The 143,699-nt window shown below is 34.9% G+C and overlaps 11 protein-coding genes across 21 annotated transcripts; 6 read left to right on the plus strand and 5 right to left on the minus strand.

The window, feature by feature from the left end:
- Positions 1 to 1,463: 1,463 nt before the first annotated feature.
- On the minus strand, positions 1,464 to 4,265 carry LOC147385863 (putative pectate lyase 12). Of its 2 annotated transcripts, none has more exons than XM_086423031.1 (4): positions 4,043 to 4,265; positions 2,842 to 3,745; positions 2,535 to 2,740; positions 1,464 to 2,024 (listed from the first exon to the last, which is right to left on the minus strand). In XM_086423031.1, exons 2-4 carry the CDS (start codon positions 3,712 to 3,714, stop codon positions 1,838 to 1,840), a joined length of 1,266 nt encoding a protein of 421 aa, XP_086279157.1. In that variant the 5' UTR covers positions 3,715 to 3,745; positions 4,043 to 4,265; the 3' UTR covers positions 1,464 to 1,837. The 2 variants fall into 2 exon arrangements, with proteins under 2 accessions (XP_086279157.1, XP_086279156.1); XM_086423030.1 differs by having other exon boundaries at positions 3,872 to 4,265.
- A 17,527-nt stretch (positions 4,266 to 21,792) lies between these two features.
- LOC147385864 (actin protein 2/3 complex subunit-like protein) lies at positions 21,793 to 33,708 on the plus strand. Its single transcript, XM_086423651.1, has 13 exons — positions 21,793 to 21,935; positions 25,222 to 25,405; positions 25,494 to 25,556; positions 25,669 to 25,774; positions 26,320 to 26,424; positions 26,524 to 26,600; positions 26,736 to 26,862; positions 27,605 to 27,677; positions 27,961 to 28,152; positions 29,253 to 29,373; positions 30,595 to 30,819; positions 30,896 to 30,978; positions 33,334 to 33,708. The coding sequence occupies exons 1-12, from the start codon at positions 21,862 to 21,864 to the stop codon at positions 30,953 to 30,955; spliced, it is 1,407 nt and encodes a 468-aa protein (XP_086279777.1). The 5' UTR covers positions 21,793 to 21,861; the 3' UTR covers positions 30,956 to 30,978; positions 33,334 to 33,708.
- A 1,488-nt stretch (positions 33,709 to 35,196) lies between these two features.
- On the plus strand, positions 35,197 to 38,210 carry LOC147385865 (uncharacterized). 2 transcript variants are annotated; one of them, XM_086421997.1, is made up of 11 exons: positions 35,207 to 35,440; positions 35,763 to 35,932; positions 36,043 to 36,080; positions 36,200 to 36,308; positions 36,438 to 36,461; positions 36,586 to 36,654; positions 36,763 to 36,804; positions 36,894 to 36,999; positions 37,107 to 37,170; positions 37,297 to 37,374; positions 37,496 to 38,210. In XM_086421997.1, exons 1-11 carry the CDS (start codon positions 35,395 to 35,397, stop codon positions 37,770 to 37,772), a joined length of 1,023 nt encoding a protein of 340 aa, XP_086278123.1. In that variant the 5' UTR covers positions 35,207 to 35,394; the 3' UTR covers positions 37,773 to 38,210. The 2 variants fall into 2 exon arrangements, with proteins under 2 accessions (XP_086278125.1, XP_086278123.1); XM_086421999.1 differs by lacking the exon at positions 36,763 to 36,804 and having other exon boundaries at positions 35,197 to 35,440.
- Positions 38,211 to 42,312: 4,102 nt separating this feature from the next.
- On the plus strand, positions 42,313 to 43,407 carry LOC147385866 (uncharacterized). Its single transcript, XM_086423671.1, has 2 exons — positions 42,313 to 42,600; positions 42,689 to 43,407. Exons 1-2 carry the CDS (start codon positions 42,547 to 42,549, stop codon positions 43,358 to 43,360), a joined length of 726 nt encoding a protein of 241 aa, XP_086279797.1. The 5' UTR covers positions 42,313 to 42,546; the 3' UTR covers positions 43,361 to 43,407.
- A 1,383-nt stretch (positions 43,408 to 44,790) lies between these two features.
- LIG1 (DNA ligase 1) lies at positions 44,791 to 61,768 on the minus strand. 3 transcript variants are annotated; one of them, XM_086424181.1, is made up of 17 exons: positions 60,980 to 61,767; positions 58,651 to 58,767; positions 58,137 to 58,238; positions 57,939 to 58,055; positions 52,025 to 52,255; positions 51,848 to 51,942; positions 50,488 to 50,575; positions 49,425 to 49,556; positions 49,083 to 49,195; positions 47,729 to 47,830; positions 47,543 to 47,604; positions 46,941 to 47,012; positions 46,736 to 46,804; positions 46,551 to 46,612; positions 45,600 to 45,677; positions 45,387 to 45,464; positions 44,791 to 45,266 (listed from the first exon to the last, which is right to left on the minus strand). In XM_086424181.1, exons 1-17 carry the CDS (start codon positions 61,649 to 61,651, stop codon positions 45,198 to 45,200), a joined length of 2,259 nt encoding a protein of 752 aa, XP_086280307.1. In that variant the 5' UTR covers positions 61,652 to 61,767; the 3' UTR covers positions 44,791 to 45,197. The 3 variants fall into 3 exon arrangements, with proteins under 3 accessions (XP_086280307.1, XP_086280306.1, XP_086280305.1); XM_086424180.1 differs by lacking the exons at positions 44,791 to 45,266; positions 45,387 to 45,464; positions 45,600 to 45,677; positions 46,551 to 46,612 and having other exon boundaries at positions 46,650 to 46,804; positions 57,939 to 58,025; positions 60,980 to 61,768; XM_086424179.1 differs by lacking the exons at positions 44,791 to 45,266; positions 45,387 to 45,464; positions 45,600 to 45,677; positions 46,551 to 46,612 and having other exon boundaries at positions 46,724 to 46,862; positions 60,980 to 61,768.
- A 4,642-nt stretch (positions 61,769 to 66,410) lies between these two features.
- Positions 66,411 to 69,991, minus strand: LOC147385868 (E3 ubiquitin-protein ligase RZFP34-like). The gene is made up of 13 exons (XM_086424182.1): positions 69,727 to 69,991; positions 69,352 to 69,485; positions 69,156 to 69,243; positions 68,984 to 69,043; positions 68,435 to 68,467; positions 68,270 to 68,347; positions 68,129 to 68,172; positions 67,990 to 68,030; positions 67,801 to 67,883; positions 67,555 to 67,646; positions 67,396 to 67,465; positions 67,260 to 67,301; positions 66,411 to 67,162 (listed from the first exon to the last, which is right to left on the minus strand). The coding sequence occupies exons 2-13, from the start codon at positions 69,450 to 69,452 to the stop codon at positions 67,022 to 67,024; spliced, it is 873 nt and encodes a 290-aa protein (XP_086280308.1). The 5' UTR covers positions 69,453 to 69,485; positions 69,727 to 69,991; the 3' UTR covers positions 66,411 to 67,021.
- Positions 69,992 to 73,369: 3,378 nt separating this feature from the next.
- On the plus strand, positions 73,370 to 91,631 carry LDA (limit dextrinase). 7 transcript variants are annotated; one of them, XM_086422118.1, is made up of 30 exons: positions 73,373 to 73,980; positions 74,115 to 74,250; positions 74,333 to 74,385; positions 74,851 to 74,959; positions 76,427 to 76,578; positions 76,680 to 76,879; positions 77,026 to 77,175; positions 77,449 to 77,509; positions 77,696 to 77,816; positions 78,940 to 79,030; positions 79,130 to 79,223; positions 79,353 to 79,448; positions 79,617 to 79,757; positions 80,159 to 80,209; positions 81,630 to 81,700; positions 81,876 to 81,968; positions 82,491 to 82,581; positions 83,317 to 83,388; positions 84,862 to 84,918; positions 86,130 to 86,198; positions 86,545 to 86,601; positions 86,706 to 86,780; positions 87,635 to 87,723; positions 87,982 to 88,059; positions 88,283 to 88,421; positions 89,639 to 89,748; positions 89,844 to 89,943; positions 90,048 to 90,254; positions 90,396 to 90,543; positions 91,244 to 91,631. In XM_086422118.1, the coding sequence occupies exons 1-28, from the start codon at positions 73,732 to 73,734 to the stop codon at positions 90,156 to 90,158; spliced, it is 2,916 nt and encodes a 971-aa protein (XP_086278244.1). In that variant the 5' UTR covers positions 73,373 to 73,731; the 3' UTR covers positions 90,159 to 90,254; positions 90,396 to 90,543; positions 91,244 to 91,631. The 7 variants fall into 7 exon arrangements, with proteins under 7 accessions (XP_086278248.1, XP_086278249.1, XP_086278247.1 ...); XM_086422121.1 differs by lacking the exon at positions 91,244 to 91,631 and having other exon boundaries at positions 73,372 to 73,980; positions 88,283 to 88,370; positions 90,396 to 90,681; XM_086422119.1 differs by lacking the exon at positions 91,244 to 91,631 and having other exon boundaries at positions 90,351 to 90,681.
- Positions 91,632 to 97,035: 5,404 nt separating this feature from the next.
- Positions 97,036 to 98,183, minus strand: LOC147385870 (aquaporin TIP1-1-like). The gene is made up of 2 exons (XM_086423114.1): positions 97,667 to 98,183; positions 97,036 to 97,582 (listed from the first exon to the last, which is right to left on the minus strand). The coding sequence occupies exons 1-2, from the start codon at positions 98,063 to 98,065 to the stop codon at positions 97,211 to 97,213; spliced, it is 771 nt and encodes a 256-aa protein (XP_086279240.1). The 5' UTR covers positions 98,066 to 98,183; the 3' UTR covers positions 97,036 to 97,210.
- Positions 98,184 to 117,410: 19,227 nt separating this feature from the next.
- LOC147385871 (zinc finger protein ZAT5-like) lies at positions 117,411 to 118,611 on the plus strand. Its single transcript, XM_086424283.1, has one exon. It carries the CDS (start codon positions 117,617 to 117,619, stop codon positions 118,484 to 118,486), a length of 870 nt encoding a protein of 289 aa, XP_086280409.1. The 5' UTR covers positions 117,411 to 117,616; the 3' UTR covers positions 118,487 to 118,611.
- A 9,300-nt stretch (positions 118,612 to 127,911) lies between these two features.
- LOC147385872 (ras-related protein RABE1c-like) lies at positions 127,912 to 134,115 on the plus strand. The gene is made up of 8 exons (XM_086422151.1): positions 127,912 to 128,095; positions 132,175 to 132,247; positions 132,331 to 132,431; positions 132,845 to 132,910; positions 133,182 to 133,279; positions 133,367 to 133,429; positions 133,505 to 133,597; positions 133,706 to 134,115. The coding sequence occupies exons 1-8, from the start codon at positions 128,023 to 128,025 to the stop codon at positions 133,787 to 133,789; spliced, it is 651 nt and encodes a 216-aa protein (XP_086278277.1). The 5' UTR covers positions 127,912 to 128,022; the 3' UTR covers positions 133,790 to 134,115.
- A 2,116-nt stretch (positions 134,116 to 136,231) lies between these two features.
- LOC147385873 (monocopper oxidase-like protein SKU5) lies at positions 136,232 to 143,449 on the minus strand. Its single transcript, XM_086422152.1, has 8 exons — positions 142,551 to 143,449; positions 142,314 to 142,423; positions 141,654 to 141,924; positions 139,697 to 139,823; positions 138,922 to 139,282; positions 138,237 to 138,684; positions 136,467 to 136,644; positions 136,232 to 136,366 (listed from the first exon to the last, which is right to left on the minus strand). Exons 1-8 carry the CDS (start codon positions 142,692 to 142,694, stop codon positions 136,320 to 136,322), a joined length of 1,686 nt encoding a protein of 561 aa, XP_086278278.1. The 5' UTR covers positions 142,695 to 143,449; the 3' UTR covers positions 136,232 to 136,319.
- Between the last annotated feature and the right edge of the window lie 250 nt (positions 143,450 to 143,699).

A 143,699-nucleotide genomic window follows, 5' to 3' on the forward strand; every position in this document is an offset into this window, starting at 1 on the left:
TTAGCTGCCAAAGAAACTGTAACGGTAAAATTGGTTTCACTTTAAATTTTTAGATAAATTCGTAAAAATAAAAAAAATGAAAGGTCAATATGCTAGATTATGTTTAGACAGTAGAGACACACCTTTCAATGAGTGATTTTTTTTTCGCTCACATTGTCACTTGCAAATTTTCTCACAGCCCAACAGCCAGTTGACATGTGGCACAAATAACATAAGCAATAGAAAGACAATTTCTTTCTCTTGCCCATACGTCCTCTTCTGTCCACAAATTTTAATTTTAAGATTTCAAATCTTAAAATAGGTTGTTGGGCTCACACGAATTATCACATTGGCAATCTAAGAACACAACCTTCTAAATTTCATGAAAAAACCCATATTCAAAATTTATTTTTTTTTTGAACTTGATCCAAGGTGTTGAAAATGAATGGCCACTGTACACACAAATTTAAAATTAAAATTCTAACCATTAAAAATAACCTATCTTTTTTAAGTTTATAGAATGTTGTCCTCTACAACCCCTTGGCATCAGAACATATTTTTGAATGCCACAAAGTGATCTGATCAGGAAATTTCCTCTTTCCACTGTGGGCTGGGAAGAGAAATCTCCTCTCATTTGGGCCACATGTCAAACGGCTGTTGGGCAGTAAGCAAGTTCTCACAGTACCGTAAGCTAAAAATCACTCCTACGTTACCTTCCGTGTTTTCAACATAACTAACGAGCTATACCTCTTCATTAGCGATTTTCAGTAAACGACACTCACAGTTTCCATTAGCGATGTCTAGTCTCTAGATGTATTTAACAATTAAAAAAAAAGTGACAAAAAAGTTATAATAATAAATAAATAAAAAGAATTATGCAAAAATCTTAGTGAGATTAGTGTGGGTCATTTTGCTGTGCTCGGTCCAGGCTCAGTAGTGTGGATCACGCGTAGCTTACAAATACGTCCCCCAAACTCTACAAAGTTTCCTTTGAAAATGACAAAATTTATGTATAGCATTAGTCTTTGGTGGTAGCGTGCGTAAATTGGCAATATCAATTATGAAGATTAAGACAAGTGTTCGAATGGTTCTCTTCGTAGACGTTGTTCATCGAATACCAAATCACATTCTTATTTGATTAAAGTCACCATTAAATGAATTTTTGTGAAATCAATGTCCAAAATGTCGGAAGTTGAGTTCAACAATCATAATGTGTATGAGTCAGTATTGATTTTTTGAAAAATACATCTACCCACTTATTAGACTTAAAATTTGAAATATCATATACCTCCATCTCATTAGATAGAGATAGCCCCCACTTAAAATGATCACATATGTGATTTTCTCCTACACCCACACAATTAGCTAGAAAATATTCTAAAAAGAGTTGGGGGAATCATTTACCAGGGCTGGCAATGTGCTCCCACATGCCATGTTGAGAAATATTCAACAAAGTAAAGTAAAATTGTATAAGATAAAAGTGGTAGAAAGCGAAAGGGCCTGCAATTGACAGGGGGTCCAATTTACTTACTTTGCTACAGTGTGGATGTACAAGGCAAGAATTACAGCAAATAATCGAAACCTTCCAAACAATAAAACATTGTTTGTGACCTGTGAGGCCGAAAACAGCCTATATTCCAATTTAGGATGGGACCCACGCCTTATCACTACCAACTCATCAATAACCAATTTTTCTAATAAGTTCATTCGATCAACCAAATTATAAAAATGGTAGGACACATACGATAGGAAATATGACTCTGATTTCTTCCTTTTTTTTTTTCTTTAAAATTTTCAAATATCAAATTATAATAAAAATAATACCACCGGACACACTTGACCCGATGGTAGTGATGTACTACAAAATCAATAAAGTTGACAAAATTAAAAGAGAGATTAAGTTGATAAATGGTAGAAATGATGGTGGTGCGCCGCTGCCAAAGATCATCCCAAATATGTTTGTATCTTCTCCACCACCACCACCATGTCCAGACCCAGCACCACTGCCATCGCTGGATCCTGGGTACGATATGCCATTGTTGTCCCTGTTCATCCAGTACAATAAAACGTCAAACTCGTGTGTCCAACAACTTGCATAATAACACACCCATCCGCCCACTAACTAATGGTCCTCGAGATTCATCTCGGAGATCCAAAACGGTCAGGATCTTAGGACAGTAGAACGACTATCTACATTGCTACAGTATCTGAAAAGGGAGGATTTTACATTTTGTACTCCCAGTTGTATCATGCGCGTATGTCCACTAAACATTTAATATGGGGACCCATAACACTGGCTGGCACGCAGTAGTAAAGAAGAATAAAGTCGTACCAGCCTAGAGCCCTTCGTCCTTTTTTAAATTAAAAAAATATTTAAAAATGTAAAAATTTAAAAAAAAAAAAAAAAACACGAAAAATTTGTTTGTTTTTCATTGGAAAACTGTATTTTGCAGACATTTCTTCGTTCTCCAATGTGCTTTTCCGATACAGAGTCTGGACTGGAGTCACTGGACTCATGTTAAAGTGTGGGACACAAGTGAATTAAAGGGCCATACCTGTCTCCACCCATGACACCAGCATTCATGGTTAACCGGTTAATGAGCCCAACCGATTTGGGCTCAACACTAGAAGCCTTGGCGTACTTAACCGCAAGCCCTGGTCCAGATGGCACAAAGAACGCTCCATTCTGCATTATATCACCGTCAGATCTCCAATCCCAATCTGACCATTCTCCATCACCCGTTTCCACGCGCTTTGTCACCTATTAGTAGTGGACCGACCCCAGACACATATGCGCAAATTAGCACACACAAAAAAGGCGCAAATTAGCGCAAAATAAACAATTGAGTAAACAAATCATACCTCCTTGGCGTTGGGGTCTGTAGGCGCAGTATAGCGGTTGCCCTGACTGTTAATAGTGGGGTTAGCACTTCCACCAATCGCATACATCTCCCATTGTGTAAAATCATTATTAACGACGTGGATGTAGCCACGTCGACACCTTGGCATCCTCTGCACCAAAGCCTCACCAAAATGGTTAAAGGCTATGGTCACTTGCATACCTGAATCTGGTAGATAATCATCACTGTGACCTAAAAGCATAACTTCATCGTGATGCGAGAAGTAGTTGTTCGAGATTGTGATCCCAGTGGAACCCATGATGGCATCAATAAGACCGTCTGTACAGAAAGATAGAGAACAATGATCTACCCATATTTTACTTGCACCAAAGATGGAGATCCCATCACCGTCTGATTTCGTGCGCTGTCCATAATGAGTAGGACTCGAGCGCACGTTAGCAACAGGGGAAGGGACGCAATGGTGGATGTGAATGTTGTGGATGATAACATTGCTAACGTACTGAAGTGTAATACATCCACTACCAACGATGTGCACGTTAGCACCGCGTCCATCGAGGGTCTTGAAACTGTTGACTATGAGTTCTTCTTTCAGTTTTATAAGCATATTGCCTGAGAAGATGATCCAGAGTGGGTCTGTTTGGATCACGGCGTATCTTAGCGTACCCGGCGTAGGATTAACTGGGTCACGGTCGGATGAATCTGTGACCACGTAGATGTGACCTCCTTTTCCACCAAGCGCGTTTTGACCGAACCCAATCGCACAATCGGCTAACCTTTGACGGTTAGCTTGCCAGTTGGGGTCGCATCTCCAGCAATCATCAATGGGGTTACCAGTTAGACATGAGGACTGATCCTCCTCGTAAAGCCCCAACATTTGCCTCCTCGAGATGGATACATTTACTCTCCTGTAAAAGAAGAAACGAGAAACAGAGCAAAACCCATATTATAAATTATAAAATAAAACAAAGAACAGAGCTCTTTCAGACTAGAAATCGAATAGAAGGGCAAAATCGAAATGGTTTTTTTTATACCTTTGAAGTTCTTGAACTACAGATTCAGGGTTGGAATGTTGGTGGGGAAGAGTGAGGTTGAGGTAGGTGGCTTTGATAATGGGTGAAAAGAAGGTTAGGAGATAAATAAGGGGAATGCAGGCGTTGAGAAGCATTTTAATGGATGGAGTTTAGGTTGGGAGGATGTTGTACCTCTATAAACTCGAGATGCTTTGTTCTTCTTCAGTTAATAAATTACATTAAAGTAATAATTACTGTATAACTTCTTTTTTTCAGGGATTTGGGCTTTTTTATTTCAAGAAGGATAAGTGGAGAGGAGAGGTGGTGGGCACACCAGAGACGAACGCCGGAGAGAATCGTCTCCTCTCTCTCTCTCTCTCTCTCCCTCTGTCACACACACACACACACACTATCTCTAGTACCAGCGTTCCTAAAGAAAGAAAGAAAAAAAAAAAAAAAAAAGTGATTTAGACACAACTCCCCATTTTGGTGAATATGTGAGATACACCCTGCTTTTTCAAATATATGCTCCTTGACCTCTTAGTCTTCTCAAATAGACCAATTAAAATGAATTAAATACCCTTTTCGAAAATCAATTAACACTTTCTTTTGCTAACTTAGGGACTGTTTGTATGACGTTATTTTCAGTACTTCCTTGAAATTAGTGTGTTTATTTATCGAAAATTTCAGTAAAAATAGCTGAAAGTTTGGTTGAAATTTCCAACGTCAAGATAAAGCTTAATGTTGATGGTTATTTGCGCTCAGCACTGGTGATTTTACGTTTGGACAAGTGTGCTCTTCTAGAATTTAATTTATTACACCTTTTGTTATCGTTTTCTATCTCCTGACCTAAACCCCAATCACAAAAAAAAACCAACGCTTCCGTTGTGTTTTTGGAGATGAAATCCAACTACGTGTGTAAGAGGAGAAAATCAATCAAACAAGTCTCTCTCTCTCTCTCTCTCTCTCTCTCTCTCTCTCTTCCCTTTTAGATTTTTTAATTTCTTTGAATCTAGGGTGCCAAATTTAGGGGTTTACACGAATGAATTTTTTATTTCTGTCATTAATGGTGTTAGGTTTGAGTTTTTGTTTGCTATTGTAAATATCATTATTTTGTGGTTTGTGTGAGCTGTGAATAATTTAATGGTGCTGGTGGATTTCCTTATATTTGTTAATGATTTCTTTGACTAATATTAAGGATTTTCGCAAGGGAAGATTCAACTCACCACCACCTACTGATGAACTAGACGATTTTGTGGTTTGTATTGGAATGTTTCACCTGTTTTTAAAATGTCTATCTGTGCATATAGCATTTTCTCTACACAATAACCCATTCAAACTAAACTTTGAAGATACTAAGAAAAATTATTCACTCTGCAAGCTCACTAATCTCATGAATTCGGATCACCCATTGATGGATAAACCCAAAACATTACCATGAATGGTGATTTCTAATAGTTGGATTTCATTTATTTTCTAATGGGCTTGAAACCCATATCTTTTACCTATGGTCAATCAAGAGCAAACAAGAAATTTAAAAGAACGACTTTAAATCAAAATTGAGTGATTGAAAGTTAAACCCCCACAGTCCGTATTATCCTTATTTTGAGCGGTGTTGGGTTTGAGTTTTACTGAGATCTTTCCACTGTAACTTCTCTGTTTATGTTCTATTGCATATTATTGAACTTTAGTCAGTCACGTCTTCGTAATTGGATATTGGATTGCATTTAAATAGCTTCAAATTACTTATTTTTCTATGCTTCCATTTTTATTGTGCTTTCTTTTTTATTGGATTGCATTTAAATAATAAGGGATGTGTATTTTAGATTTCATTTGATGAATTGAGATGGTGTAAATGTAGATGTGGACCATGCAAACTAGTAATAATTACATCCAACAAAACTGATAATTAAGAATAGAGATTTTATTGTTATCCTAAATCAACGGTAAGATATTAGTTAAAAGTGGTATAATACAAAAATGATATAATTCAATATCATAATATGGATTAATACATTTAATTTTTACGTTATTTTTATTACAGACGGTAAAAAATGATTATGACTTATTCATGTGATATAAAGAGCCGAATGTTGTTTCATCAACAAACATTAAGGAAGATGAAAAAAAACTATGTGCAAAAATAGATAGATTGCGAAATTTTTTACCAACATTATACAACTATGTAAAAATTTGAAAGAAAAATTAGATCTAAAAAAAAATAAATAGAATTTTATATAATTCAAACTTTGAGTACAATGAATTGTATTTGTAATTTAAAATATCAAACCAGATTATCTTTTACATGTATGCTCTTTTTATTATGTGTGATGTAAAGTAGTAGTTAAAATAGTTCAAAAGACAGTATTATGTGATTACAACGCTTGAAAAATATAATATAGTCAATTTACCAGCTTTTAGCATTAAGTAATAAACAGTATTATACGACTACATCGCTTACTTGTAATCAATTTAGCACAATTCAGACTGATAAACAGAAAGCAACCTCAGCACTTAAATTCATCGCTTATACAATTTCAGTAATTATAATCTTTCAACACTTAATTTGTACAGTTTAACAAACGGTCTATTAGTAAAAGGAGAGCGATCGAACTGCCACCTAACTCCCAAATTCAAAAATAAAATTCAATGGTGAAAAATAACATTTTTTGGAATCCTTCCTAAAAATCTTACCTCGCCTTGATTGAAGGTTCGTATGGATAGAAAGTTAAAGATGAAGGTGGAAAATATTTACTTGAAAGGTTAGAATGATTAAATAACTGATTTTAGGATGAAAACTTAAGGGTCTTGGATACAAATTGAAGATAAGGGTAATTAAGTAATTAAGTAATTTTTGTTAGTCTATTAGAGTAGATTGTGGTCAAGGGGCATAATAGGGTAAGAGAAAAGAAGATAGCTTGATTTATCTTTCTTGTTAGATATTGTGGGGTCATTCCCACAAGTTGAGAAATCCCTTGCTATCGAGTCCATATCGCATAAAATGATTTTGAATCCTATAAATCAAGTATCAATACGAACTAATAATGATCTTGTCGCCAAATAAAAAAAAAATCATTTAGAATTCGGTTAACATAATATGTAGACATGAAAAGGTCACCCTCATATTAATTGTTGAAAATAACCATCATTGAAAAATGTATGCATTGACGACTTTTCATACAAACTCCACACATATCGTAGCATGCAAGGAAGTAATATTAAGCGCTGATGACATCATTCTTCTAAAAGTGTCTAAGAGCTACAATGATGAACAAGAGAACCAATAGAGTAACCTAAGGGCCAAAGTCGAGCGGACGTAATGACATAAACCCTTGTTTGTAATCGTCAAATAGAAAAAAATGTTTGACATAGACCATCACACCATGTTTGTAGCTCAAGAAATACGGTATGACTAGAAAAATAAGATTAAAGTAGATATATTAAAAATTTGTAAAGATGACTTCAATGTACGAGAAAATTTATGAAATCTTCATCTTCTTAGCCTAACTCTACCAGATTCTCTTATTATTTGGTGATCCAAGTATATTCAAGAGAGACAACCCACGATCTCAGTGAGAATAGTTCTAATTTAGTTTTGAATCTTAGTAAATTCTTTTATGATAAATTTATCACATACATAGATGAATTTAGCTACGAGAATGCGTTAAAGTAATCTCAGTTTTTTTATTATATACATGTGGATGGAAGGGGGGGGGGGGGGGGTTGAGGATCCATTGACTCTTAAGAATGACCCATGAAAAAGACACATGAACCCAACCTTTTAAACACAAAATCCAATGGTTGAGATTTATGAGTATCTTGATAATATAAATCTCGGAGATACTTATCCGAAGGCTAAATCTCAACAATTGGATTTTGTATTTAAAGGGTTTGGATCATGTGTTTTTTTACTGAGTCATTCTTAGGAGTCAAGAGATCCTAATATATATAGGTATATAGAGTGGCGTTCAGAGGCCCTAAAGATAACAAAACATTATGCCAAACATTTTTTCAATGAATGGGTTAGAAGTTTTGGAAATGGCTGATTTTTTGTGAGGGTGATCTCTATGATGAGGAGATTGTCCTCACCAAAATCAGCCCATTCAAAAATTTCAATCCCATCAAAAGTGGTTTACAAAAATAGAATGGTCCATGATTCTTCAAATTGCAAATTAGGGTTAGAAGTTTTGGAAAGAGCCGATTTTTTGTAAGGATTTCATCATAGAGATCATCTTCACAAAAAATCAATCCATTATGAAATTTCTAACCCATGTTTTGAAAAATGTTTGGCACAATGTTTGGCTCCCCATATATATTTATATATGGGTAACGCTCGGAATCCCTAAAGATAGTCAAACATTTTTTTAATGTATGTGTTAGAAGTTGCATAATAGGTTGATTTTTTGTGAGGATTATCTCTACGATGAGGATATCACCCTTACTAAAAATCAGCCCACTATAAAACTTCCAAATCAGATAGTCCACGATTCTTCAACTTGTAAAGTAGGCTTAGAAGTTTTGGAATGAGTTAATCTTTTGTGAGGATGATCTCTTCACCATATAGATCATTCTCACTAGAAATAAGCTCGTTCCAAAACTTCTAACCCCTATTTTGAAAATTGTTCGACTCTCTTTAGAGCCTACAAACACTCTCTCTCTCTCTCTCTCTCTCTCTCTCTCTCTCTTATATAAGGAGTCAAACATTTTTCAAAACATGGGTTAGAAGTTTCGGAATGGGCTGATTTTTTTAAGGATAATCTCTATGATGAATAAATCATGCTCACAAAAAATCAACTCATTTTGAAATTTCTAACCCTAGTTTACAAGTTGAAGAATTGTGGACGATCTGATTTTTATAAATAACTATTGATGGGGTTAGAAAATTCAGAATATAATGACTTTTCGTAAGGAGTATCTCCTCATCATAGAGATCATCCTTATGAAAAATCAACCAATTCCGAAACTTCTAATTCATATATTGAAAAAATGTTTGGCACAATGTTTCACTCTCTTTAGGGCCTTCAAACGCCACTCACTCACTCTCTCTCTCTCTCTCTCTCTCTCTCTCTCTCTCTCTCTCTCTCTCTCTCTATATATATATATATATATATATATATATGGTGGCGTTCAATGGCCAACTTTTTGGCAAAATTTTTTCAAAACATGAGTTAGAGGTTTTGGAATGGGCTGATTTTTGGTGAGGATGATCTCTACGGTGAGGAGATCATCCTCACAAAAAATCAGCCCATTCCAAAACTTCTAACCCATGTTTACAAGCTGAAAAATCGTGGACCGTCCATTTTTTGTAAATTGTTTTTTATGGGGTTAGAAGTTTTGGAATGGGCTGATTTTTGGTGATGATGATCACCGTAGAGATCATCCTCACCAAAAATCAGCCCATTCCAAAACCTCTAACTCATGTTTTGAAAAATGTTTTGCGAAAAAGTTTGCCAAAAAGTTGGCCATTGAACGCCACCCATATATATATATATTTATATATGGATCCCGTTCAGCAACAAACATTTTGACAAAACATTTTTCAAAATATGGGTTAGAGGTTTTGGCATGGGCTGATTTTTGGTGAGGATGATCATCATCGTCAAAAATCAGCCCATTCCAAAACTTCTAACCCCATCAAAAATGATTTACAAAAAATGGACGGTCCACGATTTTTAAACTTGTAAACTGGGGCTAGAAGTTTTGGAATGGGCTGATTTTGGTGAGGATGATCTCTACGGTGAGCAGATCATCCTCACCAAAAATCAGCCCATTCCAAAACTTCTAGCCCCAGTTTACAAGTTGAAAAATCGTGGACCGTCCATTTTTTGTAAATCATTTTTGATGGGGATAGAAGTTTTGGAATGGGCTGATTTTTGACGAAGATGATCTCCTCACCGTAGAGATCATCCTCACCAAAAATCAGCCCATTCTAAAACCTCTAACCCATGTTTTGAAAAATATTTTGTCAAAATGTTTGTTGTTGAACATTTCCATATATATATATATATATATATGAGTAGCGTTCAATGGCAAATTTTTTGGCAAAACATTTTTCAAAACATGAGTTAGAAGTTTTGGAATAGGCTGATTTTTGGCAAGGATGATCTCTATGGTGAGGAGATCATCATCACCAAAATTGGCTTATTCCAAAACTTCGGCGTTCAATGGCAAATTTTTTAGCAAACTTTTTGACAAAACATTTTTCAAAACATGAGTTAGAAGTTTTGAAATAGGCTGATTTTTGACGAGGATAATCTCTATGGTGAGGAGATCATCATCACCAAAAATCAGCTCATTCCAAAACTTCTAACCCTATCAAAAACAGTTTACAAAAATGGACGGTCCACAAGTTTTCAACTTGTAAACATGGGTTAGAAGTTTTGGAGTGGGCTGATTTTTGGTGAGGATGATTTCCTCACGGTAGAGATCATCCTCACCAAAAATCAGCCCATTCCAAAATCTCTAACTCATGTTTTGAAAAATGTTATGCCAAAAAATTTGTTAAAAAGTTTGCCATTGAACGCCCCCTCTATATATATATATATATATATATATATATATATATATATATATATATATATTAGAACTGTTATTGCTAGGCCAATTTTTACTAATGCCATACGAATTCTTATATAAATCAACGAAGGATTACACGCAGTTTGGTGTGGCAATAGTAACTTCCAAATATATACTGTCTAGAATTAAATAACGAAGAACTCAAGAACATGGGTCATCCTCATTTCTTGTTCATGTGATCGATCTGTGCTGCTGAAGGAGGCAACCTGTACGAGTTGTCTTTTCTCTTTCATTTTGAATAGTACAACACAAATCTTTAGGTTACAACTGCAAAGAACTGTCCTCGATTCAGGAATACAGAGGTATTCAAGGCAACTTTATTGCTCTTCTCCATAATTACTAGAGAGATTTACAAGGCAGACCCATCTGTTGCATTATTATTACAAAAAACCCCTTACTTTTATAAAGTTTGTGCTCAACAAATCTGAACCAGGCCAGACTTGCCTAACATATTAATAGATTTCTAATCTTACCGTGGGTCATTGGGCGACATGTACTATCACATTGCCTATCCAACATTATAGCCTTCTAATTTCTTAGCATAAGTCGTTGGGCCCACATAGATTATCACATTGCCTATCCAACATAGGACAAGCAATGATTCAAAATATATCCGATGTCCGATCTGAACCAAAAAAAATATGAAAAATAGGATTTTCGGATTGGATGAAATTGAAATCTTAGATCTGACATAATTTCGGATTGGATTTGGATGTATCCCTATCCACTATAAAAAAAAATTGATCGGAACATATTTTAATATTTTGTTATTATTATTATTATTATTCTTAATTTCATATAAATATATTTAGAGAAACATTTTAATTTTTTCGATTTTCTTTTATATTTGTAGTTGGGAAGTATATTTTTAAAAAAATTATATGATTTTATATTTTTAAAATTTCTTCAACATTGATAATTTGAAAACAAGGCATGTATTCGGTTTGGATCAATTCGATTTCAGGTTGAGGATGAAATGAAATAGATCGGATTTAGTTCACATATTCATTTATTTAATCAGATCGGATTGAGTACATGTTTAAAAAAATTTGGGTCAATATTGGAATGATATTGATCTGATACTAAATCAATCTATTCCCAACCCTAATCCAACATCGCAACCTTGTAGTTTTCATGGAAAAACTTGGTTTTAAAATAATAATAATAATAATAAATAATCTTTTTAAAATTGATTCAGAAAATAAAGGTTACTAAACTCCCAAAATTTAAAACTAAAATTCAACGATAAAAATTAAGGGGGCGATTGATTCAGCTTCTTAAAACTGCTGTCAGCTTCTGCTGTCTGAATCTGCTGTCTGAATCTGCTGTCAGAATCTGAAAAGCTGAAAAACTTGTTTGATAGAGCTTTTAAAAACTGCTGTGCTGTTGACTAGAATCTGACTGTGGACTGTTTGATACAGCTTCTAAAATCTGCTGTAGTAGGGTAAAATGACCAGAATGCCCTTAAGGTTGATAATGCAACCAGAATGCATAAAAATTGCCAGAATACCCCTATACATATATAATTACACTAAATATATATATAAATATAATAAAATTATATAAAAAATTAAAAAAATAATTATTTTAATTTTAAAATGTTTATAAATCTATAAAAAATTATAGAAAAATTTATAATTCTATAGAAATTTCGGCAGCATCTCCTCTTAAAAATAGACATATAAAATTTTCCTGATAAACAAAATACCTGCATAATACACAATTCAACATAATGTACGCAGAATGCATCAAAAATTACAATGGTGGCCTAAGCTTTGAAAAATTACAATGCATATAAAATTTGACATTATTATGCATATGAAAAGGTATCTTTCGATTTAAACCTTTAGTTAGTGTAAGTATTTCAAAGTTATAATGAATACAATGGTGGCCTAAGCTTAATCCAAGTTTTCTTAATGTCAAAATCGGAAACATCACACACATTAAATTGGAAACAATTGGATTGGATATTTCTAAATGAGTATACTAGTACAATAGAAAGAAAAAAAAATTGTTAGAGAGGTAAAAATAGTTCAGGTTGCAAGGAGGATCTACCAACCCTATTGCCATGTAATGTGCATTGGCAAAACCTATCACATACTTTACAAAGCCCAAAGAAGGAACCCCTAAACTCTTTGTAACTTTTAGACAAAATGAACATACGGTTGCCAAAATAGAATTAGGCAAAGACTCCTTGCCCCAAATGTTCTTCTATTTCTTTCTTTCTAGATAGACCAACAAACTGCAAACAACAACTCTCCAAAAGAGTCCCATATTTAGCATTAAAATAATATCTGAGCCAGCTAATAAAGAAGGATGGAATTGAAAAGGGGAGAGTCGAGTAAATGTCTAAAAGAGAAAAAAAAAAAATGAGACCAGATACTTCTAGTCCCAAGGCAATGGATGAGGAGGTGATTGACACTCTCTTCACATATCATATAGAAAGTAATGATAATTCACCTACAAGCAATATAATTATCAACAATTATGATTCTTCTAAAGTGGCTGAACAGAGAAAGAAGACCACTTTAGACAATTAATATCAAACTCCTAAAAGTTTCCTAAACTAACATCATACCCAAGGTTACTAATTTTTTATTTAATCCCAACGAAAATAAACAAATCATATAGATAATTCCACCATAATTCTGCATCTTGTTTGCTTTTTGAATGAAGCTCACTCAAATTATTTCAAATTGTACAATCTTGAGATCATTGGCATCAAACTTGAAGCATTCAAAAACAGAAAAATATAGCCACATATTAAGAGATGAGATTGTACAACATCATTGAGGCAGTTAGAGACCTATTAATCATGGTAGTCTCTCACTTATTTGCAATTCTAGCAATGGCTAATGTTGAGGACCATGCCACCTACTATTCAAAGATCAATGCCAAATCTGAAGTAATCCTATTTTCTCCAAAATACAAACATAGGTTGATAAAAATTAAAAACCCAACTCAAACTATTTTTCTACTAAATACAAACACGGGTTGATAAAAATTAAAAACCCAACTCAAACTTATGGGGAATCAATGGTCAAATAAAAAAACCACAATCATCTTAATTTTTACTCCTAGTTTAGAAAATAGAAAATTGTTCAGATTAATGATAGTTGGATTATTTACTGAAAAATAAAAAACTAAAATCATCAATTTTTTTTTAACAACTAACGTCTCAATAACTGTAAGATGAGTTTCTTTAAGTTTCGATACTAAACAAATAATTTTATGAACTCCCTCCACATTGATTATAGTTACAAGCTCAAAACATGGTCTATTAAAAATATCATACTTGAAGCAAAAAAATTTAAACATGGAGCAAAGGCAGTTGGAAACAATATCCAATGATAATAATGGTATCTTACATTTGAGTCATCAAACTTGTCACTTTTATCCATAATATAGAAATGGAAAATGGAAAAATATTAAAATGGAAAAGAAAATAAGTTGGAAAAAATTTCTAACAAATAAAATTTCTATTAATTTATTTTTTAACAAAAATCTACCAAGAAATTAGAACACTAACAGAAAAATTTCTGTTAATCCAACCTTTAATACACAATTTCATCACGAATTATTCACACAAATTTAGATCGATATACATGTTCTTTTGGTAATAAAATTCTATCAACAAATTAGAACCCTAACAGAAGATTTTCTATTCAATATGCAATTTCGACAAGAATTATTCATAAAAATTGAAATCAATTAGAGAGAGAGAGAGCTCACAGAGATTGGAAAAATGGGTTTCGATCGGAAAAAGGAGTAAACGGAGGGATTGATTTCGAGTCGTCGTCTTCAATGCCGTCAATAGCAAACGAGGTCGTCAATGCCGTCGATCTTCGTCGCTGTCTTGATCGGGGTTGAGTTCAACGATAAAGGGTGTCGATCGATATGGGTTTTTGAATTTCAAATCGTTTTTCCGCCATCGTCGTTGATGGGTTTCACTTGAACGAAGTTAGCGTCGACTTCGGCGTCGTCGATATGTTAGATCGGAGCTGGTGGTCGTCGTCGTCGATGAGTTCAGTCGGCTGCTGCTGAGGAAATCGATGGGTAAGAAAAACCCTTTCGATGAACGAAGTTAATATCGCGGACAGAAGCTGTAATTTCTAAATATGTCGAAGGGTATAGTAGTCATTTCACTTGATTGCGTTTAAACGCGGTTGCGCGAAGCCTCTCTCGTCCGCTTTTCAAAACAGCGGTTAACATTCGTAAATCGCGTCAAAACGCAGCATTTAAAAGCGTTAACAAACACGCAAAATATCGTCAAACGCCGTTTTTCAACGCAAACGCTGGAAATTCCGCGTTTTGAAGCGCAATCAATCGCCCCCCTAAGGTGGTGCTTAATAGGGCTCCCCAATGCCCTTGTTTTATGCTTTTGCGGTTCCAACGTCAATTTTAAACACAATTATAGTTTGATAAAACAAAAACGTGTCACCTTTTCGAATTTTTAAACACAATTTGAATGAGCGAGAGAATCCAAGATCGAAAAAATGACTATTGTGAAATGTCGTTTTTACCCCTCACCAATAATAACAATGCCACTCGATGTCCTCCTCTTAAGTAAAAACACATTATAACAACCTTAACCACGTTTCATCCTTACTCGAACCCTGTTGCTACTATCTATTGTCCCTGTCAGACATTGGTCTGATTTGGTCTGATCTATGGCATACATTACATCTAACTCCAATCAAGTCGTAACCTTCATCCGACTTGTGCGAAATGTTCCACCATTGCCGTTCAACGAAACATACGATCAAATTTAAGGTAAGTCAATCTTTTTTTTTTTATTTTTTCATTTATAAAGGGTATCCACTATTCTTTGAGTTTTCTATCTATTTTCTCATACCAAACACATGTTCATTCCTTCTCTCTTCTAATTTGTCGTTCAATCCAAGTATTTTCATGGGTATCCATGATTGAGGATGGATTTACATATTTCTAAATGATATGAGTGACTTAGGTTTTTTGTATTAATTATTTTGGTTGGATTAACTATTTCAATGTGCCATGAAATGTTGAGCTCACTTGTAAAATGATCTGAAATTATAAATTTTTAAGATTTTCATGGGTATCCATGATTTTTTATATATTTGGGATGCATTTACATATTTCTAAAATAATTTGAGAAACTCAAAAAAAAATTATTAATTTTTTTGGTTGGATTAACAATTTAAATGTGCCATGAAATGTTGAGTTCACTTGTAAAATGATCCTAAATTATAATTTTCTAGGATTTTACATGAGTTGTTATTGATCAATTTAAATGCCCTTAATCAATAAGTATTTCGGTGGTTAATTTCCTTAAAAGTGATTGATTCTTATATATTTATTAGGGTCATTCGATTGATGAATTTTTTTAACATTTGGTGATTTATTTCGGTTCGTAAACATAAATAAATTTTTATAGTTCATTTTCTTACTATTATTGATGATAATGTCATTCAAAGTAAAATAATGAAGGTAAAGAAGAAGAATGAAATATACATCTTATTATCAAACGTGGCCTAACTTAAAAAATATCCAAAATTTTTAGAATTTTTCCCTCTACAAAATTTTGTGGCATTGGATCATGTTTTTGGATGCTACAAATTTATGTGGGCAATAAACTTTCCTTCAAAATATAGTAAGGGAAGTTTTTTTTTTTTTTTGTTACTTAATAAATCTTGGAGTAGAACCTACATCTTTTAAAAAGATAAAAATATTTTTCCTAGAAAATACTTACTTGGTCAATAAAAAGTTGATGTGGAAAGTGTACAGAACCATAGATTTTTTTTTTCTTGTGTATCCTGAAGAAAAAGATCCATAGCTTTGTGCACTTGCCACATCGACCGATTACAAATTGAGTGAAAATTTTCAAGTCAGTATATCACGACTCTTTGTAGTACCCTAACTTATTTTAAATAAATACTCATTACATCCTCTTATGTTTTCAAATGTTGAGATGAGCGGGGATATAAAGAACTAGGGGTATTACATGTATTTAATCTTTTTAAAAGGTGTGTGACTCACTTTAAAATTTATTAACAAACTTGATAAAGTAAGGGAGTTTTGTTATAAAAGTTCAATGAATAGGTTTGCCCTATAAATCTCTCATAAGAACATTAGACATTCAACATAGGAATAATCCTAAGACCTGACGTCAATATAAACCTCGAAGTACTAAAAAGTCTATCAGGTAATCATGAAGACCAGTAAGCCAATTCGTGGTAAATTTCAAATAAGACACAATCAACAATGCAATCATAAAATAGACAAAGATCCCCCAAGTGTCACAGACATGCGAAGAGAAAATCTCTCTGAAGTTATCATGGCATGTATACACTTAGAAGATGTGATATAATCAAGAAAATTGACGATTGAAATAAGAAGGTCTGAAAATCTAAAATAAGAGGTCTAAGCATGAAGAAATGTACAAAATTTTCGTTTCTCAAGTTTAAAGTCTATCAAATTTCTAATTTGACCTTCAATTACTAACCTACTCAATTCTTATTTTTTTCCCGAACAATTTTTCAATAAAAACGAATCACCCTTAATTAGGAGAGTCAATGTCTAAATTCTTATTTTGAACCCTTTTACTTTTTTCTATACCCAATTGGTGTCTGGTCTAAAATGAATTGAATCGACAAAAATCAAAATTAATTCCATTTTACTCGTTGGGTACCCACCAGTATTCGGTTCCATGGAAATACTAGATTACTAAAATAATTTTGTATACTATGAATTTGGAGTCTATATAATGAGGTGTATTTTGGATAAGACCTTATCCTCCAAATGTTTAAGTTACATTACCAATCCAAGATTTGATTCTCTTCAATTTATTTAAAATTGATTTTAGACTTGAGGAATGTATGAGAAATCGAAATCAATGGATACCCTTGATTCATGTTAATGCCAATTTCAATTTTACTTATTTTAGAAGTGGAATTGAAGAGAACAGGCGTCAAGAAAGTATGACGGTTTTTCTTTCCAAGTACCTCAAGAATCAATCAATTCACACCCCAACCATAGCATCATTAAGTGTCGGGCTGGAGTGGCCTAAAGATTGTTCCTCATATAGCACGTACTAATGTGAAAGTGCGTAGGAATCATAGATATTTTTTGAATGTAAAAGATTGTTTGTACACACTTTCACGTTAGGATGTGCGATATGAGGTACAATCTTGAGGTCACTTCAATATTATTCCATCGTTAAATACCACTTCTTTTATTCTTACCATCTTTATTTAAAGATGTCATATGCATAGTAGACTAGGTATAGATTTGTTATTGCACATTTTGTGAATTATCGTCGGATAATTCTGAAGTAATATCGTGGGGAATATTTTCGACGTGAATGTGTGTGATAACTATAGATACTTTTCATCGAAATACAAATCAAACGACTCTTTTAAGTAATGTGGAGGACTAGAGAGCACATGACCCCAATAATTCAATACAGTCTACTTGCAGTTGCATTTGATTGAGACGTGGAAATTGGAAACCCAGTCCAAAAAGTGGTCGTTAGAGGGTTACATAAGGAATATTAATAAAACAAAAAACATAGCATCTTTTGGTGGGGAGAGCGGGCCCACAAGAGGTTTTACTTCAGTGCCTACCTGACTCTAGCATGAGAGAATCAAAGCTGAGCCATCTTAAGAGATATAATATATTTGATCCTCCAATAGAATATAGTTAGTTGAACAGTTGGGTTCATGTATAATTGATTGGGTGGTTAGGTGGATGGATAAAATGTATGATGTTGTCATGACTTTGGAACCCACATTCAAAAGAGTGACATTGCATAGTGTTTAGGGGGTAAATTACACTTTGACCTCCTATAATTTGGCATAATTCCATTTTGACCCTCTATTGTTTTGATAATTGCACTTATATCCCCTTTCAGTGATGGGATTAAAATTTATATGCTATTTTATTATTAAAAAAAATAAATTTTAAAACAATAATAAAAGGCCCTCACCTAGGCATTCATTGAACTCATTTTTTCACAGGCACATATTTTGTTTATAAAAAAGAATAACATTTTAAAAGGGAAAAGTAGTCTTTATAAAAGAAATTTAATTCATAAGTAAGTAAATGATAACGCATAACCCAACGCTTTTAGTATTTTTGTAGTTCTCAAACCTTGATTTATCAATGTTAAAGCATTTGATAAATAATTGTGATTCGTTTTTGAGTTGATGAACTACGATTTCGTGAAGCACCTAAAGAGGTGCTTTTTCAGATTTGCGTTTGCGGGAAGCTAAAAATGATGTTTTTATTTTAAGTGCAAAAAGACATTAAAGTCCCTCACTATTTAATCAATTTACATTGAAAATTCCATTTGCTATTATTCTCTCATTCTGTTAAGAGTTTCTCAAACCCTAAAACTTAGGGGTGCACATGGTTCGAATTGGTTCGGATTTTGGCAAAATTGGAACCGAACCAAACATGATCGGTTCTACAAATTTGAAACCGAACCAATCCAATTACCCTATAGAACCGAACCAATCCAATCCAATCTTAGTTCGGATTGGTTCGGATCGGTTCTCGGTTCTCATACTTATTGAAGATAGATACATTCTTCCTCAATCCAAGCATTCTATCTCCTCCAATCTTCAAACCTTAAAAACAAGTAGGACTTTTTTTAAACGTGGACTTTGAGATAATAAAAAAATTAAAAGGAATAAGAAGAAAGAGATAAAAAACCAAAATTTTTATTTTTTAATATATATATATATATATATATATATATATATATATTTGTATATAATTGGTTCGATTTTCGGATTGGTTCGGTTTTATTATATCTTAATCCGGAATCGAACCAAATTAATCGGATTTTTTTTTCTTCGATCCGTACCCGAATCGTGGGTGTGTTTAGTCCGAACCAATCCAATCCAAAAGCTTCGGATTGGTTCGGATCTCGGATTTATCCAATCCAATGTGCACCCCTACTAAAACTAGATAACACACCTGACACCTAACTTTGACTGAAACTCACACATTGTTTCGTCAATTTATCCTCTCCAATCGAAAGGTATGTTTACAGTTTGTTGTTTTTTTTCTTCCATCAAATTTAGAGGTGGATTTACTTCGAGTGCACACGAAAATCCAGATCTGATTCTATTAATATGTTTACATTAATATTATTTATTTTAATTTATTTGCCTGGTTTGGTAAAATAAAATTAAGTTTCATAATTTATAGATAAGGGTATTCTGATCAATTTATCAAAATCTAACGGTTACGATTGTTTTTATCAAACACAAAACCACAATATTTGCAAACAGCACAATAGTTTTTTATTATAGTTTATCAAGCGCAATTTTGACCACAGCGTTTTTTGACAGTCATTCTAACAACTGACATTTACAGCTATCAACAACCGCAAAAGTTGATAGTATTACCAAATAAGGCCAATTGACAACAATTTGATTAAAGGGGGTAAGTGAACCTCTTAAAAAACTATAAGGGAGGTAGGTGTGATCATCAAAATGTTAGGAGGTCAAAATGGAATTATGCCAAATTATAGGGCTCAAAATGCAATTTCTCTTATTTTGGACACATTGAACCCACCCATCAACTTTTCGGAAAAAAAAAACTTTAAAGCCGGCGACCCATTTCAAAAATTTGAAGGAACCTCTTAATTGGATTACATGTGACATTTTCAAAGAGCTATTTCAAATTTTGATAAACATGTAAGGACGTGAAATAAATTCAAAATGCCACATGTCACGTACTGAGGAGGGTTCCTTCACATTTTGAAACGAGCTACTCGCTTCAAAGTCGGAGTCCAACTATTAGCACAAAAAGAGAGAAACAAACTCAGTTTAGTTGATGAACTCTAACCATTAAATTTGAGAATATTGCATTACGAACTATTGTCATTAATTCTTCAATCACGATCATGGTAAAATTTCTCAAATTGTACATTGTATTTGTCAAATTCTCTTTTTCAAAAAATTCTTATTTTAAATCGACAATAATACGATTTATTTTTAATATTTTTTAAAAAACTAAATAAAAAAGTAGGTTTATATAGTTAAATTAATTCTTCGATATACATAATAAAATTTCACGACGTTACAAAAATCCTCTTTGTTGGCTAGATCCACTTAAAGATTTAATAAACAGTAAGAAGTTCATGGACTCAAAAGAATGTGCTAATTGTGCTTTTGGATTTTGGGTGCAAGCCTACTTGAATAAGTTAGCAAAACATGCCTTTATACACATGGTTTCAAAACTAGTCTGAGATTGAGACGCATTGCCCGAGTCGTCTTGGTACTAGGCATGGATGAGATGGACGGACAAATCAATTTTTTGGATGAGATTTAAAACCCCACGTTCATTTTTAAAAATTTTGACAAGACGTCTCAAATGTATTGGAAAACTCGTCTGAGATGACTCAATATCTGACATAGACAAGACGAGATATGAAACCAAGTTTTAAAGCCATAAATATACATGATTTTAAAACTTGTTCAAGATATGACTCGAGTTGAGTCATTGAGAGGAGATAAGATGGTAAATGTGAACCATCCATCGCATTTGCTCATCCATTTGAGATCAACGTTGATTTGTTCAATATTTTGAAAATATGGATTAAATTTTTTATATAAATATTTATTTTCTATGCGGCACTGTTTGGATATGCAAGAATCTAATGGAACTTAAGTTATAGATTTTTGGGACAATAATGCCCACATTTTTATATTCTAAAGTGAGAGAATGATATTCTTGTACCATTAATTTTTAGGGAACGGATCAAGGGACATAAGAAAAAACATATGTAAAAATAATGTAACATTAATAAAATGTCAAAATATGGGTTAAAAATTTTGGATTGAGCTGATTTTTTGTGAAGATGATCTCTATGATGGGAAGATCATCCGAAAAAAAAAAATCAGTCAAATCTGAAACTTCTAACCCCATTAAAAGTGATTTAGAATGTGGATCGTCGATTTTTTGTCAATATTTGTAAGTCACTTTTGATGAGTTTAGAAGTTTCAGATTGAGCTGATTTTTTTTTGCGAGGATGATCTTTTCTTCGTAGTGACTATTGTTTTTACATATGTCCCCTGAACCAACCCCTAATTTTTATTTTTTATTTTTTTATAATTTAGTTAGGATGTAATAAGTAAAGTTGGGGTGCCAATAGAATTTTCTTTAAATTGAAGGGTCTAAATATTATATTCTCTTTCATGTAGGGGTATTGTAGATCGAAGAGCATGAGATCAACTCTAGATGTTGGAGTAGATGATCATTGTTGATGAGGTGGTTGTCGATAATGGCAAGTTATGTTTGAGTAATTGCGGGGTAATAAGTAAAAATTGGGGTGCCAATAGAATTTCTATCTCCCTCATTCTGTCCTCTATAAAACAACTTGGTTTCGCGCTCTCGTCGAAGACTTGAAATCAGTAAAACGAGAAGAGAAAACGCGGGAGGTGATGGACATGGATGCACCCCTCGATTTCGAGTCGGAAGATCCACTCTTCCGCCCCTCTCTTCCCACCAAAAAAAGGTTCCTAAAACCCTAACCCTTCTTTCTACTTCTCTTTCTTCAGTTGCATCCGAGAATTGTTTCCTTTAGGGTTTTTCTATTGTTGTTCTAATTGCGATTATCTGAAGGTTATGTTTTCTCCACAGATCTCATCTAAAAATCGGATAATATTTGGATAAATGATTGTAAATTATAACACAGCCATGAAATCGTGTACTTCGGTATTTCTAGTCGTATTTTCTGTGTGTGAATAATTTTAAATCACTCTGTTTTTAAAATTTATTTGATACTAGGCGAAAGTACCGAAACTCATCAAATTTAGGTTGAGTTGCAGGTGTTTGAGTGCAGTGATAAGGTGAAACAAATATTCTTCTCATTTAATTACTGGAATCCTTTGTATTTGGGGATATCGATAGAAATAGAAACCCTACAACGCGGACTATGTTAGAGTGTTAGATATGGAGCATTGCAATAAGGTGTATCTTGATGCACTAGGTTCATCAGATTATGATAAATATTATATTAGGATCAAGATTTGATTAGGATAAGATTTTATCAGATCTACTAGATTTGATAAGATTTTATCAGATCTACTAGATTTGATAAGATATGAATTTGATTATTCTGTGTTCTTTATATAAATCCTATTAGGATTCATTGTAATTCTCTAAGAGAATTAATTTAATTTCATTATTTTATATAGTATCAAAGCCTTGGTGTTCTGATCAAGCTTAATATCTTGAAGTCCTCAGATGGACGGTCTCATTGTTGCTTGTCTAGCTCAACTCAAATGGGCCTCGATTGGGCCATGAATGGTTTAGGCTAGACCAAAACCTGTCTAATTGTAATATGAAAATGAAGAAAGCCTCTATAGGTTAAGATGAACTTGATCATGTAAGATTCAGAGACTCAAAATAGATGGGGAGCTTGATCATTGGAGATTCATATGCTTTTTGGGCCAATAGGAGCTTGATCACTAAGGATTTAGGGGCTCTTGGGCCAATGAAAATTTGGGTTATATAAATCCCCATAAGTCTTTTTTGCACAAAATAGATCATTGGCCTAATCACATGGGGCTTGGCAAGCAAATGGGCTGATATGGGCAAATAGGCCAAACTTTGGGCTGGTCGAGCATCAACCATGATCGATGGTGATGATTTGTTGGCAAGAGCATGGCTTTATGATTTTGATCAGATATTGTCAGACCATGACCATTATTAGGCTGTGATTCTTTTTAGCTTGATAAACACAAAAAATAGATCATGGGAATGATTAATGATGAATATCGTGTCTACAATCTTCTTTGGTTCTGCAACTTAAGATGATCACGTATTGGTAATTTTTTTGTGCATTAACAAGTAGTTGCAATGGTCCAAGGAAGTTAAGCGATGACGGTGACCAAGATCTATGGTTTGAGGATCAATCTGAATGATCATGGCTACTATTGGATTGGTTGTGCAGATCACTTTTGTGTTGCATTCAAACTATTTGAAGAAATCCTCTTTAAGTCAAGAAGAGTAAGGATAATGTTGAACAAGTGTATCACAAGAAGTTGAAGGGGTGTTTGATGAAATGCCACTAGAAGGAGGAATAATAGATTAGGAATTTAGATGTCTCTGGTTGATGAACAATGTTGAGGGCAACATGATTATAATTGCAGCCACAGATGCACGAGGAATGAATGATGGTTCAACAAGAATCCAACAATGGCAATGAAACAAAGTACTAAGGAAAAAAAAAATGGCTGAACAGGCAGCGGTGAGGCCGCTCGTGTAAGGACTTTAAGATCTTAAGTTTGATTAGAAGACCAAGGTTCTGATACTATAAAAAAGAATGAAATTGAATGGATTCTCTTTACTGATTACAATGGACCATAATAGGGTTTATGTAGAGAATACAAAAGAATCAAATTCATATTTTATCAGATCTAGTAGACCTGATAAAATCTTATTATAATCAAATATTGATTCTAACCTAATCTTTATCATAATTTGTAGATGGATTTGGTATATCAAGATACACCTTATTACAATGCTCTATATCTAACACTCTTACATACTTAGCCTTTATAGATGAAAAGTAACTCCAGTTGGAATGTATTCATCATTAATATTATCAAGACCCTCCACTTCATCCAATCCTTCTAGTAGATATATCTGTATTTTCTTATATCAATGGCTTGAAGTGTAATGTTCAACACAATAATAACAGAACCCCTTGTCCCATCAAACTTTGATCTTGTCAATTGAAATTCGTCATGTGGGTGGCATGACCATCATATGAAATTTTAGTTTGAGGTATGGTGCGTGTTTGATCATTGGTGACCAATCTCGGTATTAGTTGTTTTGCACATCGAAATCAGGATAGTTTCTCTTCTTGTCGTTAAGTCAACCCCATTGCCTCTTGTAATGTTGAAACATCAACACCTCTGTCTTGATCTCATCTTGAAGCCCTTGAATGAACGAATTGAAAAAGGTGTTTGAATTCCTCTTGGTAACTTTACACATATCTAGAACCTTGTCATAGCTTTGTCAATATGCTATCAAGATTCTCATAATCAATATGGCTTTTGTCATTCATCACCATGTGAGATATGAGTTTATATGATTGTATCATTTAAACCAAGTTGAAGCCGCTCCGTCCATGTGGAATAAGGTAATGAAAGTCTTGCCATTGTCTGTTGCCCAATGGTATTGGAAAAAACACGCTACATTATATATGAATTCTAAGGAATCACGACTTTGAATGGGGGAAAATCAATTTGAATAAACCTTGACTGAATTTTTCCATCATTTTGCTGATCTGAATTCACTATTCTAGATTCCTCAATTCCCTTGTTACGCTCATTATTGATGGGAGGGAATCGTAGACTATATGACACTCCAGAGCTTGTTGAATCAAATTGAACCTGTTGTTCGTCGGCTCCATGGCCTCCTCCAACTTCTCCATGGTTTTCAACATTATAGTTATTCTCTTCTTTGGCATACCCAAGAAAGATTGCTCTGACACCAATTGATAAGGTCCAAACCTTGTCTAGCCCACAATTAAAGAGGGAAAGGGCTTCCTCTTTTGTAAAGACAAGATTGAAACAAATATTCTCCTCATTTTATTAATGGGTTTACTCCTTATATAAATAAAGAGTCCTTAAACTACTTGGGAATACAAATAGAAATAGAAACCTAAATCTAAATAGAAATAGAAACCTTACATGTGGTCATTGATTATCTTCAATTAGCCATGCAATAATGTTAATAGCTTGGAAAATGGACTTATATTTATCTTATATGTTGTATTTTATTTTTTTCAGGAGGAAGGTCATTGGATTGGATGATCTTCTTACTGACTTCTACAAGGAGAAAAGTAAACTTATTGAAAAGGAGTCTAAACAGGAAACTGTGCGTGAATGCTATAATTCAGATGAGGATGAAGATATAAGTCAAAAAAACAAAGAGGCTTTACTGTCCCAGTTTGTCGATGAATGTCAGAAGCAGGCAAATGGGCTTATGAATATCCAATGCTTTTCTTTTTGCCTACTCTTTTTTCCCACAAGGTGTAACTGTTGATTTGAACTTCTTGTAGGTGCAAGAAATAAAAACTGAAGATGAAATTCCTTTGTGGGGCGTTCGGCTTTTTGGACATCAGGTTTTCATTTATTGCCAAATAACCAATATGAGTGTAATCGGCATTTTGATGATTTTGTTTAAATTCCCTTAGAACAGAATAACAGATTTTTTCACATTTTTCTGAATTGTAGAAAACTCAACCGCCTCTAATTTTTCCCGAGCTTGGAAGTTGCACAATCTTCCAGTCTGTCATGAACAATGAGCTCAATTTGGTTCTTGAACTGAGTGCTGAGGAAGGTTTTAGCTTCTCTTGCCTAGTTCTCTTTGTATTTGTTTTTTGGTCAAAGGATACCGTCTTCTCTGTATCTATCAATTGCCCTGATTTTTTCTCTAATAAGCTCTCAATCATTTTACTTTTGCATTTATGAATCTATCTTGATTATGTATCTTGTATATATATACCTGTAAAACTTGTTATATCTGGTCTATAGGTGGACTGGTACCGAATCGATGATTCCATAATGGCTCATGTTATTAATGGTTTGTTGCCTTTTTTACTGTGCTATAGGTTTAAGTTTGACAATATACTTATTTTTCCAAATTGCAATTTATGCCGACTGCCAATCCAATGTAATCCTCTACCCATGCTTGGGGCTGGCATTGACACTCTAAGAACTTGCTACACGAGGCTTTCTTTTTCCTGTTATTATCTTTCTATTTTCTTTTTTGCTATGCTATATTTTTGAGGTTGACAATAAACTTAATTTTCCAAATTGCAAGAAATGGAAATTACTAAACATTTTTGTTTCCTATGAGTTATGTTTCCTATGGTATTCCTGCAGGGCAAACCTTTCTTGAGGGATTTTTGATCAATGGTTGGCTTTCACGATTGGTTTTTGTCTGTGGGTATGTGGAAAAATGTGTAGCAACTTGGACCTTTAACCTGAGTGAGTCTCTTTATCCCGAGTGAGTCTCTTTATCCCTTAATACACACCTATTATATGGTTGTATGATCTTAGATGCTATCTGTATTTTTTAATGATCAGTGTTATACTCATCAAATGAAGAGTTGAGGTCCTCTGCATGTGATTTCTTGTGCACGATTCTTCCATCTAAAACTAAGGTAATCTTCACCATCATCTTACTTGCGGATGATTATTGGAAAAGTTTGATTCGTCTGTCAAATTTTTTGACTTATTTATAATTCTCTGTATGATATGTAAAGAGAGAAATCTTATTGGTTATCATGCTTATTTAGGTCAGTCAACCTATTAGAATTGACTGGTTTCCTAGCTATGCTGATCTAAAAGGAGCTCTTGAAATCTATGGATGCCTCTTGGATTCATCAATTGATTTTTCATCCCTTTCAGAAATGGGCAATACAGGTGAGCTCCTTCATTTTTTTTCTCTGCAGGTTGTTTAGGCAACTTCATGTTACAGTTCCTTTGATAGAGAGGCCTACTCTGTCAGTCTTCTTGTTTTGATTTTTTTTTTTTTTTGCTTTTTATATTCTTTTCAAAATTTGTAAGATTTTGGGTTTCAATCATCATCTTATGTTTCATTGTATGCCCAAAATGCAGAATTATTGACCAATACTTAGGATGCTTCAATTGTAAACTTGTTTGCTTTTAATTTCTGAGTTTCAACTATAATTTATCTAAGCCACAACTTGGAGGCATTAAACATTTAAGGAAAAATATTGGTGTAGATGATAAAGCACAGTGGCCACATGTCAAAAAAAAGAAAAAAATTACAAAATCCTTCAGAGGATCATCCTACTGTTGGTGGTTTCACTTTTGAAAGACCTTTAGGCAATTCTATGCACATGTACCAGTTTTAAATTCACATTATTAGACTTTCATCTGAGGCACCTTACTCTATTAATGTTTGTAGATTCATAACTTTTATTTTGTATCGACTTAAAGCACAACAAGACTAGTTTTATCATCATTGTGCTTATGTGCTTTCTGTTGTAGTTGGGATTGAATATTATGAGAAGTGTTTGTCGACACTTATTTATATGCATCGTTGCCTAGAAATCTTTAGCATGTGCAACTTTATTTCCCAGATGTTCGTGGTTGTCTTATTTGGTGATCTTCTGATAGTATGCTCGAACTTGTCTTTTAGATTCTGATTCCAAAGGGCCACCTCAAAATATTAGATTTTGGATCAAATTTGTAGCTGCTTGTTTTCAAGAAAGGTATGTTGCAAATGGAACTAATTTTCAGAGCAACTTGTTAAGAGGTATATATCTTTTAGTGCCAATATCAGGACATGTATTCCACTTTTTTCAATTTTTTATGGGTAAGCTAGACTTGAGCCCACGACCTCAAAGTTGAGGTTGCAATATGTCATCCAATTGAGATATGGGTCTAATCCCCATGTATTCCACGTTTAATACTGGAAACAACCAATATTTATTTTTCAGGAACACCCTTAAATGGATGGACAAAGGCCAATATTTTGTTTTGTTTTGTTTGCAGAAGTGCCTGCTCTATCTTCTCAATTTCAGAGGCTGAAGAATGTCTTACTATGATTATCTGCCTCTTCTTAGATCGCCAGCTTCAAGGCCTGTCATTGCTTCTCTATGAATGTATGCTATCACTTGTTAGTTTCTTTACAGACAATGAATGGAATATCAGCTGCGCGAAAGTAGGAAAAACTCTTGCCTACAGGTTATCACAATCAACTAATCGATTAATGCATGTTAGCTTCTTTTGGCTCCACACCCATACCATAAGCAAACACAGTCAACAATTGGATTAAGGCCTACCAGAACTTCACCACAGTTCACCTTAGCTTTGGCGTTTATCTTTTTTAAAGGCTTTAATACCCATATGATCCTTTTCTGATTGTATAGTTTATACATCTTAACAATTGTTCATGAAAGTTTGTAATACTTATCTAGATAATCCTGGAAAAGGAAATGAGTTAAAACCAAAAATTCCTGAAAGTGTTTTGGAGAGTAATGACATTAATTTGCTAATATAGTTGATTTCTCGAAGTTAGTGAAGGTTTCTTTGTTTTTTTGTAAGATTGTACTCTTTTTTTTCTTCTTCTTTTTGATGACTTGGATTATTTAGAATTATCATAATGAACAAGGTGCCACCTCGGTGCAGTACCATAGACCTGAGATGAAAACCTCGCCTTCACCGTTTTACCTATCCTAAAAAAAAGAAAGGTGAAAGATAAAATGTACTTTATATCGAAGTGGCCACAGTTAGACTTTGAAATATCAATTTTCCACATCAATATATGCTCCATTGGTAATTATGCTTCATTTTGCTAGTAATTGTCAATTGATTTCTAAATAACTTGTACAAAATAATTTCTTACTTGCACATTTTTCTTTTGCTGGAGATCATCTAATATATGCAACTGCATGATCGATTTTGCTGCTTGCGTATGAAACATTAACCATAGTGGAGTGCAAATATCAGACTAGTACTATTCGTCATTTATCATTATCAAAGCGTTATACTAAAGATTTGGGTTTGGCTATCAAGCTAGTAACATTTCTGTGGGTAATGTTAATGGTGCTTGAAACATCAATACTAGTGATTTGCAAACTTCTCACCACTATCTACAGGATAACAACTCCTTGTCCAGATTCCTGACCCTCATTAAGTCTTTGGTTGATGGAAGGGTCACCCATTGATTACAATTATGTGATATGTTTGAGTATTTACCAACATTTTCTATGACATTTATGGCTTTCCTCCATGATTGCCCTTTCTCTTTTAGTTTTTATTGATCTATCTTGTTGAAATTGCAGAACACAGAAAGATTTGAACTGCTTGAGGCTTGTGGAGTGCATTTCAGGAGTTGACACTCGCAGCAAGCAGCTAAGAAGTGAAGTGGCCTTTCAAATACTATTAAATTGCTTTGATATAAAGGTAGCCTGCCTCCTGTCTTTCATTTTGCTGATACACATAAATTCCATAAGATTTGTCAATGTAAATGCTGTGTCCTGGGCAGTTCTCAATCTTTTTAATAATTCTACTTGAGCTCTACGTCTCAGGTGCAGTATCACTGCTCACGAAATTATGATAATGAACTTTTTGTCATGAAGGTTTTATGCTTGAAACTCTTAAGAGCCTGATTTATAGATCTCTGTACAGAAGCAGATGCTTCTGATTGTTATTTGTTTGATATTCTTAGCTTCCATATAAAAATCTTTAATATTTGTAACAGTGAGTAGGAATCGTTTCTAATTCTAACTAGAAGCCCAAGATTCATCAGTAGTTTTTGAAGTTACCTTTATTGTTTAAGATGCTTGATTAGATAAGTACTTGGGGCGTGCAGAACTTGTAACAGTGAGCGGGTGTCATTTCTAACTGAAAAGTGTGTGTGTGTGTGTGTTATATGAACTAAAGGACCAGCTATCTATATGGACCACATCTCCCTGTGTCACTCAAAAACATAACTAGGTGGCCACATAGATGTAGGGAATCAAATTTTATGATTCACAATTTTTTTTTTTTGGTTCGTAAAAGCCATTTTTTCACTGTTGGATCTAATATTTAAATTTGGGAGTTCAGTACGTCCATTTTTGAAGTTTAGATCCTGCCCCAAAAAAGCTTTTTTTTTTTTGGCAAATCCAATCTAGACTACAAAATCTGTGGGGATGAGGTGGCATTTGGCCTATGTGGCTGTCCGCATGGACCAAATGGGAGGCTCGGCCCAGGCCCTATTCTAAATTGAATGGGTACACCGTCTCTTTTCGCTCTTGTTTTGGTCTATCAACAAAATTAATCTGATTACAATACCTGTTTATGTATATCTTCAATGACAAGATTGAACAATTAAACAACATCATTGGAGTGAAATTGCCTTCATTAAGACTACTTTTTCGAAGATTGGCATATTTTTCAGTTAAAAGTCATTAGAGGAGAAAGACAACTTTATCCTGTCTAAACATCAAAAGCCCCAGTGGCATCTGCCAAGACACACTCATAAGCGTTCTATCAACTGCTAAGAGATCTGTAAACATGAAAGGAATATCTATTGACATGAACACATGTTTTTCAGCAAAAGAATTAGTGGCCATTCAGGACGCAAGCCCATCTTCAATGCCAGCTTACTTGATATTTATATTTTTCTATTTTTCATTGCAGGTTTCTGATGTAGAGGAAATCCTTAGGTTGCTCATATCAATCAATGTAAAGGATAAAAGTTGTGATTTTTTCTTGATGTACATTTATTTAGTTCTGACTGAGAATTGGCTCATCTCGAATCCTCTACTAGAAGAGAAACCTCTGGTTCTTGAAATGTGGGGTGTCTATCTTCGGAATTGTTCGTGTCAAGTTGCCAGCACAGATATGAGGTCTTATGCATCAAAGGTGTGGGGAACTCACTTGCATTATCTATGTATAGTTTGCGTGGTCCATTCTATAAACTCTTAGTTTTACCCTGCAGGTTCGTAATAAAGCTTCATATCTTCTACAAAGCACTGTCCACGGAAAGGATTTTGATTAGAGTTCATGCCCTTGTCCCAAACTGTAAGTTAATGGCTTTATATCTTTTAAATGAGCTCTCTTCTGGTGGGGGTGGGGTGGGGGGGAAAGAGAATGAAGCACTCAACTATAAAAGCTTGGAGAGGGGTTGGAATGATGCATGAGGCAAGGCGCTTGATTGGCCAATGCTTCAAGGTGTAAAGTGTAAGCCTTTACACACAATTATATTTTTAAATAAATAATACAAGATATAAAATGACTAATATTAAACAATTGAAAAATTATGATAGCTACCATATATTCCCAATTATCAAATCCACCAAGGAATTCCAAGTACTAATCCATTACAATAAATAATAATATAAAATATTATTATTTTATATTTAATAATGGGCAAGAGTTAAGGATTTAAGATTCTCTGTCAGGTCCTTCCATAAGTGGCTCATTCCTTTTGCAAAGCGAGCCATCTTGGGATCCATCATTTGGTTCAAGTCAGTTTCCTCCTAATCTTTTTTTTTGTTTGGTTGGTTTCCCTCGGAAGGATTCTTACAATGGATAACTTGATTGCTCGGGGTTGGATCACTCCCAATTGTTGTCCCCTTTGTTTGAGCGAAGGGGAATCTGTTGATCATATTTTAATTCATTGCTCATTTTCTTATAATATCTGGTCAACTTTCCTTGGTCTATTCCATATTAATTGGGTCTTTCCTCGTAAGTTCTCCTCGTTGTTAGAAGAGTGGATCAGTAATGCTATCCACACCAGAAAACGTTTCCTGTGGGCTATGCTACCCTCGGCTATTGCTTGGGGGGTTTGGAACGAGAGAAATAACAGGTTGTTCAATAGTAAGATTAGAAGCTCTCATGCAAGTTTCTTGGAGATCTTGGGCTTTTTATACCTTTGGTCTAAGCAGAACATAGAGTTCGTGAGGATTTCTTTTGATGACTTTGTTTTTAGATGGAACTCTTTATGTAACCACCGATGTTGTAGGTTCTTTTTCTTTGCTGTTCTTTGTGAGGCTTTCTCGGCCTCCTTGTAAATTGTTTTTCCTTTTTTTTTTCAATATATTATACTTATAAAAAAAAATAATAATTGAATAGTTGAAAGTTTCTATAGTAGATAATCTATTTTATGTTTATTGTAAAAATTCTAACTAAATATTTTTTAAATAACTCCTTTTATATAATATTAAATACTACCAAAACTTATTTATGAATCAAATCAACTAAACAAGTTTCTTTGCATGCGACAAAGAAATGGTAGCAAACATGAAATTCATAAAATCTTCCTTAATTAATAAAATAAGAAATAAAGAAGTTTTTTTTTTTTTTTAAATGAAAAATTTTATTTAAAAAGAAAAAAAAATGTGAGGCGTAAGCCTCAGCCAAAAGGCATATACCTCATGCACGCCTTAGACTAAGGTGTATGCCTTTTTCGGCCTTCTGGTTTGAGGCATAAACCTTAGTTGTTTCAACCTTACGCCTCAGAGTGTTTTTTACGAGCCTCATTGCGAGGCGTGCCTCAAGTCGTATCATACGCCTTTAAAAACATTGGTTCTCTTTCCATTCCTCATGACAAGGATCAGGGCCCGTACTGTCTGCTCTACCCTTTTTGATCTGCTAAACCAATCCCTACACATTTGGATGGAAGCTGGCATTGACTTTTTGGGGGGGGGATCCTTGCATGCGTGGGTGCATGAGCTATTATTTCTTAGTTGGCTTTTGGTTGTGAGCAGACTTTTTATCAACTGGGGAAGCTTGGTTAGAGTCCAATTGCTCGTTTGAGTATATCAATACATTTGCAATTTTCTTACCCTTCACTCTTAAAACAAGGATTATTATGTAAGTATCGGGTGTGCATCACGAACACTTTAATTTTTGGCTTATGGTTTTAAAATTGATAAAAGGTTTAGAAAGAATTAGAAGTCTGAAAACCAAATGATGATATATACTATATTTTTGAGTTGGAATTTCTTGTGTTTGTGTATACCTGTATCCACTTCTGTTTGTGCATGTTTTATGAAATACCAGGACTATACGTGTAAAGAAGTGTTATTTTGTTTGGGAATTGATATATTTGCCTTGAAGACACTACAACTGATTCTGTGTCCATCACAAATGGTGCATTCCACTTCCGTAGCTCGAACCTTTCAATATAATCACATACTTTTGAGCTGTAAATAAAGATATGGACTACGATTCAAAAGACGTGTCTTATAGATTGCAAAATTAAGATCAATTTATTTATGTGATTTTCGACTGTGCAATACAAAACTGAGTTCATCTCATAAGCATTTACACCATATGGTAGAGAACTTGAGATCATAATGAGATAGTTACGGAGGATATCACACAGTTTCTCTTTCTAGAATGACTCAATTTATATTTTTTTGGGGACTGCAGATACTTTTTATCTTGACTGATGGCATTGATTGTGACCCAAGATGGAGAAGCTAGTTGGACCTGCCAAGTTGGATAGAAGTTCATATTAAGATGGCTTAGACACCAGTTTGAGGTGAACATTACTGGTTGTGGCTGCTTCATGTTGCTGTTTTGTCAAGATGAACGAACCTGCTTTTTTGAGAAAAATGGTTCCCGTTGTTTTGATCTAATACGTATATCTTGTAAATGATATTTATCTTTTGGAGCCTTCCAACGCTTTTATCAAGTTTTGATCAGTTTGCTCTATTTTCTAAAGGATACTTTCTCCATGTCATTGGAGATAAAAAAGTAAGTTTATTGTTTTTATAATGTAATCTGGACCTGTTTCAAGTTTTAGGGATGAGATTTTTGGATCATTCCATCATATATGATACTAAGAAAACTTGAAAAACATTCATATCTGACACATTGTGTTTTTGAATTGTGGAGGAAGTTGACAACTACAGTTCCAGCTCCAGTAGTTGCATGTCATCTCTGCTTCTGCTTCCTCCATGAGAGTGTTTTGTGGTACCCTTATTTTTTTTTCGGTGAAAATAAAAGAGACCCCTTAAGTTTTGAATTTGATGACATATCCCTTGACTTTTGTCTTTCATGAGAGATTAAGGATAATATTTAAAAATGGCCGAAACATCTTTATCTTAAAATCACATTGTGTTTTTACAATTGGTCGAGGACGGGACTTCTATGTAACAAACGTACTTCGTTGCAGGCACTTCGATTCGAACCTAACCAGTTCATCTCTCTTTGGAGTCCTAATATACTATCATGCTTTGCAGTTAAAGTTTGTGGTGACCCAATAAGATAACTGTAAAACCAGGAATTGAGATTTGCTGTTAATGAAAAAAATGTGCTAAGCTACCAAACCAATGGCATGATGCCACATGCATTGAATGGGCGATTAAGATTTTACTTTTTACACTTTGATAGAATTGAATGTTGAGCAGTGAGAAAGCACCATGTTTATAAATTGAACGTTGTTAAATAGAGAGATGAGGTTGTTGAGGTCGATCAATGAAAAGGAATCCTGAGGGGTTGGCTTAATGGTAATTTCAAATCCAATTAGCGGTGAGAGTCCGTAGGTTGTGTTCAATACCCAGTATGCGCAATGGCTCCTCAAGGCCACCCCTGAGGGTGTACCCTCACTTATCTGGTGCCTGTGATGTGTAGGCGTTGCACATGCCCGGGAAGGGACTTTGGACCCTAGACCCATATGCCTTGGTCCAGACCTTGGCTCCCCTGATCCCACTAGTTGAACATAAGTTCGGACACCATCATTAACCAAAAAAAGAGTAAAAAAATTAGGAAATATAAAATTAAAACGATTACATTGGCATCCCAATTAGAAGAAATATTAAAGTTAAAAGGGTAAATTCTCTAATAATTACCTAAAATTTTAAAAATACTGAAAGTGGTATATGTGTTGACACAATTATCACGTAATATTAACAAAATGTTATCAAATTGTCAATATTGCGTGATGACTTTATCAATATTAACAATATTTCGAAAATAGCGAAAACTTTTGTAATTATTTGAAAAATCCTAAAAGAATGGAAAAAACAAAAAAAAAGATATGGATAAAGATAATATAACAGAGATGAATTTCGAAAGGAGATGAAGAAGTAGGATTCGTTTGGTGAACGTTGTGACGAACCTAACGCATTGATTTTGAGGCGTAGATTGGAAGAGTTGGATGTGATAAAGTAAAATAAAGATCGAAGTCATTCATCAGTGTGGCTTGGGTTCACTTTTGTAAAGAGAGAATCTATTCTATATGGTGAGACCGGTATTTCACTTTAGGCTCGGAGGTTTTTCATATTTAAACTAGGTTCGGCTAAGGTTACAAAATTTGCTTCGAGTAGCCGTTGGGCTACCGAGCCTCCAAACTTTACTACTTTGCCCTTGCCCCGCTTTTCCTCCTTTTCAAAACAACACTTTAATTTCTCGCAGGAGTTGATATAGTAGCTGCCGTTAATTTCACACACACACACACAGAGTAGGGTTTTATGTTCTTCTCCCATCATGGAAGGGTTTTACGTTCTCGATTCTGAGAATTGTGGACTTGGAGGTATCAATTTAACCCTAATTGTCTTTGATTTGGCTTAATTCATTTCTTTTCTCTTCCAATTTTTTTGGGTTTGGGATTTCTGAATCTTCTGAGTTGCGTAAAACCTTCCGAGGGGATTCTTTCTTTCATTTTTCCTTATTAAATTACGATTAACCATCACCGGATTTATAGGTTTCATATCCGCTAAGTAATTCGTTTTTCTTGACCCATTTTTCTAGGGTTTGTAATTGAACTTCATTTACTGATTACCCACTAGTGTTAGTGTTAGGGTTAGGGTTTTGATTTGTTTGAATGACTATGTGATTGGGGGTCTGATTATCAGGGAAGATGAATGGAGAGAGACTTTCAAAGAAGCCTTCTTTGGGGGGTGTTGTTAGGAAGAGACTCTCAGATATAACCAATTCACAGCAGCAACCCAAATCCCCAATTCAAGATGAAAAGCCAAGACCCATTTCGTTCACTACCAAAGACTACATTGAACAGCTCCACAAGGTATTGCTCTACTAGGTTTTAGTTTTCAAACAATTTTCTTCTTTCTTGCAGTTTATTTATTTATTTATTTTTGCGTACTTCTGTTATCTCTTCTAAAAATGTGATTTCAGGAAAACGCGGTGCTTGTGAGGCTTCTTGCAGAGAGAAAGTATCTTTTTACTTTTATTTTTATGATCAATTTGTTTCAGCTTGTCTTATATTAACCCTAAATTGGCAAATCAATTATTGTAGTATGTTCTGAGGAATTTTATTAATGTTGGCCGACAGTAAAATAATTGAACTGACGGGGGCCGAGTTGGGAAAAATTAGAATCAATTTGCAGAAAGAGCAGCAACGGAATTGGCAACTTGCCCAAGCGCACACCCAAATTTTAGCGGTCCGTTGGCTTTACCCTTCTTAGTCATCAGTTGTTTTTCTTTTGCTCTTGTATATATATAGTTTCTTTCTTAATAACAATTTGGTTATCGATTAAGAAAATATTAATTACATTTATCTGGTTTTGCAGGAACTCAATGTAGGTAAAGACAGGGTAAGATTTTTAAGACACCCAAGTCGCTTAAACATTGAAATCCTCTAGTTTGTGAATGTTCCCACTAAACCCACTATCTTGCATTAGCTTTGTAGATCCATAATTTGGTAAGTTTTATTTACAGCTAAAAGTTATGCATCATGAGCTCGGATGTAAGGTAGCTTTGCTTTCAGCAAAGAATTTGGAATTGCAGGTCAGTTTTTTCTTTTTTCCAACCAATATCATATTCGTTAATTATAAGCCTTGAGGGATATTACCTGTATACAATGGTCTTATTTACTGATAGACACTTGTTTCATAGGAGAAAATGAAGAAAACACCATGTCAAAAGACTGCCACTGAAGTATTTTATCGAAACTCTTTAATCATTTATGTTAAATATAAATAGTTAAGACTGCTAACTAAACCTTTTTTTACTGTTCTCGACTAAAGGAACGAACAGAGAAGTGTGAGGAAGAGATTAAAGGGGAAGCTTTACTAGGCCATGTTGATATTAAAACATGTAAACCCAATAGGAGGCGACAATCACGAAGTCAATGTAATTGCCGGAATCCTGAACCTGATTTTACTGTCATAAAACATTTGACTCTTTTTCGTATCTTGTGTTTCTTATAACCAAAAGTTGTTATTAAAATGACTTTGCAGCACTGGGGGGGTCTTCTTCCGTGACAGAACAAGTGGCAATGAAGGAGAAGACAAGCAACAAAAGGTTTGTGTGTTGTGTAACACGGTGCATGTTTAAGTTATAGACTGAGTGTTGTTTATTATTGTTTCTTTTAAAGTAAATTCATGACTAACATATATTCATTTTTGCTTTTTAATTTTCGATCAAAAGTCATTGTGTGCCAAGGCACTTTTCTAAGGTCAAATCTGAACAACCAGAACCTACTGATGAGAAGGCTGACAATAAAAGGTTTGTTTGCATGTTTTATAACATAATGGATGTTTTAGTTATAGTGAGTATCATAATTTCCATTTATTTACAAATGTATTCATAACAAACAAATCTACACTTTTTTCTTTTGTTTGATTAGGCTTTGTTTGCGAAGGCAATCTGCCAGGTTTAAGTCTGAACAACCAAAACCCACTGAAGATTTGTTTGAGATAGAAGAAGCCACATTTCCAATCCGTCAATTGCTTGATGAACCAATGACAACCACAAAAGAATGGAGGGAAGGAAAGAGTACCCTGAGGTGTGAAACTCCAGAACTAAGAAGATCATCAATTGCAAGGCCCACCCGTAGAGCAGCAGAGAAAGTTGAGTCTTACAAGGAATTGCCACTAAATGTTAAAATGCGGAGAGGCGATTGAGTGGAATCTTTTGAAAACTAACCCAACATGTTGAAGAGCTGCAACTTTTCCTATAGCCTTGTATGACTGTGCCCTGTGCACCATAGAGCAGCCGAGAAAGTTGAGTCTTACAAGGAAGTGCCACTAAACATTAAAATGTGGAGAGGCGATTGAGTGGAATCTTTTGAAAACTTACCCTGTCGTGTTGAAGAGCTGCAACTTTTCCTATAGCCTTGTATGACTGTGCCCTGTGTGACATTATTGTTTCCTATATTTCTTGTTCCTTTTTGTTTGGATCCATGTAATTGTCAGCTAATCACTGTGTAACTAAGACATCATCTCATTCTTCCTTCATCACCTGTGGGTGATGTTTGGAGAAATGTTTGACAGATCATTAATCTTTTTTACATTGTTGCAAGGAATCTTTAATAGCAATGAGTTTCTCGTTTCCTTCGGTCCTTCCCTTTCCAGATAATGTAACATAAAGGTATGAATCTAATTGTGCAAAGGAGTAACTAAGTTTTCTGTTCAATTAGGAGAGAAAAAATTATAATTTGAGAGAACAAATCTATATTTGTTTACTCCATAGATGAAGTAATTAACAGTTCAGGGACTTTAGAATAAGTAGAAACTAGGTATAGTAGTTTGTTGGCCACTTTAGTAATGGCACCCATAGAGAGGAATGGACAATAATAAAATTAAATATCTCTTAGAAGTCGTGTTCGTTGCTTTGACTCAATTATTTTTTTTTATAAGGATGAAGAGATTAACGACGATAGTAATCCATAGAATTAGATTTCGATGATTAAAGTACAAGTATGTTTTGAAACTGTTATTGTGATTAATAAAATCTCAACAAAAAATAAAGGAATTTTTTTTCTAAGATGGTAATAAAATCGGTTATGTTTTCCGAAGTTGGATGTTGGGTGATGAAGAAAGAGTGGTAGAGATGAGATTTTTGTTTGAGATGGATTAGCGAAAAAAATTTAAGAAAGATAAAATCAGAAATAAATACCTTTGAAAATGTACTGATCTGAATAGGTGATATACAGCCCCAATTAGAAGAATTGTGAAGTGTGCAAGTTAAATATGTAAAAGGAGGAGAGGAAGTCATTGGCCACTAGAGCAGATATGGATACACTCGAATTAAGAGAGGTTATGAGTTAATCCTCACAAAAAATCAGCCCATTCCAATACCTCTAACACCATCAAAAGTGGTTTACAAATTAACGGTCCACGATCCTTCAACTTGTAAACAACTTTTGATAGGATTAAAAGTTTTAGAACGGGCTGATTTTTTGTAAACCACCATTGATGGGGCTTTGACCCAAATATTTTTCTATGATTCTTGGATTCTCATTTTGGACCAGTAAAATAATTTAAATTGGTATAAAATGCACGTCAAGAAGCGGAGGGCTTGAACTCCATTGGTGGTCACTACTTGTGATTTACCCCAGTACACTTGGTACATGTGAAAGGGGTGACGTGCATGGCCGTGGGATTAATTGAATGCTCTAAGAGGCCCAGACATCTAAGGTATAAAAAATAATCAGTTTAAAAGGATTTATTAAGATATTTATATTTATATAGTTGTTTACTAGTCATAAAAACGTATTCTTACATGGATAACAAATAAATTGTTGTGCGTAAGTGTAACAAGAGTAAATATAAAATGAGCAAAACTAACACACAAGATTTACGTGCTTTGGCAAATTGCCTACGTCCATGAAGGAGAGGGAGAAAAATCCACCATCAACGATAAAGATTATAGACTCTCTATCCACAGCTGCAAGGAACCTCACAAAGCAAAAAATAATAATGAAACTCTACTCGAAAATACAATATATTTCAGCCGAGCTCACACCGCATCGGGAAAGGTCCCTTTTGATACCGCCTTGCCTCTTGAAGGCCAAGTCCAATATGAACACTAGACATCTAACAACATAAATCATTAAAATAGTTAATTAATTTTATATCAAAAAATACCAAACTCAGTTGGCTTGGAAAAGTCATCTTGGACAGTCATTTTGATGGATGATTTACATTGACTGTCTCGGCCAAATGCCATCAAGGCTAGGATGACTCGCCCAAGTCATCTTGGTCTCTGACGAGTTTTTAAAACCATGGGTGGGCACGCATTGAAACCATGAAGATAAGTAGGGCAGTTTTAGCCACCACAAGCTTTTGAATCAAGTGTAATTTTGCTATAGTACGAATGTTCAGGGACTTATATCCCATTCTCCACATTTTTATGTCTTTAGTCTTTGCATAGATCATATGATTTCAAGTTGAGTCCTGATAATCTGACTCATTTTTTGTATGAGCTTTGAACATTTCCTTAATAGAGACATACAAAATCATGAAGATTTATCCTTGTGTATCCCGAAGCAAAGGATCTACAGTTATGTGAAGGGAGCATACAAAAAAGTGAGTCAGATTATGACGACTCTTCCAAATTTATTAAAAAAATTATATTATTTTTTAAGAAATATAAATCTTCGATCGTGCAAGGCCAGTATTATTGAATAATCAATGCACATTTAAAGAGACTTTATTAAAGGAAGTCAATATTGAAGAATGTTAAAGATTGTCACTACTTTCTCAAAGATTTTTCCAACAGCATTGGAAAATGTGTTCAAAGAAATCAAATTTTCATGGACCATTTACTCAAGAAAAACAATTTTGTTGAAAATCAAACAAACCCTTAAATCAAAAGCCTGAAACATGAATCCCACAAATAAATTCTACACTAGGCACTAGTCAAGTAGCTTTTCATTCCACCAATCAAGACGTAGGTGGACAAGGTTGGATGATAAAAGAAAAGCTTCTAGAAAAATCCAAGTAGGATGGTATTGGCATTTCTTAAGTAGTGAGTCTTGAATTGGTCAAGTGGAAATTTCTCTTTTCTTCAAGAAGAATTTTCTTCTTGAAAGGAATCTAAGAGGAGGGACCCCACCACCAAACAAGGTGCCAAATATGGGTGAGTGCAAAATTCTTTTCTTTACCAACACTCTTGACAACTAACATAGCTAGAGAGCACTTTCCCTACACGTGTGTGTGAGTGTTTATGTGTGTGAGAGAGAGAGAGAGATGCTATGTGTATTATTGATCTTAGTCAACTAAATGGGATCTATTATCAGTCAATGATCTAGGAAGAAGTCTACAGACTGGATGGGTTAGATTTTCCTCTCAATTTGGTATTGGTCCATCTGTGCAACATCCCAGAATTCTCTAGCAACCATAAAGAGAAAATTTTCGCTCACAAAAAATTCAATCACGGATTTCACATAATTTGGATTGACCAATCATTTTATAAATTGGAGATATCTTAGTGCATGTGATTGGTCAATACGTGATTCTATGAAATCATAGATTAACTTTTATGCGAGAAAGAAAAAATCTAGACCATAAACATTTTTGATTAGATTTTTTTTTTTTAAAGGCCTTAAAACTTCAACTTAAAGTTTCTATAAGGTTTTTATATAATGGTGACAGATAAGAAGAGAAATTCTATTACCACACCAGTTTCTTCTTATAACACATTAACATCAAAATTATATGATTTCAACCTAGTGAGGATCATATGCATACATTTTTTTTAAATCATCTCATCTCCATCTATATAATCAGAACCAATGGAAGAAAAATGAGAGGAAGAGAGGATAGGAAAAATAGAGAAGGAAATAGAGAGGGAGAAAGATAGGAAGGATGAAGAGAATTGAGAAAAGGAAATGATTTGCAAGTCAAGTACTTTGGGTTTACATTTGGATCAAATACATCATGATTCAAAATAGAACTAAATTCTAACTCTTACAGTATATCATTTATGTAGGCATTAGAATTGGTGTAAGATAAGAAAAAAAAAATGGTATGTCAATACAAGTTCTCTAGGAAAACTATATATCCAATGCTTCCTGCATGTCATAAATATTGCGTTTCGGGTAATCCTTGGACCTATTGAGAATCCTAGGATTCTAGGCAATGGATGTAATTGTAATTAATCACACGCTTTTGCCCACAATATTTATGAGTCTGAGTTTGATGAAATTTTGAAGTACTTAAAATGCCCTTTTTCATTTCTTTTACCTCGAGTTTTCTAGTGGTCATTGTAATTTATTCTTAATGATTTGTGACCAAAAATGATAAACACAAAACAATGTACTCATAATTTCGAAGATTTTAATGTAACTTTTGATCTATTTTGATGATTTGTTACCAACCCACGTCACAACGACATATTAATAATTTAAAAAATATAGACATAGGTTTTGATCTGAGTATTCGTTTTGCTATAATTAAATATGCATTTCAGGTATTTTATGAAGATCTATCTAATGGTTGGATAGTTTACCGTGTTGTAAAAGCAGCTTTTCATGTGCTTAGTCTAATTTATAATTCCGGATCACTTAGAGCAACATGTGCAGTTCCCTACCCCCATACACACCAAGAAATTTCGGGGACAAATCCTTAAGGGTGATCCCTAAAGGGGGATTTGAATTCAAGAACTCCACTTCTAGAGGCGTGGTCTAAGCCATCTCACCAAACCTTAGATGGTTACCAAATTCAAAATTGCTCTTGAAAAAAAATTATAAAATTTTCATTCTGAGTGTGCTCAAACTTTCAACGTGGCACACACACACACACTCACTGTGGATTGAAGACTTGGCCTTTATAGGCTTTTGGTTTTTTGTGTTTTGTTCAACTCCAACCCCATATGAAACTTGTATCTGCAAGAAAAGAAATAGGAGACAAAGTGAAGAACCACACAAACCTCTCTCTCTGACTTACAATCAGCATGGACAATCCAACAAATCTTCCTCTCAGTTGGGCTTACTGCTACCAAGGAAAGGTAAAGCATCTCTCTAGTTGTTAATGGGTCTCTATAATTTCAGAGTTTGATCTTCTTAATGGGATTTTTGTTTGGTTTGATTATGCAGAGTATGGAGGAGCTAATGAGTTCTCTCTTGTGCATAACTCAAGAGCTAGAAGCAACAAGGGTAGCAGCCCAAGAGGAGATAAGTAGGAGAGAAGATGAAGTGAACCACCTCAAGTATCTCTTGAACAGAACCATTAGTGAGAGAGATGAAGCTCAAGAGAAATGCCAGAGACTCATTCTAGAAAAGCTACAACGCTATGAAACCACTCCTCTTCATGAGATTGAAGAAGAACCAATACGAGGTGGAGACTCCAACACTCAAATATCCTCCTCAGATTGTGAAGAAAGCATAGTGTCATCTCTGGTGGTGGACCCAATTCCACTACCACCACCACCAATGCTTCAAACAATAGAATTAAGAGCAGAGAAGCCATTGCCAGAGAAAGGGAAGCTTTTGGAGGCAGTAATGAAGGCTGGACCATTACTAGAGATGCTTATGTTGGTTGGACCACTCCCTAAGTGGAGAAACCAACCTCCTTCACTAGAGCTCTTTGAGATCCCACCAGTGGACATCCCTTCTTCTCATCATCTCCTGAACCAAGTCTCTCCCATCTGCTTCAATGATATCTACAGCAATTGTGAGAGTTTTAATAAGAAGAAGAGAAGTCTGGAGGACTGTGAAGGATCAGATACATCCACTAACTGCAAGTATCCAAGGGTTTTTCTCCATTGAGGCCTCTCTTCCCATGATTTTCCACTATATCTATCTCATGTTATAGTTAAAAACTATCAAATACCTATTCATCATCTAGCATATATCTATATTTTCTTAAGGAGAGAGAGAGAGAGGAGTGGTTGTGGCCAATTTTGAATTTTTGAACTTGAAATGTATTTGCAAGTTGGACTTTTCTAAACTCAAACAAAGTTTGAGGCTCTTCATCAAACATAAGGGCTGAGATGTGAGGAAAAACACAAGATCAGTACTCTAAAATCTGTCCCTCTTGTGAATTCGAAGTCAGATTTTTTGTCAAATCCACATATACTCAGAATTTGAAACCTAAATAAAACATTTGTACCGGTACATATTAATTTCGAATTTGGATATGAAACTCTTGGAATCAGAACAGATCCTACAAATGCCCATTACCCATGAGGTACTCAATAATAAAGAAAATCACTTTTTTCGATCAATATAAGATAGACAATTATTATTAAATGAAAAGGAAAAAATATCTAACATACAACTCCTCACTTGATAGTTGATGTCAACAATGAATTGTTCAAGCAAATAATTTTTTTGAAAATAGAACATTAGATAATTGAAATGTCTTTGTTTGTAATTGAAATTGAGAGGGAATAGGAAATATATAAAGATATTTATATAAAGAAAGCAGAAAGAAATATCAAGTAGACCACTTAATGTTCTTATAAATATAAGTTACAAATAAAATAAATCCGATATTAGATCCCTAAGATGGCTTGATACCCTCCTTATAAGAGATGGGAGTGGGTGTGGCCATCAACCATTGGCGTTCGTGGTTATGATGCATCAAGGATTTTTCTAACCTCTTACAATGTTTTAAGGAAACACATTATTTTTTTGCTGTAGAGTCCTCAAACGACAATTGAGGCTAGTATTTTCCATGTATCAATTACAGTTATTTTATTCATTTTTTTTAATTTATTAATATTTAATTTGACTAACTTGATGACTTGACCTCTTAGTTTTTGTCCTTGTTGACAAACAGCTCTCATCTCTACTACAAGTGACGCCAAGATCTGTTCTACTTGTTAGGCCTACAACCTTTTTTTAAGGTCAGATTAATTATCAGGAAATCTCTCGGCCTCAGAGTCTTGTAGAAGAACAAACAGCGTCTCTAAAAGAGAATCATAACCTGTTCCCATGCAGTGGACATGCTGGGAGTTGGATTCTTCATAATTGTCCAGCGTCCACCCATGACAACTGCATGTGCAGTGGGACCAAAATCATCAGTCACGCCCACGCCATCACCATAAACCAGCACAGCATCACACACAAGAAAAACTGAGTTCAAACCACTTTAACAGTGTGACTACATACATCAATCACACAATTCATGGGAACTGGACTCTTCAGAGATCTGACACTCAACAAAAGAAAAGAAACTTTGAATCCCAAATCAATAGATAGAATAAAAAATTCAGATTTTTTTTAATTGGAAGGTCGGGTAGCAAGAAATTTGATACAACATGAATATCTGTAGCATTCTAGTGATATACACATTCTTATCATTTGCTCAGTGCACTACTCTTGGGTTTGATCGGAAAATGGTATGTATGCTTGACATAAGTCAATCCATTTAGTAATGGAGCCTCCTAGGCACGCTCATCCAAAACTCCAATGACTATTTGGCATGCTCGTCCGCCACTCTAATACATACTCCTCTAACAGGTGTAAAGGTTTAAATATGTGAGAATACAGATCAACTAATCACATATCTGGTGGTATTTGCCTATATCACCTGTATATATAGCACCTTAGAGATCACATCACCACTTCAAAGAATTTATTAGACGTAATTCTGTTCACGTCAATCATCTTCCTCTTCATCTTGATTGTTTGAATGATGTATCTTTTGAGAACGGTACATCTCAGCAACCTGGAAAAGATTTCAAAGCAACGCCACAAAAAAGATGCTCAAGAGGAGAACAGCAGGTAAGATTTGTCCCGGTTTTCTATATATTTGAGTAATAAAAAAAGTTTTTGGACCTTGCTTTACCTGATCAGACGATGTGGCTAGCTCAGGGGTCTTGTCTTCTCGGACACGAAGTAGACGTGGAAACCGCAGAGAGATGCCCTTTTAAAAGATAACAGATCTTTTTATTAGTTGTATAAGATAACAAATGGGTTTATAGAGAAGGAAAACATTCTGAACAACCAAAAAAAAAGATCGGAGAGATGGAAGAAACCATCCTAATGTCCAGCATTTGACCTTATTTGGATCCACAACACCAGTTGCAGCACGATGAACAGGACTAATACTTAAATCTGCAGCTTTCACCTCCCAAACCTGAGTTGAAAGAAAGCCAAACCAAGTTCAAATGCATCATGTTAGAAAAACATAACAGTTTAATTTATTAAGTGTTAATAACAAAGCAGTCAAGACAATCAAAAAGCTGTTATCGGTAATCAGAATTTGAATATTCAAGAGCTTGCTGTATGCTACACGCCAAGATTTCCACGTCTGCTAATCAAGAACCAAAATCACGTGGGATGAATTAAAGAATCCAAATGTACTTGAACAAAAGCTTCCTGAGAGACCTTTCAAAAAGGAAATTTGCTTTGATAAAGTTTTTATTTTCTAATGGTCTAATTAATTGTCACCAGGAAAACAAAAGGGGGGGAGGGCAAGAAAAGAAAGGAAAGAACGACATGAATGCTTCATAATCGTCAGCTTCGGATGGAAAAACTGACTAATCACCATATCAACATGTATGCTTCATCATCGTCACCTTGGGATGGAAAAAGTGACTAGTTACCACATCAAGAATCCTTCTAATTATTTATTAATAAGCAATGGGCGAGGGGATTTCAAATTCTGACAAACGAATTTGAATCAATTTACACTCACCATGCAGCCACAAGGAGCATGCTAAGTAACAGGATTGTTTTACATCAATGAGAATTTTCCAGATTAGTTTCAGTTAGTATACATGAGGTCTCCTTCACATCATTGGACTTTTAGTTCTCAAAAAATCATACACTTGTAGCGTGTTGGCATAACGAGTCAGTGAATTTAAGCTCCATCAAAAGAAACAAACGACATAATAGGTGGTCAGCTCAGTTTGCTGGTCGAATAGCAACAAATGGAAAGACAAGAACATGGTGATAGGAGGGAAACCAAAGTTTGCATATTCACGTAAGGGACCAGGACAATTATTACCTCAGTTGGCTCAAACCATACGTCTGGATTGATTGTATCTGCATATCGGTAGTATGGCTGGGAATGACACAAAAAAGGAGGATTAAACTGGTACAACCACATACATAACTCTACCATGCACACAGCTTTATGTATTCAAAATCACGTAATATTTTCCACCAATTGGAAGAGAAAATATTACCTTTGGGTAGGAATCACTTTAGGACGAAGACTGGAAGAACGCTCTTCGAGCATGGCTTCAGAAAACCCAGTGCCTAAACTCACGAGATGAAATTTCCACACAACATGAATATGTGTTGAATAGTTTGACCACTGATAAGTATAGAACTTAATCAATAATTACTAACCCAGATTTACCTATCAAAAGAAAAAAAAAAAAAAAAGACTCACCTATCTTGCATATACTTTGGTATTCTTCATTCTTATCATCGTAACAAGCAAGAAGAAAAGCCCCATATACACCTACATAAGAAAATCTATCTTTAAATATCATATGATTTATTCAGGGATGCAAATTTAGTTCAGTAACCCATTGAGAAAAGAGATATTGCATAAAACTTATACTAAAAATTGGATGAAATATTGCAATATGATTTATTTATTTATTTAATTTTTTTATAGGTATAGGGTTAGTGGTTAGAAAATGAAGTTGGGTTCTTGGGGATTTGAACCTAGGACATGGGAACAACACTCTACACGTCTTACCACTTAGCTAAGTTGGCACTTCAATATTGCAATATGATGATATTGAGGTTGCGGTTACAAGTCTGGCTTACCCGGAGACAAGAGAGAAACTTATATAACAATTACAAAAGGCTATAACTATGATTTTAGTGAAATAATGCACATTGAAATCAATAGCACCTTGGTCAAGGTCTATACAATAAGCTAAAGGTTGCCGCTACATTTCGAGCTTAGTAGTCAAGCTGTCAATGAAAAGTTAAAAAAAAAATAAATCACCTATCTAAAGAATGATTTTTAATGGTCCTTACCTGTACGCTTGCCACGGCCGTGGAATGCACCAATAGGTACTAAATCTAGCGAGTCTCCAATGCTGCAGAGAACAACTCATGTTATGGATATTTGCAGTAGAAAAAAGTATCGAAGAGGAGACTAAGATATAAGATTCACGAAAGCTCAACGGAAAATAAGAATTCAATAATATTTTCTACTTTTACCTGTCCATGTAATCTTTTTTCAATTTCAACCAGTTAAGTGACCGCTTCGAAGGCTCATATGTAGCATCTCTATTTAATGTTTTGATAATCAAACCTTCACAGCTGCACCAGTGAATGCCAATTCATTAACCAAAAGGCACCTTAAAAATAAGAAGAATCTTTGGATTATTTAATTTTGACCCTTCTAATAACAATGAAAATAGATTAATTAGAAGTATACGGTAATACAACGAAAATAGGTAGGAAATGGCATAAATGTACTTCTGATATAAATTTGTACACAATAAATAAATAAAGAAAAATAACTGGGGAGCAATGTAAAACAGAGGTCCCAGGTGTAAATTACAGAAGTCACTACATATAATTGGCTTCAGAATATAATGATAAAATGTCATAATTTCTAGGAAATGACATAGCACAAGAAAGGAAACTTTTAATTTGAAGATGGTTCCCCAAAAATTACTGAATATTGTGCAAGTTCAACTGACTACTTATGTAACAGAAAAATGAGTACAGAGTGGATTTTGAGGAAACTGATAAATCAATAACATTTAAGATTTTGGCTCAAAAGGTTACACTTTCAGTAGAAAGAACAGCAGGCGTTGAAGATTTTGGCTCAAGGAAACTCTCCCTCTTTTCCTTTTTTCTCTCTTTTTATTATTATTTATGAATGTGCTCTGTAATCCATACTATGTAGCTCAGGTTACATTAATTGTACCCATAACTCCAAACAAAGCTTTGAATCTGCATATAATTTGAATCAATACAATGGATCAAACTTTTTCAGTAAAGGTTTTCTGTACTGTATGTACATGGGACATCTAAGCTAGAATTTATGAAGAGCTTAACATATAATAAAGGCATTTATTTTGGTGTGAAAAATTAACAAGGCGAGTATACAACAGAAGTATCAATGAACCATGACAAGATACAAGACAAAAACAACGCTCATTGCATAATGCCAGCCAGGTGGGAGGGGGGATTGCCCCCCCTCAACTTTTTAACTCTTTAGACCACCCCTCTACATTTTGGTCAATATTTGAGATGCACCTCTATTTTCGAAGTGTTGCCCCCCTCTCCTTCTATACTTTTTATTTTTTGCCCCGCCCTTAAATTTTTTGACCGAACTGGCTCCGCCCCTGATGGCTGCAATATTTGTAAAGCATTTTGTGCTGCTCAACTCAGCACTTGTTTTTTGACATATTTAGAATCAAGATAAACACCAATGTGATTTAACATATAAAAAAAATGTGATTTAATGTCTAATGAGAACAAAATGCAGAAGTTTGCAATCAATTTGCTGCTATGAAACATTACATCCCCACCAAAATATGTTGAATGCATGTGGTAGTACCTGCTGTTAACGGCAGCATCAAGGAACTTTTGTATTTCTTCAAGATCATTTGACGTTATTGCTGTTGCAAACTTAAACTCTCCCGGTACTTCCTCAAATGAATTATAAAGATGCTGCAATAAGTTAAAAACATGTTAATCTTTCTATTTCCCCAATGCAGAGAAATTATGCTCAAAGTAAAGGTCAAAATATTTATGAGGTCAGCAAAATGTGATGGATACCAAGTTTTTTTGGGTGACTGGATTTCTAAGTGCTAAAAGCAGATCATATCTTTCTAAGTTTCTTACAAATCTGACACTAAGACCTGAAAAACTCAAACAATTCAAAGTAATAGCATCATACCACTCTACGATCTTTTAGTTGCTCTCGGAGTAACGATTGACCATTGAGATATAAAATATCAAAAGCAAAGATGCAAACTTTAACTGTTATGTCACTCATAACTACACCTTTACGAGCACGGGTACTGAGGACCTGCCAAGAACATATATCCACAAATAGATATTCAATGATTGTGCGACAAAGAAAATTATTCCTGGAAAGTCAAAATAATTTCAACTGTTTCAAGAAGTTCAGAGAGACAAATGGCGAACCAAAGGATTGACTCTCAAAGAAATTTTAATAAAGTTTTAATATATGCAGGTAACATGCATTTTAGATTTTAAAACCATAAATCAACATGGATATTAATTAAAGTTTCAAGTGCTAAGAGAATAAATCATTTAAACACTACTAGCACACTGCGAATGCTTCAACCATGGAGATGAAAGGGTTCGCCCAGTTGAAAAATAAAGATACAATTCTTTTCACACGGTCTTTATGATTATGCATAGAATGTGTGCAGGAAAACAGATTTCTTTGGAAAATACAATTTCAGGCATATGATTGCGCATTTTCCTAAGGAAAATGGTTTCCCCAGGAAAATTTAGTTTTCAGGCTTATGATTGCACATTTTCCTTGCAAAAGAAATTCCCGCCCAAAGCAATTTTCACGTGGAGAGAAAATGTTAACCCCCCCCCCCCCCCCCCGGGTGATTTTCCTAGCTCATAATGTTTTCACGTATTCTCTCAATCACTCCAACCTCCAAAATTAAAAACCAACTCTCTTTTAGACATTTTCCTAGGTACAATCGATGGCCCAAGGAATTCATATTCCCTCGAAAATGAATTCCCTGAAATCATACTAACCCTAAGGTTCAAATGTTTTGTTCTACACAAAATGGCAACCTAGCAATAAAAATATGACAAATTGTGTGCAAAACGAAGTAACGTTTTAAATACGAAACTGAGCTTGTTTCCAATGAAAAACCTTCCCCCACCCGTCTATCAAATACTAATCTAAGGCTACACCAAAAATAACAACATACAGAACTGAGAATTTTAATGTAGAATTGAAAATATATTACCTGGAAAGGTAAAATTTTCTGCTTTTCATAGTCATAAGCAACAACTTCACAATCGAGAACAAATGATTGAATCGAGGACTTCTTAAACCTGCATTCCAATAATAGATGTTGGCATCACTTTATTTACACAAAGTAAAAATATCACAGATGTCATCCTCTAGTGAGACTTTCGTATAACAATCCATTGGTGCAACCAAATTTCCAGTAATTAATGAATTTATAAAAATTAAAGATGAGGCTAGGGGAAACATTCCCTGTTCAAATAATCAGGCTCAAGACCTCAACCAGGCATCAATCCGGATTTGCCAACCGCCTGGAAGCGAGATAGAGAGTGAAAGGGAGAAAAAGAATGGTCCAGTACCACTTCAAGCTAGTTATTATTATCAGGTAATAGGCAAGCAAGAAGGAAGTTCCTTCTCTTCCAACCAAGGCTAAGCACATTGAGCAAAACAGCTTAGGACAAAGAATTCCCTTGTACAAAAAGAGGTTAAAAGACCACTTTAAAGGGATATTTATCACAAAAGAAATGAGGTTGGCACACAACAATCAGAATTATGCATACAGGCATGTTGTATATCATCATCATTTTTTTATGATGTAGGCAGAAGGTTCAAAGTGGGGTTTGATTCCAGAACCATAGTATTACCACTCAAAAAATTTACCAGTTGGTACCTTCAAAGCCTCATCCCAAAAATTTGGAGGCTGAATGAATCTTGTTCCCCCATTCAATTCCATCTAAATCCATCTTCTGTTAATTAAAAAATCCTCATATCTACTCGCACTACTACAATCCACACCCTTCTTGGCCTTCCCCTCATTCTTTTAGAACCTTCAACATTGTGTCTTCCTTGTAACTGGTATTGTTATTGATCTTTGTTGAACATGACCAAACCATCTCAATGGACTCTCCCTTTGGTTAATCACATATTGGGGACACTCCTACAGTTTAATGAATGCCTTCATTTCTAAATTTATCTTTCTTAGTCTTTCCACTCTTACATCTCAACATCCTCATCTTTGATACAAGTAATCCATGACATACTTCTTGATCACCCACATTTAGCTCCATAAAGCAGAGCAGGTCATATTGCTGCCTTTTAAATTTTGCATTTTCATTTTATTGGGATGCATCGAGAGCATAATACTCCAGAATATTGCTACCCACTGTTTCACTTCTACTATAGATAAGTTTGCAACATAAACTGTCTTCCAAATAACAAGTAGAACTTAGACCACATTACATTATAAAAAACCAACATACGCTTTCCACTCCCACCCCCACCCCCCAAAAAAAAATGGAAACATCAAACAAACAACTTATTGATAATAGAAACGCATTTTGCCGCAAAGGAAGCCTTACTTTTTTACTGAATTAACAACATCAGGAAACTTGCCAGTATTTCGTTCAGCATTGCGGCTGTATATTTCAACTGATCCATCCTCCATGTGATGAATCTGTCATCCATGAGTGAATTTACAGCATAAAAGCAGTGAAGCACGATAAAGAATGTAGTAGAGAGTCTAGAAAATTAGCCACCTGAGCACGCTCTCCATCATACTTGTATTCACAGGTGAATTCCATATCCTGGAATTTATCCAGAATCTCAGATATCCCCTTTGTCGGTTTAGCTAGCATGGGTCCAACTGGAACACCCAATGTAAAGTTGCATGTCTCCGAGAGCTTCCATACACCACCATTAAGAAGAGCGGCAATAATTTTATCATAATTAGGAAGTACAGAGTACACTTGTTTGACAATTTTTGCAGCCTGAAAATGCATAAGTAAATATGAATAGCTATTGGAAGAAAAATATATAAAATCAGAAAATAGTTGAGTAAACAGAGTGTATATGGGAGGAATTGAAGTCTAAAAATATCAATAAGGTAATCTACAAATATCGATAAGGTAAAATTGTCCAGTTTTAAATAAAGAAAATCAAACAGCCATCTTACCGGCTCTGACTCATGATTATGATCTTTTTTTATATTTTGAATTTTATAAACCTTGAATATGTTGTGGATCTACTTATCCAAAAAAAAAAAAATGTTGCAGATCTGTGGTTACTTCTTGTGGATGTATAAATGATATCAAAGTGGGAATTCTAGATTTATCATTCTAGTTTAATATGGAAACTTGATGATATAATATGAGAATACTGGCAAGTAGGAACAATTACATAGCCCTAACCTAGCTCGATTTTTTCCAGATTTTTTTCCGATGTTTCCAGATTTTACTGAATTTTCGCCTTGCCGACTTATTCCCAAACCCCAACTTGGTGACTATGCTTAAAAGAACCCTAGTTGGGAAAAGAGAGCTTGATTGAACTAGCCTTATGTAGAACGATCAAATGGAGAAATGACCTGAGGAAGACCATCTCCAAACTCTGGAGTCCGCATTCCCATTGAAAAAGGAGACCAAACTACATGCTCTAGCAACTCTCCAAAAATTCCAATTTCCCAATCATCACATTTTGCCTAAGTCGAAGATTCCACAACTTCTGATGTGAGAACTAGAAACACCATGACTAATCAAAGGTTCCTTATTCCCCCAAATTATGGAAATTGATGAAAAATCCAAACAAAGTAGTATATCACCACACTACAAGTCATCCCAAAATTGGAAAGTGGGGTTATAAATTTGAGATACCTGGTCAGACACTACAACTGTAACCTAACTTTCAACCTTGCTACCATATTTGGACACAATGACGGATCCCCATAAGTTGTTCCTCTCTTCACCAAATCTCCATAAGAAATTCCTGAGAAAAGACGTATTCACCAATGTTTATTGCATGGGCCTTAAAACACCTTACTTCTTCAGTAAACAAACCTTTTGCCATTCTACCAAGTGGAATTCGTGAGAGATTTTGCTACTACTACAAAGAAAATATCTAATTCTCTCTAAATCCTATTGGCCTTAGCCATGGCCATAGCAAAGGGGGAAAGAAAATAAATTGGTAAAAGTACTCCCTTTCAATAGGCAGTCTTTTCCAAGATACAAGCTTCCTTTCCACCTTTTATACAACACGATCCCAGATCGATTCCTTTTTGACTAAAGGACCTAATGGAAGGCCAGGAATGATAATAGAAGAGAACCAATCTAACAACCCGAGACCAAAGCGTACTCCTTCATGGCCCCTACATCTTTCTTTCTATTCTTGTTTTTTTTTCCTAAACAGGTAGTGTACTGATAGAAATAATTTCTGCAAGTGACTAACTTGAGTCACAGAAGACTTAATATAAATGTGGGAATTGGGAAGTAGAGTTAAGACCTAACACTGAGTTCATATACATCATTTCCAATTATGATAAAAAGGGGCATGTACGCATATAAAAAAGTAATTTAATTATTTGAATAACTTTTTAAAGTAAATGTGTTATAAAAGGTATGATCATGTCACTAGACATCACATTAAAAACAAGATCCTCACCAAAGCCTTATCCCAAAATTTTGGGGTTGGCTGTACAAATAATATTCCTCCATTCAATTTATATTTGTATCAAAGCGTATCATGATTTTTCCAGTATCGTACCATCTCATATAAAACATTTTGTTCCAATTTCTAATCATGAGTTACATAGGTGATTTATGATTTACGACCAAACAGAATTACATACAGTGACTCATGATTTATCAGCAAACAATATTATATACAGTGTAGACACCCCATTTTGCATAGGTCGAGCCTAAGAGCACCAAAAAAAACTTTTTGAGAAAGGGTTTAACTCAAGTTGATTTTCAAACGGGCTCAAAGACCCCAATTTCCAAACCAAACAAGAGCCAACAGACAATTTACAACATTTTAACCCTGGCCATGGTGACCAACGACCAGAGTAAATTTTTACTCTATATGAAAGTGACCAATGGCCAGAAGGAACATTTGCACTGGCCATTGGTCACCTAAGGCCAGTTATGTTAGACAATTATGAGTCCCATGTGCACTCGAATTTTGTTAGGGCTAATTACCCTTTAATCTTCATTTTAATTAATTTTTCCCTCAAGAAAGCCCCTATTTTACCTTTTTTACTTATAGCTTAATTATCTAATAAACCTATCACTAAGGTTCTTTGGTAAATTCCCATTTTATTCTAACAAGGACTTTTGGTCAATTTGATCCCCACATAGTTTAATTACTACCCTAACCTCAAGTTGTTAGAGCCTAATCTAAGTAGTTTACACTTATGCCCCCTATGTCTATCCTCATTCCTAAAAGAATCAATGTAATTAGACCAAGTTCTAGAGGTTTTAACAACTTTGCCTAACCCATAGAATTCTCTAGAACTTGTGAGCAAAGACTAGATTAACCCTAGGTTGTTAGGGAGTTAGTTGAGCTAGATGACCCTAACATCGAAAATCCTCATTCATATTTACATGTCATCTAGTCTAATTCTCTAGGATTTGACCCAAAACCAAAGACCTAAGACTCTTCTACCCTCCTCAAAGAATTCTCTAGAAACTAGGACCTTTTACAATCTTACCCTCTTGATCATCACGATTGGTGAGACCTTAGGTGAGTGAAAGACTTTTAAATCCAAAGAGAGTAGAGGTCATTTGGATTTTCTCTAGAGGTTTATTTGCAAATAATGAGAACCTTAGAGTTTAGGACAAGTTTATCCCTAAAGGTCTCCCAAACTCCTATAAATAGGACCCCCATACAAGACAAAAAGGAGGAGCTCAAGGAAGTGATTCAAAATTTTGTCCAAGTCCCTCCTCTAAACTCTCTATCCTACTCAAACTCTGTCCAAATTCTTTCCCAAACGTCCAAGAAGATCCAAAAAAGAAGAAAAGGAAGAAAGAAGAAGAGACTAAGGTGGAGTAGTTTAATTTTCTATTTTTTTATGTAATTCCCCCTTCTATACATTCCCCTCTTTACAATTATGTTTCTTTGCTTGTAATAATGTAGATCTTAATCTTGCTTTAAGTGAGACTTGGAAGTAGAGAGTAAAACCTCATAGAGATAATCTCCTCCTATAAGCCCTCAATAAGCTCCATGGGAGCCTTAGAATAATTGCTTTCTTTTGTTCTTTATTTTCCTTATAAGTTTTAGATTCCTAATGTAGATGCTCTTTATTTCCTTTAATTTTCATTGCAAGTTAAATTCCTAGAATATATGTTTTTGTTTTCTTTTCTAATGGCTTAAGAGCTAGAGAGTAATCCCTCTTCGGAGGTAATCTTCTCTTTATAAGTTTATTATGTGCATACACAACATGCACACACATTTACTTTGTTTTCTTTAAAATAGCTAAGGATCAAAGGTATAGACCTACACCGAACTCTTTAAGCTAACAAAAACAGTCCCAAAGAGGACACATCTCATGCATAAGGTCCCTAGTTTTTCCATGGTGGTGTCCAACTCATGGACAGAGGTGACGGAGTTGATAGGTTTGCTAAAGGACGTGTTAGTAGATGATCAAACAAATGATGGAAGATTATGGGCTCCAAAAAAAAAAAAAGGGTTATTCTCGGTCAAGGATTTCTACAAAAACCTCACCTGTAGAGGAGAGTTGTCATTCCCTCACGTTGCAGTTTGGGACCCAACCTCCAAAGTCGTTTTTTTTTTGCCTGAACAGCAGTTTGGGAAAGAATTCAAACACAAGACCTTCTTAGGAAAAAAGGCTTTTGCGGACCAAACGGATGTTGCATGTGTTTATCTGATGCGGAATCCACCAATCACCTTCTAGTTCATTGCGAGGTTGCAAGTAAGGTTTCAAATCATATTTTCTCAATGTTTGGGGTGGATCGTTGTTGCCCCAGGCAACATTAAAGGTATTTTTGAGGAATGACTTCAGATGGGGTTGGGTTTTCGCCATGCTAAGAAGTTAATTTGGAGTTTAACACCATTCGCAATCTTTTGGGGTATTTGACATGAATGAATTGCTAGAACTTTCCAAGGAAACTTGAAGTTAACAGAAGAGATGATTAGATCAATTCTTGGATTTCTTTTCTTTTGGTGTAAAATATTCAAGGAGTTTAGAGGGTTGTTTCGATGACTTTTTGACTCGATGGGATTTCGTTTGTAATATTGTACCGCCATTGTAATTTTTGTTCTTTTTGTTTTTTGGTGCTTGTTTTTCCTTTGGGAGGGTCATCTCTACTCACCCTCTTTGTATCCTTCTTTTCAATCTCGTCAATCAAAAAAAAAAAAAATTTGACAGAGAGCATAAAATCAAGATCCAGGATATATGGGATTACAATATTCCCAAGGCTCTAGTAATCAAAGCATTTGCACTATTCTATCCTACACCACTATAGGACTATTACGCTTGTGTAGAACATGGAATATTGGGTTATGGCAATAATAACAACTGACAAGCAACAAGAGATATATAGAGCAATGCCAAGACTTATATGGAAAAAAGAAAAGAAAAGAATCATCATTCTATAATCAATGTTATTTCTTACAAATTAAAACAAAATAATTCATAATGAATGAGCATGTCACGAAATGACGTAAACATTAAAACTTGCATGGGAGCTATTGAATAGTATGATGTCACAATAAAGTTTATAAAAAAAAAAATCCATGCCACCGTTGCACAAGTTACAGCAATAAATTCCTTCATTTTTTCCCCTTTATCACTAAGTACAGTCAAGGTATTAAATTTCAATTTCGGTTAGTCTGGAAATGGAAATATTTTGATGAATGTGGAAATGAATACAATTTTTGGAAATGATAGAAATATTGATGAAATTTTTCATTAACCCTGTAGGAAACAATAAAATAGGCATGAAACACACACATTAAGTCATCAAAATACAATAAACTATCATATGGAGTGATAAATTGAACATCAACGACATTTTGCTACACATACGCACATGTATCGAGAGGCTGACAGTGGAAATAACAATAATAATGTTACATTAACTACATAAAACTTAATAAGTAAAACATTAATATGAAAAAAACTATTAAGTATTGCACTCATGTGTAATAATATTTCTTTTATTTTTTTAATAAGTATGAATAAATTGCTAATGTATCCAACTAATTGAAACATGGTTGATTGTATGCGTGCTTATATAAACGTACTAATATGCTTAGAATACATTAAAATAAGATGATATATGAAACTAACTAATCATAATTCATTTATACTAATGTGTGTAATTTACAAGTTCTTCCTAAAAGTAATTATAAATTTTTTTTTAAAAGAAAATATTTCGATCAAAATTTACTATTCATTGAAATACTTCCACCAAAGTATTGCATTTTTACACCTAAAAAATGATAATTTTGGTCGAAATTCACTGTTTATCAAAATAGTTCCCGAAATGAATAGTGATTTCCACTGAAATATATACAAAAATAAATTGTTGGTTAAATTTCGTATTGGAACTTGTGGAAATAGAAATATTTTGGTATATTTCATGGAAATATGTCGAAATTTAATACTATGACTACAGCTATTCAGTGGCATTAATGCCCCGATAACTTTAATTAACTAACCTCTTCAAGAGGAGACTGGATTTGTGAAGGCGGAGCAGAATGCTTTTCAGAATATACAGCAGCTTGCCCTAAAGCTACCAAGAGAGTCTGTTCTGCCAAACCAATTCGCAACTTTGACTGCAGCAACAGTTTAGATACAGTTCTGGAAGAGTAGAAGTAACCAACAAATAAATAGATGCCAAACGTTCAAGTTATAACCTGAAGTAGACGAATTAAATACTGAGGTTCACAATCAGTGGCTGCAACAAGAAGTCCTTTGATATGGTTCCTTTTCTTGTCTTGACTGTCCTTTCCAGATTCCTAATGTAAATTTATATAATAAAAAAAAGCAGATAAATAAATTGCAAATATGAAGAGAGAATCAACTCTCCCTTTCCAAAGCCATGAGAACTGGGCTGCATATCAAATGAATGAAAATAAATTCAAAGATGAAGCTAATCAGAAATCCTTGATCAAGATATAATTTTAATAAGAACATAACTAAGCCTAAAATTGCAACTTTTCAATAATTTACTTCCTCAGCAATTTCAGTGCACTCTACTCGCATCTGAAAAAAATCAGAGGTGAAGCAGCAATGATACACAAATATCCTTGGCCCTATATTTGAAGGTCAGGATAAAATTCGTTTAGTGTTTGAGACACCGAGCAAAGGTGTGTTATATTACAATGAGTGAAATAAACTTAATGTCGAGGATGATGAGAAAAGACAAACCTTGGCAATGGCACGGAAAGTATCCAAAACCTTGACAATAGTTAGTGGAGGAGGCTTGAACATCACAGTTTGCGATGAACGACTTGCTTTTGCAACAAGGCCCAAGTCTCCCAGTGCCTAGCACAAAAATAAATAAAAAAATATCAACACTAGTATCACATGATAACAGGAGAAAATATCTAAAACACAATGGTGATTAGTTCTTCTAAAAAAATGCATGCATTCACCTTCACTACAAGTGTGTGTGCATCATGGGTTTATTTACAAGTAAAAAAATAGAAAGAAATATGCTATTAATACAAGACGCAACAATGCAAATACTATGCCTTCAGAGGCATGTGCTGAAAGATTTTCCACACCCACCAAGTGACCATGGGAAGGAGAGGAGAAATTATGGGACCAAAGGTGAGCTTGAGGTTAGAATGAACAAAATCAGAATTTCTTCTCGATTATGCCATGCATTTCCCTGGACGAGGACTCCATTCATGTAGAAGAGAAGAAAAGGCACTAAAGGAGTCTCAAAGGTCATATCAATGTTGGCGTAATCCGCTGCCTAATGGTTTCCATGCTAAAGTGATAGCTGGTGCCTTGTACCATACATGTCTTGGTTGAAGGATGACGTATCTCTGTCAATTCTTGAAATTGGTTCCCCTACGAGGTGCCTAGCAGGCACCGTGACCTATGAGCTATGCCCACTTATACCTATAGGCATCCTCACAGTGACATTGCTCAGTAGAACATTCTTGTTGGAATACACCTACTAGTTATCTGTTATCCCTTTGGACCACCAAACCCACAATCCCCTGCACCCACCATTTACAATGGCACCACAGTCCTGCAAAGTGCAAACCACTCACAGTCAAGCTCCTCATTCTTTGTGGAAATGCATTGAGCATGTGAGCTGAAAAAAAAAATTGCACATGCATGGGCCTAACTCTGAGTCACTGTTTCCATGGATCCCTTATGTTCTTGTGAAATACTGCCATCTACACAGAGACCTGAGCAGTAGGATCACTCCAAACATAAGATTTGGCTCAGTTGGCTGGGAAAATGTGATACATTCAGTTTCTGACTCAAAATAGTAGGCATAATCATCATAAAAGATTGACCCACTGATTTTGCAGAACCCAATATAATTAAAATATATAGGGAATGAAGAAGGTAAAGTGGAGGTATCTAAAACATTTCCTAAGAGTAACACTTTAAAATGAAACGAAGAGTACAGATGGAATACCCCATTTCCATTTGTGCCTCACTAAGTCACTTAATTGAACTCCTAGAAAGCTTGAAACCATCGTAATTCATCTATAGTGTGTTCATGTATGCAGAAAAACATATTGGAAGACCTATCAAAAAAGAAAAAACATGTTGGAAGAGTAACATCAAAAGCTCCATCCCAAATATTACACTCAAAACATTTTCGTTTCTTTTTCTCTGTTTTTCGGTGAAAAGTATCATACATGGGTAATTTTTTATTAGGACTGATAGCAAAGCCCCAAGTTAGACAATTCAAATCCATGCCTATAACCTAGCCTATTCTACTCCTTCCATCATACATACAGCTTGAGAGTGATCGATTTCATTAAGAGAATTAGGTCTAGCTCAAGACTCTTAGTGGCATCATGATAGTGCATGGTCCCCACTCCCCACCAACAAAAGAAAAGGAGCCACTAAATGAACACTAGATACGGAACGAACACCCATCAGAAATTAATCTTGATCCATCACTCAAGGGATAGTTTCTCTAGCGTCACATCCCAGTTCAATTTAATAGTCTCTCCACTCACCTTTAGAATATAAAAACCCACCCTCAAGAGAAATCCATGAATCTAAAATCTTGAAATTTCTCCACAAACCAAATAAACCGGACCACCCCAATCCAAGAACAAGTCTTGAAATAATCGCGCCAAAGATTGTTGTAATATTTACGGTTCCCTACAAGAATCTCAAGATAATGTGAGACCTTATTAATTTTCTTCTTAATGTATCCAAATTTCTATACGGTGCGGTACAAAAAAAATTCTATACAGATTAGTAATAAGCTTGTGACAATGAGATACAAGATGTAGACAACAACTGAACATATTTCTTCGAGAATCCTTCCACGACCACAAAACACATTGCCTATTAATGGATGTTAAAAATGACAATGAGTAGTAAATACCAGAGAACTGGGATCAAAATCCCACCTTTATACTTAAACCTATAAAAATTTGGAAAACCCACCGAGCCTCTATCGCATTTTAGTAGAAATACACTTTGAATATGTGAAGAAAGAACAAGAATGAAACCCAACCAAACTAACGAGATTAGAGTTTAAAATAATCACCTTGAGCTGGCTTTTAATGTGTTCTTCTTTCCTTCCATAAGCTTCAGCTAATGCCTTTATAATCGAAGAATCCCCAATTCCGAGCTCAACACCTTCGTGAGACGGAGCAATCTTATTGGCAGAAAGATAAACAACTGGAATCAAATCCCCGGGCGTAGTAGCAATCACAGTCCGAAAAACATTACAAAGAATCTCCGTAATCGTAATTCGACCCGATTCATTAGCAATCAAATCGAAAGCTCGAGCAAGAAACAAGAACGGCACAGGTTCTCCATCTTTCCAGTACGCGGCAGATTTCGGCTTGAAATTCGATGCCTTGTTTTTCAATTGAGCGATGCTTTCATCGATGTTTAGTGAGCAATCTTCCTTCTTGGGCTGTGCTTTCGGATTGGGTTCCTTCGGTTTGCGATTCTGCTCATTTGTGGTCTCATCTTCTTCTAGGGTTTTTCGCTTCTTGGATGGAGAAGATTTTTCTTTCTTCTTTGCAGCTGCGCGTGCACCGGCCATGAGGACATCTGTGACAGTGCGATTGCCAGACATTTTAGGTTTAGGGTTAGGGTTAGTGGGTTTTGAAGAGGAGAAGAATCTGAGTGTGGGTTTTAGAGAGAAGGAGATCAAAGAGTGAGGTAGAAGCAAGGATTTAGTTAAACAATGTGAGCTGAAATACAACATTAGTGGATGAGAGCCTTCTTTAGGGCGAGTTTTGTGGCATGTTTGATCTGTTTTTTTTATTTTTTGTAACAGTAGATCGAAATGGCGGGAAATGACCTTTGTCAGGTTTTGTCTTAGAGAGCACGATATGGTGTTAAGGTTTGATGTATCTCTAGTCTATCTTTCTCGCTGACCTTGGACCAAATCACTGACCATTGACCAACCTCAAATAGATTCAATTTAAGTGGGTCAAACGGATCAGTGGAGCCACTCATAGACCGGACCGGGTCTTTTAAACAAGAGATATACTAATGCCACACTAACTTTTACTAATGCCACACTAATTCCTTGATAAGAATTGTACACATTTGGTGTGGCGTTAGTAGAAATTAGTATGGTAATAATAACTCTCTTAAAAGGAGGATAAATTACTTAACAAGAATCCGTTGCCTGTTGGAGGATTTTTTTTCTTTCTAAACAGTACCTAAACTTTTGAGTGATTTTTGCGTTCACGGAATATTTGCCAGCTCACCGACTCTTGACTGTGTGCCACTTCAAGCAAGTAAGGGTAGTTTTGTAACTGAAAAGGGTATTTTTGTAAATTAGAGATGCCGTTTAATGCAAAGAGCAAATGTGATTGATGGATCCCGGATACCTATAAAAAAATTCATAACTTTTGGGTGGAAAGCTAAAATAATAATGGATTTTGTTTAAATTACAATAAATACATTGGAAGTATGATTTTGTATCGAAAATGCCCATAAAAATTATTTTTTTATTAAAGTACCCAATTTCAAAGTGTATTTATTGTACTTTCAACGTGTACCCTCTGGTGACACATTAACAAGACCCAACAATAATTTGATCATCCCAAAAAAATAAATCTTGAAAGGAAAAAAAAAAAAAAAAAAGAGAAGGAAGAAGACGTGGAGGTGGAGGCAGAGGTGGAGGGAAGGGATTTACAATGGGGGCACTTGCCTCCGTAAAAATTTTCAAAGTCCATGAACTTGTGAGTTATTGCAATAGATTTTAGGGGTGGATAAAAAAAAATATGCCACTATTGTCACTATCAAATTGTTTTTCACTCCTAATTAGCCATCACATTATTTTTTTCACTCTTATTCTCACAAAAAAATTTCTACTATTGGTTGTCCCAATATGGACAAAATCCTAACCCCTAAGGGAAGAGAAAGAGACTTCTTATATCGAAGGAATTTGCAATTTTTTTCTTACAAATTTACAGCATCTTCGTACTTGGAATTGTATAAACCTCATCCATTGATCTCCTTACGACTTTCTTCTCTTTTGGCAATCTGATTCATCATTTTTTATCTTTCTAAGCTCTAGTGAAGGTTAGGGTTTTACTTTAGGGGGTGGAAATTTAGAGTGGATTTCATTTAAGGGTTTAGGTGGAAAAATGAAATCTAGTATTTGTGGTATTTTGGGATGAGGGTGAAAATTTATTTTCCATTAATTTTTTTTTTTTTAAATATGATTTTTCATTAAAAAAATGAAATTTTCCTTCATTTTTCATGCGTATAGTCAAATAGACCCTTAATACATTTTTTATATGTGAATGATCCTTCAACCCCCATCTCAGACTATAATATTTTTCGGATTACCTAAATTATCATTTTTCTCATCTTATTCACATACATGGATTTTTGAATGTTGATGCAATTTTTTTTCTTACAATGAATGGACCCATGGCTTAGTTTTAGAGTGTTTTGACACATTACAAGGCGACTTTGAAGTGGTGGGTTCAAGTCCAATTTACCCATAAAAAATAAATAAAATGTACATGGAGACGAGCAGATTTAAGGGGAGCGACAAATCCTCTGTAGCGCATTTTCTCACGTAGCTCTTGCTCTACAGTCCAAGGAACATCAACTTGAAGAAAATTAATAACACGGTCCTCTTGGATTCACGGTTTAGATCAATTTTAAAATCAAAATCAAAGAAATCTGTTTTTGTTCTTTAATCAAGTGTTTGTGAGAATGGATGGTAACTGAACTCCTAAAGTTAAACGATTGGATGAAACTACCTTGTTGATGTGGCACACTCTCAACCGTTGATAAGAGCTACAAGAGAAACGCGCTACAAAGCATTTGCTCCCGGATTTACAGTGGGGGCATGGATGGCACTTACCCCCACAAGAATTTTCCAACTCTACAAGGATTTATTAGCTATTTCGTAGATAATAATATAAAAAAATCCGCCAAGATAGTGCATGGACCCATTCCACTCTAAGTGGAGTAGGATGCCCTCACAAAACTATAACTAGAGGAGGACCCACCCTTATGTTTTATTGCATAGATTCTCCCAATTAGGGGTGCAAGTTGGTCCAATTTGATTCGATTTGGGATCAAATTGAAATCAAACTGACCTAGGTCAATTCTACTAAACAAGTATCAAAACCAAACTGACTTGCTCATAGAACTAAATCAATCCAAATCAAATTAAACTCGGTTCGGTTCTATCAATTGCTAATATACTATAAGCATGCTAGGAAGAAACATATATTTTATTGAAAAAATAATAATAAACATGAAATATTTCATATAATAAGTCATTGATCTATCTTCTTACTCCTAATCCTATAAGGATGCTAGGAAGCAACATATATTTTATTGAAAAAATAATAATAAACATGAAATATTTCATATAATAAGTCATTGATCTATCTTCTTACTCCTAAACAGTAAGCCCGATAATAATATCATTCATCACTTATTAATCTATCTTCTTACTCCTAAACAGTAAGCCCGATAATAATATCATTCATCATTCATGATCTAATTCATGGTAAATCAAGAACAAAAATTCTCCATAACAAACAAGTTACTTCCATATTACTAGGTTTTAGTGTCACTATAATAGTTGCATACTTCACATACAGAGAGCTAAAGTTGCTTAGTATTTTTCTTTATCTCTTGTGCTCTAGGATTGAACCTCATCTACAGGGTCAGGTTGATCCTGGCTATTATCCCAACCACTGTAAGATTGCTTGGAATACTATGGTGGTTGTTTACATTAGGCTGATCCACCTCGACGCTCTTCTTCCCCATGATCTCCTTTTTTTCACTCGGTTGCTCGAACACAGTCGTTCCCACATCACGCTTATCCTCCATCATTGCCAACCTCCTATTCTTAGCACAACCCGAGTTTGCAAACACAAGTAGCATAAGAATTGGCAATAATAATAAGGTCCTCTTCATGGCTAGAAGGTCCTCTAAACCTTTGTACACAGTTGTAGTTCTCTATTTGAAGATCTTGCACTCTTGAAGAAGATAAAGAACTACTTATATACAGATAGAGAGAGAGATGGTAGGGCTTGAGGAGTGTGAGGTGTCAAGTTATAGAAAATTTTATTGTTGGCTTTCCACCATAGTCAGATCAATGATGTTGAGCTTATACCATCCCTTTGTTATAGATATTTTTCTATGAAGAACAATGATATTTTCCCATGTGGGGCTCAACACTAGATCTTTATAGTGGGAAGTTTAACTGTTTAATAGGTGAGAAAATTTTAAACTAAAGAGGGTTCAAGTGACATTATGGATGCCTATCCGTGACGTATGGGTTATGTAATAAACACATGAATAATATTAAAAGTCACATGTGTCACACCACATGCCCCCCTCCCCCTTGACATGTGTTAAAATTATAGATTATTTTTTTGGGACACACAAATGCACGTATTTATGGGGATGTACAGTTGTGTATCCCAAGAGAAAAGAACCTATGATTCTAACACATGTCATGTCAGGTTGTCAGAAAATCATGATTCTAATCACGTACACGAGAATTGATCCAGACCGTCCAAATACTAGACCAACACTTGGATTTTCGACATGCACTGTTAGGAGAGGGTTTCTTATCTTCTGATTAAGGGTTTTCTTGATTTATGATCAAGGAATAGTGTTAATTTCTTTTCTTTGGAAAGACCATCAAGTTTTAACCTAACGATAGGGACATGCGTATCAAAATGAAAGTCAAGGGCTTAAAACAAGGCTACGAAGGAACTCAAATGAAGGGTATGTAACATTGTAATTGCTTTGGACAAAAATTGTATCCCTTGGGAGTTGCTTATAATAATTCAAGAGGACAATATGTAATTTCTTTCAGCTTCGATCATTAATGAAAGGGAGAGACCCTATACAGCCCCAGCTTACCAATCAAAAAAGAAAAGAAAAAGAAAGAAAAAAGAAAAATCTCACAAATCAAAAAAGAAAAGAAAAAGAAAGAAAAAAGAAAAATCTCACATGCCGTGTTTGTGCTTCAATCTCACAAACCTTATTGTCCGTGCCTTGATGCTGTAGGTGTCATTACTGCCCAACCAAATCAATTATGTGTCATGCTCTCTTTATTTCTGAATTCTGATATTCTACTTTGATTGTTATTAGATTTATAAATGTACAATATTTAGGAAATTAGGGTACGTTCGTTAAACTTTTTCCGTGGTTTTTTGGGCTTTGAATATAAAAAATCCAAAAAAAACACGTTTATTAGTAACAGCTTTTGCGGAAAGCCCAAAATTGGATTTTTGAGAAGCCTTGGTGGTACTGCTTTCCCGCAAGAGCCAATATGAGAAGCCAACACTGAAAAACGTATAGGGGTGGTGCTTCTTAACTCATCAATTAAACATCAGAATCAATTCAACCTCTCCACGACCTTTTTGTCAATTTCTGTAACAAACAAGAATCTCTTGGATGTAGCTTCCCACACTCTTTGGCTTTTGCTTCTCTTAGACACAGAATCTAGGAAGTAGAAACTGGAATTTGTAACAAACCAACTCATAGAATATATTCCCAAAAGAGGTGAGATATCCATCCAACATTCTCCTTCACTAGCTATGTTCAAACATAATGTACCATGCTTCATTAATTGATCTAACAAAGACTTCTCTATTGTATACATAAGAATCCTCAACTGTGCTGCATTAGTAATCAAACACAGATGGATTATAATCTTATTCAAGCAAAGCTGCTAGGTAGGATTATTTCTCACAAATGCCCTGTTCACAATGGGGAAGCCAATGAACAAAACGACTTCATGGTGGAATCATGATGCTCACTTCAGATAATATGTGATGATATAATCGACAAGTTCATTTGACAATCTGCTTGATTTGCACCATCAGCCATAAACCGAAACCATCCAGAACCCTATGTTGAAGGTCAATTAGGAATCCCACCATTTCGCGAAAGCAAGCTCCTTTCCGTTAATAATATACCCCCATACGTGAATTTACAGAGGAACAATCAGCAAATTCAGCAATATTTGTCACTGCTGGCTTCTCATTCATGAAAGAAGAGAAACCCATCTTCATAATACCCTCTGGGAAGGGGAAAAAAAGCTTTAATTTAGCAGTTTTCGTCTCATCATCTCTCAAATTCTTGTTGAGCATGAAGCAGGGCTGCCACCTTGTGTCTGCCTAGTATTGTAGGATTTGCAGCTTAGGCACTTGTGTGCCATGATATGGAAATGAACCTCGGATGATGAGCCACAATCATTGCAGAGGATCCAAACCTGATCATTTATAGCACCAAATCGAGAAATTTTAGAGACCGATCACCATAGATTACCGATGGAAAATACAAGTTTTGCTCATTATTATTCTCCTTACCATCTTGTTCTGGTACATTTCGGGCATGGGCGTGGAAGCAATCTGAAATCAGTTTTTAATCGAAGATCAGCTGGAATGTAGAGCATAGAATATTTTAAAAGAATAATTAAATGAAATTGGTATCACATTAATATACCTCTTGATCAAGTTTTTCCCATACTCTCGACATATCGCAGACCGATTTTGAGCAAACGGGACATGAAAACCTGAATAATCATAAAAGCCTTATATATCAATAAAGAAACCCAACCCATAAATAATTTAATTGGTTGTGTTTTCATTTTGAAACACTTACTGAAAATGGAGCTCCATCTCTTTCAAGCAATCCAAATGCATCGTGTGTCCGCATTGTAAGACACTAATGTCTTTCGTGGAATCAAAGAGATACTGAACATGTAGATGGAAAAGCAAAAAGTTAGAATCCGAGTTTACCTATGACTCACAAGGTTTCCAGTCTAGAACACTTGGAGCAAAATCATAAATATAACCAATTGAAACAAGTAGCATAAGAGAAAGTCTGAAATCTTCAATTAATTTTTACCTCAAAGCAGACGGGGCAGTTGTGGTGCATCGCTCTTTCTACACAACGGTGTGAATCCTTCAATGACATTGCATAACAACATCCTGAAGAAGGAATCCAAAAAACCCCAACATCAATTAATATACAAGTAATGAAAGAGAGACCCCAATAAGGCAGAAATTCAACACATGAAGTGGTCAGATTACTTACCACATTTATCACAGTGGAAGAAGTTCTCCTCACCTCCGGTTCTGTAATAACAAACAAGGGCGATTTGTGAGTGAAAATTACACAATGAGAGAGGGGAAAAAAAAACACCAAAGTAAGGCATATTGGTGGAGGATTCAACCTGCATATTCCACATCCATCACAGTGGTATTGGTTCTTCGAAATCTGAAACCCAAAAAAAAAAAAGCTTTTTGTGAGAAATCATTTCCTGGTGTAAAGAAAATGATTTAAGGTTGCATGACTGCGTGTTTGAAATGCTTACATTGTCATCGAAGAAATTGCATTTTGCACAGAAGTAATTTCCCATGCAAACCCCACAGTTAATACAATTCTGCTGAACCTGAAATTGGAGAACATACAAGATCAATTTCAATTCACAATTATTTTATTCTTTTGTGTAAAACAAGTTTATGTGTACGTCACTCACATCTTGTTCTGTGCTACACAAGGAACAGATGACCTGAAAGGATAAGAACACAAAAAATGGATCAGTGTTTTTGTTTTACAATTTAATTTGCCTAGGAAAAAAAAAATTCAAAAAGAACCTGAGAAGGAAAAATAAATAAATAAATAAATAAATAAATAACTAAATAAAAGTACCTAAAAGATATTATCAGTAAAGATGATAAACCTTATCCATAAATATGTTGCTATCTTTAGATTTTAGAAACAATCCATAACATTTTGAGACCCCACATAACATTTGAAGATCAAAAAGTAACTAAAAAGAGAGTTTCCATGAGTTCCCCAAAACCCCACTCACCTCACAAAAATAGACCTTTTTACTAAAAATAAAAATAAAAAAAAAAATCTGATTCTAAAAAAAAAAAAAAAATTGAAACAAAAACAACCCCTTAAATTAAAATCCTTTGAAACAAGAGAAAAAAAATATTAAATAAGAGAGGGGAATCAACAAAATTATTTAATTCAGGCTCTTAGATATATATGTTGATAGAATTAAAGGGAAAATACTAACCTTTTTAATTTCATGGCGAGGAATATCATGTCTGTCGAGAGGATCAACTTCCATCGAATTCTGTTCAAGAAACGAAATGTTTCATTTTGTTTCCTCCACTTAGAATTAAAAATTAAAAAAAACTAGAATCTAAAAAATAAATAAAAAATAAAAAAAGAAACCAAGACCACACCTTTGCTTCATTATGACAATGCCTGCAATCAAATATTTCATTGCAACAAGGTGCCCTGATCTTGCATCTCCTTCTGTAATGTGTACACCTAAACATTCCATTTAATTCAACAAAAATTCAAATAAACCCACAAACTTTTCATAATAAATAATTAAAAAATAAAATAAAAAAGATAGTTGAAGAATTCAATAAATACCCGTAATGCCCAGAGCCCAGCTCCATCGGTGACTCGTCTTTCTCAGTATGGTTGATGAAGTCAGATCCATGTGACAACTGGGGTTCGAAAACTCCATCCATTATTTTCCAAATCTTTTTCTACCTTTAAAAAACCTGAAACCCAGGAAATAAAAGAAATTCAACAAAAACAAATAACAAGGAAAATTAACAAATACCCCATATAGAAAAACAAATAAAAATCAAGACCCGGATATAAAATCGAGCAGTTCTTCATAAAATAAGTTTCTCTTAGCGAAATTGAGCCCCAAATACCACCATTAAAGGGTGGATAAATTCATATAGGCAATAAGTAGAGGACCAAGAATCCTATCCAAGAAAGAACAAAAAAACCCACCTTTAAAATTTCCTTAAAATTAGCTCTTTCACTCTTTCTTGCCCAAAAATCTGATTTTTCAGAGCGATTCAAGAAAAACCAGATTTTCTTTCCCCTGGTTTTGTGAACAGGTGAAGAAGCGAGTTGGTTTTTCGGACACAAAGGAGACGCCTTTTTATAACTACCGAGTCGGCTCTACTTTGTTGGTGGCGGGAAAAACGCGTTGGTCAAAGTTATAAATACGAAGAAGGTGAAGTACTGTTATGACCCGTTTGTCTCGCTAGGCTAGGGACTCAGTTTTCTTATATAATTGGTGGAAATGTTTATAAAGATAGGGGTGAAGTTGGAAATTAATAATAACTTGTTTAATAAGTCTTTGTCTGTTTCGAAAACAGCTGGCGGCCGTTGAAAGATATAGGAGGTAAAGTATGGGACACGTAACACGAGAAGATAGGTTCTGAGTAATTGCTGACTAGATGTGGGGCCCAACATGTGATGTAAACCAACATTTTTGTCGTCAGTGGACCCGCACCAACGGGAGAGTTTGTTACTCTGACTCATGATAAACGTACGCGATCTGTACGTGGATGACGTGGCAAAACACATAGCATAGATCCTTTTCTTTGTGATACAAAAGAAAAAAGATCTATGGTTCTATGACCTAGCCACGTCATTCGGATATAGACCGCGTGTCATGTTATTATTAGTCTTTTACGATCTACTGCTCCACGTGGCAAGTCCTGAGCGGTTATTATGATCACCTACGGTGAAGGTAGACGATGACGATCGTCCACCTAAGGTTTTGTTTCGACGGATGGGGAAGAGAAGCGACCGTCAATATTTTTCTTTCTTCTCTCGTTCGAAGAGATGAAGGAGAACACTATATTCTAAGAAGTCTATGAGAAAAATCAGCATCTATTGACCGTTGACCATTGACCACGTAAATGATTTGTCCATCAAATGCACATGTTTATTACAACATTGTATTAATATTCGCCATTGATCTTATCCAAATAAAACCTCGTTGTCAATTTTGTGTAATAAAGTGATGAAAATACGTATAGAATCGTGATAATCTGACTAGCCCACGTGGCACACTCAATCATCCTTGTCGTAGTGACTAGTTTCATAGTCGCATATTTGTATGTCTCGGGATACATAATTACACCTCCTTGTAAAATGTGTATCTCAAAACTTACAGGTCTACGATTTTCAAACTTGTCACGTCAAGATAGTTGATTGAGTGTGTCACGTGGGGTAGTCAGATTATCACGACTCTTATGGATAACCATTGAAATATCCCTAAAGGTTTGTTCAATTGAATTTTAGGGCTGAGTCACCTTGAAATCCATCAAGTGGACTAGCCGGAATTTGAAGTTGACTCTTTACTGTTTTAATTAAAATTTAAAACTATACAACACTCTATTGATATTTTACTAATGTAATTAAATGGTGGAAAATGATCGAGTTGACTCTACAATCTTAATTATGCAATTCCTTTTTTATATTTTTCAAGGAATTCAACCTACGTTGAAATGAATTTCTTACGATCAAACATACCCAATATATCCTCACTTCTCAAATTTTGATTAGAAAAAAAAAAATTAAGTTTACTTTAGAAGTATCCATCGCATTCAATCAATACGTGGTGTAAAAAGAATTCAACCTTCGAACCAATAACCAATCTCGAGACCATCTCCTTCAATATGTAATTTTAAGGAAAATTAAAGATGATGAAGTTTTAAAAGAAAGATTAGGAGTTTTTTTTATTTATTATTGTAGAAAAAGTGGAATATAATAATGAAGATGATGACAATTAGATTAGAGAAAATAGATTAAAAGTTGACGAGTTTAAAGACAATTGAGTGTTTGAAGGAAAATTTAAGGATTTTTTTGACTTAGATTAGCGGTTGAAGATGGTTCACTTATGCCGTAGATATGATTACAATGAAAGGGATACCATTAATTTGACAACAAAATAATATTATAAAAGTGGGGGTGATTTTCGATTCTCCACACCTCGAGATGCATGGCAATATAAATCATCTTGCATTTCACCACTATCAAATATTGGTGTGGTACATGTCAAAGAAACTCCAACGCCAAAATAAATTATTTTACTAATACTTATAGTTGGAATCTCATGGCTGACAATCATTTATCTTATATAGATAAAAGTTATGAAATGGGCTGATTTTTGTGAGAATCATATCATAGAAAATCAACGCATTTTGCAATTTCTAATTCCATCATACATGATTTACATGTTGAAGAATATTCATGGACTGTTGAATTTAATCATTAACTTGTTAATTAATTTTGGTGGGGTAAGAAGTTTTAAAATGATCTGATTTTTATTTTTTATTAGGAGATTGTACGTATCACATAGGACAATGGTTGTAAAAGAAGGCTATTTCTTGATCCCAACTAGGTGCAAAGCCAAGAAGGGATTAGTGGGGACAGTTGCCCCCACTCAATATGTTGGGTTAAGTAGATAACCCTTTCTTTTGAAGATTATTCGAGGCACCCATTGTGATTTTGATAAATCTTCGACCTTTGTTGCCCCCCAATCCCCATACAAACTCTTCCTCCAAATTTTTATCCAACCTTGCAAATTTTTTGGTGATTTAGACACTCCTCCTATACATTGGTGAATATTTTAGATACCGCACTTATGTTATTGATTTAATGATATCCCCACTTCCCCACCCCACCCCACCCCACCCTTTAATTTTTAGGGTGATTTGGACACCCCTCTATCAAATTGGTGAATGTTTGAGATACCTCTTTGTTTTTAAAATGATCACTTGACTATAGTCTTACTCTCACTATGAGAAAATCTTGACTCCGCCCCTGATCCTAACCTATGTTAGTTACTTTCAACATTTTAGGTAAAATTAAAGAGCCATCACCTATCCTTTTGGATATTTGGCAATTATGATTTATGACGCAAGTCTTACCATCAATGAAAGGTACTTCTTGTTTCAAATCTTCTATTACAAATCTCATTCCTTTAAGATGGATTAGTAAAAGTAGATATCTATACATTTCAATGTAGCAAGTCAATTAGGTTGGAATCCACAACACTCCCTCTTTCAAAAAAGTTGATGGGTTTACTCGTTATTAGATCTTCTGTTTAAAATCTTTAGGTACTTTAAAGCATTATTGTAATTTATTAATTTATAAAAAAAAATGGTATAATAACCCACATTGACTTCAAGCCCTTGTGCCAAATTACATGGAGTCCTATGTGTCATAATAGATCAATAGTTACTTGTAATACACCTATTTATTTTTATAACGTGTTATTCTATATAATTTGCATATTATATCAACAAAGTTGTCTCCAAGCTTTATCTCATGTTGTCCTTATTCTTTTGTTTACTAGTTACATTTTGTAGTATGTATTAATTTTAATAAATGTACTTGTGGATTATTATCCCAAACGTCGCACAACTTAAACTTAAATGATAAATATATATATTTTTTTTTGAAAATTCATATAATTTTATCTTCTAGAAGAATCAGATCATGTTTTTGATGTCAAATGGTGAGCTCAAGGACTCTTCATAAGTGTGAAATCCTCGTTAATTTAGTAATGTTAGTCAGACTATTTTAGTTTTAAATTTAGAATTCTGTAGAAGTTCGATAGCCACTATTTTCAGAACTTGGGATCATGAAATATGTGAAAATCCATTTTATGAGGATTACGATGGCCTGAACTCTTGAAGTCCAATATATGTGAGTGATTTTTTTGCTCAGACTCTCAAGTGCGTGACGTCAAATATAGTTAGGGTAGTTTGGTAACTGAAAAGGGTAATTTTGCAAATTGGAATGCATTCGATACACGCGGGCTCGTTTGATTAGAAGATCAGATACTGTGTCCGTGAGCAAAACTTCGTGAACATTTTTTTTTTTCCTTCAAAATTTCTAGTTGCAGAACTCGAAAAGAGCTACTGATTTCTGAAAAGCAGAGAGAAAGATTGAGAGAGCGACATTTCTGGTGTGGGGAGGACTATCAGACCAATGAATCTTTCAATCTCATCTCTTACCGTCCTCCCTACTATCCCTTCCATGCACAACGTCCCTCGCTGGACTTGGCAACAACATCGTCCATACTCTTCTCCATTTCTTCAACAACTCATCTTCTCCTCCAACCGCATCACGAAACCCTCCTCCACCACCAACACAACCTCTCTACGCTGTCCGTCCACAACCCTTCGCTGCTCATCCATGTCTGTTGAGGAGGTTTCACTTTCATCAACATCGCTACAGGTTCTTACTTCTTACACATCCATTCGATTATCTCCAAAATCTAATAGTTCGATTTCGATCTTAGATAATTTATGAATCTGTGAATCGAAATTCGGTTCAAATCGAATGTTTAATCACCGAGGTTTCACTTTCAGGATAATTTATCTTACTCGAGAGCTTTCTGGGTTTCCAGATCTCTAATTGCCTGGAATTTCGATGATGAAGATGGTTCTTACTACCTGTACTCTAGTAAATCTGCTAGCTTAGTCGTCAACAATGGCGGAATCGAAGGTTTAAAACTTCGTAATTTGTTATTTGATTCCCATTTTTAATATCCTTTGATTATTAAAATTTTTCATTTTTATGATCACAGGTTACGATGTGAAAATTAAGCTTGATCCGGATAACTCTGGGCTTCCAGTAAATGTGAGCCGATTGACAAGTTTTTAGGATTAACTATTGTTATTGATCTTTCTCATTACCAGTTTCTGTGATTTTGCTTTAAATTTGATACCTTTTTGGTGGTTTTTCTCAATTTGAGAAGTTCCCCGGTAAAATTTGAGGAATAAATATTATTTTGTTTAATTATGAGAGCTGCTATTGGCACTTATACTTTTACTTATTACACCCCACTTAAAAAGTCAATGGTTGAGAATAAGTAAAAGTTGGGGTACCAATAGATTCCCTCTCTCTCTCTCTCAATGTGTTACAACGCTTACTAATGTCGAAATAATAACTTGAATCAAACTTTTGTAATGTTTGAATGGTGTGTTAAAATATTCAATTAGGGTGTGATGAATAATTTAAGAAATTAGGGTGAAATAACTAAAAGTTGGGGTGCCAATATCAACTCTCTTAATTTTTTATTTATTTTTTGGTATTTTATTGCAGGTAATTGAAAAGTTCCCTCACATTCAAGGTTACAGAGTTCTCAAGGTCCCACTTTCCACAGATGTTAAGAGCCTCCTCAAATGCCAGTTAGCTGTTGCTTCTTTTAACTGTAAGAGCTAACGACTTTTAATGTTTGGTTCATTTTTAGACAAATTCTTGAATATTTGCACAATTAGAAGAATTTGAAAATGGGCATTATATTCAACATTGAATCTCCAGTAGAGTTGAACTAAATTCAATTGCATTGACTTTGGGTGTATTCTTAAGGAAAATGCAGAACTGACTTCCTATGACACTGCGCTGATGTGGCAGTGGGTAGAAAAACATAGATGTTTAATCTTGCATCTCGAGGAAAAAATCTATGGCCCACTGCCACGTCAGCATAGTGTTGAGAGCAGTGTGGAACAAAGTCAGTTTAGAACAAGTCTATTCTTAAAGGACTGTTTGGGACTACTGAAAATTTGGGTTAATGGGAGTTGGGTGCAGTCCTGACTGCATTTCTTAAGCAGTGAGCCCCATATTTGTTTTCTCTGTTCGAGTTTGTTCCGTCAGCACCAGTAGACAAAATGTTTTTTGGCATTTGAAAGACACAACTTCCGCATGGTTAAATTAGTTGTGTGCTTGAGTGTGGATATAAATTAATTATTTTATTTTTATTTTTTTTAATTGTCATCCATCATGCTAATAACATGTGTTCGATAACATCTTTTAGGAGCTTCTCTTATGGTTATAGCTCACTGTCATGCAATCATGGGTCAGACAACTTATCAAGGACACATCCAGCTTTTATTTTGAAAAGAATTGTTGAAAATTTCCCGAGTCTTATTTTGTTGGCACTTCATTTGGAAAAATATGAATGGGTCATTAAAGTACCCAAAATTGGCTTTCAAGGTTTCTGATCTGAATTTTGGAGTTTTTTTATTGTTAACTTTCAATTTTGAAGTTCGAACCATTTGACTTGTTATGTCGTGGGTTGTATCTCTTGATATCAACTTAGAAGGCCTTTTGTCATTTATTTATCTGATAGCAATTGGCTATTAGTGTAGTGTCAGAATTGTTGCACTTTTTTTTATCATATTTATCAGATCACAGGTACATATTTTTTTAATCAGTAAGTTGTATGCATTTATGTATTTGTGCTATTTATTTATGATTAGTTATTATCATTTTTATGAGTATTGAACTAAAATATAGTACATGTTTTCCTCTTTAAATTCTTTTCTGTATCTTAGTTTCATTATTTACAATCATATTCATAAAATATTTAAATTGGGAAATCACCACTGATCCATTACCAAGTTAACTTGTTCGGGTGGTTGATTTCAAGCAACCTTAATTGAACTAGTCGGTGTTCATTTGTCCTACTTATGTGTGTAACATGTGCTTAGATGAAAAAAGCAGCATCTTTATGACCTTAGTTTACATGTTTTTTTATTGAATATATGATAGCCCCACGATGCTTTCTCTAGATTAATGTTTTTTTTTTTTAATTCTAAATTCTCTGGATTAAGGTAATTGCATGTCTTCCATCAAAACTGATCTTGTGCTGATTCCAATTTGCCTGATAAGTCACTAGGTTATCTTAATGCAGCTGATGGAACATGCAGCAATGCTTCTGGTTTGCAGCTACCCGGTATCCTAGATGATTTATTTTCATACAACGGCCCACTTGGTGCTGTTTTTTCTACAGAAGCTGTGTCCCTTTACCTTTGGGCTCCTACTGCTCAAGTAAAACATCATCTTTGTGATTCATATCCTCTAATCTCCTCGGTCTCCATTGTTTCTTTCCCTTTTTTTCTTTTTTCCTTCTTATTTATATGTGAAAACAGGCTGTGAGTGCTTGCATCTATAGGGATCCATCAGGTGGTGATCCCTTGGAAACTGTTCAGCTTGAGGAGGTAAATGGTGTTTGGAGAGCTGATGGTCCAAGAAGTTGGGAAGGCTGTTACTATGTGTATGAAGTTTCTGTCTACCATCCTAGCACTTTGCAAATTGAAATCTGCACGGCGAATGATCCATATGCCAGAGGGTATGCTGGACGTTTCAGTTAGCCAACACTTTCAAAAAAAAAAAAACTAAGGTGTTTCTATAATATAAAGTTTTAGGCTCATTTGCTTACAGCACATATGAATATCTGCATCATATTATGTTCATATTTTCATCTTGTTGGCATAGGCTCTCATCGGACGGGAAGCGGACATTTTTCGTCAATCTTGATTGCGATACTTCAAAACCAGAGGGATGGGATGAATTGGCAGATGAGAAGCCGAAGCTTTCTTCTTTCTCTGACATCAGTATTTATGAGTTGCACATAAGAGATTTCAGGTTAATAATCTATTTTCTCATGTAAAATTTTCCCGATCTCATATCTTCCAGATATTTTATATTTCTCCTATGTGGCGATTGCCAACAAGGCCTCAAAGATGTCATGCTCTAGAATATATTCCATCTTGTATACAAGATTTATTGATCTCTTATCTTGTATCTATCTGGTTGGTCATCTCGACCTCCTTTGATGAATGATATCACTTGCATTCATTGGAATTTTGTTTTTGTAGCTTTCTATAGTCATGTTAATGTTCAACTATTCAATTGCAGTGCCAATGACCACACAGTGAATCCTGACTTCCGTGGTGGCTATCTTGCTTTTACTTCCCAGGTAATGTTTGTTCTCATGAATATTTCTGACTTTCTGTATGTTTGCTTTTATCTTACTTTTGTTTTTTGCATGCATGTTCGCGTAGAAAGATGTAGTTCCATATGTTTGCATGTTTTTGGTGTAAGAAATTAAGTTGAACAATGTAATTTTGATTAATGGTAAAATGTGAACACATGCTGCTTGCAGGAATCAGCAGGCATTCTTCATCTTAAGAAACTGCAAAATGCTGGTCTCACTCATGTGCATCTGTTGCCAACCTTCCAATTTGCTGGTGTTGTTGATGAAAAGGAAAAATGGAAGTATTTAGGTAATATTTCTTACTAATTCAATCTTGTTACCAATACTATTGGGGTGAATACCTTCAAACGCACCAAAAAGGTCTCAAGGGTGACACCAATGAGGTGGACCCCATGAAGCGTGTGCCTCTGCATGGCTGCACCTAAGGTGCATGCTTTTTGGTTAAGACTGGATACCTACTCTTCAATTTGGTTCACAGGAAACCGATAACACAACAAAATTAGAATCTCTTATTGGAAACAGTGCTCTTTTTGTCATTGCTTACAATTGTCCTTCACAAAAATCTTTCTAATTAAACACTCTCTCTCTAGTGAAATGCTTTGTCATAATTAGGCTTTGAATACAAACATCTTTGGATAAAAATTGAACTGTGTTTAACCCTAATATAAAGAAATTTTGTGGGTGAATATCCTTATATGTAATCCAGATCTGCGGTATAACAATTTTTATTGTCCAATGAATGAGCAATGCTATCATATATATGACATAACCCAACAAATTTGTTATTTTCTTCTTTACATTAATTGTTTACTAGTAAAAAAATGGGAGCCTGGAGCGGATACCTAATACATCTTGGGCTCTCGACACCTCCCGTTGCTTCTCTACCTTTTTTGGTAAGTAGATAATAGTTCATTAAAAAGGAAGAGCGATACAACTGAGGGTTCCTACCAAGGAACCAAGCAAAATGCAGAGCAAAAGCTACACTCCCGCATTACTAGTTCATAAAGCAATGGTGTGCCAACTATGAAAATCATCTGACACCAACTACGAAAAGAGGGTTGGGACAATGCATATGATGATGGTGGAATTTTATACTGATATGTCAGCATCAGGGGTTCTTAGGATTTCCTTTGTCTGTTTCAAAAATTCAAATGCATCCTTGCCCAAATTACTTATTGCATTATAATGAATGAGATAAATATCTCACATCTAAGAATATCTTTTATTTGTTACCTCTGGTTGACTTGTGCATTGTTAGTGCTTATGGAAGTTAGAAATTTACCCATAAAAAAAAGTTTGAAATTTGAATGTTGTTCATTTCTTTGACAATTTGTATTTGATTTTCAGGAAACCTTATCTAGAATTATTATTTGTTGGCATTTTTTCACTGCTTAATATAAAAAACCGTACAGATGTTGATCAACTGGCAACGTTACCGCCAGATTCAGATGTGCAACAAGCTCAAGTCACAGCCATCCAAGATGAGGATGGGTATAACTGGGGGTAAGATATCTTACATCTGAATGCTATTGAAGAAAATTAATGTGTTTTAATTTATTCCATATGCTCATTGAGCATTTGTTTCTTCTATTCCTAACAAAGGTACAATCCTGTTCTATGGGGTGTTCCAAAAGGAAGCTATGCAAGCAATCCTAATGGATCATGCCGTTCTCTCGAGTTTCGAAAGATGGTTCAGGTGCTGATGCATTGTTTAAAATTTTACGTATCGTGTGCCACAGATATGTTGGTTATTGGTATTAAATGATTAAATCAGTTTAAGTGATGATTAATTGTTCCCTCTTTTTCTGGATTATATTAATTTCAGGCACTTAACCGTGTTGGCCTTCGAGTTGTGTTGGATGTTGTATATAATCATTTGCATGCAAATGGGCCACATGATGAAAGTTCTGTTCTTGACAAGGTCATGATTTGATTTATGTGTTCCACGTCCAGCTACACTTGTTCAAGTCGTATTTGAGTTTTTCTCAGGATGGGAATTCATGATATCCAGCTTTTCTGTCTTATCAATATATTTCTTACAGGATTAGCTTTTACTCCTATTGTGACACTTGAAGTTCTTTTTTTATAGGTCGTTCCAGGATACTACCTAAGGAGGAATGCCAATGGATGTATTGAGCACAGCACATGTGTAAATAATACTGCTAGTGAGCATTTTATGGTAGAGCGTTTGCTTCTTGATGATCTTCTATGCTGGGCGGTTGATTATAAGGTGATAATTCACAACTTTACACTTGTTTTGCTTAACCAGTGAACCTAGTGGAAGGCAACAATTGATTATTCTGCCTAAGAAAATGACACTATAATGTGGATTTTACAATTGATTATTCAGCATAGCACTTGTTATTTGTAAATTAATGTGGATTGAGTTCTTCAAGTTTGTATGGACTTCCCACATTCTTCTAATTTCTCAAACAAATGTAATTGATTGATGATTATGAGTGACGGAAATGTTGCCTCACAATGGGATTTATACCTTGCCTATTATGCACCTTAGTCTTAGTGAGATTTACTCTTAAAGCTGTGTTACCACGATGATGTTGATATCAATTTTATATTCCTACTGCGCACATTTATTGAATGATAATCATCACTCTATGACTGCTTTCTCAGGTTGATGGGTTCCGGTTTGATCTCATGGGGCATATAATGAAAAGTACCATGGTATGTAACATGCATTTCTCTTCAACTAATTAATTTAGGAACTGTATAATTTTTTCAGTGAGGCAATAGTTAAAAAGAAAATGCACATGAGTGTTCTTTCGGTCAGAAAACAATTAAAATTTACTAATGTAAGCATTGATTGAGTGGCAAAATGAAAGTATATGTGTATCATGCTTCTATTATATAGCACTAAACTATGCTTCCTCTTTAAACTTGGTTCTCAAATTAGCCTGGCAATTGAAATATTTGGCTTATTTATTTTCATTTCAAATGTTGTTAAGACATGTTAGTTGACAATTCCTACCCCCTCATAATTAGTTGCTAATGTTCTGTCCATTCCCTATGATGAAATGGACTGAAGCCCCAGCTGAGAATCATCCAATTTTTAGAAACATCTCATATTTTCAGATTATTGCTCTGTATCAGTTGATCATTTTGATATGATAACCAATGATCTTTGTCCATCTGAATCAGTGGGTCTATCTCTAATACCCAAGCCCCATGGTCAAAATCAACTTTGGCAACATGTTTGGTTTTCATAAACTGGAATGAAACAACTCTTTCTAATGTTGGGCCCATGGTGTTCAAAGTTGAATTTGACCAATCCAGCTTTTTCTTTTCGTAGAATTGCCCATCTTTCCTAATGAGAAGTCGTGGTTCACTCGTTTAGGCAGTTAGATTGTAGATTTCTTATTCAACATCCATTTCTACAGAGATCTTAGAGCCATAGATAGAGAAACCAAGAATTAACAAGTTAACTAGAAAAGAAAGTGTTGTAAAGTTTTTATGGCTTAGTAGCATGAAACTTGGGTTAGTAAGTTGAATGGGTTAATGCTGAACTTGGGTTAGTGGCATCAACTAAATGATCATGGCAGGACAAGGGTCGATTAGTGTCATTGCTGGAGTAATTGAATTTAAAGATAAATTCCTTACAGCATAATAGGACTTCCTGCTTTCAATGCTGCATGTTCTATTTTGCTGAACAGGAACTAATTCCTTCTGTTTTCTCATGTTCTTTTATTTCCCTTCATATGAAGCTCAAATGTATATCCTGATATAGGAATTGGTGTTATCTTGCAGGGTGTTTTTTCTATTTATATAAATAAAATGTTAGGATACTCTGGATGAAAGTATCATATCCTTCTGAAGAGTATCTGCGCATTGGCTTTTTACTAATGAACAGTGTGTGGGAAAATCACCTTGTTAGCATTACCATTGACCCAGAACTGTTAGTTATTAGGATTTAGGAGGAAAATGACAAGTTCACTTATAGTAGGATTATGTTTTGGATTTGGGAGTTGCCTACCAATTGAGTTTGGTATAGCAATATCTTATACACAAGAACCTTGCTGCTGCATGTGGCTTGAAATGTTTCCATTTTTTTGTCTCCTTATTTCGTTTTTGGGGGTGAGGCACACAGGTGAAGGCAAAAAATGCTCTCCACAGCCTTTCAGAGGATAAGAATGGAGTGGATGGCTCTAAGATCTTTATGTAAGGATGGATCCATTAATTGTTGTTGTTATTTATAAGGCACTTATTGATGATTGCATTTCTTAACATATTGTTAATGGGTGTGAGCTATTTGGTTATCTGGCCCATTCTTTTTTCACCTTGCCTTTATATGCATCAGTTCAATTTTGAATTGGTAAAGCTCCTTTTGTTTTAGATACGGGGAGGGATGGGACTTTGGAGAAGTAGCCAAAAATGGGCGTGGGATAAATGCATCGCAATTCAATCTTTGTGGGACTGGGATTGGAAGGTATTCTAGTTTTCCTATCTTCTCCTATATCTTCTGCTTAGTTGGCATATAACAGCCAATATTCAAAAACTTGAAGTCAAACTATAGTCAACTTGTACACATTAAACTGGAAGTACTTAGAGCAGCATTTTTGTTGTTGTTTTGATTTGAAATATTAAGACATGAAAATTCTTCTCTCCAAAAAGAATTTAAAAAACTAACATTTTGTTTCCAAAACACTAATGGAAAAAGTTGAGGTGGTTTTGCGTCCAAGGCCTAACTGATACGGTGGCTCATCAAGTCATGTGCAACTTTGCTGGTATGACAAGCACTGTGTGAAGTTAGTTAAGTCCTTGTGAGTTTGATTGAATCAGAGTCCCAGAGTGTGTTAACTCAATTTCGTTGAGAGACACTACATCTTTTTTTATCCAACTGGTTTATTAATTCTTTCCTAAATTCACTACAGAATCGTTTGTAGTTTATTATTTTCCGTTGTGATGATGCATTTATTTTTCTCTGACTAGTTTCAAAAATTCTTTTCAGCTTTAATGATCGAATACGAGATGCAGTACTTGGTGGGTCTCCTTTTGGTCATCCACTTCAACAAGGTTTTGTGACAGGACTATCTTATCAGGTTTAAGTGCCTTCTAATAAATTTTCATTTTGCTTTTTTCATTATCAATAGATTGTATGAATGATGTTTTACTTTTAATTGTACGTGTTTGAATATTTGATATGATCTCATGACTGTGTCGAATGAAATAACTTAATGAAAATACAAAATGTTGTTGATGGCCTTGAAAATAGTATTAGCTTTGTGAACACGTTTCACCTTTCCCAGGAAAAGTGAAAATGGTGGTCATATTTGGCTTGGTTTCTAAAGAATTAAGTTATCTGGGAAGAATTTCTTGTACCTCAGAAGCCTTTGAATATCATTAGGTGTTGGGGTTTCTTTAGATCAATCACTTAGTTGAATTTGATTCCGTATTTGTGAACAGTTATTTTGCTTTAGACAGAATTTAAATGGAGAAACAGGATTCATTCAGCCAACCCAAATTTCTGGGGTAAAGACTTTGGTAGTGGTGATGATTTGTGAACAATTGTTTCACTAGACGCTCTCAACAGAATTACTTTGCATTCACCTACTTATCACATTCTGTTCTGTAAAAGTCAGCTCGGCAAGTGATTTGATCTTATACTAATTTGGGAAAAGGTTTGATATTGTCAGTTCATCGAACCATCAGTTCTTCGAAGAGAACTTTTGTTTCCCTTAGGGTTTTTGATATTGTTGGTGCACATGATGTATAAAAACAAGCATTTGTTGTCAATGAATTTATTGTTTAATAACTTACTGTTGCTTCTTCTACAGCCTAATGGACATGACCTTGGTGTTAAGGCTGTTGTTGACAATATGCTGGCGGCTTCACAAGACCACATCCAGGTGCATCTTCTTGATAAATAGTTTTTTTTTCCCCCCAGTGAATAATCGAAATACACGACCGTTCACCACACACCTGACTGAGATAAGGAACCCGTACAATCCATTCAGGAACAGCAGTTCTAGTCATTTGTCCAAGTTTATTTTACTTGATTTAGAGGAAGGTTCATGAGGTCATTCCGGCTTACAATCTCCAAAACCCTTTTATAGATGTGTTAGTCTTGATTTCCAGGGTTCTCAAACATTGAAGTTGCTTACTATGCACCATGAATGAATCCATTGAACATTAGCCAAGTCCAGCTCCCTCCAAAAATCGTCCTCCATGCCTCCTTTGGGCCTTAAACTTATGATAAAATCCAAGAGAAATCTTCACCACAATTCTTCAACAGAACTGTAATATAAAAATAACCCACGACCATATACAATTTGGTTTCTTGCAGTATAACTACTCCGCCTTGTAGCACCCTGCCACCCTCTTCGTCATTGCGCTCTGTGCTACCCTACTTAGGCTCCTGATAGTCCATGACAATAATCTCATGGAAGATTCCCAGTGTATCCTCCCCTCACTGAGATTTTTTGTATTTGGTAGTATTGTTTATCATGGCTGAAAAATTCTTACACCTTATAATTTGTGTTTGAGCTTACATGCTGCTATTGTTCACTTGTGGTTAATAGTGCTCATCATGGTTTAATTGGATGTCATAACTCTAAATGCTTCTATGATGAATCGTCCCTCAAAATGTATTATTTCCCATGAATCATTTGATAATCTAGAGCATGGTTTAGGAATCTCTCACATTTAAATAGCTGGTCACTATGTTACCTGGATGAGAGTAATATTGTTGGTATGCATATGGTTTAGTTGTCCGATTTGCTTAATCTCCAAATGTAAGAGTTCACAGAAATATCTATCCATGGTTAATTTTACCATATTAGAACAGTCTTTTCTTTTTTCAATTGTTTATACTTCCTCAATTTTTTTAAATATCAGTATAACTATATTTGGATATGAGGGGAGCCAATATTGAACATGTATCCCATAATAGGAGGCTGCTAATCTGTTCTGATTATGGTCTTATTGGTGACATGGACATGGTCTGGCCTATTGGATATTGTAGGTGCTTCTCTACCGTCTGGTTTCACCTAGCTGTTTTGATGACCTTGCATAGAACTTTGAGTAGTCTTAATATCAGTTTTCTCTGATTAAGACAAGGTTCTACGCTTGTTTAGCATCCTCATAAATAATCTGTATCATATTGTCTTTACTTGAACTGTATAAATTGATTCATGCAGATTTTTTTTTGTTGAGATTTTCTTGTTAGATGGGAGAGGGTCTGTACTTTATCCTTTGTGTAGTGTGTCAGTTGTTTGGGATCGTGTTAGATGTCTAATGAAATTTTACTTATAAAAAAATTGTAGATATTCGTTTTTCTTGTAGTTTTTAGTAACTTTTTGGAGCTTGTTTACATAACTCAGGTTGGGATGGCTGGAAACTTGAGGGATTTTGTGCTAACCAGTTATCAAGGGGAAGAGGTAAAACATAAAGTTCCACAGGGCTTCATTGGATTCAAATCTAATATTCTATGCACAAGGCCATATTTTATTTTGATAATCTGTACAAGAAGGTGCATTCATGTCATTAGTCATTTTAGTTTTGAATTTTAGATTTAAATCTTACTTTAGATGAACGAAAGATTTATAATTGCCTGTTTTGGTAGCTTCTATATTTTTGGACTAGATCCACCAGATTAGATTACGTGCCTTGGGAGTTGGGCCTAGTGCCTTGGATCTGCCGATCCTTTTCTATTTCCTTCAATGTGGGAATATTCCTCTGTAGGAACTTATAATGGACCAATATACTCTTTTATCGGTGTGATGGACCAATATTTGTTTGCATTGACCTCTTCAAACCTAAATTGTGGTAACAAAAAACATACCTATAGCTAAAATGTGGTTGTGTTGGGATCGGTTATTATATAGGAAAACTATAACCTACTGAAGCCCATGGCACTGTAGTCTGACTTTGAAGTGGCCAGCCTCCTTCAAATTTTGAAGAAACCCTCCTCGTTACAAGACACGTGGCATTTTTATTTATTTTATGCCCCTAGATTTTCGTCAATATTTAGAATACCTCTCTAGAAATGCCATATGTATTTCAAAGGAGAGGATTCCTTCGAAAATTTGAAGCGGGATGGCCGCTTCAAAGTTTTTTCCATGGCACTGTCAATCTTTTGCAACAGTACTTTAATGTGTGGTGGGTGTATCGATAACCATCTCTTAATGCAAACCCAGGGCATTGACAACCTTAATGATGACGACTTACTTCCACTCTGGTGTGTTTTTATTTTCTTCTGAATCACTGAATACCAATTTAGAAACTTCCTTTATATTGGAAAATTGTGAGTCATAATATTTTTTCTATGCAAATAAATATAGGACCACCAATAACATAGGAGAGCTTCCATTGCCACACCAACTTTTGCTAACGCCACCACAAGATGTGTGTTAATTCTTTGGTGATTACAGATGAATAGGGGTAGTGTTAGCAAAAATTGGTGTGGCAATAGCGTCTCTCTAATATATTTGATAAGTTGGCCAAAAAAGGAGTCTAGGTACTTGTGCACATCCCTTTCCCTTCTCTATGAAGTTTTCTTGTCAGAATGAAATGAAGAAACAGGATTCGTTCAACCACCCCAATAATAGACACTATTTATCCATTCATTTTATTCATAATGTTTTCTCAGGTGAAGGGATCTGAAGTGTTAACTCATGATAGGTTACCAGTTGCATACACTTCAAGCCCCACAGAAACGGTGAGTGTTGTTGTAGCATTTATCTGTCTCACTATCTCTATGAATAGAGGCATTATTAATTATTTACCTATTCAATATCCTCTTCTTATTCATGAAGTAGATGCTTTTCATATATTTCTGTTATGTGGCAAGATTCTGTTTTTTAGTTGTTATTATTGCTATTATTCTGTGCATGATTCCCTGGGTGTTTCATCATTCTCTTTACCTTTAGTTGGCTGTCCTTTTGATGTTCAGTCCTCCTCGGATGCTTCTCTAGTCTTTGATTAAGTACTGTGTATGCGGGAGTAGTAAATGCATTCTGTAATTTTCTCAATTATTTGGAATCAACACCTTTGATATTCTTCAGATAAATTATGTATCTGCCCACGATAATGAGACGCTGTTTGATATAATCAGTTTGAAGGTACACCTACCCAGATTTTGATCTGTCTTATTTCCACTTAATTTTAGTTGGAGTATCACTTAGTATTCCTTGGAACTCCAAGCTCGGTTCTTGTATTCTTGCAGACCCCAATGGAAATTTCTGTAGATGAGAGGTGCAGGCTGAATCATTTGGCAACGAGTTTAATAGCTCTTTCACAGGTTCCATCATCGTTTCATTAACTACATAGTGATTGGTTGTTGCTGTTTTTACACTTATAATTTTAATGTGATACAGATAACACTTACTTGGGAACTTTGGAAATATTAGTAGTTCTCGGTTACACCTGTGATAGAAGTAAATTTGTATTCTCATGTTTTTGCTTCATTGGCCTTGACAAGAATGTGGTAAATGTAAATTTTAAAACTTGACTATATATCAGTTAGGTTGGTCAATTTACTAGAATTCATTTCTCTACATAAGAAAAATAATTGTCAAGACTAAGTAAACATTGCTTCTGTGGAAGTTGATGCAATCGTAGTTTAGAGTTGGGTTGCATCCATAAAGAAGTTTTCACAGAGCGATATATTTCCTTTTGCCTGACGTAAAGTCTGAAATACAGTGTCTATTGTGATTTTCTCCATGGGAAAAATCCAATATTATGCTAAATATAGAGAGATTCTATTGCCACACCAACTTTTGCTAACACCACCCCAATTCATATGTAAATCACCAAAGAATTAGAACACACTTGGGGTGCCGTTAGTAAAAGTTGGCACGGCAATAGAAGCTCTCTAAATATAGGGTGACCTGAGGAATATTGGATAAAATACACTAGTTAGAAACAATTTATTGTTAACGCATGCATTAAATAAGATATGCTTATTATTGTAGGAGTTGGTAGTAAACAAGGGTCTCATTCTTTTGCTGGTTAAGCTGGACATTTTTTTTTCTTCGGAGGATGATTGAGATGGAGATTCGTCAATGAATCATAATGTTCAATTATGTATTTACCAAATTGTGCTGGTTATCCTATATTCTTTTGTTTACTACTCAATAAGTTTTCTCAATCCAGGGAATACCATTCTTCCATTGTGGTGACGAGATGTTACGCTCAAAATCACTTGATCGTGATTCATACAACTCTGGTGATTGGTTCAACCGGTAAACTGCTATGCTTGATCTCAAATTACTTGTTTAGGTACTTATGTATATGTATCATCTTGGAGAGTAATGATTTTCTTGTCTATTGGCTCAATCATTCTTACTTCTCCTTTGGAAATACTGCTACTGCAGAATTTTAGTTAACAATTCAGCTAGTATCATAAAAAGGACTTATTGGTCACATGATGAGATAGACTTTACTTCGAGTGGGAACCTGGCTTATCTTGCCTCAAATTAAATGTTACTTATCTATTCCAGGTTAGACTTCAGCTATGAGACAAACAATTGGGGTGTTGGCCTTCCTCCCAAAGGGAAAAATGAGAACAACTGGCCACTGTAAGCATTTATGAAAATTTCCATGATCTTGTTTGCTTTCATCAATCCATCAATTCTTATTGAAGAGAAAAAGATATGATTCAAAAGACTAACAGAGATTTCTTGATAGTCACACCAATATTTTTGCTCTCATTGCTTTCCATTTTTTTTTTTTTAAGTTTACGGGTATCTGGGTTGATATTCTTACAGAAGGATCTTCGACCTTAATTTATTTCCATTTCAGGATCAGACCACGATTGGCGGATCCATCCTTTAAGCCTCCGAGAAGTCACATCCTTGCTGCGGTGGAAAATTTCTTAAACATGTTGAGGGTGAGGTACTCTTCACCACTTTTTCGATTGAGGACGGGAAATGCCATCCAGGTAAGATATTTGAAAAGAACTTTCCCTGTTCTTTGGCATTTCTCATTGATCCCCTGCCCTTCTATTTTGAAAACAAGACGATTATTAGTTTAGAGTGCATCTCAATGGGCTGGAGTCAGCTAGCCATACTGTTGATGTGGCCTGCCTGGACCATGAGGTCCATGAGCCAAAGCACCGAGTCCCATGCCCATCTGGCAACATACTTAAAAAACCGAGGTCTGTTCGCTTGCCATTAACTCCTTGGATTGAACGTAGGTCTGCATCTTACCCAAATCTAAGTTCATAAATAGTAGTTCTTTAAAGCATGTTTTCTTCAAGGAAATGTCTCATCAACTATTTTCTATGAAGAACAAATTAACCTTAGTAGAGACCCAAGGGCCAGCGTATTGTGCCTGTAGACTTGGCCTGTTTGCAGGTGCAAGGCCCCATAGAGTTCCACGTACTTGGCCCAGATCCAGTTTGTTTAAATTAAGGGCCTTAAAAGAGGACCAAACCCAGCCACAGACACAATGAAGCTACTGGGCCAGACCTTTCCATTAATAGTCATAGATTATCTTATTTATTTTAAGAATGGAGTATGCCCCTGCACAAGATCAAAATTGTCCTCTATAAATTTACAAAGTACCTCTTCTTTTGTAATAATTTGATATAATACCTCATGTGTTGGCCACTGGACATGTCTTGTAATGATATACAATACGAGCATGTTCCAGTCAATTTTGTAACTTACATGCAATCAGTCTGGTCTTACTGCAATTCAGATCATGGTACAGGTCTGATTTCAGAATCCCACTAGGACCGACGTTGACTTGGTCATCAGGTCTTCAGTGACAAAGTTGACCCATCTGTCTCCCTTTCAGCATGAGGCAGGTCAAGATCAAAGTATGAATAAAAAATCTCACTGGATCAACCCTCACTCATACAGACATAATCCTTACCGGATCTTCTTCTTGATATGAACTCAATTGTGTTACCTACAAATGAGTAAAACTGAATTATTTAAGTTTTATATGAACTTCTGATTCGGGTGCTCCATCTACCTTTTTATGTTTCTTTCATCATTTTTGTTCAATTTTAGTTTTCTTCAAAAGCTGCATGAATCTGGTAAATCATATCTATTTGTTAGGCTATCTGTGGCTTAAACAGTAAAGGCTGCAAACATGAACTGGTGAGCTCCTCCTCCCAATATCTACCTTGATATGAACCTTCTTGTTCAGGAAAGAGTACATTTCCATAATACTGGTTCCTCATGGGTCCCTGGGGTCATAGTGATGAGTATTGAAGATGGTCACGAAGGCTTTCCAGGGTTAGCCCAATTGGATCCAACGTGAGTTGACGTGTCTTCATTAGCATTCTCTATATTTTTGTGGGTAACTGCAGCACTGTTATTGAATCATGGTCTTGCTATTGCTTTGTTCACAGCTACTCTTATATTGTCACTGCTTTCAATGCACGCCCAACAGAAATTTCTTTTACAAGCCCTACGCTGCGGGCAAGAAATCTTCAACTGCATCCCATACAGGTAGGTATCTTCGTCTTTAGTACAAATATTATCTGATTCTGATAGTAGGTTATTATTCATTGGTTGAAAGGAAAAATATTTTCCTCTTCGGGTCTTGGGTGCAGTTGATGTCAAGTGATGAGCTAGTCAAGAATTCTAGGTATGATGCTTCCATTGGGAACTTAACTCTTCCCCCAAGGACAACGTCAGTGTTTGTTGAACATCGGGGAGTATGATTAATACAGTGCCAGATTGTGGTGACTTGAGTTAGAGAAATAAAAAGTTATCTATATTACTTCATGGGGTTCCAATGATCCAATGGTTCGAAAGAGGTTGGTACATTGCAATTGCAAACTCTACCACATAAAGCTTGACCTTTGGTAGTTTGACTCTTATCTAGGTCAGTCATGGTTGAGTTCTGTGTGCAGTGGTGATGAATTTCAGTTGACCTACTGTTGTGAATTTCATTCTAGGTGTTCACGTTTCTAGAGGTGCAAAGTAATAAGTATCTGAAATAAGTCTTCTTGAATGCTTGGAGATGCTGGTCTGCCAAACATAAGGGAGAAGGCAAACTTGTGAAGATAAGTAGGGAGTGATGAGCAAAGATGGAGTAGACTTCAGGTAAAGATCCTAAGTTCAAGTTCCTTCCATTTTTTTTTCCTCTCCTGTAGTACGTACAAGCATTCCAAATTATAAATTAGCACTCGTTTACTTATAATAAAATATAATTTTATTAAACAAAAAAAGATTTAGTACTAATTTTGAGTCGTGCTCCAATACATCAAACAACCAAGATCAGCTTTCACCAAAGGAATGGATTACTCTTTTTCATCAGCATCACTTTTAGGCATGGTTTTAAAACTCGTTTTGACATCTCGGACGAGTTTTCCTATACATTTGAGTCATCTCGTTCAACAATAACAAAAATGAACTGTGGTCTTAAATCTCGTCCAACACGTTTGACTTGTCTATCCGTCTCGTTGGTGGACAATATCAAGATGTATTGGAAGGGATGTTCTCCGGTACGTAATGGGCACATGTTGGTAGGTATCTGATATTGATCTATTTTATTTAATTATTAACATGCATGTAACTAGTTTATGCTATTGCTTGCTCTTTACTTGGGTTGAGCAACACAAGTGCACAATTGTCAATCATAGGGATCATACAATACGGAAGTTTGGAAGTTTACTTTTTCAATTCTCACAATAGATGTTAATCAAGATGTCAGTGTCATCCGATAGTGCGTTTACGCGTGTACAAACATTGATTGATGATCATCAACAATCCTGACCTAAATTATAAAGAATATTCTTTGCAGATGACAGCAAATCTTTGCAATAAAGGAATTATGACAATGATGTTTGTGCACTACACATAGAATGTACGACATGATGGCACGTGTAGACGTAGATCACTCGCAATTAAGATTTAATTTTAGACTACTATTATTTGTGTCTGTAAGTTATAAATAAAATAAGAGAGGTTTTATTGTTGCACCAACTTTTGCTAATAACACCCAAATTCATATGTAAATCACACCTCTTGAGGTGCTGTTAGCAAAAGTTGATGTAACAATTCGAAATAAATCAACTCCGTCAGAGATACTTGTTCAACCCACCCCTTGTTAGCAATTCAAAATACGGCAAAGATTTGATATGTGAAAATTTTAAAATCTATTCGATTTTGGATTGTAAAAATCTAGTAAAAAATTCAATAAATGAAAAATATATGTTGAAATATTTAGTAGTCATGGTGATGTTAATGATGATGGTGAAAGTGGATGATGTATAGTGGTGATAATGCGGTTATTGTTCCATTGGTTTATAAAAAAATATCAAAGTTAAGGGACAAATCATCAATTTTTGAAGTTATGGTGTAATCTCAAATAAATATAGAGGGCCATGTCATTATTTCTTTTTTTAAAGATAAAAGGGATATTTGTCATCTAAAAAGATGGAATCCTACAAAATTTGAAAACATGACCGTTTCAAATTTGATTTGTATTACACGTCACAACTTACAAGTTTACATTTTGCAACATACAAGTTACAGTATTTTTTTTTTTTTTTTTCTGACTCAAGTTTTATTAAAATTGTAGAAGTTGTGGAATTTGTAAAGAAAAATGTATTTTATTCCGTTGTAACTTAAAATACATGAATTATTCAAAATAGTTCATTAATCCAGAGAATGATACTTTCAAAGAAAAATAAATAAATAAATTTATGAATTTTTTTAAGAATTAAACGGGAGACTGCTAACAAGATTTTGAAATGATACACCCAAAATTGGCTAATTAGTTTTCAATAAATGGAATAATTGGGCAAGCCATTAACCACTTCAAATTAGACACATACCTGTAATTACATGTATAACATAAGGTAAATTAATTTAAGAACATAAGACAACAGAAAACAAACAAACCATCTCTTTCTACCTCTTTGTTAAAGAGACGTGAAGCCTAACTGGAAGAGTTGTGATAATCTGGCTATCCCACATGGCACACTCAATCGATTCTCTTGACGTGATAAGTTTGGGAACCATACATCTGTATGTCTTGGGATAATCAAAATTTCCTCATGATACATATTTTTATGGAAAAATACTGTTTTGTATCCTGAGATGTATAGATCTATGGTTCCCGAGTTGAATCATGATAATCTGAGTACCTCACATAGCATACTCAATCGGCTCTTCTAACACGATAAGTTTGGAGTCGAAGATGTGTATATCTTAGGATATAAAACTACACTTCCCCATTTAAAAATGTGTATCCTGAGGCATTTTACATATCTATAGTTCCTGAACTTATCACGATCCTTGTTAGTAATCACCCGTTTAATTCTTGAAAAATTTATGAATTTTCATTTTTTTCAATGAAAGTATTACTCTCCGGATTATTGAATTATTTTGAATAATTCATAGATTTTAAATTTGAAAAGAATAAAACATATTTTTTACGAATTTTTATAAAACTCGATGGAAAAAAGAAAATACTACTATAACTTGTTGTATGTTGCAAAGTATTAACTTGTAAGTTGTGACGTGTACCACAAGTCAACTTTGAAACAATCATATTTCAAAATTTTGGAAGAATCCCTATTTTTACGAGATAAATGTTATTTTTATTTAAAAAAAAAAATAATGACATGACTCTCTACATTTATTTGAAATTGCACTTTAATTTTTCAAATTGATGATTTACCCCTTGATTTTAATATATATATATTTTTTAAATCAATAAAATAATAACCTCAATATCTTCATAATCACGACCATCATTGTTTCTATTATCAATTTCATCATCATTATTCTATAGTTAGATTTTTTATTTTTAAAATTTTAAAATGAAATAGATAATACACATATGAATATATCACATATTTTTCGTGGATCGAATTTTTTCGATCTAAAATAGAATATAAGTCAAAATTTTCAAATGAATTTTTTTTGCCATATTCCAAATTGCTAACATGGATCACGACAAGAGAGTTTATTGTGTGTGTCACGTGGGGTAAGTCAGATTCTCACTCAAAATGGTTTAATCGGTGAGAGAGAGATCTGAATAAGGGACATTTAATGCCACGTGGTGTTGAATGGCCCAAAGCTGGTCCCCCGCGTGTGTGAGATCATCATTATCACATCACATCTGATATTGGTGACGTGGAGCCTCATCATCAATAATAAACAAACTTTAATAATTTATAATAATAAAAATTAAAAAAAAAAAAAAAAAACAAAAGAGTGGTACACCTTCAATATTAGAGCTCGTTTTACATTCGGATCTGAATCTCTCTTATCCATATTATGGAACGGTTGCTTTCCGAACGAACAGTGTAGTTGCACATTGGGACCCACACCTACTTGAATTGTAGGGTCAAGATTTGTCCCTTTGGTGATAATCTAGAGAAAAAAGTATCACATGTCATTGTTCCATTACGTATAAAGTGACAATCTGTAATTGTAGAATTTGCACAAAATGATAAAAAAAAGAACAAAATGACTCTCTCTTTTCAATTATTGATAAAAGACAATTATTATTAACCATCCGTACCATTAATTTTCTCTGCCCACACCAAAAGATGTGGGTCGTGTTTGGAAACGTTGCTTGAAAAGTCGTCGCGTTGATGAACAATGATCGAGAGCTTCGATGACTTCGGATAAGTTGAGACCTTCGACATTAATTTTACCAAGTATTATAGACAACTAGTACATCCAGCATTCCAATCAATAAAAACAAACGCAATTGTAATAAGTGGCAAACAGTTCCCACATCCAAGAGTCCTTATGCCCTTAACCTTAACCTTGGAAGCTATGGGGCTGTATCTTGTTTAAGGGTTTTGTTAACATGTGCTCTAAGAGCATATGTTAAAGTGCAATAAATACACTTTGAAAATTGGATTTTGTACTGAAAATGACCTGGAAAATTTTATTTCTTATTATAATACTCTTAGATTTCTTTAACGTGTGTTCAAAATTGAATAGAACTTGAAATTTTGTGGTGATACAATGATGTGATGGCGTGCACGTGATCGTAGATACTTTATTTGTGAGATATGAGTAAAAAACATCTTATGTGCGCACCACCACATCATTTGTCTCACCTATTCCGAATTAATAACATGGATGGATCACGACATGAGAGTTGATTGAGTATGTCATGTGGGATAGTCAGATTATCACGACTCAAGATGGTTTAGTTGGGATCTAAACAGGGGACCTGTAATGCCACGTGGCGTAATACAATTGAATGGGTCAAAGCTGGACCACCCGCGTGTGTGAGATCATCATTATCTATTGCCTACGATTTACTACTTTTGGCCCAACATCATCACATCTTATAATGGTGACGTGGAGCCTCATCCATCAATAATAAACAAACTTTAATAATTAAAAATAAATAAAAAATTGGACCACCTTTCAATATTAGATTTCGTTTTACATTCGGATCTGAATCTCTATTATCCACTAATTGCTTTCCAAACGAACTGTAAAGTTGGACATTGGGACCCACACCCAGTTGAATTGTAGGGTCAAGATTTATCCTTTTGGTGATGATCTAGAGATAAAGCATCATATGTCACTGTTCCATTATGCACCAAGCGACAATTTGTAATTGTAGAATTTGGACAAAATCATAAAAAAGAAATATACCATCAAAGATTTCAAAATGTCTCTCTCTCTCTCTCTTCAATTATTGATAGAAGACAATCCTTGTTGATTATTATTATTATTAACCATCCGTACCATTAATTTTCTCTGCGCACACCAAAAGGTTTGGGAAGTGTTTGGAAAAATTGCTTGAAAAGTTGTCACGTTGATGAGGTATAAGTCGAGACCTTCGACATTATGATCGACAACTAGTACATCCAGCATTCCAATCAATAAAAACAAACGCACTTGTAATAAGTGACAAACAGTTCCCACATCTAAGATTCCTTATGCCCTTAACCGTAACTTTAGATGCTACAGGGCTGTATTAAACTGCAATAAATATACCATGGAAACTGGGTTTTGTATGGAAAATGACCTTGAAAAACTTATTTTTTACCAAAATACTCTCAGATTTCAAATTTCAAAATGTATTGATTACACTTTAATATGTGCCCTTAGGGCACACCTTAACAAAATCCTTTATTTAATAAAGAAAATTTTATTTAATGTATCTTGATATAAAATTTCCTTGCCACATTTGATCTTGTGGAGAGTACTGATTAGTACACCAAGAGGTCTAATTTAGTAAATTTATTCTATTTTCATAGTGTTTCTCACTTAGAATTAATCTCTTTATCTCTTTATTAAACACTTTAGGAATCAAATAACATCGTCTTTTTAGATAGAACAATAACGATTATGAGAAGAGATAAAATACTAGATAGATGACCAATTTTATAAAATGTTCAACATTCCAACATTTTAAATCTCATTTGGTAATTTATAATTTTTTATTTATAATAATCAATAAAATTAACTTCATATTAGTAATTTTTATTAACAAACTCATAAGTGGCATATGCAAACGTGCATGTATCATAAGGGTTTGCGACACTGAGTTAATGACATGGTATGCACAGAGTCATGGATGTTTCTCACTCGTATCTTGCGCAAAGGTATCAATGGTTCTATTATTACCTATAAATCAACTTAGTGTCATGCTAGGAATCAGTTTAACGCTATTCAATAATATGTATATATATTTAAAAATTCACCTATGTGTTATAGGGTGATGTGATTCTAATTTTATTTTTAACGAAAATGACCTTAATAATATTATAAGTTTAAATGTAAAGATAGAGGCAATTTTTTATTATTCAAGTTTTAGTATGGAACCATCCCCACCGGATGTTTCCGCATCTTTAGTATAAAAACAAGAGAAGGCACAATAGAAGTGATTCGACATTAAAATTTGAATTTCAAAAGTACCCCTACCTTTATATTTAAAGTCGGTATAATTAGTCTTTTTGATTAAAAATTGAAAAAATTACAATAACATATTCCTAAAATCACGATGATTTAACTTTTCAAATTATAAAATTTTCCTTTTTATTATGTAATCTTCATCTTGGTGTAGATCCATTTCTACTCCGCCAAGAGATTCATTTTGGTAAAAAGCCAAAGAAAATAGCATTCTGGCATTCATTGATTAGTTTTTAAAATTATAAAAATATTCTTATTAATCTTTAAAATCATCCTTTAATTAATATTTTAAATTACAAATAAATCCTTTAAATTCATTTGCATTTGCACATGCGACCTTTTAATTATAATAGTAAAGATAAGAAAGAAAAATAATTTTAAGAGAAAATCGACTAAAATGATGTGAAAGTGATCGTTTTGCTACGATTCTTCTTCTAAATACATGGGACAAAAGCTTTCACGATCATGATGAATCTTCACCCAGTCTTTATGTGTCTTATTATTAGTGGGCTTTTCTAGACCTCAAACGAAGCGTCAAAAACAATTATATTTCCTCGTGATCGGTATTACCAATCCACAAAATAATTTTCATTTATTACGAGGAGGAAGATCCATCCACCTTTCATTTTAGGAAATATAAGTAACAATATGACGGACATAAATAAATATGTGAGATCAGGAGATAGCGCGGAGCACTGATCATAGAATCATACAACCAGTAGCAAAATAACACAATTACACCCAGACTAATCAAATCACACAACACCACTCACAAGTGAAACCAACGGTTGTGTGATGTGATGTGATGATGAAATAAAACATGAAATACAACAAAAGAAAAACACTTAATCAAATAAAATTAAAACCATCTTCAGTAATCTTGAACGGGCAACGGCTCATGAGCGCGACTGATGAAGAATAACTCGTACACAATCCCAGCTAATCCACCTCCAATCAAAGGTCCGACCCAGTAAATCCAGTGGTTGGCCCAGCTCCAGCTTACCAAAGCCGGTCCAAACGACACGGCTGGGTTCATCGATGCACCATCAAAAGCCCCACCAACGAGAATGTTAGCTCCAACAATGAAACCGATCGCAATTGGTGCAATTGTTCCCAAGCTACCATTCTTAGGATCAATGGCTGTCGCGTAGACTGTGTAAACGAGCCCAAAAGTCATCACGATCTCAAACACAAGTGCTTGCCAAACGCCCACTCCAGCCGACAAGCCGAAAGCTGGAGTCTCCTGTTAAAATAAACCCACTTACACCGTTAAATTTTACGGAAAAATAACTAACTTATTAACGGTTTATTATATATATAAACTGACCATTGATGTGACGAATCTGAGGAGGAGGCAAGCCACGACTGAGCCGAGAAGCTGAGCGATCCAGTAAAGGATCCCGCGAAGAAGAGTAATGTTTCCGCCTAATAAGGCGCCAAAGGTCACAGCGGGGTTAACGTGGCCGCCAGAGATGTTGGCGGCGACTGAGACAGCTACGAAAAGGGCGAAAGCGTGAGCCAAAGCCGCGGCTATGAGACCTTCTGGACTGGTAGGGCTGTTGCCTGTGAGCTTGTTGAAAGCGATACCAGAACCCGTTCCAGCGAAAACGAAAATGAGTGTTGAGATGAACTCGGCTAAAGCGGCTTTCAGTGCCCCTGGGTGAGTCATCTCATCCTCATACCTCCCTACTGTGATCCGACGGTAGATGGGTGGTGGTGGTGGCATCTTGTTTCAATCGAGATCGAACGGTTGAGATTGCGAGATTTTGGAGACTCTGTTTCTCTCTCTCTCTCTATAGTCTAAAGAGATCTTCACGTCTTTTGTAGGATCTGATCTCCACGTCTCTTATTGGCGACTTATAGTGGAGTGAAGGGCAAAGGTAACTGGGAGTAGCCGGTTTACCGGTCAGTATAATAGAAGAGAGAGAAATGGAAAGACAGATAATTAATGATTTTTTTTTTTTTGGAAAATTTGAATGTACAACGACGTTGGACACAAAACAAACAACAACTGATCTGTAATAAAGATTTACAAATTAGTAAGAAATCTAACCGTTCGTTTGATATAGCTGAGATGGAGAAGGTTAAATAAAGGATTCCTAGGGATCATTAATGGTTTTCTAGTGATAGGTTGGTACTTGAGGAATCATTAAGGAAATGTTGTTAACTTACTACTGGTTGTACGATAAGGAGTATTAAATAAGCCAGCGATGTTTCAATCCTGTCTATAGGCCATACTTTGCTTTTCACCTCCAAAACGCTGTCTGAATGACGCGTGTCAGTTGTCAATCGAAGCACGTAGTGAGACAACGTGACTACTTTTTTTTTTTTTTTTTTGAGGTTTTAACTTTTAAGGCAATCCTTTGTCCACGTGAAAATCGTGAATAAATAAAAACGATCTTTTTATTAAAAGGGAGATTTAGAGATGCCTCCTCCAATTTTTTTTCAAATATTAGAGATGCCCCTATGTTAGCATACTACTTACATGCCTCCTTTGACCTAAGTTTTCTTTGAGAGACTAATATAAATGACCTAAAGGTCTCTTCTAGCTGATTACCTCTCCCAAGAACATATCATATTCAACTTAGAATAAAAGTTTTGTATCTTCAAGCCTAAGATTTTGTGTTCATCTAACCTCAAAGTTACTTTATTACAAGAGAGGGCTTTTGGAGAAGTAAAAGATGAATAAAATTTTGAGACTCGACAGGTTAAATATAGTTTACTTTAAAGTCTAATAGCTTGAAAATGAAAATTTTATGACATTAACATTTGACCTACAACATCTAAAATACGTGTGCATTTGGCATTGTGGGGTCATTATTTAATATTATATAATTATATGTATTGAATGTGATTTTGATCTTATCCTAATAGTATTTGAATCCAAATATCTTATTCTTATTAGGACTTTGTTCTTATCCTAATTCAAAAATATATATATTTTTCAACTTCAAATCAAATTTCAAATTCTCCATCAAAGGGATGATGACATGGGAAGATGCCCCTAGAGATTCTCGATTGATTTATTACAAATCTATATTTTCTGACATCTTAGTTGTTTGCTCAATTCAAAACCTCAAACCAAAAAGTCTTTTTTTTTTTTAATACAAAAAAAAATTGATTAATGCTGGAGTGATCTTAGTGAGGGGATATCTCGACGTGGTGGCACACGCATACCCATAGACATGTTTTTTTTTTTGTTTTGAGATACAAGTAAAACACATCTACAGATATGCACGCCACCACGTCAAGGTATCCCCCGTTGAAGTCACTCTAACATGTCAAAATATTTTTTTATTTAAAAAATCATTTTTTGTAACTCCAAAACTTTGAAATTGGAAGTAGTGATTTAAAATCTCTGATGTAGAGAAGTGAGAACGAGTTTAATCCAAGCAACAGATGAATATGTCGCATTTGCCAATTAGCTTATTTGGTAAGCTCTTTGAGTGATAATATTAGAGACTTGAATTCAAATCCTACGAACACCAAGTTATTGAACTCATTAAAAAAATTAGACTTACCAATCCAAAAAAAATAAAAAAAAGATGTATATGTCATCATGTGTGAAAGGTAATTTGCTATTCTCTTTAATATATAAACATATTGATACATTCCCTTTAAATGAGATATTCTCTTTATAGATTTATAAATCAAAAATAAAATAAAATAAATTGATAAATAATATATAATTATTATAAAAAAAAATTATCAAATATGATTTTAATTAGAATGAGTCATGAAAATTCATTCAATAAGGGCAAAATTAAGATGGTTTCACCATCATCATTAAAGATTTAATTCCCATTTTTTTCCTTTTGATAAGAGACAAGGGTTATGTATATGGATTTGGATTGTGTCATTTAATGGACTCCAAGGAGTACGTATTGCTTTATGACCCATTAATTAACTTTAATATTTAACAAACATTTGACAGATTGGATTGATGCATGGGTAGGCAATAATCATGGTGGGATCGTCTGATACGATGGTCATAGTTTGCTGGTACTCACTTAGAAAAAACAGGTATAAAAAATACAGTACTTTGTTCTTATCCCATCTGTTTTCCTTTAATCCCAATAATTTACATTTCTAGTACTAATGAAATGAGTTGTTTAACATGTTTTTTATTTAATTTGAAAATGATTTTTTTTCTAAGTAATCTTGAATATTGGGCAGGAGCTTGATATTTTATTTAGTAAATTTTTTATTTTTGAATGATTTCTTGTTATTGTCAAGTTCACCATTTTTTATTGTTGAGTTCGACAATCTTTATTGTTGAATTCAATAGTAAAAATTGATGAATTCGATGCTAATAAAATTCACTTATTTTTATTTTTTTATATTAAAATACATAGAAAGATGGACTAAAAACCTTAACGTAACAACTTGTCTAAATGTTAAAAAAATGTACGGAATGAGATTAAAAATAAAATTTTGCTAAATGAATTATTAAGATAAACCTTCAAATTTAGGGAATAAAGAAATTCCACCACCAAAATCCTTTTAAGTAATTTTTTTAAAAATTAAATGACATTAAAAAAGTGTGACAATGGGTCACTTTCACCAAACAATGATCTTCAGATAAGAATGTTTGATTGAAAGGGTTTTAGGGTACTATTGCCACCGACATAGTGCTGTCAATGGGACCCGCTATAAAGTGCACAAGCTAATCGGGTCTCAAAATCCGGGTCCTAGACCACCCGGTCCTATGGTCGGATCAGGCTGAATAACCCACAATTTTTCATATAAATGTTACAAAATAATTATAATATAGAATTGGGATCTGTTTACTTAGGAAATTGAACGGATAATGTCATATGTTCAAACAATCTCATCTGTTGGTATGTGTGAATATATGAGTTCACTTTTCATAAGTAAACCGATTCTAACCCCTAAAATATAAGAGTAAGATATAAAATCTTGTGCGCATATGTTAGATATACCACATGAAAATATCTCGTTATCAATTGTAGATGCAAAAAATTATGTTACCTTGACATCTGTGACGATGTCACGTGATCTCTCCTTATACTTTTGGGTGTATTTGCAAAAATACTATTCCGACGTCTAAATTAGAATTTTTAGTATAAAAAATATAGGGTATTTTCATAGAAAATTGCATACCTTTTAATACCTTGCACCTATGTATTTATAGAGATTTTCTTCTTAGATTTTTTAGATTTTTCTCTTTGATTTTTGTTTGTGCGGTTCCCTCCTTTTAGGGTCTTCCATTGATTTTTGCAAATATGGTTAAACCCCTGATCCTAAGAGATTTGATGCTTCCAAACTTTTATCGTTGACCCTCATAATTTGATTGAACGAAACGATCGATCTTTCTTCCCCTTTTGCTAATTCAGACACTTGACGAAGTCATCTCAAGATTGTCACGTGTCATTTTAAAAAAAAAAATGTCCTCCACACTAAACATTACCGAATGAAGGTCATCCTAACTACATCTCAAGTATCATTACATTACTTGGACAACACGTAAGTGCCTTCGAAAATCAAGGGTGAGATATCCTACGCCTCGCAAATAGTGCTTAATTCATGTGACACGAAGATAACTACTAATAAGAAACTTCCAATAAAAAATAAACTTGGAATATAAAAGTCGGATTTAACATGATTCAAAGGGGAAAGCTACAAACGAGGATTCCAAACGAAATTAAATATTTATAATCTTTGATACTCATAATTATTTTATTGAATTCGAAATTGAATTAATTTTTGGAATATATTTACAAAGAGCCCGATGTAAGCAACAATGAGAGGTTGTAAAATGAAGGATTGAAGGATCTCAAAGAAAATATCCTCACGATAACGTATACTTTTCGGAAATGTCATCCAATGAACCTTGAACAGAAACATGAATCGGACCTAGATTGGCCTGGCTTGATATAAAAATAAAAATAAAAAGTTCATCCCCTGAGCCTCGAACATAAACATGAATCGAACCTATATTGGCTCAGTCTGATAATCCAATGGGTCGAGAGTAAGACTACTCAAACTTGGTCCACAACAAGTTGGGTCAGGAAAAAATCCGATCCATTGACAACCATAGTAATTGTAGTTCCGAAATTGACCTATATATGTCTTGTCAAGTGTCAATTGATTACTTTGAATTCACCCAAATGACTTAAATATATATTAAAATTAAGAAATATTATTTTATTTAATATTTTAAAATTTATTAAATAATTTCTTTGTTGGATAAGCTTTTTTTGATAAGTCATATTAAATAAAAACTACAGAATTTGCTATAAGTTACTATCTGATTCACTGAGTTCTAAATCTATATGATCTAAACCTAAATGTGTTTGAATCGGTCATTACACTCAAGATTCAGAACAAACTTACTCCAGGGAACATTCCTTGATATTGGACATTTGTCTTACGAGTCTCACCGGTTAGGTTTGAATTTTTTTTTTTTTCTTTTTGTCTATTTTCGTTATCTTTATTATTATTATAATGAGAAAAGACGGAGTAATAGTGATTTGAAATCAAAATTTGAATCTCACAAATGCCCCAATTTTTAGAATTAAATTTAATATAATCAAAATCATTTTAAAGAAAATTGCAACCCACTTTATTTTCAAAAGTATAATTTTTTTCTTTTTTTTTTACTATGTAATCATCAAAAAGCCAAAAAGTCAAGAGTCAATATTTTAAATTAAAAAAATGTATAGTACAAAATTTGGACTAAATCCTAACCCTACAATTGTCATGATTCAAGAAGGGTAGAAAGGACAGAAAGATTGTGATACCACATAATTCAATCTGAGGTACTTGTGGTGCTAATCAACTTAACTTAACTAAGTTGAATTGGTTAATTATTAAGGTATTTAAGTAGATTGTTGGTACGAGCCCAACCATTCTTTCAATCACATTGAGAAAATATTTCAAAGATCTAAGAATAGTTGATCACGTCAAGCACAGTCTTTCATGAAAGGGACAACTTATTATCTTGCAAGACTTTTCCTGTAATTAACTTGAAGATCCAAAAGAGAATCTTCCAGAATCAGAGAATCTCAATAAATTAAAAAAAAAAGGTGATGTGTTTGTATGATAATTAAGGAAAGGAATTAGTCTATAATTTAAAAAATAATATCATGAAAATTATTTCTTTCGAAGAATGGTTCAATCATTTATTTTTTATTTTCTACAATTTTAATTTTAATTTAAGCGTTAGAGAGTGTTTAATAAATATCATACTGGTGTCTAATTAAAATCAATGTTGAGGTGTTCGAGATAAATTCAAGAAAAATATATTTACAACAAATAAGCCTTTTTGATACATGTGCATTTGCAGATGACACCTTCTAATTTCATTAATTCGAGTTGCCTCCATCGGATTTTGAATTGAAGTAATTTGATTTTTAATTTTTTATACATGATTAATCACCCCTATTCACACAAACAAATTAATAAATAAATAAGGAATTAAAAACCCTACCAAATGGATGGTGAGGATGACACGTTCCAACTCTACATATGATTAATCCAAATCTTTGGAAGATTGGCCGAGAAAAGTCAACACGATTGCTTGATGTGTGTAGCAAAGAGGGGGAAAAAATACTTTGAAACTTGAAAATTGATACAGATGTCTTTATCAAAATTTTAGCCAAACAAAGAAGGGTGGGAAGATTTATTATTTCTGCACGTTAATGGTGGGTCCCATGAAACAAAAACAGTGTTGACAGGCTGGATTTCTGATTTGTTGGATTTAATTCTTTATTTTGACAGCTATACTAAATCCCCCCCCACACCATGTGGCGTCAAATTAGTGGCAGACGACCATCACATGGTTAGTGGGACCCACTAGCTTTTTTTTACTACCAAATCCACCATCATGTCTGTTCATTATATTATTATAATACGAGTTGTATGGAATCCTTATTACAACACTAGAAATCTCCTAATATAACTAGAGATTATTTATGTCTCTGATCTCAGCCCCTCTTATCACATGTATCGCACGTATCTTTAGGGCTCTCACCTATGATGAATCCACGTCTTGATTGAAAGAAAACGTGAAATCCCAATCGTTAAAATACAAAATTCAATCCGTTAAGTAATTTTTTATGAATCATTTGATCTGGAAACATCGTATTACATCTTTTTCCACTTTAATAAGATTAGTTGGACGATTATATCGTCTGATTTGACTGAATTCTAGTTTAATAGATGAGATCAACAACTTGATTGGTTTAAAATAATAATAATAAGAGAGTAGATAAGGGTATATAATAAATAATTCTTCCACTACTTGCAAGTATAATAAATTTGAATGCCAAACATTTTCAAATTTAATAATGGCACCCACTTGGATTGTTCCCTTTCGTCCTTTATTTTATCTTCAATGTTACCAAATCTCTATCTGTCTAATCAAGAGAAAAAAAAAAAAAAACAAAAAAAAAACACTTTTTAAATGATCTCAAGGCGTAATTTGTGCTTATATTCTGTTAACTACATTTATTTATTGCGTCGTGATATTCGAACTCGAAAAATTTTACTCGAGCGATCGACGTGGCAAGTGCACAAAGTCATAGATCTTTATTTTTCGGGATACACAAGGAAAAAGATCTACGATTCTGTGCACTTGACATGTTGATTGGGTATAAATTGCGTGAAGATTTTGGAGTTAGATTATCACTAGTCTTATTTATTTATCTCGATCTTAGCTATTGGATCGGTTTCTGATCAACCCTAGTTTAATCCTTATTGACTAAATTCAAAATGTTTGAAGAGACGTTATTAATGAAATATATTATATCATATATATATATATATATATATATATATATATATATGGGAGATATATATATATTTTGGCAGAATCTTATCCAAATGACTATTTTGTAGATTGGACAAGGACTGCAACTTGAGTGGAACCCAACCCATGTCTAAGCTGATCAACTTGAGTTAAGATGGGCCTTGGGTTGATGCTGATGAATTCGAGTTTGGATTGGAATGAGGTTTTGGGCTAAACCCAACATCACCTCAGTCCATCCTCTATTATACATTTAGGGCTGCAACCTGTGCGGGCTAGCCTGAACTAAACCCAATTGATGTGCGAGCCTGGGCCGAGAGCCTAGGTTAGAATATCTCTACCCTATTTCAAATGGGGTGGAACTCAGGTTGAGGGTACAAGCTACCTGGCTCAACCTGAACCCGATGCTATATATTAATATATATAACTATTTTTATATTAATTAAAGATATTTTATTTAGTTTTTTTATTCCATCTTATTATGATGACTTGTAGACAATTAGTGAATATTACTGTAAATTTTGGTTTAGTATGGATCGTCTAAATATTCTCTCAATGGTGGATTTGAAAGTTTTACGCCATTTTGGTTTAGTGGGGCCATGATTACGTTATGATGGTTGTGATTGACAACTTATGACAATTATAGATGATGATGATGGTATTTAATGATTTATTTTGGGATATAAAACAGAAAAAGTTTCACCCAGCCGGATCAGCCCAGCTAAGCTTGGGCCATCTATGTAGGTTCTGATAGCCCATGTTTTAAAATCATGATGCTTTTAGGCCTAGAAGCTTGGACCCAACTCTAATCTAATGGTCTGACCCGTTAAACCAACCATTGAAGAGAACCTAGGCATGAAATGTATGGGCCGTTAATGGGCCTTGCAGGGATTGTACTAACTACTAACTGCGCATATTGGCTAGGCTATGCTGTGTGCCCAGCCCTATCCAAGTCCTACTGAAACCCCTACTTGTAGTCAGCCATGTTCCCTAAGGCGGTGTTTGTTTATGCTATTTTTCAGCGTTTATTGCTGAAAAAAATTAAATTCAGCACTTTTGTCAAAATAGCGCGTTTGTTTACTCTATATTTTCAGCGCTTACTACTGAAAATAAGTGAAAAAAATTCAGCACTATTTTGATACTGAAAAAAAGTGCTGAAACGGTAAGCACTTCGCTTTTTTCAATACGGATAAGTATGCCCTTTGTTTTTTTGAGCATGGACAAGTATGTCATTATTCTTCAAAGGATATTACCTCTTATATCCCATGGATAAATATATAAACACCCCACAAATTAATAAACCCACACCATGGCTAAATTATTTTGTCTTATATGGGTTAAAAGTTTTGGAATGAGTTGATTTTTGGTGAGGATGATCTCTACAATGAGGAGATCATCCTCACCAAAAATCAGCACATCTTGAAACTTCTAACCCTATCAAAACAAGTTCAAGTACCGTAAATCATCTTTTTTTTAAAAAAAACTATTTTTGACAAGTTAGAAGTTTCAAAATGGACTGCTTTTTGGTGAGAATGATCTCTAGACCATATAGACCATCCTCACAAAAATTTGCTCATTCCAAAAACTTTAACCCATATAAAAAAAAAAAATGGCTATAGTGTGGGTTGCCCTTATTAATGCATAGAATGCTTTTATAATTACACATCCTTCATTTCCATCGAAAATTATTCATCCAAAATTAAGTTCTTTTAAAGTTGATTTCAAATTTTGGTGACTTGAATAACATTATTATTTTTAATTTAAAATTTATGGGCTTTTATAAATAGAAATTATTATTTATAAATTGAAGATTTGAGTATTATTTATTATTTAAAAATAAATTATATTTTAATTTTATAAGAAATAATATATTTTATTGTGTTTGATAATAAATAAACATTTGAAATATGCAAACAATGTGTAATATGATTGTCAGGGTAACAAAGACAATTTACCAGTTTCAGCAATGTGGAACAAACATGATTCAGCATCTAAACAAACAACTTTTTCAACACTTAAATTCAGTGCTTATAAGTTTCAGCGCTTAATGCTATTCAGCACTTATTTTTTTCAGTTTAACAAACAGCACCTAAGTCTAATCTAAAATCCTAAAAGTATCAGCGAGGCTTAGTTTCGTAGTTCCTTCACCACAACATACATAATTACACCAACCTCCATTGGATTCTCTTTCAAAGAACATGTTGTTGATAACGAGTAGAGAAAAATAATGGGTGAATTAGGACAGTAAAATTGCTTTGAGACAAGTAGTTCATTAGGTTGTCTTCTTGAGAAATAAGGATGCAATTAGGTTTTTAGCGAACTTATCTTCATTCATGATATGATGAGTCCAATTTAATCAGAAACTGTATGTTCTTTCAAAGTTTGCACTATCTCTAAAAGAATTTGTTACACGGGATTTTTAATACATGAATGCCTCTTCCAAAATCTATTTAATTTAAAGAAAAGTAAAGCAAATTAGGAAGAGAGGGATTTATTTAACTTTTTATGATAATTTCCATAACCGAATCAATCCCTTTATAAAGAGAAATAATCTCAAAACACATCCATTAGAAAATGGATAAAGAAACCAATTGGAATACGAAACTCATTGGAGGTATTCTTTGAGTGAAAAATCTGTTGGAACTACCGTTGGAAGCAGACCTTAGGCCGAAATCCAATAAGCCCTATTTGGTACTACTAGGAACCCATTCAGGTTAAAAAACTGTTAGATGCCCCTAGGTCCAATAAGGGGTAGAAGAGACTTCTATTTATAGTGTTTCAAAACAAGCAAACTATTTAATTTATGCGAAATGACAACAACCAACATAATTGCTTCATTCCACATCATCTACTTTTCAGATTAACTAAATAACACTACAAACACCATATGGAATTTAAATTAATTTGAAATAAGATTAAATAAATATAACATATATCTATATTTAATACAAGTTTGATATTTACTAAAGAATCTCTGATGTTTGAATTAGATTAGTAAAGGAGAAAATTGTGTTTATATAGTTTTATTCCCTTAATTTTTAAGAAATTTCTCACATACGCTCCTACCATTACTTACACATAGTTACCTCTTTCTTTTATTTTTGGAGATTGTGATCATTGTTTTCAAAAAGAATTCCATCAATTATCGGCAGATATAACATTCTCGAACTACCATCCTTGACTCCCCTCCCCAGCATAGATAATGAGATATATTTGAATAAACATATATATTTTTGCTCTCCTATATCCCTATAAATGGGCATACATTCATTTTGTCGCAATTAACGCTTGGTGTAAGACCAAGAACACTCCTATTCTTAAAGTCATGTTAATGTTAACTCCACCCATTGCTAGACAGTGTTGATGCATCATTCCGTTTTTTACTCACACAATTTTTAACAGAGATCTTTAAGTTTCCAAATTGATTTTACTTGGATGAGTTTCAATTCTTTTTTATTACTTGGGTGTCTCCACTGTTGGTGAGACTAATCCCATGGTCGCACGCATCGATCCACACAATTTTTTTTTGGTCCTGCTATTGAGTAAGTCTATTTTTTTAATGAGATCACCCAAAAACTTAACCAATTAAACTAGTTGGCATCTTCAAAAATTTTGATATAATCATCGAGTAAGTTTATTTTTAATGAGATCAATAATTCTATACTGACAAAAGTTGAGTAGTTGATTCAAATTTTTATAATTCGTTTGGATAGAAAATATAAAATAGTTAAGAATAAAGTAATTTTTAAAAAAATAGAAAATAATTTTCTTTTACTTTCTAAAAAAAAAAAAAAAATTATATTTTAAAAATAAAAAAATTACTTTTTTTTGTGTGTGAAATCAAACGGGCTCTTAAACAAATGGAGCTTGTCATTTTTACACATATGCTCGTACACTGAGTTGGACCAGACCAGCAATTTGATTAGTTATTTGTCAATTCCACACCCTAAGTTGGGTCAATTGGCGGTCGCATGCCCACGTCTCGATGATTCCAATGTACAAATTGACACAGGTGGAAGTGAGACAAGTAGTACTGTTTGATGGTTAAAGTGTGAGATTAATTGGTTCACGTGGTAAATGAGTGAATCTAATTTTTGTAAAGTAGGGGCATCATTAAAGTGTTCGTTTGATGCTACTTTTAACTTAACCATTTCCAAACTAGTTCTTAGCATCCGTATTCAGACTTCAGTGGTACGGAACCCATACCACCGCCACCACTGCCACTAGTATTTTGTCAAATTTAAAAATTAAAAGAGTGTTTTAATAGTCAAAGACTTTGATTAAGATGGGAAAGTTGGATATTTCCAGTTGAATCAGCACCTTCAATCCACTTAAAACAAATATGATTTTTATTTTTATTTTTATTTTTTATAAACGGATACGCCCTTACACAGCGGATTAGACTAGTACAGGAATTTTGCCTAACATTTATAGGCCATAATTTTGTCCAAGGACTAGTCGTGAGGGACATGTAATACCCGCATATCACACACACCAGGTAAGTGAGGGTGGATCCTCACAGGTGGTCCTTGAGGAATTGCTCATACTATGTATCAAACTCACAACCTACGGTGATTAACTGCTTATTGGTCTTAATTTATTTTCATTATTGAGGCATTCGTATTATTTTCTTAATTTTTGACGATAACAACTATTTCTTTCATTTAATGTTGACATGATATTTTCTTTCCACAAATTTTTAATCGAACTTCTTAATCTTAAAATCATGATCTCCATGGTATTGGTCTTCTAGAGTGCATGAGCTACCATCATGTTTCCAAGGAATTTGGCGATAGTATCATCCTTCTCTATGAAAGGTTATGAGGAATTGAAAATCTACAAGATTGGAATCTATGTTAATCATTGAAAAGAGAAGGTAAGTTAACAAAAGGAATGTCCCATAGCACTATCATGGCTGCGTAGGCAAGGTTCGGAATATCACATTGCACGTTATTAATGTTAAAGTTGTTAGGTAATATGCTCTTCTTGTCATGGGAATCAAGTTTTGTGCTTCTTCCCACCTTATCTTATCTTGTTGGAGATCTCAAGGCTATCATTCCAATGGTGAGGGTGTGATTTTTTTATCTTAATTTACCTATGCAATTATGTTTAGTTTAGTCCCGCATCTCATTGCCTTGTGTCTCTCCTTATAAGTTCATGAGTGTCTTCATTCATTGTCAATTGATTTTGAGTTGGACCCCCAAATTTATTATAATATCAGAGCGGGTTTTTTTCTCCTCTATGTCACCCACCAGTTCATATTTTCACGTGTTTTAGCCCAGTCCAATCTACACGTGCGGGGCGTGTTGTGTTTAGTCCCACATCAGACACTTATTGCCTTGTCTCTCTCCTTATAAGTTCTTGAGTCCAATTGATTTTGTGTTGACATATATAAATTAAAAAAAAGGTTATTTAAAGAAATAATAAATAAAAAAATTAAGAGAATTCAATATGTTTTTTTATACTCGTGAGTTGATTTGAGATGATTCAATTTTAAGCTTACTCAGTTAGGTTTTGAACCAACTCATCATAGCCATATCGTCTGCTTTCTTCGCTTCTTTAGATTACGGAAATTTAAATGAAAACACAGCCTCCATCAAACAAACAGTTGAGATGTTAGGGAATCTAAAAAAAATATCCCTAGAAAAAAAATACTAATCCTGATAATAATCACTAGGAATTATGTATTTTTCTTCATATCTCAACCATGTAGTTGATGGAGTCCTAATAATACGAATTTAACAATTCTATTGCCACCCCAATTTTTACTTAAAGTGAGAATTTAACATTTCTACACCAGAATTGCCTCATGAACGACAAATAGTTTCCTCGCAAATGACAGAAAGAGATGAAGAGTAGTGTGTAATTGATTCCGACGACAATTGTCTCGTTTGAAATCTTTGATGTCGATGGCAAGCTCTTTGATTTCTACGATGAGAGAGTAAAATTTTTGTTATCATCATTCTTCTCCTAAATTAAAAGGATAACTATTCTTACTCTATTCAGTTCTTTTCTTTTAATTGGGATGTGATAAGTAAATGTTGGGGTGCCAATAGAAACTCTTTAAAAATTTTCTCCCAAGATCCCGTCCAACAAACCAATGAGATGGTGACATGTATGGAGATTATATAAGTTATTTAGAAAAGGAAAATTACTTAAAAGACGTTGGCGGAGGGATTTATTTTGAAAATAATCCCTCAGATTTTGCCGTGGATTGATAGGACATTTATCAAACTTTTTATTTCTTAATGGTTCCTCAGTATTGGCAAACTCACCACTTTTTTATTTATTGTTGAGTCCACCACTTCTTTATTTATGTCAAACTAGACATGGTAAAACCCACCAATTTTAAATTTTTGAGTTTTTTTTGTTTAAAATACATGGAAAGATTGAGTAAAACTTGAGATAACGAACTTGTTTAGATGATTTCAACCCCAAAAAACCATTTCTTGATTGATTTTCATTCAAAAATTAAGAAAAAAAGTGGAAAAAACCATTGAAAATGACTTCTTCTTCCTTCTTAAATTCTTTCTGATGGAATGGAGCCTCCAAAACTCAATTGAGATGCCAAAAATTCAATTTTTTAAATAAAAATGATGAGTTCGAATGGTTAAGTCATTCAATCGTGAGAAATGTGTGAGATAAGGTCCAAAGAGTGTTAAGACAAAAAAAAAAAAAAAAACTTACTAAATGGACTATTTAGAAAAAAGTCCCTCCGTCAAAGTCTTTTAAGTAATTTTCTGTTTAGAAAACCACTTCCCCCATATTTGTTTTGTTTTGTTTTTTGAAAAAAGAAGGATATTGAAAAAGGGAGGAAGTGAGACCTTTTTTCCTATTTCATTATTTCATTGGTTTGGTGTAGGGTTGTCAATGGATCAAATCTAACTTGAAATCCAATATGTTCCGTTCCAATAACGTTGTGTCTAGATCAAAGATTTAGATTTTGATAAGGATTCAAACCGATAAGGTTCCAATGTGATACTTATACCATCATTTTGCTTCAACCATGTCCTGATTTGATAGGTATCTAATCTAGTAAAATGTGCGAAAGTATATAATTATGGTCACTACATATGTTACAATATAGAGTCGTGGTAATATGATTTGCTAGATGCTAGGTGGCATATTCAATGGACTCTTTGACGTGCCAAGTTCGGGAACCATAGATCTGTGTGCCTCAAGATACACGATTGCACTTCCCCATAAAAAAGTGTATCCCGAGGGAACCAAGTATCCCAAGGTGCACATATCTATGGTTCCCGAACTTGTCCACATCTGGGAGTCAATTGAGTATGCCTCTTGGCGAGTCATATTATCAAGACTCTACAATATATTATGAATAATGATGAATGCACGCATTGGGTAGGCAGCTGTCTTGGCGAAGGCACAAAATCGCACATCTTTTTTCTGTGTATCCCGATGAAAACGATCTATGATTCTGTGCCCTTGCCACGTCAGCCACATACTAACTGCGTACCAAGACCGCAAGCATTCATCATGACTCATATATTATATCAAAATACAGAGAGTTTATTTAGACCTGCTTTATTGGATTGGGTCTGGATAGGAATATTGATAAGAGTCCATTCCAATGCTTGTCGAATTAGTTAATTTAGGTCCATTCGATCCTTATCAGACTTGCACCAAATCTGTACCTATCGTTATCGTTGGGCAGTTAAAAAAAAACCCCTCATTGAGCACTGCTTCTACTTCTCGAACCATTTGTTGGAGCCGGCCTATCATTCTTCTTTAAAATTGATGGTTTGGACTCATTCTCTAATATATGTATGTGTTAGTTTTTATGGTAGGGATGCTTTTTGAATATTTATTATAGGAAATTAATGCTTAGATGCAACAAACATGCTGTATGAGTGGTTGAGAAGCTACTGAATCTCTCTCCCTAACTTACAAGTGGGGGATGTGTGCACTGGATTGTGATTAATATAATTTCTTACTTCTTAGCATATAGTTTTAAAGTCGAAAACTCAACTGGGAATATCTACCGAGTCAAGTTTATAACAAGATAACTCGTATCTGACTCAATGCATTTTCTAATTAACTAGGTCGGGTCTTTGAATTGACTCAGAGATTTATAGGTCGATCACTTAAAAAGTTGGTTCCACTGAGTTTCAAGTTGACTCAGGGAGTTTTAAAACTATGCTTCTTAGTAGCTTACTTGTCTATAAAGTAAGAAAGTATGTAGTTGTAAAATAGTTTATTATATGTGAAGATAGAGAGAAATATATATTATTAGTAAGGATAGATGGAGTGGAGTAGGAGGAGAAGAAGAAGTAGTAGTAGTGGTGGAGTGGAGGAGTGGAGGAACAAAGTATGTATCTTCTTCTGTCCACCAACCAAATCATGGATGCCTTTCTTGCCCCACCAACTATTGCTACTGCTGGCGTTGCCTTACGTGCTTCACATAACCATCTATAATAATAATAATTCGTTACGCCAAGAATCTGCTCTCCTTAATCTCAATCTCATCCATTGACTTACTCTCCTCTCTCTCTCTCTCTCTCATTTTAATTATGTTGTAATAGTATCAAGATATTGTGATATATTAAGTTAAAAAAGGACAAATTAGAATAACTAACTAGTAGCCCACCACTTCGTAGTTATCTTTAAAATTAGGGTTTGTAAATTATAATTGGTGATATTTATTTTTTAATTAAGAAAATGATGGTGCCCTGATCATGAGTACGTCATTCTAAGTGTCCACGCTGCCCCCTTGCTCCCAAACTCATTACCCCACTTTTTGTGTCTGAATGTGTACTTGATAAATCAATACTCAACTGAAATTGGAATAGATTACTCTAATTTCAGGTCTACTTTTGGTAATCCAGGAAGTATCCCCACCTTTTGTGAGACTAATCTACTTGGGGCGCATGCATCAACTCACTTTGTCATGTGTTACGAGAGATAAGTAGCCATTATACGCGGAAAGGCATATAGAAACTCGAAGTCACGACCTGAGGAGAAAACCTAGTCGCTTCTTACCATCTCGGCTAACCCTTGATGGTTATGTCTACTTATTTTATTGTTGGTGTAGGAGTAAGATACATTCGGAATGATTTTGAGACTGGTGATGGATGGGAGACTTTGGGTTAAGTTGTATCCAATCGAGAGGATTACAGGTGGTCCCAAGATCTCTTCTCACCGGAAATGCAATTGACAAGGTTGATCCATTGAAGTATGAAGTGATACTAGTCTCAAGATGAAAATTAATTGTCTCAAATGGTAATATGAATCCCGTGAGATTGTCATACGTACGTAAATCTCAAGTTAAAGTATGCATCAATAATAGGATGGAATGTGACATCGTTCTAACATGTGGCAAGCATGATGAGTAAACGACAAGTCAAACTTTATACTAGCATATTTCAACATTATTATAATTAATATAATCAAAATCAACATGTATTACAATCAGAGACTTCATAACTATAAATTAGTAATAAATGAAGACTTAAAAGCAATTGAGCAGATTGATCAAGGAGACCTGAGGATCAAGGAGCTGGACCATATTTTGTACCTATAGTTGGAAACGAAAGTTCTAAAATAAATGGTTTTGAATATTTTAATATGTGAATTGAATTAGATTTACGATAATTCTAGTTCTGAATCTCCCAATACATAATAGGATATCAATGAGTATACGATCAAACATGAAAGTGATTATCTCTACCAATATAATCCAAAATCATTGTGCACACGGCATATAAATAATGTTCAATGATGCCAAGTTTCTAAGGAAGAACTATGATATTTGAATATTCAATATAACGTTGCAGCACCAAAAGCCCCAACAAACACGCACTTGATACTTGACCACAACAAACCAAATATCTTGTTTTTGGGTCCATCCCTTTTAGTATTAGAACCTTGACTGTAGAATGTTAGATAAGTGTAACAAATTGAAACTGACCCATCCACATCTCTATTTGACACCTCAACGGCCATCCAATAATGATTTAGGCGTGGAGAGAACTAACTGCTTACAACATAGATTTTATATTAATTCAATTCCCTTAACTAAAGGTAGATTAATACATTTTTGGTTTCTAAAAGTATACCATTTACATCGACATATATGCTATGTCCTGATCTTCTATTTTACCTAAAAACTCCTCATTAATTGTCAATGGTGTTTTTCTAAAGTTATTCTGATGCTCAAGTTAGGAAGGGATGTTATTGACTATTATGGGCGCAAAAAAAAAAAAAAAAATGCAAATTGATCCTCTATAGTTCGTTTTTCTTGTAGCACCTTGTGACAATTTTACATGGTTGACATAGTGGCCAAGAAAGAAAATTCTCTCTGTCCAAATTTGGAACAGTGATCGCCCTTTTTCAAATCCTTTAGTCAATTCAAAAATAATTTTTCCTTTCAAAATAATAAATTCGAAACATATTATAGAATCCCTCTTAAAAGGGAGAGATCTTGAATTCAAACCTTGGCTTAACTTGTGTGTATGGTTTGTGGGATATTGCATGTAGTAGAGTATTTGGGCAAGATGTGGTGTTCTAAGAGGTCAATTGCTTGGTCTTGCTAGTCGACCTACGGGTTTAGACACCCCCGTCAAGAAAAAAAAATTACTCTCAAAAGAAATATCTTACCATGTGTATTCTCTTATTTATAGCTTCACGATCTTCATCTTTTAACAAGCTCTTTGTCTCCATGATTTTGGAATCATAATTGATTTGCTTAGTTTTCAAAATACTTTTTGTATTTTTATTAATTTTGACAATTGATTCATCATATGACATTGAGGAACAACTCTGACCTACATATCGAATCAATATTGTAGTATACATCTCATGATCCTTAACAATATCCATTATCTCTTTATATCATTTTTGATAGTACAATATCAATATTGTAGTATATTTAGGGTTAGGTTCAATAGCCAATGAAAAAAGTCTACGTTGGTAGCGAAACGTGTTGTCTTATGTGGAGTTAGGATTTTGCGTTAACGATGAAAAAATTAGTTGTGGGGGCAACTAAAAGTGGAAAAAAAAAATTTGTGGGGGCAATATCTGTCCCAATAGCTCACTAATCCATCGTCTTTGAAAATTCTTGTGGGGGGCAAGTGCCCCCATTGTAAATCCGTCGCTGGTCCTATATGAGTTAAAAATTTCATAATGAACTAATTTTTTTTCTAGACTATCTCTATAGTGAGGAGATCATCCTCACAAAAAATTAGTCTATTCCAAAACCTTAGACCTCATCAAAAGTGATTTACAAATTATCAGTAAAAAATTCTTCAACTTGTAAACCACTTTTAATGGGGTTAGAAGTTTTAGAATGGGTTGACTTTTTTGTGAAGAGGATTTTTGTGGTGAGGAGATCATCCTAAAAATAAATAAAATCAGCTCATTCCAAAACTTCTAAGCTATATAGGACGAAACGTTGGCTATTAACGTGGATTTTTTATTTTTTTCGTTGGCTGTTGAACCTGACCCTACATATGACTCATATTTATCTTGAGGTGACACATACGAGAGATAAAATCACATTTTTTATTTATGTATCACAATAGATGCCTCTTCTCAATTTCAACGCTTACTCGTGTCCTCAATCCAGACCATCCAATAAACAAATTGAACCCTGGCCCAAATGATTGTCAAACAATAAGATACTAATCCAATAATTAGATGAAATATTTTAAACCAAACAGCACATGGATGATGAATAGTTTATATTGGCTAATAACCAATTTAAGAATTTAAACCAAATAAGGGAGAAACAAAGACAGATCAATGAGTGAAGGACTAAATTAACAGAATTATAAGCAAAAAAAGAAAAAAAAAAGAAAGGCAGAACCGCAAATTCCGTTGTTCCAGGCTTGCAGTCCAATCCTCTTTAAGGAGAGAATCGTTGAGAAATAAAGGAATGGGTTTGCTTCAACCTCTACCGAATCTCACTCCTTATCTGGCCTCCTCATCCTCAAGTAAGCCCAGTAAATGGTGGGGAGCATGCTATTATCGTGCATCCATCTTTGCCTTGCTTTATTTCGTGACTTAGTTGGCAAAGTGTGAGAAAGAGAGTGTGAAACGGACTTCACATTAACAACCTTCACTAATTTTATTTTAGTAATTCATTTTATTATCCAACCCCACTCCACCACTCTTTCTTATTCTTTTTGGCTTATTTTCAGTTACAATGTTTTTTGTCTCTTTTGTTTGTTACACGTGTGTACAAAGGAAATGCAGCTAGACCAATCAATTGACCAGCTTAGCCAGATCAAACATCAATTTTTTTTAATAATTAAACTTATGTACTATATAGCTTCCAAGGTTGGAAACGCAAGGGAGGAAGATTGGCGGACTAATTCACGGTTACAAGGGCGGCTTTTGACAACTATAACTCTTTCATTCACTCTATATATATATAAATGTAAAAGGCATACTCTCCCACATTGCTTCCTCCATCATCTTAATTCTCCTCTCTCCCTCACTTCAACTTGTCTCCTTCTTCTTAGCTCTTGTTACTACCTATCATTATTAATGGATATGGATATTATGGAGGAAGTTATGGGGTCTAATGACCATGGTCATATTGTTAAGGGTAAGCGTACCAAGCGTCAAAGGCCGTCGTCCCCACTTTCCGTTGCCATGACCACTAGCTCCTCTAGTGTAGGTGGTGGTGGTGGAGGTGGGCACGACCAACGCTCCCCGACTCCTACCACCTCGATTGAATTTACGGAGAGTACCGAGGAAGAAGAGGACATGGCCAAGTGCCTAATTTTGCTAGCTCAAGGACACGACAAAGATGATTCGAAGCGGATTGAAGAGAGTGGTGCAAAGGAAAGGTTTATTAGTCGAAAATTCACGGAGGCGGTCACGACAACTAATGGTGGTAAAACGGGATTCTATGTCTACGAGTGCAAGACTTGTAATCGGTGCTTCCCTTCATTCCAAGCGCTCGGTGGGCATAGAGCAAGTCACAAAAAGCCCAAGGCTATGGTTGAAGAGAAGAAGATGTTGGTCTTATCAGAGGATGAAATTCAATTCAATAACAATAGCCCACCTCTTCCTTTTCAAATGGGCAATAGAGCTCTCTATGGTAATAACAAGTCTAAGGTACACGAGTGTTCGATTTGTGGTTCAGAATTTTCATCAGGCCAGGCCTTAGGGGGTCACATGAGACGACATAGAACGCCCACGATCACAACCACAACCACAACCACAACCACAACTACAACCATGACCCCAATTATATCCGAATCTCAAGAATCGAAGAAGCCAAGAAATGTTCTAGCATTGGATCTCAACCTTCCAGCACCCGAAGAGGATCGAGACATCAAATTCTCGTTTGCATCGAAACAACAACCTCTCGTCTTCTCATCCTCTGCTCTAGTGGATTGCCATTATTAGGAAGGAAAAAAGAATTAAACCCAAAATCTCCATCGATTTCGATACCGAATTAATGTGAAATTTTATCATTGATTTTATTCTTAATATTCATAATTATTGATTCTTTTTAATTTGATCTTCTCTAATGGAATTATTTGTGTGGATGGTGGCCTTTTGTTCACGAAAAGTGAGTGAGTGATTGAAGCATCTTCTCTCTCTCTCTTTTGTGGTTTTGTTTTTAATTTCTCTTGCAAGTGAGAAGGCCATGTGTAACAAGTCAAGAGAAAGAGAGAGAGAGAGAGAAGGATTGGGGTTTCCAACACCAAAAGTCTTGGATTAGGTTCTTTTGTTTCGTTTACAAGAAAGCTAAATCTATCTCTCCGTTAGTTTTATTAATGGAAGAAGAATAAACAGAAACCAAGTGAGTTGCTAACTGCCCATCCCATAAGCTCCTATGGATCTACCTCTAGTACTCTGTTTTTTATTTACTTTTTAAATAAAAAGTGATTCAGTGACCCTCCACATTCAATATGCCACGTGGTACTATTTCAAGTCACTGAACCACAAACTCGACTTGGACCCACATAACTAAAAGACAGATTTTAACAGCCAATTGATTTGATTTGATTATCTTTTCATCTCTACTGACTTCTCCATTTGCTTCTAGCACAGTACCATATTAACAGATCCCTCCATGTACCATTGCTGAATTGATTTCTGCCTTCGCTTACACGTGTTTGTTTGTTTATAACCAATGGCAACATGACAAGTGTAAATGGGTTGTGTCTGAATCACTTTTTTGGAAAATTCTCCTATAAAAGTATATGTGGACCCACCTTCAAATGTGGTGTTAAATGGTTTTTGACCTTTAGTGGTATAGGTGGCAGTGCTTGAATGTCCAGCTGTATCACTGAGCTGGACCAGTTGCACATTTTTCTATATATGCAATCTAACAGTAAATCTGTAATATCAAGGTATCTCATCAAGATTGGTTATGATGAATCTTGTCGTGCTCTTATTCTTGGCTCGAGTCTCCCAAATCATATCCTTAGATTTCATCCCTATTTTCTGTGTAATTATATCCCTATAATTAAGTTAGTAGAAATTTTAATAGATTAATACAAAAAAATTCTCAATCAAATTGTATATTTGATCTTGATTTAATTTTTGAAAATTTCTGATTATATTAGATTTTTCCTACTTGTATCATAACGGGAGATTACAACGTGTGGTCAAGCTAAAGCTTTAGTGAGTGGAACGTTGGTCGTTATCAATCTAATAATAACTTCACTTGTTATTTGTGTCCCCATGGTGCATTTACCATTTTTGATTTCTAGATTCCAAAATTAATATAACTCATTAGAATAATCTGATGATAATAGATCTTTTATAACACTTTTTCCTTGTAGCTTCCTCTACTATTTCCCCTGTTAGTCAAGGCAACACCACATCAAAACAAAATAATTCCTAAGGTATATGGATTTAATGGTCTAGATTAGATTTGAATTTTTTTTTTTAACTACCTCAAGATCTTTGAAAATGGATTGCCACTCAACTTCTAATTTTTATTTATTTATTGGTAAGCATGTTTTTAAAAAGTTCAGTAACTCGGTGTTGGTGGGGTTTGAACTTGAGTCTATGTTATCATCCTTCAAAGACTTTACCAAATAAGCAAGTTGACACCTATCAACTTCTAAATTCATACGGAGTGATTTTCATATCTTGTTAATATGGTGCTCTCCTCATGTTTTAAATTGAAAAAATTATACGGAGCAATAGGAGAAAAGGGCTATAGAGGATCCGGTCCCAATCCCGATAAGGTTATGGCTATATTTTTCAGTTTTTTTACTATTAAGATCAAAGATCTCATTTTTTGAACTTGATGAATTTTAAGGTACCCATATCAAGTTAAGATGATCTAATAGGCTCTAAGATCATTGATCATCATGAGCACCAAGAATCCCAACTATTGATGATTTTGGAGCCCCAACCCATTCTAATTTGGTACCTAACAAGTTACCAAATCAATCTAGAACAAGATATACAACCCACAAAGCTTTGGCAATGTTATTCTAGTGTCTAGGTTAACTAATGTTGAGTTTAATCCTACACCGGATCCTCATCGTCTTGTCTCTCTTCTTATAAGTTCCTGGACCTCTCCACTCATTATCAATTGGTTTTGAGTTGGACCCCCAAATTTATCAAGGTATAAGAACATGTATTTTTTTCCTCCACGTCATCAAATTCATATCTTCTTTTAGTTTATATGCGGGACGTGTTGAATTTAGTCTCATATCAACCGATTTGATAGCTAGTTAGCTTGTGATGAGGTCTACCCAATCAAGTCTCTTTAACTAATATCTCAAATAACACGTGTCCTTTTTTCTTTAATGTATAAAAGTATGTCGTGTCATGACGAAGTAGGCGATGCTTTCCCTTTCTAGATAAGATTAAATTGAAGAGAACAGTTACCTAAAATATTTGATCATTATTGCACTTTGAAGTTGTATGTTTGGCTTCAAAGGATGAGTGAGAAAGTAAATAACAAAATAAAGAGACGCGTAGTAACTTGTTAATGTTTATGGTGTACACGTTTTGATTGTGTTTGGTAAACCACACATGTGACACACTTTGCGTGAGAAATCCAAATACATGGAAGAGAGGAGATAAGCGGGTCAATCGACATTGGCACATGAAAGTCTGTTACGTACAGCGTCTTCGAAGTTCACACACACACACACACACACGCACTCAAATCTTCTTAATTTAACAAGGTTCACGATTCCATATTGTTGGTCACTTGGGTATGATTGACAATGGGAACACGACTGACCCGAACCAAATTTGACCTGCTCTGATTACGTCATTTTTGCGTCACGGTTACAGTACCTAAATCCATAGTTCTAAAATTTCGGCAAGTTGATTCAGAAGAACCCATTAAAGGGACTCAGTCCAAGAAAGAAAAAAAAAATTGAAAATGGCCAAGTGGTCAAAAGCAACAATTGTATATTTATTTAAATTTTTCTAGCATGTTTCGTGGTTTTATTCCTTTAAAAAACCATTGACCCACATATGGTAAAAATATTGAATTTTTTTTTTAATTATGTAGGTTCGAATCCTGCCTCTTCCACTTGTTTAAAATCTCAATAATGGAACTAGTTGCGGAATAATGGAACAAGTTTGACTTATATTTCGACCCAATTGATTTTTGAGTTAAATTAACTTGGTATTGGGCCAACTCATTGAGTCCAAATAGAAATTTAACTGAGTTTCTAAAGTAGAAATCCTAGGGAAAGCTTATTTCTTTTTATCACAATTCATACAACCATAAAATTTAAGAGGCGAACTCCAACGCCTCCATTGCAAAGTATATAAATTGATATGTACATATTTTTTTAAAATTTTACGATAGAAGGAAAAATATTATTTTGATAAAATAAGAAAAATTAACTATTATTATGCTTAACTGAAGCCTTAGGTATAAAGAGCCAAAGTTCCACACTGTTTTATTGCAATCCCAAGATGAGAAAGGATTAAATCTAAGAGTTGAGAGTCAAAACGGTGTCCTATTCCTACAACAATGTTAAGTGTCTACATGGCATATTTTTGTTAGAGTTCAAATACATTGGGATATGTGTACGACTTGGTTAAGAGCCCTAGATGTTTTAGACTCAAAATAAAAAAAAAAAAAAGTGCTATGTAGACACCTTACCTTTATCAGAAGAACGAGAAACCGTATTAAATCCTAAGTCTAAATCTAAAATTATTATTATTATTATTATTTTTACTAGGAAGCAAATATGAGAAATGCATTAATAAAGATACCAACTCCTATGTTGGTTAAAATCTTGTTCATACGATTTTGGTTCGAACCTATCTTCACCTACTAATTATTGACCACTATTCTTATTTACCTAAAAAAATTATAAAAATAAAATGAGAATTTAAAAATCATTTCATTTGTACTCTACAAAATATCCTTATCGGAAGAATTATCTAAGTATTCTTGAATAACTTGATAAAGAAAAAGAAGAATCACTCCCCCAAATATACTCATTGAGGTCTCATAAAATAATAGAAGTTAACGCAAATAAACAATAGAAAAAGTAGAATTCCACTTCTTTTGTATATGATCCACAGATTAATCATCGAGTCTTTCTTATGATTTCGGTGACCGTATAATTTTGGACCCTCTATTAAATTGATTCACCCCCCCCCCCCCCCTCCGCAAGCTTGAATTCAAGTAATAGAAATCTTTAATAAAAGAATAGTTGAATCTAAGGGTTTACAAGTTGTTGATGATGTAGAGCCTATGATCATAAAATTAGTGGGGTCAAAAAATGAGTCATTTGGCATATTAGAGATGTCTTAGTCAAATGTTGTAATTGTTTCATCATGCCCTATAGCTAAAATGAGGTGTGGCCTGAGGTGGAGTTAGGATTTTTTTTGCAGTGGACGTCAGATCATCGTTCTTTATTTTTTAGAAGATATTTATCAGACAAACCTCACTATTGCATTGCAAAAATTCCCTTGGAGTTCCAATGACTCCAAGAGAACCTTACTTTATCAAATTTGTTACCTAACAAATATTTGAGTGAGATCCACATCATTTTAAAATATTAAATACGTATAATATCCTTATTTCATTAAATCAAATACATATTATATTCTCCGTCTCTCTAACCTTTCAACATCTACTCTCTCCTAAAACTACGAATCACACTTAAAAATATTTTATTTATTTATTTAGTTTTTAAATCTGAGTTTTATCAAGAAATCCATTTGGTTGTGGTGTTGGATTGCCAATGTATCTATGAAGGCCCAATAATGATTCTGGGAGAGACCATTAATATTGATAAGAGATAGGATACAACAGATATGTGATTTAAATAATAAGGACATTTATAAGTATTTAGTCTTTTAGAAGAATGTGGATCTCACTCCAAGATTTGTTGGATAACAAATTTGATAAAGTAAGATTCTTTTGAAGTTGTCTTAATTCCAAGGGGGTTTTTGTAATAAAAATGTAACAATTCATCCCGATAAGTCTCCCTCGAAAAATACATTCCTTAGCAACTTCGTGAGATTTTAACTCTTACTAAGGACCCTCGAATGGGTTACTACATTGGCAATCCAACACCATAGCCATCTAGATTTCATGGAAAACCTGATCCAAAAAATACAATAAAAATTCAATTTTTTTTGGGGTGCTTGATCTAAGTTTTGAGAAAGTACAACTACAAAACTTTCATAAAACTCTTAAATTTAAAATTAAAATTCAATAGTGAAAGATAACATTTTTTTTTTGAATATTTTTCTCTTTAAAATTCGTAGAATTTTGTCCTCTACAATTATGAGGCATTAGATCATGTTTTTGATCCACAAGGTGAGCTCGACAACCCTTAGTAAGAGTTGAAATTTTATTAAGTTAGTAAGGTTAGTTTGACTCTTTTAACATCCAATAAAGGCATGTCGGAAAAAAAAAAAGAAAAAAAGAAAGGCTAGTTTGACTCTTTCCTGACTGATAAAATAAGATTTTAAACCTTACTTGTTTGCTAAAATGGATTATCACGTTAGCCATCCAACACCACATCCATGATCCATCTAGATTTCACAGAAAAACTTAGAAAAAAAAATAAATTTTCTTTCCTTTTGGCCTTACAAGGTTTTGAAAATGGACGGCTATCTACCTAACTCCCAAATTAAAAAAAATTAAAGTTCAACGTTCAAAAATAATTTTTTAAATTTTTTTTCAAATTTCATATATAGAAGTTTGTCCTCTACAACCTTCATCGGATCATGTTTTTTGGATGCCACAAGATAAGACCAAGGAGGCTTAGTAGGTGGAATCGTTACTAACTTAGTAAGGCTAGTCAGACTAAAAGAAAAACATGTGGTTACCTGTATTAACAATCAAAGTATAGGGGGCTAACAAAGCTATGCCCCTGGCTGTGGTCCATTGATTCTGTGGGCATCAAGATTTAAAAGAGACTCTCCCCATGGGATTGACTCTTCAATTATTTCATTGACTTTGATTGTTGGGCTTTAATTTCGTTGTTCCTAAAATTGTACTTTCAAGGATCAAGTCAGTAATTTTTTTTTTCAAATTTAGTAATATTTTGTCTCATTGCCACTGTTTATTTTGTTCTTAATTGTATAGATTTTGAAATTGTGTGGTTGTATTACGTTTTATTCTTCTTATATCGAATTCAGATATTATAACACATGATGGTCAAAGTGTCAATGATCAAGCATAATTTAGATCATTATATATGACTCATTGGGATCATCTTTGATTTTCTTGGGATGTGGATAATACCTATAATTCTCAGACTCGAGCAAAAATTTTTTGTTCCTAGAATAAGGTTTAGGGTTGTTAATTAGTCTTTGCAAGCTTGAATTCAAATTTTATGATTGGGTCGAGCTTATTCAAAACATGAATTACCCAAGAGGTTTTTGACAAGATGTTGAAGACAAGGGCAATTCAGTCATTTTATATTATTCTCACATGGGAGATTGGAGTTGAGGGATGGGGCATATCTTTCTCCCCAAGCCACTTTCTTCTATAGTTACTTTCTACTTTGTATTCAAAGAAGAGTTAATTGAATTCGACTCGTTTAAATGAGGGGAATCTCGATAGCAAGCTAAATAATTCTTTAGTGGGTTGATTGATCTTACTTATTTTAGAAAGGAAGCCTCAAATCTCCAATATTACCATAACTACTAAGACTCATGATTCACTACGGTGTCTTGTTCCTATAAAATAGGATAGGTGTCTATGTGACACGTTTTAGTTTGTGTTTAAAACACCTTGGACTCCTAATCAAGTCGTTCATGGAGTCCAATGTATTTATTTCCTAATCAAATTGTGCCACGTAAACACATATCCTATCCATAGAAACGGGACACCGTATGGGATCTCGACTCAAAACAAGAGTAAAGATCCAGTTAGGTGTCCCATTGTTCCTGACTAAGGTCAAATGGCACCCCATTACATGTCACATAGCATTTTTGGGGACCCACTGACCGTATGGATATGTGGTCCATCCCTTAATGGACTTATGTACCGAAAATCATAGTGTGTGATAACTTGTACCCATTAGATCTAATCTCTTGAAAAAGAATTTAAATTCAACAATTAGAAATCATTCTTAAGACAATGCTATTGTCAATGGATTCACATCACCAATCAAACTGATCTTTTGTGTGTAAATTCACCAAGGGATGGACCACATATCCCACGTGACATAAAATGGTGCCACTTGACTTTGGTTTGGAACGGGACATTTGATTGGAACTTACTCGGAAAACAATGGTATAAGTGTAAGTGCATTGGTTTGACATATTGCAAACAACTTTGAGGTTGTGGGTTCAAGTCTAACTTATGCATCAAGAAAGGGAAAAAAAAATCTAGTGCCACAGATCGATCGTGATCTTGTAAAAAAGGACATCTCAAATCCCTGATATGATGGTAATCACCAAAACAACTAGAACAACACAACTACCTAATAACTATAATCATTGTATAGTTTTAAAATGTGATAGATAACTATCACATCCAACATCCAACATCCATCTTCAATGGTCTAGATCCTTGCACCGATAAATTGTGGATTGACTTGAATGTTAGAGTGGAATTATAAACACCTCCATCAGAGTAAGGTTGAATGATAGAAGAAGATGATCAAAAGCCAGTGTCCTACATCTCTAAGGCTATGTTTGGATTGAGAGAAGTGGAGAGAAGAGAAACTCATTAAGAAAAGAGAAGAGAAACTCAATTTCTCTCCACCAGGTTTGGATTGACATGAGAGAATTTAGGGTATGTTTGATTGCACATGGAAAATAGGGTGGAAAATCAATTTCCATGGAAAATGACATTTTTCAAGTGTTTGATTGCACATGGAAATGAAAATTCATTTTCCACCCCATTCAAAAAGTCCACTAAATCATGGATTTCACTTTCTCACCCATATGGGTGGCAAAATGAAATCCACACATATTTTCCATCATCAATTCTTTCCTACCACCACTACTACCACCATCACTACCACCATCACCACCACCATCACCATTACACTAACCTCGTCGTCGTCGTCATCACCGTCGTCACCAACGTCGTCGCCGTCGGCTCCATCTCCAACCACCTTCTCTCTCTCTTCTTCTTTTTCTTCTTCTCCTTCTTCTCCATCCTTCACCTCCTTCGCCACCACTACCACCATGTTCTCCCCCCATCTTCCTTCGCCGCTGCCGCCATCGTTGCCGTCGCCGTCGTCGCCGCCACCGTCTTCGTCACCGCCACCACCTTTGTCGCCACATCCTCCCCCCTCCCTCTTCCTTGTCATCTTCTTCCTCCTTCTCCTCTTCTTCTTTTTTCTCATATTTTTCCATGATTTTATCCAAGTGAAATCAAACAATAGAATTTGATTTTCCAACCCTACCTATTTTCCACAACTAATTTTCCATGGATTTCAAATTCCATGGAAAGTGACTTTCCATGCAATCAAACATACCCTTAGGGTAACTTTAAGATTTTAAAATATCTTAAAAGAGATCTAGGGGCAGAATTAGAATTGTAAAATATTTTATAAGGGTTTCTCTCCATTTCTCTCATCTTCTTTCCACTTTTGGAGAGAAAGAAAACTAACATTTTTTTCTCTCCTCTCCAATTTTTTTCTCTTTTCTCCCAACTAAACAATCCAAATAAGAGAAATGGAGAGAAACTCATATATTTTCTCTTCTCTCCATTTCTCTCGGCAAGTCATCCTAATCCCGAAGGCATTTGAGTGAGATAGTCAATGAGAATTATCCATCACATTAACTCATCCCAGGATGATGCAAAAAAGTCAACCGATTCAAATAAATTTAGTATTTTTACAGATATTAAATAAGAAAAGATTATATCACCACATCAACTTTTACTAGGGTGATCTTGGTAAAAGTCGATGTGGTAAGAGAAGCTCTCCCTCCCACCCCCATCCCCACCCACGTTCTCAAAATGCACCTCGCTTAAGAAAAAAAATATAATGATAATCTAACTCAATTTTTTTTCCAAAAGACTAATGACAATTTGACTCGAAAATTTTCACTAGGTCATACTTAATCGACGTGGCAAGTGCACAGAACCATAAATCTTTTTTTCTTGTGATACTTGAGTGAAAATTTTTGAATCAGAATATCTCGACTCTTTCCAAAAAGTATGATCATTCAAACAAGGTCGAGTCAAATAAAAAAATCATGATTAATAACTAATTAAGCTACGCAAAAATTATTAAAAAAATACTCAAAAATACACTCAACTGACGTGGAATGTGTTGAGATGATAAATTTTTCCATCGAGATTCACATTCCCAATGCGGCTTCCGATTCGACCGATTCAGATAGGAGTCGGCCGAGTTTATAAACCATGATTTGGTCTCCTATGAATATGAAGGATACTTATTTCTTGTTCAATTTGCAATTCCCAGGCCATTTCTGGGCCCCCCTACCAGCCAGACTCGAATCGATCACAGAGAGAGAGAGGGGCGCCACTTTGCAGACTGATCTCGAAAACAAAGAGAATGGCAGGCGCTCCAGCACGAGCTCGAGCTGATTACGATTACCTCATAAAACTTCTCCTCATTGGCGACAGTGGTAACTTTTCTCTCTTTCTCTCCCCCTCTCCCTCTCCCTCTCCCTCTCCTTCGTTTTCTTCATCTTTTCTTTTTTATTTTATTTTATCTGACTTTTTCATGTTAAATTAGGGTTTGCTTTTATATTCACTTCTTTGAATCGAAGGACGATCTTCATTTCATTTTATTTAAATTCAAATGGATTTAATAAATTGTTCATAATTTTCCTTCCGATTCAGTTATTCAAATTAGACATGCGTGCGCGGAAATTAGTTATCCATGTTAATTGGTATTTTATTTGTAATTCGATAGAAGATGATCTGTGCAGATCTGTGGTTAGTTAGGATATTATTATTTTTGAATGATTGCTTTAACACAATTGGAAACCTCATAATTCTACTCAACGAGATTTAGCTATACCATGGAAAGAAACCTTTCGGATTCTGATCATGAGAAGGTAAAATTATATATCTTGGATAATTTAATGTAAAATATATATTAAGAGTGGTTGAGAGGACCAGTAGAAACGATTACAAGGGGCACCCAAACTGAAAAACAAGGGACAACCTACTCCAATCAGCCTAAATTATAAACCCATTCCCATCTACCCATGAAGTCTTCAAAGAGGACTGACTCCCTTGAATTCCCCAAATAAAAAAAAAGAAACCCCTTTACAGACACAATAATATCCTCAACCGAGAACTCCTTCCCATCAAACCCGTGATGGTTCCTCTCCTTCTAAAGACCCCAACACATAGCAAAAGGAATTAGGGACCATAAAGTTCACTTTGCCAACAAAAAGGTGGAGCTCAATGTCAACCACAATTCCAAGAGGCTAATAACCAACTCGGGGAAGCAATCCGAGACACCAAAGAGAGCCCAAAAGTGCATCCAAATCTCTCGAGCCAACACAAACTGCAACAATAAATGATTAACAAATTCCCCATCTCTCCTACGCATGCCACAAAAGCTCGGAATGTAAAACCTCCTACAAATAAGACTATCCATCATAAGGGATTTCCCCAAGATAACCATCCCAACAAAGAAAGAAATCTTAGACGGAACGTTTGGCCCACAAATGGCCACAACAGGGAAAGATGAACCTTCCTCATCTTGCAACAAATGATAGGAGCTCATCAAGAACCTCCCTTCCTTGGTCCCTTTCCATACCCAACTATTGTTCGAGTCCAAAGAAAAATGTTTACCTACCAAGAGATTTGTTAGTACAACCGATTCTTCCTCCTTCCAGTCATTGAAAGCCATTCTGAAGCCAAAATTCCAACTCATCAAGCTTTCTGAAACAGACACAAGGTTACAAATACTATCCCACCGAACAAATTTTTTTCTTCAAAAAACACCTCTTTGAACTCTTTGAAGATTTTGCACAAAAGAATAAAAGACCAAGAATTGAAATAATTAACTCTTGAGTTGATTGCGTCTTTCCTTTAAAAGTTCTAGCATTTCTCTCTTTCCAAATGACCCAACACAATGCAAACGGGATTATGCTCCACAACAATCTCTTGGAGTGACGAAAACTCATCCTCAAATGAAGCCATTCCCCAAAGTTATCTCTTAACTGAACTCTAAATACAACAAACCACTCTGAACAAGGAAAAGAAATGAGCCTCCACACCGCCTTTGCTTCTTCACAATGCAACAATAAATGGTTAGAAGATTCCTCGCAAGACATGCACATGCAACAAACATTCGGGCCACAAAAGCCCCTTCTACTCAATATATTTGGTGTTTGAATTCTTTCCGACGCTGCTGACCAAACAAAAAAGTAACCTTTGAAGGCACCCTAGGACCCCAAAACCGGAACATGTGGAAAGATAGGTCCCCACTTCTTGTCAAGTCTTTGACCGAGAACAAGTTTTTGCTAGTAGGAGCCCTAATTCTCTCATCTTCTACTAACAAACCTCCTTACACTATGGCAAACCAAATACAGATAAGCATGCAAGGCGCATATACAACCCTAAACACTACTTTGTAATGGTACTATTGATACAATCCTGTATATAAAAAATTCTTAAAAAGTACACCTTTAAATTCCTTAAATAGCTTACACCAAAGGAAGTGAACGCTCTCTATTCCCAAAAGCCAATTGTAGCACCTCCCCCTCCACTTTGACGAAAATTGTTTTTCAAAACTCAGGTAGAACTTTGAGAATGACGCTTCAAACCCTCAAATGAGCCACCCCTCTCCAAATTGATCTCCCTTTTCAACTTTCCCCAAACTTAGCAATTTTGACTTTCCTCCACAAATTGTTTGGGTTCAAACAAACCACCATAAGTATTTTCCTAACAGGGTGAAATTAATGGATCTCAGCCTACAAAAGCTCAAACTCCCATGTCTCTTAGCAGAAAAAATATGTCTTCATCTCACAAGATGATACTTCCTCTCATACTCCTTGTCATGCCACATAAAATCCTGAAGAAGTTTATCCACTTCGTTTCCATACTCGTAGAAATTGAAAATTGAAGGAGGAAACAAATCGGGATACTAGCCAAAGCTACGCTACCAGATTCTTCCTACTATAATAAATCACAAATATGTTGATTACAGAGAGACCAATACTAAATAATGTAATGTAAGTTTGTGTAGTGTAATGTATTCTATGTTGCATCAGAAGAAGCAATATAATATAATATATCATTATAATGCAATATGATATTATATATTGTAATGTTATATTATATTATCTTTGCCTACCCCTATGAACTGAGTTCGTTCTTGCGTGGTGAACTATGAACTTGAGTTCGAACCAAGCAAACTGACAAATCAGGTAACATTGAGCTAAAGTACTCTTACTAAGTTATCTTTCCAAGAGCTCAATCTCCTACCATCCCTCTCGATCACTGGACCCAAGATGGCCTTACTGTTATAAGTTGCTCCCAAAAAGAGGGGAAGGAACCCACGTGAAAAATGACAATGTCACTGTTAATATGTCCACATTAGAAATCCTTCCTACCGTAAACACTTTACATTTCGAAAATTCACTGCCAATCCTGACATTGCCTCAAAACAACGCATTACCCCACTGAGAAACTTCAACTAACCAATTGAAGCATTAAGAAACACGAGGTTGTCATTCTCAAAATGAAGATGTGGCACCATTGGCCCATCGAACCCACCGAAATGCCCACCAAATCCCCAAATGGCGTTCACCTTACACAATTTTCCCCAAAGCTTCAACAATGATAACAAGGAAGGAAGACAAGAGATCACCCTTCCCAAGGTCCCTAAAACCTCTGAAGAGACCTATTGGGGACCCATTAACTAGAACAAAGAAAAATGGAGAAGACGTGCACTTATAACCGGTGTGTCCATTTTAAGCTGAAGCCCATATGCCCTAGCAAATATCTCAGAAATTTAGTGTACGTGGTAATTATCTTTCTCAAGATCTATCTTACACATGACCTCTGATGAACCTAATCTCATCCTGGAATCAATACATTCATTATCTATCAACACACCATCCCAAAATTGTCCTCCTTTGACAAATAATACCCTTTGGGAAGGCCCAATTATCCCCAACAACACTGATTAGATCCTGGGCTCAAGCAGCTTGGAAATGATTTTATAGGTTGCTCTGACCAAGCTGATAGGTCTCAAATCAGAGATATCCTCTGCCCCTAACTTCTTAGAAATCAAGGCCACAAAAGTCATTAGAACTATATTCTAGAGAGGGAAGAGAAATGAATTAGTAACTAATAGACAAATTGATATTTTAGAATGAAAGATGGACACGAGTTACTTTTTTAAATTAAAAAATGAAGCAGAGACCTATGTTGACTTGAGATTTCTCAACCCACCACGAGTCTTCTCAAAATATAACACTATTTTATTTAGGAACCTTTTATCGCCAAATTCTAGAGTTCTGCCATTAATAAGAATGCTTCCCCAAGTTGTTAATGGCATTCATAACTGTGTAATACATTAAACCGAGAAGATAATATAGTATAAATATCTCAACTTCGCTAAAGGACATGGCATGTTTTTGCATGCAGATTTGGTACAATAAGTATGATAACAAATATTTTTTTGTTCGGTACTTCTGTCTTCTCCAATTTATTTGAACTACTTCAATCCAATGTGCAGGTGTCGGAAAGAGTTGCCTGTTATTGCGTTTCTCCGATGATTCCTTTACCACCAGTTTTATTACCACAATAGGGTGTGTACTTGAAAAACCTTTTATATGGAGTGTTTCTATGATTTCGAGCAGTTTTCTGAAATTGGTATACTGCTTCTCTGTAGGATTGACTTCAAGATTAGGACCATTGAACTTGATGGGAAGCGCATCAAACTGCAAATATGGGATACAGCTGGTCAGGAACGTTTCCGGACGATCACAACAGGTAGTAGTTCAATGCCAAGATATTCTTCCTTAGTTCTATAAATAGTAACCATAGACAGACTTTTGTGCTGGCCTGACACAACTAGTAGACAAAAGTGAGATTGAAAATTTCCTATGTGATTATTGGTAGCAAATCTAGTTTAAGCTCAGCTGCAAAGAGGAAAAGTATACGATGGTTGGCTTAGGAACTCTCCTAGGTATTGTCGTCAGATTATGCATCAAAGTCTGCACGAGCACCATGTGTGCTAGTATGCTGTTGTAGAGTCCTCAGAGTCCATCCAGGTCTCCATGCATACCTTAGATTTCCTATCTTATCTTAACTACTAAATTTATCTGCTGAGGATCTATCGTTCTTTTTCTTCAATGTTTTTCCTCCATTTAACATTTTTCAGTTTGTTTATTACTTCTGTATAGCTTACTACAGGGGAGCCATGGGTATTTTGCTGGTGTATGATGTCACAGATGAATCTTCTTTCAACAGTATCCACTCATGGTGTTTTGCTTTTATTTTTTCCTTTTTCTTGGGCTTATCTCTTACTGAATGCTATGGGCTTATCCAAAAAATAACAAGCATGATTATCTTAGAGAGATTCTGTTGCCACACCAACTTTTGCTAATGCCACCCCGATTCATATTTAAATCACCAAAGAATTAGCACACATCCTGGGGTGGCATTAGCAAAAGTTGGTGTGGCAATAGAAGTTCTCTAATCTTATTCATATTTGTGATCCCTGATCCAAGATACGTGTAGACATCCGGAACTGGATCCGGAACATCGAGCAGCACGCATCTGACAACGTTAACAAAATACTGGTGGGCAACAAAGCAGATATGGACGAGAGCAAGCGGGTAATAAATGGGCTATAAGATCAAAAGGCCTAATATACTCACTCTTCACGACATGATCATAATTTAAATTTTGACTTTTTTTTATAGGCTGTGCCAACATCGCGGGGTCAGGCACTTGCTGATGAATATGGCATCAAGTTCTTTGAGACGGTAAGTTCACGTCACAGATGAATCAAGGAAACTATCTTAATCTTCTAACCCTCTTTGGAACCCCCTTTTGTGCAGAGTGCAAAAACAAACTTCAATGTGGAGCAGGTTTTCTTTTCTATTGCAAGGGACATAAAGCAAAGACTTGCAGAAAGCGACTCCAAAATTGAGGTATAAATTGTTCGTTTGAACCTTCTGATTGATTGAGTTGGGATTTATAGGGATTTCTTTGTACTTAAATCATATTTTTTTGGTTCTATGCTTGCTTATTTTATGCAGCCCTCGACTATCAAGATCAGCAAACCAGACCCAGCCCAAGGCTCCAGTACTGCTCCTGCGAAATCGGCTTGCTGCGGTTCTTGAAGTTGTACATTAAATAAAGATTGCTCATAATTTCTCAGCAATGCATGGCATAATCTTATATTACTCTGAGAAATTGGTCCGGGTTTACCTATCCTTTTCAGGTGGCTCCTTTTTCTCGCTCTTGTTTGTTAAACCTTTGATGTTGTATTTTCTCCTCCGGTTTGTAGAGCGAGAGTCCTTCGAATGCTTTCTAGGTATGGGGATATAGATCATGCTTTCGCTTCTAGGGTTTCTAACAATAATGTCTGGGTGGTTTCTCTCATCCATCTTTTACTGTATGCTTATAAACTTAACCTTTTTAATTTCATTTAACTTTCAAAAGTTCCCACCAATCTATGAAACCACAACCACAAGTGTTGGTTGATCTGCTTATGTGATACAGTGGATCAGACTGCTTTGTTTGTTGGACTCTGAATGTCCTTAACTTATGATTATAAAAGCAAGCCATGAAAGGGCTGTTTCTTAATTTGGAAACTTGTAAGGTGGTCTAGCTGGTGCACATTCCCTCCAATCCATCAACAGATTTTGAGATTATATGTAGTACTGGATACATTCTTATGCTGAGATTATTTTCAAAAACTCAGAATTTCCATTTGCTTCATATCTTGGTTTCATCTCATCTCTCCTCAACAATGGTATGCGTTGTGATAGTTTCAAGTTGACGTGGTTCACTGCACGTTAACGAGCCTTCCAGCACACCAACTTGGGTCTGAAATCGGAGTTTTGGTTGCTTTGCTAGATGAGTTGGTGAAAAAAAATTGATAAAATGTGATGGTCTTTGTTGGGGATATGTTTCGAGTCTAGGATCTTGGTAAGTTCTTCATCCTCTTAAAACAAGGAAAGAGAGAAAGGAAGGATGCCAGATCACTCCATTGCCATAACTGAACCCTTCATTTTCACTAATGGTAGAACCCCAAAAATTATTTCCAAAACACAATTTCATTTCTAGTTGTTTTTTTGTGTATTCTTGCGTTATATTAGTTGGTAAGAAAATTTCTGAGGTTAGTAGGTTTGCAAAGTCCAGTTAATATTATCTTTTAGAAAGAAAAAAAAAATACATTTATTAGTTGTAAGCATTCATACGTGAGAAAGGTTTCCCCAAAATAAGGGGCAAAAATTGACCATGCGATAAATCTTTGGAAAAATTAATTAAAGGACCCTAGAGAGGAGTTTCTTTCTAAATACTCCCTAAGTTTTGGGAGGTATTGTGGTATCATTGTAGTCCATTAAGTAGATTTTTGTTTTTTCTTCTTAATAGTCTATTATTGTTGGGTTCACTTTTTGTGGTCTAGTTCAACATTTTCATTGTCGAGCTCACTACTTTTTAGTTTTGAACTCAACAATGATTAAACTTGATTTAAAAGTGTTGAGTTCGTTGATTTAAACTTGATGATATTTTTTTGATGATAGGAGTTTCGGATCTGTTGGCCTGACTATTAGGGGAGGGGCGAGGCAATTGACCTCTTTGAGCACCATATTCTGCCCAAATCCCTCGAGTACATGCAATACCCCATAAACCATAAATACGAGGTGAGTAAGGATAAATCCTTGTGGGTGGCCGATGAAGGGGTTTGAATTCAAGACCTCTCTCTTTTTGTAGGGATGCCTTGGCAATTGCACCCAACAAACTCGATCATATTTGTCATATTATTGATGAACTCGATGCTTTTAAATCATGTTTAATTACTGTCGAGTTCGATAATATTTATAAAAAAAGTTATTGAAGTTGGCAATAAAAACTGGTGAACTAGATGATAAAAAATGGCAAACTAAACACTAAGTGGTGAGTTCGACAATAAAAATGTTGAATTAGATAATAAAAAGTGATGATCTTGACATTGTACATGTGATCTATTTTTTGTTTTTTCCTTTTTTGACTTTAATACTTGTTAAATCCTTAAAAATGCCTAAAATTCATATATCATAGTTGCGAAATAGATACTCAAATCAAAAGTTACGACGTAATCATAAAAAAATATAGAATCTCTAATGTTGTTTACTTCTTTCTTTTTTTGTAAATCATCGCAATAAATTAAAAAAATATGTATAAATGTTCAAAATTATGAGTCCCTTTGTCATTTTAAGATACGGCACAAAATTTAAAGACTATTTAGAAAGAAGCCCCTCTGTCAGGGTCCTTAAAATAATTTTCCCTGCATCACTTCGCATCTTAAACGAGATTAGGCCCTAATCTCAGTATGTCAAACCATAGATGTACGCCAAATTTCAAAGTGTCCTGATATCAGTACCGACCCACTAAATTTCCATTAGTAGCATATATAGATTAGGAATATTATGTGCTTGAATTAGGGTGGTTTCTCGGTTTGTTCCACCAAAAAATCTAACCCAAAAAAAAAAAAAAAAAAAGTTCCAAACAAACATAGATCGAAGTAATTATAAACTTAACTTCAACATGCAATAAGGGAAAAGAAGTGTTAAAAAAGGAAAGTATAAATATAGGAACATAAGTTGATCGACAAAACTAAGCCAAATATAAATAGATTGTTTCTGTTTTGAAAATTTAAAATCATCAAGAAGCCTGTGGAGCTGGTGCAGGTGCCAAAGTATCAAAGATCCCTGTAATCAACAAATTCAAAGAAACACATTGTTAGAATTCTTAAGTTAACGCGGGAACACGAAAGAGGAGATTAGTAGGGGAAGCAATGGATGGACGAACCACATAGGAGAAGGTTGTCGGGAGGTGGGCGCTCCTTTAAAGGGTTAGGATCAGGATCGTGGACCCTCACGTAGAGCTCTTGGCCCAAGTACCAGTTCTGCAAGCGCTGTGATCGCAAGTTCCACATCCCTGGGTTGTCTAGGAATGCATAAATCGCACTCCATCCCCCTGGGTACACCTGATCACACACAACCCCAACTTATGAGTGAATTGTAATGTGAAGTTTGAAAATAGAGAGACGGCCATCATGCGTCAGTTTAGTCATTTAGTTGGGCATTTTTATGAGAGTCGCGAATAGATCATTTTTATCGGGGACAGTGTGACACTGGAAAAAGGAGTCGTGATAATTGACTATCTGATGTGACAAATTCGAGAACCATAGATTTGTGCTCCTCAAAATACACCGGTCCCTCAAGATACATTTTTTTTATGCGGAAGTGCAGCCATATATCCCGAGGAGCACAGATCTACGGTTCCCAAACTTGTCACGTCAAGGTAGTCGATTGAGTTTGCCATGTGGGATAGTCAGATTATCACGATTCAAGAAAAAGATGTGCGATTCTGTACCCTTACCATGTCTCAGCCGCGTATCCACCCATGTACCAACACCACGTGCATTCATCATTATTCTTTTTATGAATATGTTAAAATGGGAGAAATTGTTTGAGAGGTTCTATTAACACACCAAAATTTCCTCATGGGATGCCAATTTTGTAACGAGAGACAAGGGGTGGGGATTATGTTCATATTCTTTCATCGTCCGAATCCATTCTCTCCAAATTGATCTTTGTGTCTTGTCTCACTGATGAGACCATAAACTCTTTTGAGTACTAACAACATGACTCGCCGGGTGGTATATTCAATCGACTCCTTGACATAGACAAGTTCGGAAATTGTAGAACTTTATGCCTTGGGATAAATGTTTTTTTTTTTAAATGTGGAAGAGCAATTGTGTATCCTGAGATGTACAGATCAACGATTTTCAAACTTGTCCACGTTAGGGAGTCAATTGAGTATGCCATGTGGCGTGTCATATTATCATGACTCTAAAGTTGGACATCCCATCCAAGCCCTTTTGACCTTTGAGTCGTGATAATCTGACTACCCCACGTGGCACACTCAATCGACTCTCCTGACGTGATAAGTTTGGGAGCCATAGATATATATGCCTTGGGATGCACATGTTTATGGGGAAGTGTAGTTGTGTATCTCGAGACATACAAATCTATGGCTCCTGAACTTGTCACAAGAGAGTCGATTGAGTATGCCACGTGGGGTAGTCAGATTATCACAATTCTTTTACCTCTCTCCATGTCAGAGCATGATATGTTCTATTCAAAAATGAAATTCACTTTGACTTTATTCAAATTTTGATTTAAGTTTTTGAATAAAATGAGATTTTTATGCATTAGAAAAATCTCTTAGGGATTTTACAGAATCTCGGATTGATCAACGTTGGATGTCGTGTGAGGACTTGCATAATCTGGGTATTTTTATAAATTAGAAATGCTCTCAATACACACAACATTCTATGATTATACAATTTGAATAATTTGAAATCAGAAATTGACATTTTTATGTGCAAAAAATTCTCAAATAAAATCAAAATTTCCCCGCTAACTCATCAATAAAATGTTCCTTGACTTTGGGTAAGGGGTAAACCTATTGTCACCAATTTCACAGGGCAATTATTAAACTACCCTTTCTTTTTTATGTGCTTTCAATGTGTGTGTGTGTGTGTGTGTGAGAGAGAGAGAGATTTGAATTGACCTGAACCGTAGATCGCACCACTGGATCCAAAAGATTGTAAGAAAAGCGGGAAGTGGGGCTCCATTCTCCATCACCAAACCCGACCACATAGAATCCGAAACCATCTAGGTGCCAAGCATCCATAACGCTTAGATCATTCTTAAAGACTATCTCAATCCATCCTTTATGAATCCCAGTGACCACTGAAGTTCCATATGAAGCGTCAAGGTTGATGGAATTAGTAGGGAATGCATCAAGTTGGTACACACCCGACCCGTTAACAAAATGATCCGCAAGTTTCAATGGGGTATCAGGTGTGAGATAAGACACATTGTTAACAGTGTAGTGAAGAACTGAGTTGATCTCAGCCGTTGATCCATGGAGGATGAACATCTGTGTGATGTTAACGTTTGAGACGTTAAATGTGCCCTGTGGGTTAGGCCTAGCAGCACCTGTTGTCATGTTCCACCTACAATATATTGAGATTTGTAACCAAGTATTATTCATATTTGTGAGAAAATATACATTAATTAATTAATTAGATTATACATATTTTTTTTTAAATATATTTTTCTTTTGAAAAATATAAGATTTATTGAAAATAATTGAAATGGGGATAGTCAAGGTCACCATCTCCAAATTTGATTGAAAAATCCTAACCATCGATCAATCACATTCTTTGATCAAATCATTAGATTATACTTACTTGATGGATTTAGCTTGATTCACAGAGAAATCTCGATCCATTGGGTCAGGCCCACTTGGCAAAGGTCCAGAAGCAACAGTGGTGGAATCGGCGTAGTGTAGCACTCCTATACCCGCAAGACTAGGATACGCAGTAGTGTCAACTTGTGTGGGAGTTGCTACGAAGAAATAATCCGCATCATTCTGGTTGGCTGTAACGAGCACCGAATAGGATTGGCCCACATGTACATCCAAAGAATCAAGTTTGATCTGATTGGTGTAAGATCCTTCTGTTTCCACCAAAACCATTTGATGGTTTTGGATTCTGAAGTTTAAGCTCAATGCGTTTCCCACGTTTGATATTCTGAACCTGTACGTCTTCCCTGTTTAAACGATAATAAATAATAAAAAATTAAAAAAGTTGATGGGCTTACATGCACCATGGAACTATAAGAATCGCATCAACGTTAGATCTTGATTGGTAGCATTGAGATACGATACGGGATTATTATTATTATTATATTAGATATCTTAGTTTTTTCCAATAACACACCAATCTAAGTTGGTGTGCCAATAGAATCTCTCTAAAGTAATGGACCGTTTGAATTAAATAAGTTAATCAGTTTGTGAGATTATAATAATTAATTATGAATTTGTTGTTTTGTCCAACACTCATGCTTTATGACGGATTCTTAGGGGGAAAATTCTAGTATCCAATAGCTGATCTGAAAAACTAATCCCGAGGACAATGTCCATTGTGGTTGGACCCTAAAATGTACAACGGACATCCACTGTACCTTTGATAACATTGAAGGACTCATGGGCTTGTCCCGTTACCGGATTGAAAGGAGGTTTGCCGTTCATGAGTATGGAATCAGGAAGATTATTAAGGAAGCTCTTATCCGCCATCAAGAGCCTAGTCATCTGTTACATTTAAATATGCACAAATCCCATACAAGTAAATAGTTGGAGAAATCAAATTCAAACACATGGCAAATCTTTCCTAGGGATTTCAAATAGAGTCGTGATAATATGATTTGCCAGGTAACATGCTCAATTGACTCCGGAAATTGTAGATATGTACGCCTCGAGATACACTATTGCACTTCCCCATAAAAAATGTATCTCAAGAGAGCCATGTATCCTAAGGCGTATAGATCTACAGTTCTCAAACTTGTCAATGTCAGGGAGTCGATTGAGTATGCCACTTGGTGAGTCAAATTTCAGGACTCTTTTAAATAAAAACAATGAATTACGAGAAAAATGACTTTAGACATCACTTTTTCAATGATGTTTATAAGAAAATGTGATGTCTATTCTTTTGATGAAAAAGTGTGTAAAAGGTGGTATTTGGACACCGATTTTTTCAAAATCGATGTCTAAAGATCAAACATAAATCAATATCTAAAGTCCCGCACTTTTTTGCATGATCCTTCTACTTGTGAAAAATATACTTTAGATTTAAAAATTGATATTTATTTAAAAGAAAATGATGTCTAACGGCTTTTTTGCAATAGTTGGAGAAATTAGATTCAAGCACATGGCAAATTTTCCAAGTGATTTTCAAATAAGAACGATGAACATAATTGAGATTTGTTGTTAGTAAAAAATGGTGCTAAGTTGATGAACCAACGAAACGGTGCCATGTGTATCAAAATAACAGTGAAATCCAGGTAAGCAAAGGTTGAGATCCAGAACGGTGTCCCGTTCCTATAACAACGTTAGGTGTCCACGTCGCACGGCTGGGTTAAGTGCCTAGGTAAAAAACATGCCACGTAGACACCTTACCTTTATAATAGTAATGGCACACTGTTATGTATCCTAACTCATCAAGAAAGTCTCTCAAAAATTTCTCCTCAATTTTCGCTCCACTAGCAGATTATCTTTTCTATTTGAATACACGTGGGGTTCTCCTATTGGATCATCCTTAACTCCATTTTTCTTAACCACAAATGCAAATACAACGGTATTTTTTTAAGAGTTGGGATCTGTCGACTCCTAAGAATGACTCATGAAAAAAACACATGATCTCAGCTCTTTAAACATAAAATCCAATGATTGAGATTTATGAGTATCTTGATTACACAAATCCTGGAGATCCTTAGGATAAATCTCAACCCTTGTATTTTGCATTTAAAGGATTGGGATCATGTGTTTTTTTCACGAGTCATTTTTAAGCATGACTCTTTTTTTAATATAAGCATTTGTTTTAAATTGTAAAGAGGAGACAAAAGTAAATTCTAGAGCCAAACACATCATGTTTGGCAAAAATAAATTCTAGAGGGAATCTATTGGTACACCAACTTTTACTTACAACATACCAATCCTTCTAGCACTCTACCAATAGATAGGTGTGTCATAAGTAAATATATGTCAATAGAAGCTCTCAAATTCTATTACCAAATAATATATACACCCGTTTTCTAAATATTTAAAAAAGAATGGTGATGATCTGACTACCCCACGTGGCAAACTCAATCTACAACCCTCATGGGACAAGTTTGGGAACCGTAGATCTGCACTCCTGGGGATACAAGGCTGCACTTCCCCATTTTAAAAAAGTGTATCTCGAGGGACTAGTGTATCCCAAGGAGTTCAGATCTACCATTTGCAAACTTGTCACGTCAGATAGTCGATTGAGTATGCCACGTGGGGTAGTCAGATTATCGCGATTCTTTAAAAAATGTATATTACACGATAATTTTAGCATCTTGTGCACTTTGAATTATACTTTTGAGTTGAGTTATATTTTACCTTGTAACTGGAGTAAAACCAATCACCAATGAGAAGGTCGAACTCAGCTTCGGGTTTGGCAAAGGGGACAAGGATGACATTGCGGTTGTTGACACGGATTGGGCCGAATCCTCCCCCAGATTTTTGGAAATTGGTCGATGGGAAGTAAAAGAAGCTGCCAATTTGATCCTTGGTCTGGAATGCGTAGGTCCAGTTCTTGCCGGGCTGGATCGGGCAATTTGTCCCAGACACTCCGTCTTGCCATGAGTTTAGCCTCTGTTGTATGCCATTCCTGCATTACACCCTCCTTGTAAAAAAAACTATACTACTGAACTACTAGGCAAATTAACTCATGATTCAATTGACTTGTCCAATTCTTAGAAGTGTCATGACTCGCCTGATTCGACTGTGAGTCATCTGAGTTATCATTTCATAAAGGATATTTTGGTCTTTTGAATATTAAATACCCGTCTTTAACGAAAGAGATAAATAGTGTGTGTGTGTGTGTGTGTGTGTGTGTGTGTGTGTGTGTTTATGTAGACATACTGTCCAGTCATATAAATGTTGTTGTCTTCTACGTGGTTCATTTATTTTTATTTCCTAGGTCGCTTTATCTGGGGTTTGACATTCATGGTTATAATCATATAAAAAACAAGCGAACGAACAATTGAACTAGCTTACCATGTCATGAGGAGCGGCTCATCCAAATTGTTGAAGACGTTCACTTGCACGTTATCATTAGTGGTTGCGTTAATAAGGGGTCCCGGGAACATTCCATTAATGGTGATAACCTGTTCACAATCATCATTTTTGTAAATTAGCAACTAACAACATTTCCCAAAGTTGATGCACAAGCCCATTACACAAGCAGCTAACAAATCTATTTGGCTTGTCTGGGGATATAAACAAAGTTCATACCGGTTGATTAAAGCCAAGGGGTTTGATGTTTGAGTCAATCGACACATTCCATTCAAGGAATATATCAATTCCTCTGGTTCCCAAGAAAAGGAGTGTGAGCGTTGCAATCCACACAATTAGCCGATGAGCCCGGACAGAGTCCATGGGTAGGTGTTTGTGATGGGAGGCTATTTACTTTAGCTTCTTATCTCTCACAAGGGATGAGAGATGGAGTCAAAGTAGCTGTATATATTCTTATAAGCTATATGGGCTTTCTGGGGGACCATTGGATTAAGGTGGTGGAATTCCCAAAGAGACAGGAAGAGAATATAAACAAGGAGAAAAAGAAAGCAAGAGATAAACAATTCTCTCTTCAAAGCGAGGAGCTGTCATGCTCCTGGTTTGCTTGGATAAAGAAAAGCCATGCCGGCACACAATAGAAACAACATACAACAAGTTTCTTAGCTTTCTTATTCTTGTTTTGTTCAACAAAAGCTTAGTTGACTCCGATGGAGATTACATTGACATGGTCTTCTATTCTATGGCATGATTTGATGACAATCTTGGCTTCACATGGTGCAAAGCTTCACTGATCTGGGGAGTATTGACCATCTCATTAATGGGCCCACCTTGCAAAATTGATCAATCTCAAATTCCATCTAAAACCAGATTTCAGCATCCACCATATATTGTACAAACCTAATTATTTATTGTACGATGGTTCCACGGCAATGCCAGGTGCAATAGACCACCCTTGGAGTATATTAATTAGAGAGATTCTATTGCCACACCAACTTTTGCTTAAACCATCCCAATTCATATGTAAATCACCAAAGAATTAGCACACATTTGGGGTGGCATTAGCAAAAGTTGGGGTGGCAATAAGAGCACTCTATTAATTACAAGGGCCAGAAATTGCAGATCATTTCTGAGTCAATGAACCTGATCCAAACCTTTATAAAAGTACTGAACCATGTAAGTTGTATTGTGGAACAAAGAGTTAACGATCCAAAGTCACTCGAATGTTGAAACAAAAAAGACCACAAGGTTTGGACATTGGTTTATACAATTCGTGTTAGAACAAATCATTGTTGGGAGGGAATTCAAACAAAAAATTACATGCAATTTTGTTCACAGACCCATTTTTAACAAAACCTTGTTCTCTCTTTG

This window comes from Akebia trifoliata, chromosome 14 (genome assembly GCF_017979445.1).
Source record: "Akebia trifoliata isolate Shusen 1 chromosome 14, ASM1797944v1, whole genome shotgun sequence".
In the NCBI taxonomy this organism is placed as follows: Eukaryota; Viridiplantae; Streptophyta; class Magnoliopsida; order Ranunculales; family Lardizabalaceae; genus Akebia; species Akebia trifoliata.

Bases quoted from the DNA above. Each gene is read 5' to 3' on its own strand.
- LDA (XM_086422118.1), top strand. From the start codon at position 73,732: ATGAATCTTTCAATCTCATCTCTTACCGTCCTCCCTACTATCCCTTCC. The intron at 77,510-77,695 runs GTAATGTTTGTT...TGCTGCTTGCAG, and splicing joins ATCTTGCTTTTACTTCCCAG to GAATCAGCAGGCATTCTTCA. The intron at 84,919-86,129 runs GTAAAACATAAA...ATGTTTTCTCAG, and splicing joins CCAGTTATCAAGGGGAAGAG to GTGAAGGGATCTGAAGTGTT.
- LOC147385864 (XM_086423651.1), top strand. From the start codon at position 21,862: ATGGACATGGATGCACCCCTCGATTTCGAGTCGGAAGATCCACTCTTC. The intron at 21,936-25,221 runs GTTCCTAAAACC...TATTTTTTTCAG, and splicing joins TCTCTTCCCACCAAAAAAAG to GAGGAAGGTCATTGGATTGG. The intron at 26,601-26,735 runs GTAATCTTCACC...ATGCTTATTTAG, and splicing joins TTCTTCCATCTAAAACTAAG to GTCAGTCAACCTATTAGAAT.
- LOC147385873 (XM_086422152.1), bottom strand. From the start codon at position 142,694: ATGGACTCTGTCCGGGCTCATCGGCTAATTGTGTGGATTGCAACGCTC. The intron at 138,685-138,921 runs GTAAGTATAATC...AATATATTGTAG, and splicing joins AATCAAGCTAAATCCATCAA to GTGGAACATGACAACAGGTG. The intron at 136,645-138,236 runs GTCAATTCAAAT...GTGTGTGATCAG, and splicing joins TGGTGCGATCTACGGTTCAG to GTGTACCCAGGGGGATGGAG.
- LOC147385870 (XM_086423114.1), bottom strand. From the start codon at position 98,065: ATGCCACCACCACCACCCATCTACCGTCGGATCACAGTAGGGAGGTAT. The intron at 97,583-97,666 runs GTCAGTTTATAT...TTATTTTAACAG, and splicing joins TCAGATTCGTCACATCAATG to GAGACTCCAGCTTTCGGCTT.
- LOC147385865 (XM_086421997.1), top strand. From the start codon at position 35,395: ATGGAAGGGTTTTACGTTCTCGATTCTGAGAATTGTGGACTTGGAG. The intron at 36,805-36,893 runs GTATTTTATCGA...TCTCGACTAAAG, and splicing joins GTCAAAAGACTGCCACTGAA to GAACGAACAGAGAAGTGTGA. The intron at 37,375-37,495 runs GTTTGTTTGCAT...TTGTTTGATTAG, and splicing joins GAGAAGGCTGACAATAAAAG to GCTTTGTTTGCGAAGGCAAT.
- LOC147385871 (XM_086424283.1), top strand. From the start codon at position 117,617: ATGGATATGGATATTATGGAGGAAGTTATGGGGTCTAATGACCATGGT.
- LOC147385868 (XM_086424182.1), bottom strand. From the start codon at position 69,452: ATGGATGGAGTTTTCGAACCCCAGTTGTCACATGGATCTGACTTCATC. The intron at 69,244-69,351 runs GTATTTATTGAA...TGGAATGTTTAG, and splicing joins CTGGGCTCTGGGCATTACGG to GTGTACACATTACAGAAGGA. The intron at 67,466-67,554 runs GTAAGTGTTTCA...ATGATTATTCAG, and splicing joins GAGATGGAGCTCCATTTTCA to GTTTTCATGTCCCGTTTGCT.
- LOC147385872 (XM_086422151.1), top strand. From the start codon at position 128,023: ATGGCAGGCGCTCCAGCACGAGCTCGAGCTGATTACGATTACCTCATA. The intron at 133,280-133,366 runs GTAATAAATGGG...TTTTTTTTATAG, and splicing joins ATATGGACGAGAGCAAGCGG to GCTGTGCCAACATCGCGGGG. The intron at 133,598-133,705 runs GTATAAATTGTT...TATTTTATGCAG, and splicing joins AAAGCGACTCCAAAATTGAG to CCCTCGACTATCAAGATCAG.
- LIG1 (XM_086424181.1), bottom strand. From the start codon at position 61,651: ATGTTGTATTTCAGCTCACATTGTTTAACTAAATCCTTGCTTCTACCT. The intron at 52,256-57,938 runs GTTAGTTAATTA...ATGCATTTTCAG, and splicing joins TCCAGTCTCCTCTTGAAGAG to GCTGCAAAAATTGTCAAACA. The intron at 45,678-46,550 runs GTAATAATTGTC...CTTTCAACTCAG, and splicing joins TATGGTTTGAGCCAACTGAG to GTTTGGGAGGTGAAAGCTGC.
- LOC147385863 (XM_086423030.1), bottom strand. From the start codon at position 4,005: ATGCTTCTCAACGCCTGCATTCCCCTTATTTATCTCCTAACCTTCTTT. The intron at 2,741-2,841 runs GTATGATTTGTT...CACTACTAATAG, and splicing joins CAGACCCCAACGCCAAGGAG to GTGACAAAGCGCGTGGAAAC. The intron at 2,025-2,534 runs GTATGGCCCTTT...CTGGATGAACAG, and splicing joins GGTGTCATGGGTGGAGACAG to GGACAACAATGGCATATCGT.
- LOC147385866 (XM_086423671.1), top strand. From the start codon at position 42,547: ATGGACAATCCAACAAATCTTCCTCTCAGTTGGGCTTACTGCTACCAA. The intron at 42,601-42,688 runs GTAAAGCATCTC...TTGATTATGCAG, and splicing joins CTTACTGCTACCAAGGAAAG to AGTATGGAGGAGCTAATGAG.